This window comes from Gymnoscopelus braueri, assembly GCF_963280865.1.
Source record: "Gymnoscopelus braueri genome assembly, chromosome: 5".
Classification (NCBI taxonomy): Eukaryota; Metazoa; Chordata; class Actinopteri; order Myctophiformes; family Myctophidae; genus Gymnoscopelus; species Gymnoscopelus braueri.
In genome coordinates this window covers 41,197,136-41,341,314 of record NC_137606.1, presented here as the reverse complement: position 1 = coordinate 41,341,314, position 144,179 = coordinate 41,197,136, and the positions used below count along the sequence as shown (strand labels likewise).

Genomic DNA, 144,179 nt, shown 5'->3' with positions numbered 1-144,179 from the left:
AAAAAGCACAATAGCTTATTTTCGTCCGTGGTCCTTTGAGTGCTAACGTTTGTGTAAACTGAGTGCCATGTGGTGGAGGGGGTGGGGGTGGGGTAGCAGAGACATAGAGACAACTAAAATAGCAAAAAAGTTCAAAACAACAACACAGGTACTGTAAATGAAACCTGTTACAACTCAGCTAATTGATGGTTTAGGTCCAGCTGCTACTCAGCTGCTATACTGTAGGTCCACAATTTGGGGGCCACTGCAAAAACCATCTGTTAAACATTCAGCATATCGTTGCTGTCGGAAGGAAACCTCCTATCTCCATATTCTATCTTTTTGTGTTTTTTCGTTAACTAACGCCCCACTTAATCATACCACAGCATCACACAAAAGCATCAAAAGCAGCAGATCCACAAGCTCGTTTTGAGCTTGTAGATCTGCTACTTTTCCAGTTTTTGAATTTGAATCCTGAAAAGTAGCAGTTTTACAGGTTTACACCCGACAGCGACAATATGAGAAGAGATAAGATCAGTGAAAACAGGTCGGTGAAAGCAGAAGAATGCCAACACTCACGGAAGTGTTCTTCAGGTACTCTTATATTGATGCGCAGAGATCCCCCCCCTCTCCGCTCCCTCCATTGGCTCCCAGTTACTGCCCGCACAGAGCACAAAACACTGACGTTGGCCTACAAAGCAAACAAAGGTATGGCTCCCCCGTATCTTCTGTCAAATCCTTCGCTAAAACATCCGGGGCAACGCTCCACACGTCCCAGACTCTTTTCCCTCCTGAATGAACTCCCCATTGCAGTTAGAACTGCAGACTCACTCCCAATCTTGCGACGTAATCTGAAGACTCACCTCTTCAGATTCCACCTCAGCCCGTAGCACTTGCCCTAGCCTTGACGACCTTGCAGGATTATGCAAAGGCTAAATGTAACTTAGATACAGTAGCATGTTATGTAGACAGATGCCAGGTCATTGTTGACCTGGCATCCTCTAAGTGTGTATAGTTTCAATGTACAGATTATTGTTTTTTTTTAAATATTCTACGGTTAGACTGATGATAGGTTCTTGGTTTACTTATGTATTAGTTTATTAGTAGATTACAATTTCTATGCATTTGATGTATTACCTGTTGTCCTTGCTTACTGTAAATCGCTCTGGATTAAGAGTGCCTGCTAAATGCCTAAATTGTAAATTGTACACGAATGCATTTTGGCCATGCTCCTCATCACGTATTAGGCTTCGGCCGAAACGCATTTGTGTGTTGCTGTCCGTGCCTAAAGTACCTGAAGGACACTTCCGTGAGTGCTGGCATTATTTGGCTTTATTGAACTCTTTTGAGCCATGCACCCGGCAAACAGGTTTTTATTTCAAATTGAGGCTGTGCTGTGTGCTTTGTCACATTCTTTCTAAACAGGTAAGATCTAACCAGATCTGGGGTGATGAACTCAAAAAGACCAGCCAAAACTAATGACATTCTTATACACTTAGACACGGCTGACGCAATTATTGATTGATTAATATAAACACAGCAAACACATAAGTAATAGTAACAAGATAATACAAACATCTGTCGACGGCAGAGCCAAGCGTGTTCATGGAATGTGTTGTGATTCCTCCAGATAATGACAGCCAACAGTACTTACTAAGTAGGACATTCACACTGTTGTGCAATGGGATGTCATTGTTATTTAAGAACCACTGCACAAAGCCAATTAATGTCACTCTGATTATAGTGAAAAGATATGTATCCTATGAGGATGAGCTGCGCTAACTCACTCTTCCTGCATTTATTCATTTATTTGTGTCTCTTTCGCTGTGACGTGCAGTGCATCACGTCTTTCCTGACTGCTAACGGGAGAATGAATGTTGGCGGAATTTGAGGGAATTTCCCGGGAAGTCAACATTTCATAAATAGCTTGTATCTTGTTGAACTTGACCCTGGCCTGTCATTGGTAGACTGCCAGAATATCATCTGTATGCTGTAGCCTAGTGCAGTCGGGGTACACTGGCACTGGTTCCATGCTCAGACATGCTCATACATATATGGTATGAACTGTATTTGGAATGCAATGCATTGCAAAACATATTAAGAGATTAAAAGATACATATTTTTTATTTGAGCCTCTCAGGATCCAAGATATTGGCAGTCCTATGTTGAGGTAACTGACAGCATTACACAATATAACATAATTGAATTTTGTGTCATTTCAAGAACATACAGTAGAAGCTTATGTAGTTTATGTAGTATGTAAAAAGGTTGTGTTTCAACTGAATTTGGCTTTAACATGAGGAAATATTTTACCTTCAATTCGAAGTGAGGATCTTTTTTTTTATTTGAAAAGTAGTTCAGTTCATGGTTTGGTTGGACATATGCATATTTAGACTCATAGCTCACAACTGGTTTGAGTCCTGAATGTCCACAATATTCTTCCAGTAATTCCTGTGTCTCTTATCTTCTCTGTGCGTGCAGTGGCCCCTATTAAGGCTCCGATCCATTGGTTAATGAAACTGTCACGTAGAACTGAAGCTCAGGGGTCACCCATCCAAGCTGCAGTCCAGGCTGTCTTGATTCCTGTGGGCCTTTTCCCACGCCTACAGATCCACAAATAGTTGCTTCTACTCCACAGCAGCAAAGAGAGCAAAATACTTATATTATTATATCCTGTATTAAAATTGGCTAATGGGAGGGCAGGTGGACGGGCCACGGCCTCGTGGTCAGACATAACCATAAACAGGCCTTGTGGTCAGACATAACCATAAACAAACCCGATATGCCCATATATAGGCATATATGGAGATCCGGTTGTCCAGAGTCGCTGATCCGACCGCTATGACCATATATGGTCATGTGCATATATGGGGCCGACCGACTTCAAACATTGCAGTGGTCTAGAAGCTCAGGATCAAATATATTAACCACTTATACCCTATATAGTTCATTGACCGGGGTCCCCCAGGAGTCTATACAGTTGGTCCCCTCCTTTTTCCCTCTAAGTCTACACCAAATCCCTTGGCTGAAAATAGTCTCTAAAATCTGCAAGCTCACAGCGCGTGACAACGCAACATATATCTGCTATTTTCGCAGAATGTTTCGCCTATTATTGCCAAATGTTTGCCATTTGCCATTATCACACGCCCAGAATAGAGACATGAGGTTAAATAACAACATATTCCCATTAAAGATACTTTGTCCATGACGATCGGGGCATTTCGTGGCCTGTTTATGGGTCCCGACCCACTGGTTTTGGCACATTTCTCAGAGCTTAGGAACCAGTGATCCAAGCAAACTTGATTGCTTTGGGGCTTTTTCCCAGACACAGAGCCCCAGAAATAGCGTTTGCTGTGGCTTCCCTTCCAGTTTCCCACTCTTCTTTAGAGCTTGGGGACCCCGTTGACTCAAACAGGCACATTGCTAATGTCCCGATTAGACGTCCATTCAAAACAGCTGTGCGCGGCCGTGTCACGATGTGTTGATTTGACTGTCTGCTCTGCTGAGGCCAATAAGAGTTCACATCGATTTATTCAAACAAAACACAAAGAGGGAAGAAAGGGATGTTTGTCAAAGTATACCCTACAAAACGGTCACTTCCTATGATGGCCAATGAATAAGCATTATACTTTATATTGCATAGTGCTCTTTCCTGTATATGTCGGGGACACATTTATATTGAGTTTGAAGTTATTTTCAGCACACTGCTGCACAGTAAAATCCTCAATGTTAATTGAACTCTGACGGGTCCGTTTCTACAAATGAACACTCAGGATTTTGGGTGCCTGCCTACAGTCATGTCAGATAAGCAGCTGTGCTGTGACAAGACGCAGTGAATGTTATTCATGGAACTGAAGACTCGGATCTAAAAGCAACATGTCTGAATCGTTCACATTGAAACGTTTAAAATGCTTATATGCATCAGCGTTGTTATCATTCATTTATCTTAAAATAATTTCCAAAATAATGAGTAGATTTACTTTTATTCAGAACTTTTAAACTTTTAATTGTTGCATTTCTCATCTTTCAATGTTATTGGAGTGCATTGGCACGAGCACATTAGCACTCAAAAACAGGAATCTCCGCTATTCCTGTTTTGGGTTTCTTCTCTGTAAGTTTGATTAGAAGGGAGGGGGTTTAAAATGAAGTACGAATAGTTGGGGGAAAAAAGTGTTTTGGCCCATTACTATTATTATTATCCTCCTGCCTTTATCTTTATCAAAAGGGGGTCAAAAGTATGCCCAATAATAGCCTATTATTGGGCAATAACCTTTTGAGGATCCTTGGAGACGCTGCTGTGCTGCTGTGCCAGAATTCATCACGAAGGAGAAGAGTGTTCACGAGGAAAGGGCTGGGGATGTGTATTTAAAGCCTGATTAGTGTAGATTAGTATAGTGTCATGCGCCAAAAAATGCAATCTACAACGCGTCACACCGCAACACGTTGTGAGCTTGTAGATCTGCTATATTGGGCAATGGACGCTATTCCATAATCGCCTAATCGCAATTATTCGAGACAATCACAATTATTTTGCATAATCGTAATAATCGTTTCAATGTTGAAATAGCACAAATACCAGATCTATAAGAACGCAACCACGTTGTTTGCTTGTAGATCAGCTATTTCTCTTTTTTTTAAACACATTTTGAAAGTTATTAAATATATGTTTTAATTCAATGATTTGATTATTTACATGTACCGCATATTAAAGTTATTCGTCATATTTACCCTGTGCAAGGGTGACAGCCCTGGTGACACCGTCGTACAATACGAGCGAATATAAATCAAGCGCGAGACCCTAAAAGGCCAGACAAGTAGTTGCAGAGGAACTCTTCTGAGGCTATCAGTTTCTGTGTTGAAGACATTTTGGGGGCGGAAGGGAGCAAGGTGGTGGTGGTGGTGGTGAGGTCATCTTGAAAACAGTACAAGGGAGGGGAAAAAAAGGAAAACGTGTGATTAAGATGTGGAATGTTGTGTGTAACTTAGCTGCGATTTGAGTCGTAGCCATGTGGTGGCAGAGACCCACGTTTTCCAGTAGTGGAAGAAGTACTCAGATGTTTTTGTTTTGTTTGTTTTTGTAAAAGTAGCAATGCCACCATATAAATAAATATGCTGTACTCTGTTCCAAGTAAAAGTCCTCCATTCAAAATGTTACTTCAGGAAAAGTACAAAAGTATTGGCATCAAAATATACTTACAATACCAACGTAAAAGTAAAAGTACTCTACCTTTTATTATAAAATAGGGATTCAGTGGTTAATGTATGATTTGTCTAAATCTGCAAAGTTACTAATAACTAAACATGTCGTAGAGTAAAAAGTACAATATTTGCCTCTGGAGGTGTAGTAAATGCTAGTACAGTAAGTACTAGTAAATGTACTTAGTTACTTTCCACCACTGCTGAGCTGTGATTTGAGTTGTAGTAATGTGGTGGGAGAGACCCCATGTTTTCCATGAGCTAAATGGTGCAGAAAAGGAGTGAAGGGTGGGGTGGGGGTGGGGGGGAGTACTGAGGCAGCACACCCAGGAAATGTGTCAGAATTGGCAGCTGAAACGCAAGAAGCATTTACTGGTAAATAAAAATGGGATGGAAATTAGATGGAGTATGAAAAACAGGCAGAGAGAGAGAGAGAGAGAGAGAGAGAGAGATCTTTTTATGAGACACACGCACACGCGCACGCGCACGCACACGCACGCACACACGCACACCAACACCATTGCAGTATCATAACTTTTTTTCTCCATATCAATTGTACATCTTCATGTTATTATTGTCTTTGCAACATTCCTGCCAATAACGCTTATTGAATTGAATTGAGGGAGAGAGGGAGAGGGAGGATTGAGTGAGTAAGACCTAATTTATACTATACCAGTGTCGTGCATGTGCACCTAAAATAGCCAATCTACATGCTTGTAGATCTGATTTTAGGTGCGTAATAGAGTTTAGAATGTGAGTCATACAGTCATTATAGTTTGACATGATTACCTCTCTTAGTACTTTCACAGCTCACACTAAGAAACAGCTCAGCTCATTCACCACTTAAAACTGCAATACGTACGTTTCATGTCCTACCCGAGATTCAGACCAAACCTCGACCGCCCTTCAAAGAGGGAATCCAGGTGGCTTGGCCAAGGGGAGATAGTGCTCTTATGAGCTTCAGGCAGGCAGTACTACTTGACCCTTGTCTGTCCTACCCGACGCCAGGGTCTACATTTCTCAATGGAAGAATGAAAGCGGCGCGACTGGGGAGTTTGGACGTACCGCCGGCACAATGCTCTGTATTGTGATTTCCAAGACACATCATGTTACAGGACATTCAGACCCCGTATCGGCACCAGGCGACTTCGTTGCTTATGCCATGAGTGATAAAGCCATGCGCGATAAAGACTCTTAGCTCAGTGCGCACATTCTAACATGTGCCGTAAGCCTTACGGACACATGGTGAAATGGGCGCACGCTGAGCTAACAGCCATCAAAGAGAGACGCGGAGGAGTGAGGTTTAGCAATCAGCCTGGGAAATAGCAGGGCCGGGGGAAACCGAGAGGGAGGGAGAGACAGAGAGTAAGCAGCCAAGCGGTGATAAGAGTGAAAGGCTGCGAGGACAGCAGGTCTGTGCTGTCAGGGGCCCGCGCTGTGATGCTGAACAGATGTTCTCTGAAGGGAGAGACTCATCCTGTGGCCGCCGGGCCCACAAACCCTCCGCTTTAATTATTAGGAGGAGGAGAGGAGCGTCTTTATTGACAGCTGTGGTAACATACTCCACAGTTCGTACTTTCAAAACGAAAGCGCAAAAGATTACGCGTAAAATCATCAGTGTTAAAGTTAGATTTCCAGTTCAGGTTCAGAAACTACAGCAGGGACAAAAAACCTGGCAGGCTGCATGAAGGGCTTTTCACACGGGAAGCGACTGACGTGGCTAGTAATTCATTTCCAATGAGGGCCGAGCGGGCAGGTATACGGGAGGCGCGGGCAATCTGACAGACAAAGCGGACGTTCACTCGTGGAGCGATTAGTGCAGTCTCACCCCGCTGATCCGAGAGAGAACACAGATGCTGTGTCGCTCCCTGTCTGAACAGCCCTAAAGACTGACCTGAAAATACACAGTGATGTAAGCAACACAGCTGCAGCCAATCAAATTAATGATGGGTGTGTTATCTTTTTCATATTTAGGTGTGTCAACAATACGGTCTATGCTTGCACATTGGCACACCCATGGCCGTAAATTTAACACATCCATTATTAATGGGTTGCTTGCTTACTCACCTGCCATGTTTATAATCTGCTGTAGGCTCATTTTTAAACTGAATTGGAAAACACAAACTAAGAAAATCAGGCTAGTGTTTCATACCCCTTTTAAAAACTCTGGTTTGTGTCCGGGTAGCTCAGTCGGTAGAGCTCTTGCCTTTGGACCACAAGGACAAGGTCATGTGTTCGCCAACTCGGCGTATGATAGCACGGCTTGGGTGCGGCAAGTCGTGCGGTATAAGTACTGAGAGCTGTTGGTAGGTGCATGGTGCTCCACCTCAGAAATCTATCTTGCCAGGGGTCTAGCGCATTGTAACGGGGATAGACTCTTGGCTGACACAGACAATAGGCCTCTCCGACCAACGTACTTATCTATAATATAATGTAGGCCAGTGGTTCTCAAACTTTTTCATGCCAAGGACCCCTGAATGAATGTGTATTTGGCTGCGGACCCCCCATCTGAAAAGATTGTGTGCCAGGGACCCCATACAAGATTTGTGGTGTTAAAAATGTCAACAATATTCAAACGTTTTCAAAGAATGTCGAGATTGTTTGAAAATGGCTGATGTGTATATAGGGCCCTGGGGGGTCCCCGGACCCCACTTTGAGAACCCATGCATTAACCAGAGGTCTTCAACAGGGGGTCCGCGACCCCTAGGGGGTCCGCGGAGGTACTGCAGGGGGTCCGCGAAATTGTTGTTTGATTAAACAATATTTTAGTTCGAAAAAAAAAAACGTTTTTTTTTATTTTTTTCCCCCAAAATGTCAAATTGTCTTTAAACATAACATGAATCCATAGCAAACAGATAAATGGAGGCACAATGCACAATAACATGGTATGTTTATACATATTTTGTAGAGAATTTTTATTTTGTACACCTAGTGGGGCAGGTGCGTATAGGAGCAGGCAATATAAAACACAATTGTATACATAAATATAAAATATATGTGGTAGCCCCCCCTACCCTACGAGGTAGGGGGTCCCTGCTCCATCTCCCCATCAGTTTGGGGGTCCCTGGCGTGAAAAGGTTGAAGACCCCTGCATTAGACAATGGACCACTATAACTCTGAGAGTGTACAAATGGAACCAAATGGACCCGTAAGGGTCCATTTGGTTCCATTTGTACAAAGTTACAGCCACATAAGGGTCCATTTGGTTCCCAACTATCCATCATTTATCTGGGGACACCCTGGAACCCCCTCAAGGACCCCTGGGGGTCCCTGGACCCCACTTTGAGAACCACCGCTGTAGGCTACATCGATGCTGCCATATCTGGGTCAGGGCATCTCTACAAAAGAGCATCCATCTTAACGACTTAAACCCTCTATTCTTAGTCAAAAAGACCTGAGTTACAACCGTACTTGGACCACTTTTTTCCAGTCTACAACAAATCTCTCCAAAAATAGCTATATTTTTTGTCAAATGTTCCCCCCACAACAGGCATGCTGGAGTTCATCTGACCTTCTGATTCAGTGAAGGTTAAATATGCTCCTGGGCATTCTGTAATTAGAAACAAATTGCCCATCTTGGTACAAATAATGTTGAACTTGAGGTTGTCAGAAAAAAAGGGGAAGGCTGTGCTCTTCTTTGCGTGGCTTCCTTCCTGTCACATGTTTCTCAACCGTCGCCATCCTGTTGAGAGAGGGAATTGAAACCAGTGTGTTGCCAGATTTTGCGAGAGAAATAAGCAACCAGGTCTATGAAAACAAGCCCAGAAGAAGCGTCTACTACAGGCCACATGAGCACTTTAACCCTATATGTACATTGGCTGTTTGAAAATAGCTCACAACTCACAACACGTCGTGATGCGACCTGTTGTGAGCTTGTAGATCTGCTATTTTCAAAGAAAATTCCTGTGAAAATTGTGGAATATTTTCATATCCACACAAATCTTGTATGGGGGTCTCTGGCACAAAATATTTTCAGAAGGGGGGACTGCAGCTGCGCACAAATACATATTAATTTGGGAGGTTCCTTGACATGAAAATGTTAACTTACACAACCACTGGTTTAAACAACATTAGAAAACAAGCCCAAATAAGGAACTACAGTACACTTTAGAAACCAGCCCAAAAAAACACAACCCGCAACCACCAATATTTACAAGCGACTTTACAGAAAAACAAGCCCAAAGTCGCTTATAATAAGCAGACATGGCAACGCTGATTGAAACAGGTTGTGTTTCTCAAACAACAGTTGACTTCAGCCAGATTGTGAAACACAGTTGTTGTTGGCACACATGTGTCTGTTTGAAGCTGTTGAAATGACCACCACTGTATTGTATGTTTACTCTCATGGTCAAGTGTTGTTTTGCATTTCACGTACATGGTGAGAGTGAGAATCAGAATCAGAATCAACTTTATTGTCTCATCACAGGTTTACAGGTGTAAAACAGTGGGTGACGCACACCATGTAGTATTTTCATTTGCACAAAATGATCCAAGTAACCAATAATTCATTTATTCATTCATTATTTATGTATCCTACATTTAACCCATTAAGACCAGAGGCACATTCTACAAATGCCTTCTAAATCAGTAGTTCTCACACTTACAAGATAGCAGATGTATAAAGCTCGCAGTGCTGTGAGCTTGCATATCTGCTATTTTTGAATAGCCAACGCTATAATCGAAAACGACACCGATTTTTCCCGGTTTTATTGCGTTAACCAGAGAAATCACATTGAGATACACAGACAGACAGGCAGACAGGCAGACAGGCAGACAGACAGACAGACAGACAGACAGACAGACAGACAGACAGACAGACAGACAGACAGACAGACATCTCATTTGTAACTGCTCCCTGGCTATGTTGGTCCGGGAAATTAAACAGTTTGAGAACCACTGGCATGGTGTGTCTAGTGTGTGAAGATTCATGCATACAAAATCACTACAGACCAACAAAGAAAAAAAACATTGCTGCAGCTGCAACAATTCTTTTTCTTCCAGACTTGAAGGGAAAAACATTTTTTTTTGGATGTGGGACTTTAAACAATGTCTCATCAATATGAAATCCTAAATACATCAATGACACCTACCTCTACTGGCTTATTTTGCAGAGTGATTGTTGAAAATACGATAAATTTAGTTTTTCCAAAATACCAATTTCTGCTGAGAAAGGTTTTGTTGGACAACATGAAGCCTCTTGCAGTTTGAGGAATGCTTTTTCTATCCCACGCTTATACAGTAGATGTGATAGGACCAGCCTGAACTTGGCTTGAGGCCTTCATATAGATGTATAGACCCTTTTTTTATGTTTACATGTTAATGTCTTGAAGATATGGTGAGACTCAACACAAGTTAACCATTAAGACCTGAGGCCGATTCTACGAATACCTTCTAAATCAGTAGTTCTCAAACTTTTTTGTGCAAGGACCCCAAATGTATGTAGGCCTATGTATATATATATGTATATAAAAAATAAAAAATAAAATATATATATATATATATATATATATCTGCTGTCCGGCAGCAACCAGCTAACTCCAAAATGTTCATTTATCAGGAAATGACAAAAACAAAACAAAACGTGGAGTTAAGAGGTTTTGTTCATGACAAGTGCAGCTAAATGGACCTCCATGCTCACTTTGAGGTTGGAGGTCAAAAGAGCCTGGAGTCAGCAAAACCAGCTAACTCCACCCCCTTTGCTGGACGAAAGTTTGAGGATCCAATGGAGTTAGCTGGTTTTGTCAGAAGCACTTTAAATACATTGGTTCAATATTTTTTTAATCAACATACAGCCGTAAAGGGTGTTCAATAGCACTGATTTATAGGAAAAAATGCAAAAGAGGAAAAATGGAGTTAGCTGGTTTCTGCCGGACAGCAACGATTATACTAAAATCTAAAATGACACAGATGCTTTTCCCAGTTTTAATGGGTTAATATACCAGACCAATAAATATACGCCTCATTTTGTGCGACCAAAAACACAACTATACTGCTAAGTTCTGCATCATTAAACTCATTTGCAACACAAACTGTGGTAAGAATGTTCCAGTAGCTCGATAAAAAGCAGCCTTTTTCGATGGGATTCTGCGTCTGTTTTCCTCCCAACGGGTATTATTGGTTAACCAAACCACTTAAGACCTATTTTATACTTTGTTGCACAATGATGTCACATAGAGAAAATAGCCCATCTACAAACTTGTCCATCTGTTATTTTCCCAATTGCTTTTTTTAAGTATAATTTTCGCCTATATTGAAATGCCAAAATAGGGATGCCAGAGTGAAAGTAGTTTTAAGATTGCTGCTATTGTAAGCCAGTGGTTCTCAAAGTGGGGTCCGGGGACCCCCAGGGATGCTTGAAAGGGGTTTCAGGAGGTCCTGAGCAAAATTATTGATAGGTTGGAACCAAATGGACCCTTAAAGGTTTGTAACTCTGACAGTAATGGAACAAACGAAACCATTTGGTCTCATTTGTACATGGTGTGTACAAAATGGTTAGAGTTGTGGCCTCGCGGTTGTTAGAGTAACCCACTCTCTAATGACCAAAAAAAGATCAATCTCAATCTCACTCCAGCCTTTGAGCGAGACACTGAAATCCTACCCGCTCACTTATTGTAAGTAAGTGAGTGCCAGATACTGTCATGAGATACTGAATGAGATTTAAAACTACATTAAATCTACATTGTTTAAAGGGACTACACCATGAATTAAAAAAATTATAATAATATTTAATATCATATTGTTTATGTCCCTGAAACGTTTTTCAAAAGGTTTGAGCCTAAATCAAGCCTCAGATATACTCATTCCAACTAACTTCTCTCTGGCTTATAAAGCACGTTCACCTGCAATACCACATTGTCCTGTTTGGCACGGGGCGCTATTGAGCCAGTTTGTATGCATGTTATCTCCTGGTTCTGTGTGGAAAAAGTAAAAAAAACAATTAGAAAAAAAATTAGAAACAATATTTATTTATATATTTTTTGGGTTGGAACTGAAAAACGGGAGGGATTGTACCCTGACGTGACGTCACGTCAGGGACCAAATCAGTTTGGCCTGTTTTGAGACCAATTTACAGAAAAACCCCAGATTTGCTGTGAAAGCCTGAGTGTTCAAACTGGGGTATTTTTGGGGATAGAAGAGAGGTAGGGGAGACCAAAAACACACACAAAAAAAATCGAAAAAGTTCAAATTCATGGTGTAGTCCCTTTAATTGTTGTTTTTGTCTTCCCCAGAAGGATTCTCCATCCAAGCCATCTGTGGCTGAACTGGCTGGGAGGTTCAAGGGTCATGCCCTTCCGATGCCCGGCTCAAACGAGGAGGTAAAGTGTTCCTCTAGTCCTACCTAGGACATCCTGCCTGAAGCAGTGTAGCACATAGCCATATAGATTATAGCGGTGGTGTCAAGGACCCCCAGTTTGGTAGGCGTCACGGACCCCATAACTGACTATCAATCATTTTGCTCTGGGACCCCCTGGAACCTCCTCAAGAACCCCTGGGGGTCCCACTGACCCCTCTTTGACAACCACTGGACTATATGCCGCCCCCCCCCCCCCCCCCCTCTCCATGTTTTGTACTCGTGTATGATTAATAATTAAGTACCTTCTTAGTCCATGACCAATGCTGAAACACAAACATTGATGTTTTGCTTTGCAGACGCCCCAGCATGGTTTTTTAATGACTATTACTCGACACATTTCAATCCTACTGGATCCCAAGTTTATTTTTGCTCACTACCCCCAAATATAGAAGCTCGTTATATAAAAGATCATTGGACCTGGGGGCCCAGAGCACAGCTGGGTCTTAGCCGTCTAAATGAGGGGCTAACTTAAACCAGGGCACCAAGTGAATGCAGTAAAGGTGTAGTAAGTGATATTGTTTTTGTTTAAGTAAGTGTTAGATAGCTCTATATTCTGATATCGACCATAGAGTGTTCAATAACAGGGGTCTCCTTGTCTCTCCAGTGCTTTAGTAAAACGGAAAATGCATTTTCAGATTCAGATTTTCGGAAACCAGCGTTATCCAATCAGGAGAGAGGACCCATATAGGATACAGGATAAACAAGTGAAATTGGAAGTGATGAGACAATAGAAGCGAGCAGACAAGATTGGAACTGGAACACTATCAAATTGAAGCTGATAAATGGGTACTCTTCCCTGAAATGAAATTGGCAACCCAACATGAATATGTATTTTCAGCTTATTGGAGAGATGGCAAGACTCCTGTTTCTGAACAAACAATTTAGAGCTATGATTATATCAGAATATAGAGCTTTAACCTTTTAACAAAAAAAACACAACATTTTCTTTTAACCTAAAATGATCACTTACACTACCTTTAACTAGCTGATGGAATAGAAAACTAGCAGTTGTCTGTCCCCAGGACCACAGTTGAGAAACACAGAGGCTACTTACAGTATGATTGCAGTTTGTGTACGGAGACCTCATACTCATTTATACTTTTGTAGAGGCCGATTCGACGAAGACCTCCATGTTCCTTAAGGCTGAACACCCAGAAACACCCAGACAACGATGATGGGGATTCAGATGTAAGTCGTTTCCTATGTTCCCTTCGCAATACCAAGCTTTGGCCACCTCATTTAAATATTTTACATTATAACTCTATCATAACTCTATTTTTCGCTCCCATTGATGGGGGTCAATTTAAATGAATGTATTGTCTAGTAAAACATATTTTCTTCCTCCTTTGTTTTGCAATTGCCTTTTCTGCTTCATTGCATCTGTTGCATTCAGCCCACATTACGCTCAACGGTCTCTTTCCTGACTGGTTTTGTCTTGTGCCTCTTGCAGAAACCTACGGTCGTCTCCCCACTTCCCTTTAAGGTTAAGATGAGAAACTCGGCCATGATTGAGATGCTGCAGGTTGGTGAATGGCTGTGATTTATACTTCCGTCACACACCGTTGTCCTGCGGCGAAAATAGCCGCTCTACAAGCTCACAACATGTTGCAGAGCATGACATGGGTTGCCAAGATCTGCTTATTATAATTTCCCCGCCAGATTTTATTTGAAAATAGCCGATCTACAAGCTCACAACGCGTCGCATCGCGACGCGTTGTGAGCTTGTAGATCTGCTATTTTCAAATAGCTGATGTATATGTTAAAGTGCTCATGTGGCTCATAGTCGCTTCTTTTAGGCTGGTTTTCCTAGACCTGGTTGCTTGTTTCTCTCACAGAATCTGGCAACACTGAGCATGACGCGCTGTGAGGTTGTATATACAGCTATTGTTGCCACACGACAAAGGCACGCAGGCTTCTGTTGTAACATTGCATGATTAGGTGTGAACTGTAAGGAACGCGACAGGTCCTTGCGTTGTCACGTTTGTAGTCACATACAGTATGATTTTTGATTTGTTTATTTTGACGGGACACCGCATATTAATGAACAATACAATCAGTGTAATGTAAATACACCGGATTTAGCAAAGATGCTCATTTACATCTGCAGTCCCCACAAAAAAACATAAAAACAAGCAGACAATAGAGTACATTACATTACATTACACAGGGAAAACAAAGCATAAATACAAAAACGGAGGTACAAAACAGGTACAGATACCACTTCATCATTGTATTGTATTGCTCACTCCTCTTACAGTGCAAGGCCACTCAGACACTTACAATCATCTCCAGAGATACTTCTTTTAAAATGTAAAGCATTGCTGCTACCCACTGGTCAGTTAGTGTAGGTGCTTGTAGGAGTCTTATGAATGAGATCTGAGAGAGAGGAGGGGCATGCCGTGTTGCCTGATCGCCTCTCAATCGGCTCACATTGATGAGCTAATGAGGTTGTTCACAGGCCATCCTCTGCTACGCCTCTAAGCTGCCACAGTTCCTTTAGTTCAACACTTAACACAGTGGCCGGCCATGGGGCAGAAGGGCTGTCGCTTCTCTGTCTTCCTGTTCTCCCCGGTTCAGGTAGGGAAATGATCATAATCATAATCATAATCATAATCATAATCATAATCATAACAATAATGGTAATCATTATAATATCCTTTATTTGTAAAGCAAATGTCATGGTTAAAATGGAACAGTATTTAACAGTCAGGCAGCAATGGCAGAGATGCAATTGTAAGAGTCAAAGTATTTTATATTATTGACAATGACAAGATGATTGTTTTTCTACCTGTTAGAACTAATATGTTCTCTCTTTCAGTGCAAATTACTGCATGTGTCAATGCATTGTAGTGAAACGAAAGTCAACACTTTTGCCATACCAATGAGTTGTGCTGTCATTATGACTAATGATTATTGGATTTGTAGTTCATTGTAGTTCCATTACGGTTAAGCACATTTTCTTCTCCTTATATCAGTCGATTTTGCATGTACTGTAGGTAATACAATTTTGCAGGGCGTTTCTCACTGTAATTGTAGTAGTGCTGCATGAGGCATGCAGAACAGGGCAGTAGTGTTCTACATGACGTATGTTTTGTGAATATGAATAATTGGATCTGTGAGTTTGACATAATGTGGCTAATGTATCTATGTATGATCTGAACCAATAATTCTAATGTTTTGAACCACCTGCAACCTGGTGTCACTATTTTGGGAATGTCATTATAGGTGAAAATGTCCAAACGTTTTCTAAAGTCTTGAACATTGAGAAAATTGCAGATGCGATGCACTGTGACTTTGTAGATCGGCTATTTTCGGTATCTGTCATACAATGAAGTATACAGAATAGTAGTAGGGCTTAAGTAGTTAATGGATTTGACATACTGTAGTCTCATCTGTCCCTCGGCTTGTTACAATATTCATAACTTCGAAAGAGCGAGTGATTTATTGACATTGCATCTACAGTATGCACAGAGTTCACTTAGTATTAATTAGCTATTAGGTATTTATTACTAATGATACACCGTATTTTAATGTTACCATATTTTACAATAGTTATCTAGTAAAAAGTACTATTTACATACAGTCAATTTAAACTGGGTCTGTGAATTGACTATGCACAGTTTGTATTATGACTGTGCTATGTTACAACCACTTTAACCCTTGTGTCCTTATTCTGTGGTGAACATTCGGCAAACACAAGCTCACAACACGTCACAAGTCTATGCAGATATGTCTTGTAGATCTGCTATTTCTGGCAAAGAGATTTGGTGTAGAGGAACTAGAAGACCTAGTACAGAGCCCCGGGGGACCCCAGTCAACTTAAAGTATAGGGTCTAACTGTTCGAATATGACTGAACATAACTGTTTCCCTCCAGGCCAACCTTGCGTTGTCCCCCACTGCCCTGTTGCCTTCGCCCAAGAGCCCTGAGGTCAAGCTGCAGCCCACGCTACTGTCCCCCACCAACAGCAGCCCTAGCCCTGCTAGCCCCCTGTCGCCGACCACCCTGAGGCCCTCACTGCTGTCCAGTGAAGAGGAGGAGCACGTCAGCTTCGAGAGCCCTCCCGAAGGTCCTCCACTGCCAAACATAAACAAGGTATGTCCATACCATGGAAGCTGGAGGCGGAGAAGACAATCACACACACACACACACACACACACACACACACACACACACACACACATACCCCCTCTGCAGTCCCAGAGAATAAAGCGGATATAAGATCCCCAAAGCCCACACTAGCAGGCTGAGGAACAGTTTTTTTCCCCCCCTAGCACTTATCCACTTTGTTTGGGATTTTTTGGTCTTTTTGTCTTTTAAAATAATTATATTTTGTGCCTTTGCTTGAGTGACTTAAGCAAGGAAATGCAAAAAGATTGATTGATTGATGTTTAAAACGGGGATGGGTAACACTTTACTTAAAGGTCGCGTCTATGATGCATTATAATCACATTTATAACGCATTATAATGCACTTATAAGGCATTATAACACTTGTTACAGTATATATGTTTATAATTATGCATAACAACTTATAACAAGGGTTATGAAGTATTATAACTTATAATAATATCATTTATAAGTGCTGGTCATAATGCATTATAAACTCAGTGGAACAGGACATTATAACTACCAGGTACCATTTTATTTGGTCGGGTCTATAATACATTATAATCACATTTATAATGCATTATAATGCATCATAATGCATTACAATGCACTTATAATGCTTCATAACACTCTTTATAAATGTTTATAATTATGCATAACAACTTCTAACAAAGACACTTTATAAATAACTAAGTTAAGATATTTATAATATGCTGTTCCACTGAGCTTACAGTGCATTATGACCAACACTTATAATACGTTATAAACGTTGTAATAAGTTCATACATAATTATAAACATTTATAACGAGTGTTTTAATGCCTTATAAGTGCATTATAATGCGTTATAAATGTGATTCTAATGCATTATAGACGCAACCTTTAAGTAAAGTGTTACAAAAAAGGCTTATACATGACCATATATTTGTCAAAAAGAATAAAACACAAAAAGATCTCAAGAGCTTACTTCCATCACAGTTAGCAGGGTCCTAAAACGCTTCTCACTCCATCGTTGGGAGGCCCGGCCATCTATGGGGCTGTGACATCATAGCTAGATGGCCACATGGCCCCTCCCAGGTAGCACAGCTCACGTATCCCAGTGTTTGCTGTGTCCTGGGTTTAAGTAGGTGCTCAGATAAGCTCAAGGAAGCTGCTCCGATAGCAGCCCGCATGCAGCAGCAACCAGGGGGATTTGAGGCTGTAATCCTGTTAGCCCAGTTCTCCTTCAGAGGTCTGGGGAGGAATTTGTGCAGGGCTCTCACTCTCTCTTTTGTTTATTAGAATCCGAATATAACTTCCAAAACTTTGCATTGATATTCACTCATGTATTTGACTATATTACTTAGGGGTGGGACGATATATCGATATATCGATATATCGCGATACTTTCTCCCGCGATAAATAATCGATTATTTTATTTTTTTTTAAGTTTGTGATACGTTGTTTTTTCTACTCTGTATTTGTGTAATGATGATTTTGAACTGTTTGGTGCTATTTTATGTGTTTATGAATTGAATACAAGGACTATCGTGATATATCGTTGGTGAATTGTCATGCAATATATCGTGATATCGCAATATATCGATATTTTCAGATATCGTGATATATCGTTGGTGAAATTTCATGCAATATATCGTGATATCGCAATATATCGGCATTTTCAGATATCGTGATATATATTGTTATCGTGGGCCTAATATCGTGATACATATCGTATCGTGAGGTACCCATATCGTCCCACCCCTATTATTACTGGCATGCTCAGATAAATACATCGAGGCAGAACACACAACGAATGTTCCATTTCCAGTTTGACATTATATTTTCTTGCATGTGTAAATTTACTAGGCCTATTATATACTGTACCTGCTGCTTTTTATATTCTGGTCTTCCACCTGCCCATTAGAAGCATTCCTGACCCTGACTGGGCAGTGGGCACCTATAGGCTACAGTGCAGCCTGACAGCACGTCGAGTGTTCGAGTCCCGATCACGACAGCCTTTGCTGCATGTCACTCCCCATCTCTCTCTCCCCATTTCCTGTCAGCCTACTGTCCTATCAATACTAAAGGCATAAAAAGCCCAAAAATAAATCTGAAAAAAAATAAGCATTTCTGTCTTCCGTTGTGCCATCTATCCGTTGCTATTTTTTAATCATGCACCATATGTATACTGGACTTTGTACATTACATTTGACTGTGCCTTGCCTTCCTGTTATTTGCCTTGTTCTGTGTTCCTTTCATCTCTTCTCTCTTTCTCTATTTTAAAGCTGGTTTAGATAACAGGACTTTTATGATTTCGAAAACTGGTAGCATCACACACTACAGGATAATCTTATAAGATTCTCTTATAACTTTATCTTAAACACACTACAATATGTTAAAATAATGCAGCATCACACACTGCAGGATTGTGCTAGGATTATTGGACTTGTCGGAGCCTTGCAAACGCAGCACCTCACCGTGCTGTGATCACATGCTGAAGGAGATGTAAACAACAGAGACGGTTAAACTTGCGGTGGCAACGGAGGACTGGTTATGCCTGGGAAGACATCCTTGCCACATATTAACAAGCCTCAGCTGCCCAATGCACCCATAACAGACCGGTTTTCATGTCAAACGTCTTCTCATTCAGTTCACGTCTGTCTCCTTGTAGACTGCCTCTCTCTCAGCCACACACGACTCCCACTGTGCCGTTCCACTCGGACAGTAGGGATCATACAGATAAATATCAAACATGTTTAACAAAATTATGGGGACGGCCCTGATTACTGTGATTAAATCAGGAGGCTTAAGATTGTATCTTTGAACCCTTCACACTAAAGGATAATCTTTCCCGATATTCGCCCCCGAATTATCCCAAATATCCCCGATTATCTTGTTGCGGGAGCCCACACAACTCTTCCTGTAACAGCAATGTTGAGATTGAAAAAAAATTATTGTGTCCACTCTTTTACACTTGTAATCGTGTGTGATGTGACAAAAAAAAGTATTCTGATTCTGTGTTCGCTCTCCTCGCAGAGTCGCGCTCGGCTGTCCTTCAAGCGGCGCCCGCCCACGAGGCAGCACCGGAGGTCCTGCAGTGACGCTGACAACCTGTCCCCCGATGATCCGCCCAGCCCCAAGGCAAACGGGGACGAGGAGAAAGTCTTCGGCAGCCCAGGGGGGGAGGGTGGCGCGGAGCGAGGACGAGGGGACGACTCCAAACTCCCAGACGCTCTGAAAGAGCCAGAGAGGAGAGGGGGCGAGGAGCAGGACTGCAGTAAGGCAGAGGACAAGGTAGACCCGGTGTCAGAGAATGCCGCCGGGGCAGGCAGAGCCTCCCCAGACGGTCAGACATCATCAGGACAACAGGAAGCAGCAGCAGCAGCGGCCCAGACCTTAGAGGACCTGCCGGAGGAACGGCAGCAGTCAGAGTCCTGCGCTGCGGAGGGGGCGGGGGCGGAGGCGGAGGGGCGCGGCAACGGTAAAAAGGAAGCAGAGACGGAGCGACCTCAGTGTGAGGGAAAGGAGACGGCGTGTGAACCTCCGAGACATTACTGAGAGGAAGAAAACATGACTGTATACGGAATCCTCATAAGTTATTCGATATCTTTGCGAAAAGAAAAATCCATCAGAGATACTCGGATCCGCTTGAAGAGATCGATTTAGTGACTTGACTTTATTTTCGTTTGAATTTAATTTGTGTTGCCTCTATCTCCCTCTCCTAGTGATCTTAACCTCAAGCCCTATTTTATACGATGCAAAAATATACGATCTACAAGCTCACAACACGCCAGGTAGGGTCGCGATGATGTGACCCGTTGTGAACTTGTAGATTGGCTATTTTTTGGAAATGTTTGAATATTTTAGAAAATCCTTTGACAATTTTTGCCTATAATGACACAAAATATGGATGCCAGGTTGAAGGTGGTTATTAAGGATCACGTCCAATAACACTGGAGACAGATGGAGAGACGTACAGTGATGTCCGATCACAACAACTTCTCTGTTCACACGAGCAGCTGCTTCTACGGCTCTTTTCGACTAAAGTGAACCGCGTTGTGCCGTGAAACGTAGTTCACAGGTTCTGGGATTTGTTTCCATATGCTACGGTTCAGTTTCAGACAAAGTTCTCAGAACCAAAAGTTTGAGCCCTGCTCAGGAGGTGGTACTGGTAACCCAGAACTCGGAACCTATGATTTCATTTGCTTTCCTAAAATAGCAAAAATAGCAGATCTACAAGCTCACGTTGTGAGCTTGTAGAATCAGACTCCTTTTTTTTTTTTTTCTTGATTAACTGTTTTCAATGTTCTTCAGATCTGCGTCAAATCAGAGACATTGTTGAAAATGCACTTCCATGTCAAAAGCTATTTTGCTATTTAGATTTTATTCTGAGATTACTGATATTTTATGCTGGGTTGCAGCCCGAACAATATGGCAAAAAAAAATTATAATCATTGCTACACATGACTACATAAACACTGACAAGCATATTGCCGCTGTCGGGTGAAAACTTTTTATGTCCAAAAATGTTACTTTTCAGGAAATGGAAGAACGGACCCGTGTTTCAATGGAGATTGAAATTATTTATACAGTAAGCTCTTGTTAATACTTTTCATTGGTTCAATATTTATAAAACCTAAAGACACAACGTTATCTGGTTTTTGTTTAAAAAAAAGCTAAAATAGAAGATCTACAAGCTAACAGCGTGCCTTGTGAGCTTGCAGATCAGCTATTTTTGCTTCTTTTGTGTGACACTGTAGTATGACGACTATGAAGTAGGGCATTCATTCACGAAAAAAAACCTAAAAAGATATGGATATACGAGGTCTCTGCCCGACGGCAACGATATTAAAATGTGAAGTTCTTTGCATCATACCAAATCACTCACTAAATTGATGTACAGTACTCAGCCACACTCCAATAGTTTTCTGGAAGTTTTTATTTGCTCTGCTTGCTTCTTTACCAACAATAACAGTAACAATACTACTACAGTATAACACAGCGCTGATCATCTGAAACAATGTACAGAAATGGAAAATAAATAAAGACTTGAGTTCATGTTTAAGAGAAATGGGTGTTTATGTACCTTTATGTTGTAGTTTTTGGCTAATGTCATCAATGTAGAATTTGATAAATTTTATTCGATGTAGGAGCCAGGGATCTAACTGGGAACCTCCCAGCTATGCAGACGAGCCCCCTACAGCTCTGCCTCATACAGCTGGGCTCTGTAGGAGGCAGAGCTGTCTAGAAGAAGGTCTGTCTGTGCATCTGAGTCTGTCTGTGTGAGTGTGAATGTCTGGGGATAATTTCACATATCACTGGATTCTTTAGTTTAGTGCCACATTTCTTGTGCATGCTGCCAGCAGGCCAAGGAAGTACCTCCATGCACCCTCCCCCCCACATATATTTTATATATTTGAAATATTTTACTTATAAAAGAAAGTCACTGCAGTCAAATTGGGCTAAAACCTTGCCCAAATATGGAGTCATATATAGGGCTTAAGTGGTTAAGAGAATGTTCCCCCGTTGTTTTTTGCAGGTTTTTTGTGTAGTTTTTTAAATGTTAATAGTTTATTATAATTGTTTATACATATTATAAATGTTTATTTAGGATGTACAGTTTCTCCTTGATGCAGAGTGAGAACATAGAGGTCAACATCTGCGTATGGGGCAGACTTAACCGGTAGAGAACGATGGGGTGCTCAGCGACAGGTTCATTTACAGTGGTTCTCAAACCTTTTAATTTCAAGGACCGCCAAGAGTACAAGTGTACACATGGAACTAATTTGGAACCCCCTCAAGGTAAGGAACCCTGAGGGTTCCTGGACCCCACTTTGAGAACCACATGATTTACAGTCATCATACCAAAGTTGGCCTACGCCTTCATTTCAGCCAGATGTATTTGTCCCCTACGTCGGCATTGTAGCCCGGTGCGTACTTCTTTCCAGGAAGCGATCTGTAGGAGTAGTAGGCCTGGTCGAATTCGTGAGCGCCGACTGTTATTTCTGGCAGGAACTTTGGTATGCAGACAAGGCTTGACACCTTCTGCTTGTCTTCCACCAGCATCCTCATGAGGTGGTAAGTGACATCGTCTTGCTCTAGCCAAGGTCCTTTGTCAAACTTCAGATATTCTATGTCTTCTGCCACCCTGTCAATGTCTTGTGCTTGTGTCGCATCATAAGCCAGCACTTCTGCATTTTCACTGATTTGGGGCAGGAAGGACTTCTTGTAGGCATCCTCAATGCTCTTCAGATATGATAGAGGCACATTCTGAAGATAAGCCTTTCCACTTTGTTTCAACTTCTTTTGCACCTGCTCAGCTGGCATGTCCACATAGATAACTGCATGTGGGGGCAGGAACTCACAGATGCTGATGCCTTTGATTTCGTTGTAGTGTTCCACACACTGCTTCCTGATGTAACCCTGTTTGTACATGGCCTCCAGAAAGACAACGTCGCTGAAGGGAGACCGCTCCAAGATCACTCCTTGGCCTGTGGTGAGTAAATGTTGGATGGCATCAGAGTACTGAAGCAGTCTCATGGCGTACATCCAGAGCTGCAGCCTGTAGGAGTTCCCATCGGCGGCCTTGGGGTCCGTGTAGAACTTCTCCAAACTGCACATCCCGTTGAACTTGGCAGAGAGGGGCTCTCTCTCTCCAGTCATCGTGTCCAAGTAGTATGTATCCGCCTCGGGCATGTAGAGCATCCCCAGCTTGTCTGCCAGCTTTTGAGCCAGTGCTCCTTTCCCAGAGGCCAGGTTGCCATCAACTGAGATAATTTTACTGAACTCATTGAATCTTGGTGTTGTCCTTTCACCCAGGACATAGGCCCACCAGCCATACCGCAGACTCCTTACTGAGCTTGTGTGAATACCAACCTTCTGTAGTGTTGCTGTCCCCGCTTTGAACGCGGCTGCTCTGGATGGGACGAGCAGCCGGACCAAACTCAAGGCCATGTTGTTTACTGTCCTCCAAACCCAGCAAGAACCTAACCCAAATCAAACCCTGTCCATAGGATCTCAGATATTGACACAGTGATGTCATGTTGCGGTGACATCATATTGACTTGCAAATATGGAGTTATTTGCCTCTCCATTGACTTCAGGTATAAACATTAAAAAATGTCAAAGTATAAAACAATAATGTGAAGAATATTCTGAGAGTTACTCCCGTTGTCTATTGGCAGCATGCACAAGACATTTGGCGGTGGTTTTGCGAGATTAGCCACGGACACACAGACACACACTGTGTGTCTGTGGATAATCTCGCAAACCACCGCCAAATGTCTTGTGAAACCTAGAGTCTAGAGTTGAGGCTAGGCTCACCTCTAAGGAGCAACTGCAGTATTTCTGACTATCCTACCATAGCAATCATGACAGATGACAGCAATCATGACATCATCAAAATACTACAGTTTTGGGGATATATCAATAAATGTTTCAGAACTGAAGCATTAGTAAATATGGAGGACTGAAAGCTGCTGCAGATATATGCAGTGAGGATAAATGATAAAGAGCTGCCACTTCCAACAGCATTTCCTGCTTGGGTGTGTCCCCACAGCAGTGTTTCAAAACTTCTTACCCAAAATATCTTCAAGAAACCTTTTCAAAGCAGAAGTATCCACACCGCCCTCCCAGACAAGAGGTGATGACAGCAAATCACTTTAGCGAGGAGAGCGGAATGATGCTTCCCACAATGGCCATTCCCAATGGCAAGAGCAACGGCAATTTGCTGCACACACGGCACCAGCCTCCAAGTAGATTTGTGAAGAAGGCCGGTAACTGCAACGTGCAGTTTGTCAACGTGAGTGCAAAGGGCCAGCGTTATCTGGCCGACATTTTCACCACATGTTTGGACATTAGCTGGAGATGGTTGCTCATAATTTTCTGCCTAGCCTTTCTCCTGTCATGGTTGTTATTTGGTTGTGTTTTCTGGCTGGTGGCAATCCTCCATGGGGACTTAGAAAGTGATGCCCACAGTTGTGTAACCAACGTTAACAGTTTTACTACTGCTTTCCTCTTCTCCCTAGAGACTCAGACAGCGATTGGCTACGGCCACAGATACGTGACAGATGAGTGCCCCGTCACTATCTTCATGGTTGTCTTCCAAAGCTTAGTTGGCTTCATTATTGAAGCGTTCCTCATCGGCACTGTCATGGCAAAGATAGCCAAGCCTAAGAAGAGGAATGAAACTTTGGATTTCAGTCACAATGCTACGGTGGCAATGAGGGACCACAAACTGTGCCTCATGTGGCGTGTGGGCAACCTCAGAAGGAGTCAACTGGTGGAGGCACATGTGCGGGCGAAACTTTTCAGATCCCACACCACGGCTGAGGGGGAGTACATCCCCCTTTACCAAACGGACATAGATGTGGGCTTTGACAGAGGACTTGACCGCATCTTTCTGGTCTTTCCAATTACAATTGTCCATGAGATTGACAGGGACAGCCCCTTCTATGACATGAGCATGCAGGAGTTGAAGACGTCCGAGGTTGAAATAGTGGTCATTCTGGAGGGCATGGTGGAGGCCACTGGCATGACCACGCAGTGCCGGAGCTCCTACCTGGCCAGTGAGATCCTCTGGGGTCACCGGTTCGAGCCCATACTCTTCGAGGAGAAGAACTATTACAAGGTGGACTACTCTCGCTTTCATAAGACATACGAAGTTCCGAGCACCCCTCTGTGCAGTGCCAGGGACATTGCAGAGAAAAAATATATCATGACAAATACCGACTCCTTCAACTATGAGAATGAGGAGAGGACAGGAAAAAGTGCCCATTTTCTGATGCGGGCGAAGAAGCATTTATTTGGCAAATCAAAGAGCATAGACATCATCACTATTCCACCTCCATCTCCTCAAGCCCAGGATGAACCGCTGGCCAAAGATCCATTGACCTTCACCTCCTTGGAGGAAATGAACCAGACCTTCATCAAGGAGAAGAGTGAGCTGATTGAAAGGCCCCTCTTGCAAGAAGAGAGGGGGACCAGAGATGTCATAAAACTCCTGAGAATTGATAAGAGGTTGGAGGAAGTGGTGTAGGAAAAAGAGAGGAGAAATGGACTGTTAAGGAAGAGCACTGTGAGGAGACGAACAAAAGGGAGAGGGAGAAGGAGAGAATACAAACTAACTGGAGAGAAATAGGCTTTGTTTACTTTTCTCTCTGCCGAGCAGAAGAATGAAGACGTGAAGAACTCCTTCAACAAAATGGTGTGGTTGAGTCACGTTTTTCCTGGAGTCCCTGCACACACGTGGCTGTCATTCTGTTGAAAGAATTGTTGCTTAAAGAGGAATGAATGAAAACCCTAGGCTGACTTTGTAGTTTGTTTTCAAGGTTATGATTGATTGATTGACATTATTATTAGGCAAAAGAATGTAAAACAACACAGTTACATTTATAATACTTGTCTAAAAGGTCTGACCAAAAAGGTCCTTGCGGACTTGTTTCCGTTGGGGTCCTTGAATTAATTTCATAGACATATATAGTAGCAAACTATATAAACTACAGAAAGGGTAAAAATATGTCAGGCTGGCCTCGTACACTGTGACACTGTAAGCAATGCAGCTGCAGCTAATCGAAATAATATAGTGTGTGTGTGCGTGTGTGTGTGTGTGTGTGTGTGTGTGTGTGTGTGTGTGTGCGTGTGTGCGTGCGTGCGTGCGTGCGTGTGTGTGTGTGTGTGTGTGTGTGTGTGTGTGTGTGTGAGTGTGTGTGAGCGCGCGTGTGTGTGCGCATACACATATGAAATATTTTGATGTTCTTAGTTCTGATACATTTACTTTTAAAATTAACACCTGGTGAGATTGGTTGATACTTTGAGGCCTGCATTGAGATACAGATTAATCACTCAAACCCTACCCTATAGACCGGGGTCCCGCAGGGGCCTACCCTCAGCCCACTCCTCTTTTCCCTCTACACCACATCTCTGCAGAGAATAGCCGATCTGTGAGCTTAGATGCTATTCTCACCAAATGTTTGCCTATTATGACATGCCCAGAACAGGGTTTAAGTAGTTAAGGCCTGTTATATGATGCAACTGCCCTACAATAAATTTATAATTTAACCTGCATGGTGGAACAAGGCAAGTCTGTTCTATGGGTTCCTTAGATATCCTGTATTATATCTCATGAAACAAAAGTCAGTGTTTTGTTTCCTATATTCAGTTTGTAAAAGGTATACCTCAGAATCACCATTCATTGAATGTGTCATGTCTGAACAATAGTATGAGTCAGATACTACAGCTTGTTATAGATTCCTTACTATACATTCCTAAAATACAGTGGACCTAAACTAAATCAATTCTGATGTAATTTTGAGAATGTGCCCAAAATAGGGATGCCAGGGTTAACATACATTGTATTTACAGTATGTTAACCCTGGCTTCTTTGCCTTCATCAGAAAACATCAGAGATATCATATGTGTGTCAAACATATCAGAGAGTCGACATGTTCTGAAAGGAAATGCATGTTTTTAATTCAGTCTGACCAGAAGCGGGGATAAAACATATCGCCATTGGTGATCAAAATGAAATAAAAAGACCAGAGGGGGATATCAAAAGCAGAGGCATGGATTCTCCCCATCACCCACACAACTGAACTCTGGTAATGATAATTAGAGCGATGTATTGTTCTGATGCCAAAATACCCTAAATAAGTACATATACTGTAGGCTACTGTTGATAGTTTCATAAAATCTTTAATGTGCCAAATATAGCCTAAAATTTGTCTGTAGAGTGTTAACACTGAAGACATAACATGGGCCGGCTTCTTCCTCCACAGCCTCCTTGCCCTCATCATGAAGAAGTTTATTCACTGACGTGATGGGATGACGTTGAGTGTCACAACACTGTGTGTTGTTATGGGTAACGTATCATCAGTACGCTCATCACCCTGAACTGAAGAGGTCTCTGGATGGTGCACGAGAGGCTGTAGGCGCTCATCATGAGTGCAGAGTATGTAGCCCTGCTCACCTCCAGTGATATATTATGACTGTAATCAGTGTTCTCAACCTCACACTTATCTTCTCCCTGATTAAGAACTTGATTTGGAGGAAAACTAATTTCAGGACTGCGAGAGCCTGTGTCACTAAAGAACACCTGAGTGCCCTCATCCTCACGATAATCAATCAGAAATTTAGTTGGAAAAGGACTCATTTCAGGAATCATTTGAAAGAGATTGGCTCCATCGCTTGTGTTGCCCTCGTTCTCATGCTTATGAATAATAGACTATTTTGGAATTCCACAGAGAATGGCTCCATAAAAGCGTCTGAACACCCCAGTGCCCTCATCATCATTTTTTATCAATCACAGATTCCATTAGATTGGCTCCATAGCTTGTGATCACCTCAGTGGCCTCATCTTTACACTTATTAATAACAAATTCCTTTGGAAAAGGACTAATTTCAGGACCATGTGCTAAGAAATGAGCTGCAAGTGAGATGAACAGGGCAGAGGAGGTCCTTCCTTTGGCCTGAGAGTTAAGTGATCTTTGGCTTCTTTACTTCTACGTAGCCAGACCATTTCCTGCATGCCGTTGCATTATCCTGATATAGTGCTGAAAGCGGTAAATGTGCAGAGTTTTAAAATCCTCTGGTATCTGGCATTTTGCTTTAAAATGCAAAATATGGTCATGGGTAGTATGGCCGTCTTGGAAGGATTTTAAATAGCCAGTGCTCTGAGATCACAGAGACCGATTCTGATTGGTCAAACAGAAGGCCGTATTTGTGCACGTTGTTATGGGAGCATGAATGAGGGACGTTAAGAGGGACATGACGTCAGAGTCAACGTCACACATTCTATTTGAACGTCCGCTGTGTATACATATAGCAGCCGCCAAGGAATACGAGGAATACCCGAAGAATACTCACGAAGGGGAACCGGCGCGATGACTACAATGACTGCGAGGATTGAAGTACATGTACTCTACATGTGGCCAGACCCCAATGACCCGGCCCAAGAAGTAGTTGGTGACTTTTACAGGATGGCCCATGACACTTTCCCATGTTTCGACCTTGGCGAGCCCAACTACAACCCACTGGAACTTCTAATGAAAGCGTGCAAAGACAAATTTGGTCAAGATATGGTCCCAGACGAACACAAGAAGTACGACCCTGACCAGATTTTGTATTTTGATGATCGAACAGTGGATGGGAATCTGGAGATTCTGTGGACCATTCCAAGGGATGGCCTGAACCGCCCTAATCCTTGGGAAAACTACCCTTGTCCACACGATCCTAACCAAGAACAACGGGTCTGGCCTTTCCTTAATCTTTTGAAAGTTCAGTTCCCAACTGAACCTGAGGGACAAAGGGCACTCCTGATCGTGCGCTTCAGATGGCGTCAGTAGATGAAGTGACAAATGCTATGTCCCCCAGTGAAATGTCATTGCATTGTTATGAAAGAATAAAAATGTTTATACATTAGAATCTGTGGTAGTAAAAATATCAGATCTACAAGCTCCGATTGTAGATCTGATATTTTTACTAGCCTACTTCTTAAGTTGATGTTTTTCTTTACATTTTCTTTTATTTATATTTTTTAATTTATGAAATTATTTTGAAATGTATTTTTTTTTCTGAAAATGTTTGATTATTTCATTTTTTTTACTCTTTTATTATCTTTTGGTAGCCCCTGAATCGCTAGCCATGCGAAACAAAATGAAAATTCAGGCTGAGTATCAGGCTAATCTTTTGGAATACCCACCCAGTGAAACATTGATATAGACCCTATATGGAGTTCACCCGGCCTATATGTTTCCACTGAGTGCACCATTCCTGTTTATATAATATTTTTTGGTACATTCTCCTCTCTGTAGGAGGCGAGCAAGTCTATAAGAGGGTCTGTGTGTTTGTCCAGGGATAATCTCACAAGCCCGTGGCTTGAGCGATCAGCATGCAAGCTGATCGCTCACATATGGTTTATATCTATTTTTTTTGAAATATTTAAGAAATAGTCACACCACAATAGAATGACAATTCATTATATATATTTTTCTTTTGGCAGAAGGCACGCCACAGTGAAATGTGATGTTTTATGGGTCCTATAATGGCAGTTGGATAGGTCTTTCTTTATACAGGTATTAGGTACATTAGCTAGGTTGTATGGCTTGCCTTTGGATCTCTGCCGTCACGTTGATGACTCAGTGTGGCACTCCATATTAAGCCCGATTTGAGCTTGTACAGCCAGATTTGAGCTTGTACATCGCATATGTTCGGATGCTACACGTTGTGTAGCATCCGCAAGATTATAGATGAACAAATGGACACACTCACAACACCTTTCTAGAGCGGCCTTCCCCCCAGTATCCACAACTGTGAAAAAAAAAATGCAGGAAACAAAATGTCATTGTGGGTAGGACAGATTGTAGTTGCGTGTGTGATGTGACATCGGAGACGAAAAGGGACATGAGGGTCAGGACAGGGGTTCAGTGAAGGGCTCTCAGAGCACCTCATCTCAAGGCTGCAACAATCAATTATTTTTTTTGGCCGATTATTACTTTTACGCTAATCGAATAATCGAGAAGCAGTGCCTTTTTGCTAAATACATTTTTCAAATGTTTTATATATCAACAAGTCGATTAATGACTTAAGCCCTATTTTATACATTGTCGCACAACGGTGTCATGCAAAGATAGTGTAAATAGCAGATCTACAAGCTCACAAGGCGTCACGATGCGACGCGCAAACTTGTAGTTCAGCTATTTTCATTTTTGAAAATGTTTTAAATGGCATGCCAAAAAGAGGAATAGATTATTAATCTATTATTTTACGATTATTATCCTTTTTTTGATCATCGATTAGTTCCATTAGCTGTTGCATCTCATCTTTAGTTGTATTCTTTGTCCCTAGTCTCCACACACACACATAGTTCCAGTCCGTTCAGTTGGAGTTCATCTCCACTTAAAAAGGGTTTATGCTTGGTCCCCAATGCAACATTTTGCGACGCGTTTGTGTCACAGCGACACAGAATGTTCACCTATTATACCCAGAAAGGGACACTAGGGTGGCTAGAGCATTGTAAATGTAAATATTGTTTTGTAATTGTAACTGTTGGTATCGGCTGATACCAACAAGCACGTGACCCCTCCGATACCCATGAAGTCACAATCCGCTTCTCTTCAGCTGACAGTGCAGATTCACAGACAGGGCATAACGCATGCGGAGGATCACACCATCCGACTGAGTTCTTCTCCCTGCTGAACAGGCACCAAGCTGTAGGAGTCGCCGGTGCAGCGACAGAGATCGCCCTCTCCTGCCGGCTGTGTCCGTTGGAGTGTCTGGCCGAGCGGGATGCACCGTGGAGGACTCAAATCCACGGTGGTGGGCGGGGAACTTTCCGCTGTGCCACCGGGAAGCCCAAGATCTCCGTCTGTGAGCTTGGCATTGGCTCTGACGTCGTCAAACGTCCACGTCCTCACGATTTTGCCATTCTGGAAAACTGTTTGCAACAGGTCCGCACCATACTCCCCCAGGTCTCTGTCTCCTTTTCCCTTTTCCAGCGTGACAAATTCTCCGCTCTGCATCCGGTGCAAGGACAGACGACCTTTCTTTGACCTCTTGTTAGGTTGTGCCACCGGGTCCTTGAACACATTGACCCCCTGGCCATTGGTGACCACGTAGCTACACTTGAACGCACAACTGAGCAGATCCCGAGACACTTTCTGCAGCAGGGCTCCTCCCGAACCGAACGCTACGTTCTCAATGGACCATCTGTGTTGCTTCATGCCTTCCACAATCTCCTGCAGGGTGTTTATATCAATTCCATCTCCTTGTATGACTCTGATATATGGAGGTAGAACCTTATAACCTTTAGAGTTCTCAGTGGGATGGAACTTTTTGCCCAGAATCTCCAAGACCTTCAGGACAGTGTCCAGAGGGTTTCCAGAGTCTGGTCGGATCACCAGGGGGGCATCTGCACCGCGGCTTTCTATCAGACTCCTCAGCTCCTCCCCCCAGATCTTCTCACAGGCATTGTAGATGTCATAGCTGTCACTGACGATAGAAACAGGAATTCTGGGGAACTGCTTCATTATGTGCTCATAGGCATCTTTCTCATGATCCTTGCCCCACGCTGTGATTGTGCTATGCTCTGCAGCGGGGACAGAAAACCCAGGCACAGGATCTTTAGTGCCGTAGTATTTCTTAATGATGCTAATGCCAACTACCGTGTCTGTCCCCTTAAAGTTGACCAGGTGGGCAGACGCTCCTATGCCGGCAGTCTCTTGCGAAGACACTCCCCTGTAGCCAAAGTCGTGCAGTTTGTGCTCCAGACCCTCCAGGTTCCCAGACGTTTCCAGCAGATACTTGGCTAGAATCCTCTTCTGCTCTCTGGAGTTGGTGGCCACAGTGATGGGGTACCAGATCTGCACCAGGATGGTCTCCACCCAGTTGGTGAGCCAGTAACACTCTGGGTCTGTGTTCTCCACCGTGAACAGAACGTTGCCTCGAGGAATCACACTGCCTTCAGGGACAGCCTTGATCTCTATGGGCAGGTGGCCGTTGTATTTCTCTAGGATGTAGTTCCAGCCTTTCTCATTGAAAATATCATCCTGAAAGTGTTCTCTGTACACTTCTTTGGCTTCCTGGATCTTCTCTGGAGTCACAACCTTCCCTTTGAGATATTTGTGGAGAATGTACTGTAGTCCATAGAAGACAGATTCGTCATACTTGACTTTTCTGTTCTTGGCGGGGTCTGACCACTTCTCGCGGCACTCAAAGTAGGAGTACACCTTACTGGTTTTGGGAGGGTACTGCTTGTAATGCGTTACCTTGTAAGAGTCGGTAGCTAGCAGTATGCTGAAATCTACGTCCCTGTGCTCCAACCTTGCCGTTTCCATTATTCAGGTGCAACAGCTGTTCAATATTATTTCAACTACTACAGTCTTCTTTCTCAACAAGATCCAGAAAGAATGTCAATTTGCAACAGCTTATGTAGGCTGACCAGCACTCTGAGTGATGTTACACAAACATGGGTTGCCATGCATGCTTAAATAAGCCGATTTGCGCAGATGCCCTTTGTCGACTATGTAAAGTTGAAGTAGCCCGTGGGTCTGTCTGTGTGCCTGGATTATGCCCAAATATGGACATGCATGATGTCACAGTGTGGAATTCATAGATGGCTGATGTCACAGCCCGGCCTCAAAATACTTTGTGCCCATTTCACCCCTGAGTGACAGATTATTCCCAAATATGGACATACCTGACCTCACAGCACTGACATCACAGTGCTGACATCATAGACAGCTGATGTCATAGACTGGCCTCGAAATACTAATATACTAGACAGACACCTTTCATGCCCAGTGTTGCATGACTAGCGAAGGAACTGTTTCAAAGATGCAACTCTTTCTACGTGCCCATGATACTCACACCCTCGAGGTGACCGGAGAGGAGACTGTCAGGGACATCAAGACCCATGTTCAGGCTCTGGAGGGTCTCCTGGTGGAGGAGCAGGTGCTGGTGCTGGCCGGCTGCCCGCTGGAGGACGACAGCTGCCTGGCATCCTGTGGCATCTCCGAGCGCTGCACCTTGGACGTGACCAGCAGGCTGCTGGGAGGCGGTGTACACGGCTCCCTGGCCCGTGCCGGCAAAGTGAGGGCACAGACGCCCCATGTTGACAAGCAGGAGAAGAAGAAAAAGAAGACTGGCCGTGCCAAGTGTCGCCTCCAATACAACAAGCGCTTCGTAAATGTGGTGTCCACGCCCTTCGGACAGAAGAAGGGGCCCAATGCCAACTATTAAGAGCTTCAATTGCCTTCTTTCTCAATTAAAGTTAAGTTATTAAGTTAATCTCTTGTACAGAATACAGATTTGGCTTGGACAAAAAAGGACAAAAAATGTATATGGACAAAAAAGGAAATAGACACAGTGTTGATGTCATAGTACTGAGCTCTGCTCTTCTCTATAGTGGCACCTTGCAACAGAGTGCACACTGGCCCTGTTGTGACCAATATTGAATACTGATATATGGCAAAATTGAAAAATGAATTAGGGGAAAAATATGGAAAATATTCTAATAAACAATGTTGATAATGTGATGAACGCTGACCTGACCCCCTGTCACATCACGCCCCAGCTACAATCAGTGCAACCCACTATGACATTTAGTGGGTTGTGTCTGGGTAAGCCGTGTAGACTAGAAGGTGGGGCACCGCACCACTGATGATGTTAAACATGGTTGCGTTTCAGCTGAGCTGTTCCACCCTGCACTGTACAGGCAAAAGAGGCCCACCTTCTTGAAGCCAAGCTCACATTATGTCTTAACATTAAATCTACTTTAAAAAAAAAGAGGATCTTGAACTAGGCACACCCTAGCGCCCCTCTTCTGAGCCAATAAAATAGCATATGTACATGCCCACAATGTGAAATGCGAGCTTATTTGTTGTGGAGGGAAACAGAATCATTATAGAGAGAATAGATGTATCAGTTCAACAAAATGTATGAAGGAAACATTTATATAAACATAACGCTCATTTTGAAGTTTGACAGAAGATATACAAATCAGTCAGCTCCATATATGGGCACAAAAGGCTGCATGCCCATATACGGGCATATACACTTGACATCAGGGATCTCCATATAGGGGCATAAAAGAGACATGGGCATAAAGGGCCAATCACAGTGAGCACTATTATACAAATATAGTTTTCAAAATCGTTGTAAATCAAGTGGATGGAAAAGTTCACACCAACTATAAAAAAGAAATTGTGAACGATATAGTTATAGTTAATATATGCTAATATGCTGTTATATATTAACATATGATATATGCTCAGTGTGAACGTCCCTTAAAAGGGACGTGGATTTACAGATACAGAGATCTCCATATTTGGGCATAAAAAGGACAAGGATTGACAGATACAAAGATCTCCATACAGTATGGGCATATCAGTCGGATCAGCGGTGTGATGTAGGTGTGCTCTATAGTATCATAACCAAAAAAGCAATTCAGGTCTAGAGAGATGACTCTACCCACTCCCTTCACTCATCGCTTGAGCTATTACCATCAGGCAGGAGGGCCCCATTAACTTAAAAAAAGGTACACAAATTAATTTGTACCATCTGCTGTGGATATATTTTAAATACGAACATTATAAAATAATCCTCCCACCAAACCCCTGAAGCTCGTGATCACTGTTGCTCTTGTTATGGCAAAGTTTGAGTTTGAGTTTTTCATTTTATTGCATTTTATGTATTTCATGTAGACTAGTTATCAGTATTATATATTGTCTATTGTAGGCTATATATACTGTATGCCAGGGCTAGAGTTATTTCCATGTCAAGATTGAATAGATAGTAACGTTTTCTTTACCTTTTATGTTTATCTTTATACAGTATAATGTTTACAACACAGTTGGAATTAGAACAGACTCATGATTGAGACTCAATCACTGCATCTACCCTGTCCCCGGGCCCTGCTCTATATGCATTCCATCCCAAGGTTTATTACATTATATCCTGACAAAGGTATTTTGGATTTTTTATTTTTGCTAAATAAGATTATATTTATTTTTATTTTATGTTAATTGTGGGCTTATTTTAGGAAGGTATGCAAACACCTCACAACAGTGGTTCTCAAACTTTTTTTATTTTAATTAAACTTTTAGTTTAATTAACTTTTTAATTTAAAGGACTCCTAGTTTGCTATGCTTTAAGCTTACCCCCATAACTCTTGAGACTGTACAAAGTCCATTTGGTTCCATTTGTACACTCTGAGTTGCATAGTAGTATCTGTAAGGGTCCATTTGGTTCATATCTATCAATAATTTAGCTGGGGACCCCCTGGAACCCACTCAAGGACCCCTGGGGTCTCTGGACCCCAATTTGAGAACCACTGACTGACGTATAGCCATACGCAGTCAAGCAGACTGTAATTCCATGTATAACACTGCCATCTTGTGGCTGTTTATGTCTCTACAAATGGAAACGGCATCACTACTGTTATATTTAGAAGGTTACAGGTCACGACTGGTCTGGGAGTCTGGGACATTATATTAAATATTAAAAATAATCAGAGACCAGCAGGAACATGAAGTGAGTCGTGCTGAAGAACTGAGGAGGTGTGTGGAGCAGGAGGTCACTGAACTGAGGAGGAGACATGCTGAGCTGGAGCAGCTCTCACTCACAGAGGATCACATCCATTTTCTACAGCGTTACACCTCCTCCCTCTCAAGAACGGTCTCAAGAATCAGTGAATCTACACACCCAGTCAGCAGCAATGTCCGTCCTCTGAGATACTTTGAAGATGTGATGGTGGCCGTGTCCAAGATGAGAGACAAACTAGAGGCCATTCTTACAGCGGAAGGGACAAACGTCTCAGAGACGGTGAACAGAGTGAAGAAATCAAAAAAGAAGAGGAAAAAAACAATTCACAGGGGCCAGGCAGTACTGTCAACACCACCAGAACCCAAGACCAGAGCTGAGTTCTTACAATATTCACATCCAATCACATGGGATCCAAACACAGCTCATCAAGACCTGTCTCTGTCTAAAGGGAACAGAAAAGTAACAAAGGTGGACAAACCACAATCATATCCTGATCACCCAGAGAGATTCACTAGAGACAGGCAGGTTCTGAGTAGGGAGGGTCTGACTGGACGCTGTTACTGGGAGGTGGAGTGGACTGGAGACATTGTTCATATAGCAGTCTCATACAAAGATATCAGCAGAACAGGGTTTGGTAATGCATGTGCATTTGGATACAATGATAAATCGTGGTCTTTAATGTGTACCAATCAAAGTTATATTTTCAGACACAGAGGCATTGATACTCACATCCCAGGTCGTGAGTCCTACAGGATGTCCAAAGTAGGAGTGTACCTGGACCACAGTGCAGGTACTCTGTCCTTCTTTGTGTCTGACTGTCCTTTTGTCTCTTCATGGGCTGAAACCATGACTCTCCTCCACACAGTCCACACCATGTTCACGCACAACCTCCATGTTGGATTTAATCTTCTATCAGAAGGAGACACTGCTGAGTTGTGTGACCTATACATCTCAGAGACCGTGAACAGAGTGGATGTTTTACTGTCAACACCACCAGAACCCAAGAACAGAGCTAAGTTCTTGCAATATTCACGTCCAATCACACTGGATCCAAACACGGCTCATCAAAAACTGGCTCTGTCTAATGGGAACAGAAACGTAACATGGGTGGACAAACATCAATCATATCCTGATCACCCAGAGAGATTCACTACACGGTATCAGGTTCTGAGTAGAGAGGGTCTGACTGGACGCTGTTACTGTGAGGTAGAGTGGAGTGGATACAGTCTTATAGCAGTCTCATATAAAGATATCAGCAGAACAGGGTCTGGTGATGAAAGTGGATTTGGATACAATGATAAATCATGGTCCTTAATTTGTAACGGAGGATATACTCTCACACACAGAGGCATTAACACTGACATCCCAGGCCATGTGTCCTCCAGAGTAGGAGTGTACCTGGACCACAGTGCAGGTACTCTGTCCTTCTACAGTGTGTCTGACACCATGACTCTCCTCCACACTGTCCACACCACGTTCACACACAACCTCCATGTTGGATTTTGGGTTTCACCTGGAGACACTGCTGAGTTGTGTGACCTCTAGTAAATCACTGTTTTGTTTTACTTTGAAAAAAAAGAATAAAAAAAAAACAACACCTCAAAAGACATGTTATTACGGTATGTTCATTGTGGGACAGTTACTGGTTGCTATGGTAGCTTGTACTACAAAGACAACTGAGTCTTTCTCAGATTTTCTTTTCTTATATAGCACATTATGCCAACAATTGTCAAAATCCATTTTGTTTAAAAGCAGTAACACTCTTGAGGATGTACTTTGTCGTTTAGTAACAGGGAAATTCACGTTTATAGACCCTCTGGGTCAGACCCAATGTTTTTGTGCTAAAGTCATCCCTATTCTGGTGCAAACATTTGACGAAACATTCGTCTCACAACCGTTGTTAGCTTGTTTTTTTTGGCGAAGAGATTTGGTGTTTGATTGATTGAATACTTTATTAGTCAGGGGGACTTGTTTTCATGTGGTCCTATTCAATTCATCAACATATGCATAAAACATTTATACAATAATATGTCATCAACCAATACAAAAAAACATATGGGCCCTATCATTTGAAAACTTGAAATGGGACATACTGTATAATGAGTACTTTCTACCTTTGGTACTTTAAGTACATTTTGATGCCAATACTTTTGTACTTTAACTCAAGTACATTTTGAATAAAGGACTTGTACTACTTGTAACAGAGTATTTCTACAACTGCAGTATTGATACTTTTACTTGATTAAACATTTTAGTTGCCTACTTCTTCCACTACTGTTAAAAAGTCAGACATGAAACTTGTAAAACACGCACGCGCGCACACACACACACACACACGCGCGCACACACACACACACACACACACACACACACACACACACACACACACACACACACACACACACACACACACACACACACACACACACACACACAGGTTAACGCCTTCTGACGTCATCGTCGAAACTCGACACCATGGAGGTAGACACTCACCTGCAGCACCCTTGTTGTCGCGCTAGAGAAAAGAACAGATCTACAAGCTGACGTGTCTGGTTTCTCTTTATACATTCATGGTCCGACCTGGACATGTCAGCTTGTGGATCTGATACATGACAGTTATGGATGAACTTCAACCTGGTATTTTTACTTTCTCCCTTTTTGGCCCGTACATCTACATAAACGTTCAGATTTCAAATATAAAGTGCTAACCTCATGGCCACGGATGTTACAATTATGTACGGGCTCTCAGAAGTACCTGTATCTTCCGTATTGTTCAATACAAATCATTTTAATCAGATTGGTGGCCATTTTCTCCGTATTTTTGCCATAGCTTTCATGCGTGACCCTATTGGTTGGGAGGTGTATTGCACTCTGATACCTTATGACTTTATGAGAAAATGGCCACCGATCGGATTAAATTTATTTTTATTAAATAATATGGAAGATACAGGTACGTTTGAGGACCCGTATATAATTGTAACATCCATGGCCATATGGTATATTTAAAATTCGAACGTTTATGTAGATGTACGGACTGTAAATGGAGAAAGTGCAAACACCAGGTTGAAGTTCATCCATGACGGTCGTGACAGATCATGTCGTGTGATCCATGGCCAGTCGGCTTGCAGATCTGTGCGTGCGGGCAAGTTCCGGGTTCAGAAAAGTTCCAGCCCAGGCAACCACTCGCTGTGAGTTTCTGGAAGTATGACCGACAACATGGACAACATGCCGTTAAAAAGCCGTGATCAGGTGAGTTCGATACTTGTATGATGAAATCCATGCGTGTTATTTTAGAGCGATCTGTGTCTCTTGACTTGGGCTGCGCTGTGGTACATGCTGACACTGTACAACATAATGCAAATAAACCATTCCTGCGCCATATTTACCTGTCCTGTCCCATAAAGGTTGGAATGGCTGGATGGGCTGTTGGATCTGTTGGATTTAATATGGCATTAAAGCCCTTGCGCAATAATAGGCAGGATTTTAGCGCAAGATTAAGCGACTTCTACACATGAATTAAGTTTATTAAACTTTTTAGATCGAATCGACGCTTAAGGAAAAAATAATATGTATATATTTTTTGATTAGGCTATGATTAGCTTGCTTGTTAAATGAATCACTACATTGAAAATTCTAAAGTTGCTCTTGTTTAAAATATATCGTGGTATTAAGTGTAAATGTTGAAATAATACTGCATACAGTAGTATTCCTTTTTCTTTTAGACTACTGTAATTTATAACATGTTATAAATTACAGTAGTCTAAAAGAAAAAGGAACTACATTTTTAATGGGTCAATATATTATCCAGAGATGACTTGAACCGTGTAGTTAGTTTTTTAAGTGCAAGCTACTATGTGATTTCTTGGGGGGAGAATGTTGAAAATTTGCACTAAATAGGGAGGCCAGGGTTAATAATATGGTAATTAGATCAAAAGGAAATACATGAATGGATGTATGGATGGCAGTTTCTTTCTTTGGTGGGCTGTTTATGATTTCATGAATGCCCAGTCTGCAGATAACAATGGGAATGGGATCCACAGCAATGATGAAGAGACAGACAAGGTGAGTTTTCTTTTTATTGCCCCTTTGGAATTGACATTGTTTAATTGAATGGTGTCGGACTAAGTAACACAATAGTATATCTGATCATCGTGACGATGTCTTGCTTTACACCAGATATAGCTTGAGGTTGGGTCTTTGAGATCTGATTTGCTTTTGCATTGTGTTTTTTGTGATGACCTGTGTGTACTTGCCACATGCTGCTTGTATGGACGTGTTAACCTGTCTCCCCTCAGGGTTGTTCTCTTGTTCCCAGAGATGGTGTCAGTAGGCTGGGCTCCCTGGCTGTCATTGTACTCACATGCCATAGGATCAGATCAGATTATAGCCTCTGTCATGCTGTACAGTAGACTAGTCAATACTTTATACTTTGTTGGGGGGGGGGGGGAGATGCTACATTCTATTACTAACTATTGAAAAGGCATTGCCTTTGTCCATGCCCATTATCATCTCTTGAACAGACACACTAGTACATGAAAAGACTCTTACCATTATCCAGTGTGGTTTTCTTAGGTCATGGCAATGTTTTTTGTTCATACCGAGAAAGACTGTGGCAGAATTCAATCCTAGACCAACTTATACTTATGAGTATTCCACTATGATACTTAAAGCTGGACTAACTTTCCTCTTCTACCCTGGATTTGAACCCGGTTTCTTGAGCAAGTGCCGACATTTTTTACCATTGAGCTAATAGAGCCTGCCTGCTTGCTCAGGGGATAAATTGAATCTTGACCATCAGGTCAAAATGTGTGTCAGATCCTGTGTCTAGGTGAGACATGACCTTTGACACGATCTAAATGTCTCAATAGAAGAGCAGGGAGACAAAATACAACCACCCCAATTGTATAAGTGATATTGTATTAACATACCATACAGATTAGACTAAATAACGCTTCATTCATTAAAATAAAGTTGCATAGTGCCTTATATAGATATATAACCAAACAAAACAAAACATGTTAGGTTATTACTGTGTGGAATAATTGTCTGTGAAAAAAAAAAGCCATATTGAGGAAGTATCTCTTGAATGATGACATCACAGTTTACTGTTGCTCTCTGGATTATAATGTTTTTGTCTGATTATTGGAATGAGGAATTAATGTGAATTGTGTCATAAGGATGGACTGTCCCTCTTAAAATGTGTAAAGAGTAGAGTAGTCATAATCCTGTGGAAAGTGACGTGTGTCTGTGATTTACTCTCAGTGCCTTGGCCCTAATGGAGAGACGAACCCCTCTGTGCACACAGTGGAGAGTCAGACTCAGAACTCCCACAAACAGGTTTGAAGCATTTAATATATTATTTATATTCACTGTGTGTGTGTGTGTGTGTGTGTGTGTGTGTGTGTGTGTGTGTGTGTGTGTGTGTGTGTGTGTGTGTGTGTGTGTGTGTGTGTGTGTGTGTGTGTGTGTGTGTGTGTGTGTGTGTGTGTGTGTGTGTGTGCGCGCGTGCTCGTGCTCGCGCGTGTACAAATGCCTTCTAAATCAGTAGTCGTGCCAAGGACCCCCAAGTTGATACGTATATATATTTTCCAGGGACCCCCCAGAAGAGAAGATTTATGTTTAAAAGAATTCAAAATTATTCAAAATCTTTCATTTTTACATTTTCAAGATATTTCTAAAATGTTCAAAAATAGCAGATGTACAAGCTCGTAGCGCGGCATGAATTGTCGTGAAAGTTACAGGAGTTCTTACTGTATGCGGTGTGTCATATGAATCATATGAAATGTGAGCTTACCATAAGCACAGTAATCATGAATCATGTCTTCCATCGTAAGGGCTTTCTGGAGAGAAGTTAAACTTTCAGTTTAGGGCACTGCAGAGGGGAGTTGTGTATGTCTATGTGCATTTATATACATCTTTTGAAAATGTTCGCCTATAATGATGTGCCCAAAATCTATATTGTTTGTCAGTGTGTCTTCCTCAGGTGTATATTGTATAAACTGTTTGGATGTTGTGTTGTTCCTAGGAGAGTGCGGTGTGCAGGATGAATGACCCTCTCTTCTGGAAAGTCAAGTTGTGGATGGTGCTCATCGTCCTCCTGTTTGTCCTCATCCCCATTGTTATTGTGATCTCAATGGCAGTGTGTTCAGGTGAACTCACATCACAGCATTACTTCCATACAAAGATGTTCATAACAGTTTGTGGTTGTGTTTTGCTCCACGGGTTGTGCTTATTGATAGAGTAACAGTTAACCACTAACACCCTACAAACTGTTGTATTTATGTAAAAAGAATCGTAAAATGTTAAAAATGTTTTACATCAGTATGGTGGGGTATCGTCGATGGTAGCCATTTGCAAATTGTTTCTTGGTGTTAAAAGTAACTTACTTCTGCCCTGTAACAACATGTCACTTTGGTCACATGCTTTGATCCACAGTTAAATAAGGGGGGTGGGGTGACAAATCAGTTCACCTGAGGAAGGCCAAACTGTTTGGCCAAAACGTTTTGTAAAACACATGTAAACATGTGCAGCCTTTTTTTCATTTTAAATCCATACCTTGTAGGGAGTTAGTCAATTCTGGAGATAACTGAGGGCTGGATAAGGGGCTGGGCAGACTCCTTGATGGGGAAGGGTCTGATAATTCAGATGTTGTAAAGAAATGAGCACAGTCAGTGACTGAACAGTGTTTTCCCTCATCAGCGATCCATGAGGATGTAGATGAGAAGTATGATCCGGCATCGTTTGTGATCCCTCGCCACTTCAATGGAAGCTTCCAGATGACCAATGAGATCTTCACAGAAGAGCTTCTCTCACCCTCCTCCAATCAGAGCAAGAGCCTAGCTGCTGCACTTCAACAAAAGGTCTGGTCCAAGCCAATTATGCCCAGTGTTTTTATATGAATGTATTATAATTATAATTAAATTGAAGGTACCCATTATCATATTAATCTGATAGTCAACCAGACCAGTGTTTCTCCACACATACACGCACGCACGCACGCACGCACGCACGCACGCACGCACGCACGCACGCACGCACGCACGCACGCACGCACGCACGCACGCACGCACGCACGCACGCACACGCACACACACACACACACACACACACACACACACACACACACACACACACACTGCAGTGCTGCAGTGCTGCAATAAGGTGCACATACTGTATATTTGAAATTGTTTTTTTGAACATATAGTGAATGTGGAGTTTTGTTTTTTCTGTCCTAGCTAAAAAGGAACTCTTGTTTGATTTGCATTATTATATTTTCATAGAGATAGCTTTGATCTCCTCTCACTGGCCTGCATGTATTGACTCTCATTGTTTGTTTTTGTGCCCCACCTAGCTGGCTGGTGTCTACGGTGTTTCAGATGCCCTGGGGCGATACTTCTCCAAGGCTGACATTTCTTCTTTCAGGTAAACAGATCCTCTCTACAGTATGCGCCATAATCACAACTCAAATTCAATCATACGTACAGTATTGCATATTGTAGTGGTTCTCAAAGTGAGGTCCAGGCATTCAGGGACCCTCTTGGGTTACCTGAGGGTGTTCCAAATGGACCCTTACAGGTCTGTAACTCTGAGAGTGTACAAATGGAACCAAATGGACCCTTACGGGTCCATTTGGTTCCATTTGTACACTTTCAGAGTTATGGTGGTTTGAGAACCACTGGTATTGCCGTTGTTTAGCAGACGTGAAGTCCACATACCAGCTCTGACAGTGTGATAAAACAGGTTCCAGAAATGATCCCAAATGTGATAGAACCTGATTCAGGTTCCTCGATGTTGGATCTGGTTCCCCCGGTTCCTCCGGGTTCCGGATCCCAACCCAAATTTTTTATGTGCATAGATCATCATCTGTGATACAACTTTCACGCTCTTTATGTGTTTCCTTTTGACTTAATTCACCAGACATCTCCTGGTTGTACAGACAGTTCATGCTGTGCCGGTGGCTGGACATAAACATCCTGTGTTGTGGCTCATGAGCTACGATTGGTCTAGTTTTGAGAGGACAGACAGAGAAAAATCCTGTTCTAATATGTGCTTGAGTTTGACATTTAAAAACCTGTATGAACCTTGTGTTTTGCTTTCTCTCGCCATAGGAATGGTTCAGTCATTGCCGAGTATGGGCTGGAGTTTCTTATGCCCAGAGAGCATGGAGAGCTGCGGAATTTCACATTGAGTCGGGAGATGGTGTACAACGTCTTCAGACAGTTCCTCTATGACCAGGAGACTGAGGACCCGCTGTACATCGACCCGGCTTCCCTAAACATGTCATGAAAGGTGAGAAGTGACTTTGTTGTGGGAAATCCTGTAGATCGACATTTCTCCCCAGTAATTCAGGGCCCAGAATGTAGTTGCACATCCTTAACACTTTGAGGTCAACTTATGCTTTGCGTGAAGTGCCAAACATGTCTAACAACGTTGGGAGTTTTGAGTAATCATACTGTCTGCAACTCACCAACAGTGTTGCCACAGACTGTAAACAAGGAACTGAATTTAGTCTTGTGCATCACCATGGTAACTACCTTTACACTGGAAAACTGGCAGAACCAGACTCGCTCACTGCAATGAAATTTAAGGAAAACTCCTTAGACCGACTTAAGAAAATATCATTTTCTTTATTTTAAATGCTCATCATGTGCTCTTGTGCTCAAAGTGAATTAAAAAAAAAACTTAGCACTGACGAAGGTCCCAGGACCGAAACGTTTGCTTCTTTTTTAATTCACTTTGAGCACAAGAGCACATGATGAGCATTTAAAATAAAGAAAATGATATTTTCTTAAGTCGGTCTAAGGAGTTTTCCTTCAATTTTATTGCAGTGAGCGGGTCTTGTTCTGCCAGTTTTCCTTTTTTTTTGAGACCACCGCACCTGCAGTCAACCGTTACCAAAGGACAAAGAAGGGCGCAACAGTTTCCCCTGTTCTTTAACTACCAGACATGCAAAAGTGTAACTTTTCAGCTACAGTCACCTTTTTGAACCCAAATAGGGCAATTGTGTGACACCTGACCCGAAAGAAAACAACATGTTGTCACCTTTTTCACCTCGGGGCTGTTTGCATGCCTGAACTACCTTTACACTACCACCAGTGATGCACGAGACTACCTTTCCCACTTTATGCCCAAGGTGTTAGACGACAGTTTCTGGTGTGAAATGACTTGCTCTGCTGTAGATGGTGACAGCAGTGTAGACTGTAGAGAAGGCAGGAAGTTGACGTTTGAACATAATACCCACAACTTCTGTGTTAAAGCCTTTGTCATATGCTGCATCTTTACCACAGGATGCCACAGTGAAGACTATACGATGAACATGTGATCAAAACACCATGAGACAAGATTGCAGAGCTTCCTGTACTCTATCTACATCAAAGAGGATGGTGCGAAAAGTGCAATTCCTGCTCAAGAATATGAAGGAAATTAGGTTTGTGATTGTTTAAGGTTGATATTGGATTGAAGCTTTGCTTTCTTTGAATCAGAATCGCCCAATTAACCCAGGATTAGACAATGCACCTGGACATACTGTATTCACATACAGTATAAAACAATGAGACGTTGCAGAACATACAGACAGTAGACTATACTGTAGTGTGCTTTGGGAAGACCAAGCTGACTGAGAAAGCCTAGGCATTTTACATAAGCAAAGCTGTTTCCAAGTTTTGGCTTATCGCCTGAAGAGAACTCTTGAGGAACTGACTCTCTCTCCAAGGTGGTTTGAACTGAACTGAGTTCATACTTAATGTCTTTATTGTTTTTCCAACCCTTTAACGAGAAACAGCACCACCTTTGAAACATAAATGGTCCTTCATTGTTGTGGTCAGTTTTAATGTACATAAATGCAACCATGTAACTCAGGTAGTTTAAGCCTATGAATGTAATGTTTGAGACAACAATGGCAATGTTGTAAATATGTGTCAAAAACCGGCCAAGTGAGCTTTGGCTCAAACTTTTCAGGGGAAAAGGGGAAATATAGAGAGTTTATTATATTTTATTATCACTTGTAAAGTGTATGTAATTATGAGAAGAAATCGTGTGAAATGAGCATTATCTTGTCTTAGAAAACCACTGCCAAATGTAATCATTGTAATCTAACTTGAATCTGGTACATAACTGCATATGCAGTACGCAGGGTACACAGTATAAGCAGACACGATGCAGTATGTATATTTTTGTTTGGTTTTGGGGTACAGAGAATATTTCTATCTCTTTCAATCGCGATGTTCCAAAGCATTACAACTTGCACAATTGAAATGGCTGTATTATTTGTTTTTAATAGTGTTGAATAACTTATATTTTGTACTTTGGTCTGATAACCTCCTTGACCTAACAGTCTTGAGCAGTACTCACAAGTGACCACTAGAGGGCAGGCACGCTCCAAGTTCATGTATCGAAATTATCATAAGGAAGTTGGCAATTGTTGCCATCTTGCTCTGTTTCTCTCTATCCACTCAATATAATAAAACACCACACATAGTGGCTTACTGAGTAGACTAGAGGGATTGTTATTGTTATTTTCTTCTTTTATCAAAGTGAGTCCTTATTTTCATGCATTTTCAGTGTAACAGAAGTGGGATTATTTCTTTCTTTCTTTCAAAATGACAAAATGTAATTTTATTAGAGTTAGAACTGTAATAATTGGTCTTATAGTGCAAACTATTGTTTGGCCTCATGGTTATGTTATAGTCATGGAGTGTGCTATGGTGAATAACATCAAGCTGTGTTATTCACCATAGCACAGGACTTGTGTTATGCATTATTTGATTTTGTATTGTGACTATGTAAAAACAAAATATGAATACAATTTTGTCCAATCTGTATGGTAGAAAATGTTATCTCTATGTAACTTATACAATTGGGGTGGTTGTATTTTACCTCCCTGCTCTTCTATTGAGATCGTGTCAAAGGTCATGTCTCAACTAGACACAGGATCTGACACCTGATGGTCAAAATTAAAAATTTCCCCTGAGCAAGCAGGCAGACTCTATTAGCTCAATGGTAAAAATGCCAACACTTGCGCAGGAAACCGGGTTCAGATCTGGGGTAGAAGAGGAAAGTTACATAGTGCAGCATTAAACACAGAGATATCAAGGTTCATGAATAGTTAATTCTGCTCTGTTCAATCTGCTGTTTATCTGCGTTATTAAGCAACTCCAAGCCAATGACACAAACGCGTGTCTCTTGGCCTGTCAGGTTGCTTTATTCTAGCCAACTGTTGTGTAATAGGCTACTACTGTACTGTACAGTCAGTGTTGGGCAACATGGGCTACTTACAAAGTGTAGCTATAGTTACAGTATAGTTACTCTTCATAAAAAGTAACTGAGCTACACTAAAAGTTATTTCAAAATAAGTAGCTAGCTACACTACAAGTTACTTAGTAAAAGTAGCTTGAAGCTACGTTGTACTAAATGGATAATGTGGCTGTGGACATGTTGTGATAAACCTAAGCTTACATACATTTCCCAGTAGCTTGAGCAGCTGCCCACAAGCTACTGGGAAATGTATTTACGCTTAGGTACTTATAAGCTACTGCCCAACACTGTGTGTGTATAATATATATATAGTAGGCTACAGTAGCCTACTGTATATACATCTATATGTATAATTTGTGTCTTTGTATAAGGTTATTTCCCTGTTATTTCCCTGTTAACGCAGTTTTTCTCATATTGCTATGTTAAATGTATGACCATTGAGTGCAAGTCAATTTCCTTCAATAGTAAACATTCAGATGCTATCTCTCTTCCTCTGGAACGCTCGCCAGTTGGTACAATACACTTCCTGCAATGTCATGAAATCCTTGGTGAAAAAGAAAGGATTGTGTCACTGTTTCTATAATCAGGAAACTCTGAGGGAGGTTGATAGTCTTGGGTTTTAAGAATTAAGTATGTTTCCCATTGATTGACCCAGGAGGACGCTTTTAAACTGCAATACACCAGGATATTCCACTTACAGGCCTTATTGTTTCTGTCACATTCCCATACCATACTTTTTCTTTCTTTCTAAGAGACCCTGAGGTTTAAGAAAATAAATAAATCAAAAATGTCCTCTGTAGTGAAATATACCTTGCGTCTTGAATGATGTCTGGAACATTTTCTGAGCACTATGGATTTGACCTTGCACTTATTAGAATGGGTCAGTGAATATAGTAAAATGGATTATATACAAATTGAAGCTTAATGATGTGCTTTTCTGCTTGCATGTTGTTCAGAATCAGAGCACCAAGTTCCTTAAACATAGAAAATTATGCCATATCTTATACATCGAGTCTGCAATAATGGTGTAAAATGTTGAGCAGTCTTTTACCCTTGAGGCGGTTGTTTCAGCACAAACAGAACAGTTGGGTGTATTTAAATTGCAAAAATGCAATTTCAATAGTTTCCTTTGAACATAGTAAATTAATACTTGTACTGTAGCTCTGGCACTAAAAGCAAAGTCCACACTAAATGCGTTTTGACACTGTTTTGTAGCAGAGGAGGTTCAAAATCCAAGGATGACGATTGAGTGATTGATTGATTGATTGAATACTTAACAGTTCGCAATTAGTACAGAGGTACGATTTGTATTGTATGACAGTCAATAAGGTACATCGCAGCCATTGCTATGAAAGAAAATAAACACGTCCGGAATTTTTACTACATGACACTTTACTTTACCACACACTCTTATACTGCTGTCTTTTGTATAGTTGACCTTAATGTCAAAGGTTGTGGAGGTTTGGTTTGGGTGTGTGGACTGCAGAGAGTGACCAGGTCAGGTTCACTGTGTAGTAGACTAATAGATGCGGCAGACAGTCCTTCTCCTCTGTGCAACCGGCCACCCTCCATCTTAATCCTATTTACAGTATATAAGCAGCTAGAGGTCTTTACTATAACAAGAGCCCTGAGCTTTGATAGCCGGTTGATTTTATTTGAACTACCTAAAACCTTCATTGACCGGGGTCACTCATGGAGTGACCTCTTCTCTTTGTGGGGAATCCTCATAATCAATAAATAAAAACATGGACAGCATCTAGCAATCTATGCATTCATGTTTCATGCCAATATCCAACTTCAGTGTGCGTAGTGGCAAGAAAACACCTCAGCCGGACTCTGTGTCACACACTACAGATCCAGACGTATTGGTTTTTTTCACCATTTTATTTTCCCCTTTGCATCCCCTTCACTGTCTCCCTGCTAAAAGTAAAGAAAGAAACACAAAACTGAGATTTGTCTTTCTCTATTTTAACCCATTAAAACCGTGAAAGCATCCGTGTCATTTTTGATTTTCTGCGTTGGCTATTCAAAAACAGTAGATGTACAAGCTCGCAGCCGGAACACAGTTGATTGATTGATTGATTGATTGATCATTAAAATAAACATGCTCTGAAAATGCACTTGGCCCACCCATCTAGCCTCTTAGCCACTCGGCTGCCGTGTTCAGCGTTCAGATGGGTGGGCCGCGAACACTTTTTTTCGAGTTTTTTCAAGTGGGCCCTGATCCAGAAAAAGTTGGGAACCACTGCTCTGAGCGTTCTGTCTGTCTACATAATGGACAAATAAAAATAATGTGCCCCAGACAACAACTCTGCCAATTGGGCTCAGCTCTATTGGCACGGTATGGTTGTGTGTCGAGTGGGAGACTGGGGTTAGAACACAGCTCGGCACGAATCACTACACTAAGAGAGGTGGACGGCTCACTGCGCTGACTTATCCTCACCCTAAATCTCAAGGAGGAACAGGCCTCTGAGATGACACTCTCAGCTGTTTATAAGCCAAAGTGTATCAGCAGTCAATAGACAGTCAATAGACTCTACCATGTGAAAACCCATAGCAACTGTGTTTCTTTTTTAATCTAAACGGCTCATTTTGCCTGCATCCAAAGAAGCTATAGTATATACAGTATCTTTGTGGTGGCCTTACTTAATCCAAACGACTCATTTTGTCTGCACCCAAAGAAGCTACAGTATAGTATACACTGTATCTTTGTGGCCTTACTTAAGCCCTGATCACAAATTCCCGGAGGGAACTGGTTTAGGATTTTGCTAGAAATCCACAGACACCCCTCCTACCAATTACAACATACAGCTTTACAGAAGTGTCACTCAGCGGTCAGTTCAGAGTCATTCATTAACGCTCACCAGTACAGTGGTGGAAAAAGTACTCAGATATTTTACTCAAGTAAAAGTAGCAATGCCACAATATAAAAATACTCTGTTACAAGTAAAAGGCCTGTGTTCAAAATGTTGCTTGAGTAAAAGTACAAAAGTATTGGCATCAAAATATATAAAGTACCAAAAGTTAAAGTACTAAAATGTTTGAAAATAGCAGATCTACAAGCTCACAACGCGTCGCGATGCGACGCGTTGTGAGTTTGTAGATCTGCTATTTTCAAATAGCTTAGGTTTAAAATAGGGCTGTATGTTTTATAATATAATATTTTATATCTGCTAAGTAACTAGTAACTAAAGTTTTCAAATAATTGCAGTGGAGTAAAAGTACAATATTTGCCTCTGAGGTGTAGTGGAGTAGAAGTAAAAGTATTGAAAATTGGAGATACTCCAGTAAAGTAAAAATACCTCAAAATTGTACTTAAGTACAGTACTTGAGTAAATGTACTTGGATACTTTACACCACTGTGACCAGTCATCATCCATATCGAGTTGAAGAAGACTTCTCTGCTCTTTAAAACACAAGATAACAATCAGTTATACAAAGAATAGTTCAGATTTTTATACTTGGGTTTGATATCAACACATCCATAGCCAGTCAGTCAGTTGACCCCATTTGTTTGCAACAACATGCTATCATCCAGTAGACATTTCTCAGTAACCGTAGCACCGATTTAAAAGTGTCTTGAACGTTACAATGGGCCATGTCAAATGCAGAAATCGGGACTATGATCTCCATCTATCTTCCAAAACATTCTAGGGAAAGCAAAACAGATTGGAAAAAATAGCTGACTGGACTGACCAAACACAGGTTTATCATGCAGAAAGAATGATTTAACTCTTTAACATGTGAACAAAATAACAAAAACTTCAAAAATATAATCATAACAAATGAAAACTAAATATTGTTGCATTATGTAACCCTGTGCTTGGATAGTCATATTCCAGTATGTGGAGTCTATTCCTTTCTATGAATACATCACTGCAAAAGGTCACCTTCTCTGAATATTAAAATGATGTTCACATTTGAATTAAAGCATATTATTGAACACTGTGGTTTGTTTTTGAGTGCAGTTCTATCACTCTCAACTTGTTACCATAACCAATTTGTAACTAAACAGGGTTAACCCATTAATACCTGGAACGCATCTGTGTCACTTTAGATGTCTTTGGCTATTCAAAAATAGCAGATATACAAGCTCATAGCGCGGCACCGAGTGCCGCGCTATGAGCTTGTAGATCTGCTATTTTTGAAAAAAATCTTGAAAAAAAAATCTTGAAAGAAAATGTTTTAGATTTTTTTTTTCAAAATTTCAAAACTTTCAAAAAACCTCAGGTCTTAATGGGTTAAATGTATCTAAATGATGATTCCATAACATCTGATTACTGAACTAAATAGGATTATATTTATCTCTGCTATATCACTTTTAAAAACAAAAAATACCTTTCTATAAATGGTCACTGTGGCCTACTTGTGTGGTCAGAAATATCCTTAAGCCCTGTCAGTGTCTCCCTTTAGCTCTGTCATACTGTACATGGAGGCAGAGAGCGTAAGTCAATTACACTGAGGCGTTCCCCCTGCACTCAGCTCTGTAGGGAGTCCCTGACCCCCTGTGTCACAGTCAAGTACATGTCTTTGGCACGCAGTGTTCTTTGTTCTTTCCTTTTATTTCTATTCTTCTTCCCTTTTCTGAAAACTATAAATGATGTGAGCTTGTACAAAAAAAAAAATTCGCCCACTGTTTGAAACCTGTAAACGTGACGCGACAACAAAGTTGAAGTCTCTGTCAGAGTACTGAGGTCAGTCTATGACGACAGTAGCCTATGTATGACGCCCATCGGAACATAATTGCCCCTTCGGTTACGCCAATGCCCGTTGTACCCGTTGTCAGAGTACCTATTGTGCAGTACCCTTTGCTTGGACGGCAGTCTATGATGTCAGTACTGTGACATCATACTGATCTGCATATATGGGAATTTGTGGATCTTAAATATATTTTTTGGACAACCACTGATTCAAATGATACACATGCTAAGTTTAAAGTTGATCGGACAGACGATTCTCGAGATACAAAAGGGACGGATACTCATGCATGCACATTTATAGAGAGAAGACTAGGCCGATGTCAGTCGGGAACGATACCCATTGTACCTGTCTCAGAGTACTTAGTGCAGTTACCCATTATGATAGTGCTTGCCTCCAAGCGATAGAAGATCAGGGATCTCCATACAGGGCATAAAAGGGACTTTAATACTATGACGTCACATTAATGACATCAGGGATAGTTATACTGTACATGGGGATTTGTAGATTTATACATCATTTTTGGAGAAACACTGTTCAGGCTGACTTTTCCGCATGCCAAGTGTAAAAGTTTACAACTGTTTCGACTGGAATGAGGCCCTGAGATTCATGTGGCAAACTTCATGTTAGCATGTGCAAATCGGCATTGCCAGCCAGGCACACATGGCAACGGTTTGCGCTGTGGGTGACATTAAACCACAAATAATATCTCTCTGTCATCCTAGCACCGATATATAAAAGGTGCTAACCCAGAGATATTTGCTCATTGAGACACAGAAAGGTAGATACAAATATATGCACAATTGTGGAGACAGAAACAGAGGTAGATACACGGACAGAGCAGCTAGAGAGATGGAGATGTCGGGGCTTTCCCATACAGAGCGTAGTGGGTGTGCAGAGCTTCTGAAAACATTGTCACAAAGTGACTTAGAGTCACTCAGTAGCACAGTCACTAATAACATGATTACAGTGGAGAATGCCCCAGAAGAGGCCATAAATGTGATCCTCTCCTACACTACTGATGCAGAGGAGCTCCTGAAACGTAAGAAGGTGCATCGCGACAGCATATTCAAGTACCTCGCCAAGGAGGGCGTCGTGATGTCACCCAGCAGTGAGAAACACCAGCTAGTGAAAAGGACATTGATGTTATGGTCGTCAGGAAAAAGGCACGGCCAAAGACCAGCGTTACCCAATCTACAGTCTGCCGCGCAAGGCCTGTCTGTAGCCACAAGGGAGAGCACTGGGGCTGGGTTTGACTCGTTTGCCCTCGGCAAGCAATTCTGCCAGTGGTTCTTCCAGCTCCTGAACAGTCAGAACCCCTCGCTGGGCCAGCAACCTCAGGACTGGGGGCCACAGCTCTTCTGGTCAGATGTTAAACTAAGTCTCCTGTCTAACACTGACGGACAGCAGCAGACGGAGGAGTTTCTGGGCGCTGAGCTGGTGAGCCTGCGTTTGTTGGCCCTGGCTAAGGAGGAGCAGCTTCTCCTTAGCCCCAACGTGGAGCCCCAAGGCCTGCAGGTGCAGGCCTCCCCACACGGCCTGGTGCGCGTGGTGGTGGCCGGGACCATCCACAGAGATGGAGCCTGCCTGGGGGTCTATGAGCAGGTGTCTGGCCTCATCCGCACCCCGCTCGACAACAGCTGGAAGATCAAGTTTGTCAACCTGAAGATCAAAGGCCAGAATGCTCTGCCCGGACTCCCCGGAGCACCTGACCTAGGATGGAAGCAAGCAAAAGCTCTTCAATAACACTATGAAGACCGTTGTTTGTTGGGAAGGAGCCTTTCCAAAAACCTCTATGTGGACTCGCAAGGAAACGAGAGCACTGGTCAGTGATTTCCAGTGTCTTTAGCATAGTTAGAACAGCGGCAAAGCTACCCCGGGGAGAATTGTAGTTTAGGAAACTACAAGCTGCACAATAAATGTAGTTCATATATTCTCTTTTTTTAAGCATTGTATGGTATATGAAATAAAATATAATAACCTAGCTACAAAAAAAGTGGCAGCAAAGAAGGCAACGGCTCCCAATTGAGTTTATTGTAATAGTTTTTGTTTTAAACAAATTTTTCTGGGGTTTGTTTTTCAGACAAATAAACAGTAAAGACTTACTTAAAAACGTTTTAAAATAGGTTACAAAACTAAAAACTAAAAAAAAGTCTAGTCTTTGACAAATTGTCTAGCAAACACTGACAGACGCATTCTTAGATTTGTATTTGTCTTTGCAGTAGAAAGTGAGACCGCGTTCAGTTTGCACCCCATGTAAAAACAACCTTCAGAGCTACCCTACATCATGTATTTTCTCTAATATGACCATCTGGCCGATGTGTGTGTTATCATCGGCAGAGATGGACGGAAAACATTAGATGTAATTTGTATCAAGATACTTTCAGTTCTTGTATTTTCTGTATTTTAAATACAAAAAAACATTGGATCAGTGATTATCAACCTTTTTTTTATTTAAAGGACCCCCAATTTGAAATAGATTATGCCACAGACCCCCATTGTTATCTCTGGGACTCCAGTCTACGAATATTTTATTGTCAGACATGACTTGGTCCAATATATAATTTGGTCCAGAATTCTTTTGCTGTGCATTATACAGTAGGTATAGAGATAACAGCTGAAACTAATCAAAATAGACATGATTAAGTATCAATCATTTATCTGGGGACCCCCTGGAATCCCCTCAAGGACTGCTGGGGGTCCCTGGACCTTTTAGAACCACTGCCCTCGAGTGCAGTTCTTTCACACATGAAACTAATATGATTAAACGTATCTCTGCTATGTAAGTTTTGTAAAAAAATCTAAAATGTAATTGGCTTCTTTGTTCATGTCACTGTAGCCTACTTGTGCATGCGGTCAGAAATATCCTTAAGTCCTGTCAGTGTCAGTGTCTCCTTACAGTATGGCAGAGAGGTTAAGTCAATTATGGGAGGTGGTCCTAGACTCAACCACCTCTGCTGAGGGACTCCCCTTCTCACAGTCAAGTAGGCTACTTTGGCAGTGGTTGGAAGAATGATCGAAGAGGAATACATTTATACATTACTCAGAAAAGGAAATCAGCGGAACATACAGCAGACTTAAGTGAAGATAGTAAGCCAGGGATTAGAAGCAGTGCTTCTCATCTTGACCTCAACCAGCTAGAGTTCATGCCCCCAGCGTGCACACGATCACGCTCACACACATGCACTCAAACACCTCTCTTTTTTCTTGTCTTATTTTCTTGCTTGTTGATATAGTAGTAAGAAGTGAACATGTCATTTAAAGGAGACATAAGTGTCACCGCCCCAGTGTACACCTCCCTTCCCAGTATTCCAGAGATATCCTGAGGTGTTCTTGGAAGCCCTAGCTGCCACTTATCCCATTAAAGGGTTATCTCTGCTTTTGACCATCGAGGGACTGAGAGATTGCCAGTCGTGTCGGTGTGTGACCCAGACTGTGCACCAGTGTCAGAGCTGCAGGCCACTTGACCCCCGCCGTCTCCCGCCAGCGCTTTGCACACTCCTGGAGCGCTTTATTCATTTCTCCCCCTTCTTCCCCCGAAGCCTTTTTTTTGCGGAGGCATCTCGCCTGTGGAGGAATAACGATGGGTGCCCATGGCTCTAGCCTGGACGACGTTCTGGAGCAGGACATGCATCACTGGTACAATAAGTTCATGAAGGAGTCTCCCTCGGGCCTCATCACTCTGTTTGAGCTCAAGATGATGCTGCAGATGAACGGGATGACAGCGGAGGCCGCCGGCTATGTGGACCAGATCTTCCTCACCTTTGACATGGACGGGGTAGGACGACACAAACAACCGCCTTTCACTTCTTGCCGTACGTTGGCACGACCATCAGTGGTGTAAAGTAACTAAGTACTAAGTATTTAATTAAAGGTAGGGTAAGTGATTTACTTTTGTTAAAATAAATGTTAAATAGCTCTATATTCTGATACTACTCATTGCTATAGAGTGTTCAGTAAAAGGAGTCTCCCATGTGTCTCCAGCTCTTTATTAAACAGAAAATGCATTTTCAGTGCTCTCTCCTGATTGGCTTAAATGTTGTCACCTACCTGAAAATGTAACATATTCTGTTTACTAAAGACACCTGTGACCGAACACACGCTCTGTAGCAATGATTACTATCGGAATATAGTACTTTAACCTTTTTAACAAAAAAAATTAAAAACACCAAAACATATCACTTACCCTACCTTTACAATTTTGAGGTATTTTTTTTACTTTAGTGGAGTATTTCCAATTTTCAATACTTTTACTTCTACTCCCCTACATCTCTGAGGAAAATATTGTACTTTTACTTCACTACAATCATTTGAAAACTTTAGTTACTAGTTACTTTTTAGATTTACATTTTTATTACAAAATATACATTAACCACTTAAGCTCTATATATATTTCGGCTATTTGAAAATAGCCGTTCTACAAAAAAATAAATAAAAAATTATACGTTTTGTAAACTTGAAATGGGACATTCTGCATAATGAGTACTTTCACTTTTGGTACTATAAGTATTGACATACTTTGATGCCAATACTTTTGTACTTTTACTCAAGTAAATGTAGAATTCCAGACTTGTAACAGAGTATTTCTACATTGCAGTATTGATACTTTTACTTAAGGTCCACAAATAACGATTTTTAGCAGGTCATTACCGTCACTGCAGGCCGTTTGTTTATTCCTCTGTTACCCAGAATTCCATTTGTTTTCACCGGAAGACGGAAGCGTTTCAAAAAGCGTTCTTTTAATTGTTTTATACGATCTGTGGATCGTTTCTCTTAGCCAGTGGAGCTTTAGTTACCTTGTTAACTTTTTTTGTTGTTTTTCAACCTTCAAATCATACAATCTCTTAAAATCAGTGTGAGTTTCCTTTGTGTTATTAGCGCGGTAGTTCCTGGCCAAACAGGAAACCGGTGCGGTAGTTCCTGGCCAAACAGGAAACCGGTGCATTTCCGCCTCCGTTTTCCGGCCAGATGACGTCATTTTTGCGGGAAAGGCTCACCGAGCCACCGTTCAATAGAAAATATATAAATAAAAGGCTTTCGGCCAAAAAATATACAATTTAACTTTAATTTTGTTGAAAAATGTACCTAGTATTACTTTAAGTAAAAAAATTGAGTACCTTTTCCACCACATACATACATGTACTTAGTTACTTTCCAGCACTGTCAATGACATTGACAAAACAAAGGTATAGATTGGATATTGCCTGCTGATCTCTATGCAGCCTACCCCTGCTACACTCCTCAGCACCTGCAGTAGGTCCTGACACTCCAGTGGAAGAAACAGTCTCTCTAACCACATATGGTGCACCGTGCACGCTAGATCTGCCACATGAGGGGGAGTTGAATTCCAACAGGGAGTCAAATCTCGGCATAACACCGGCACAATATATTACATGTTAAACATTCAGCCGATGCTTTTATCCAGAACGGCTTACAACAAGTTAGCAAGTGGACTAACTACAATTACAAAATTGTACACTTGAAAAGGGACTAGAGTTAAGTTAACCACATAAACCCTATGGATCCATATGATGGGCACGTCATACAGTAATAGGTGATAAGAGCCAAACCTATGGAGAAAAGAAGAAAACATTCTGCGGAAATAGCAGATCTATATTTGATGTGGTTAATGTACATCTCTATGCTGGAAGTCTCGCATCAAATCCAAGTCTGTTTTGATCAACTGTCTGTGACCCTTTGAACTCTTCTGCTAATCTGAGTTGCAAAACTCTAAATAACACATGTCAAGCTTACAGTAATACTTTGCATGTAACTTTTCTAATCTCATATTACAACTGGCCATAGATATGTTACTACCATGAAAGGCCACCAGGGTCAGATTTAATTTATTTAAATAATTTAATGCACAAAGAAAGCATTAAAACCAGTGGCGGAAAAAGTACTCAAATTTTGTACTTAAGGAAAAGTTTCAATACTGCAATGTAGAAATAAGTAAAAGTACAAAATTATTGGTAATAAAATCACAAGTAGAAAGTACTCATTATGCAGAATGTCCCATTTCACAAGTTTTCAAATGTATAACAATCTTTTGAAAATAGCAGATCTACAAGCTCACAGCAAGTGAGCTTGTAGATCTGCTATTTTCAAATGGCCGAAATGTATTTAGGGCTGAAGTGGTTAATGGAGAAATGTACATTTTATAATAATAATCTAAATCTACAATGTAACTAGTAACTAAAGTTGTCAAATAATTGTAGTGGAGTAAAAAGTACAATATTTGACTTTGAGATGTAGTGGAGTAGAAGTAAAAGTATACTGAAAATTGGAAATACTCCAGTAAAGTAAAAAATACCTTAAAATAAAGTACTGTACTTGAGTAAATGTACTAAGTTACTTTCCACCACTGATTACAACCAAACCTATGGTAAAGTAAAATCAGTCATAGTGTGTTCAGATACAGACAATGATCCTGCGATTGTACATGATCTTTCTCTCTCTCTCTCTCTCTCTCTCTCTCTCTCTCTCTCTCTCTCTCTCTCTCTCTCTCTCTCTCTCTCTCTCTCTCTCTCTCTCTCTCTCTCTCTAAAAGGATGGATACATTGACTTTGTGGAATACATAGCAGCAGTAAGTCTGATGCTCAAAGGAGAAATTAACCAGAAACTCAAGTGGTACTTCAAGTTGTTTGATCAAGATGGGAATGGAAAAATCGACAAGGATGAAATGGACACCATATTTAAGGTAGGGGTTTTTACTTAAGTAAAAGTATCAATACCCTATTGTAGAATCCAGTATTCAAAATTTACTTGAGAAAAGTACGAAAGTATTGGCATCAAAATGTACTTAAAGTACTCATTATGCAGAAGGTCCCATTTCACAAGTTTTGAAATGTACAAAACGTATACAAAATCCCTTGAAAGTAGCAGATCTACAAGCTCACAACAATATTTGCCTCCATGAGATGTAGTGCAGTAGAAGTAAAAGTATTGAAAATTGGAAATACTCCAGTAAAGTAAAAAAGAATACCTCAACATTGCACTTAGTAGTACTTAGAGTAAATGTACTTAGTTACTTTACACCATTGGGGTTTTAATTTAACAGTAAATACTGCATTATAAGATCATCCTTCATCTGGGGACACGTTTTATGAGCCTCTTCTCAGTATGACCTGAATTGCAAAGCTTAGACCTGGAATGTTCCAAAAAAGGGTTTATTGCCATGAACTAAGCATGACATGTATTTGCTTATCTAATCTAACAACTTCTACTGTAGCCTCATTCACTCCGGTTAAAAGAGGTCCCCCTGGCCCGCCCAGTAGTATACTGTATCATACTGTGTCATTGTGTCCCAGAGGCCTAACAGCCTCAGGGACAATAAAAACACCAACAAAAACAACTTAAAGATAGGATAAGTGATATTTTTTTATTAAGACAAGTGTTAAATAGCTCAATATTCTGATAGTAGCCTACTCATTGCTATAGACTCTAGAGTGTTTGTTCAGTAACAGATGTCTCCTTGTCTCTCCAGCTCTTTAGTGAACAGAAAATGCATTTTCAGGTTGGGATACATACTGTACTACTAATGTTATCCAATCAGGAGAGAGAACTCACACAGCCGGAGCAGACACAATTGAAACTGGAACACTATACAATTGAAGCTTATAATGGGTACTCTCTCCTGATTTGCAGAAGTTGGCAACCCACCTGAAAATGTATTTTCTGTTGGAGAGACGGGGAGACTCCTTCTGAACAAACTCTCTGATTTGAAGATTACTACCTTTTAACAAAAAAACAAAACAATTACCCTACCTATAAGTGTTTGATTTGAGGTAAATCACAGATAAATTCCAAAACATTTCAAACAACCAGGAGCAGGTGTTACCTTAAAAAGAAAAAGTGAAAATTCATGATTCAGATGCAACACACTTTTAAAATGTACTCAGATCCCATCTTTATAATCCCACCCTCTCTATGAGTTTAACTTTCAATATGATAACAGTCTATTAGGCCCCTTTCACTTATTCATGGAAAATATACTATACAGGATACTGATTTCATCCAATGAGGGGAGATTGTGTTACTTCCATTTTTTTGTTTTTGTTTTGTTTAGTCTCTTCCAATTTCACTTGTTTATCCTGTATCCTGTATGAGTTCTCTCTCCTGATTGGGTGAATTTGGTGACCCACCTGAAAATGGATTTTCTGTTTACTTAAGAGCCAGAGACATAGGGAGACCCCTGTTACTCAATGAACACATAGCAATGATTACTATGGGAATATGGAGCTATTTAACAGTTAAAATGTACTAAAGAACAATACAATTAACAAATAAATCACTTCCACCCCCTTTAACCAAGCAGGATTGTATTTATCTCTGCTAAGATTTTTGTGAAAGCAAAAGTGTCATTCTGTAATTGGCCTTATTTGTGTGTTACTGGTACAGATCAGTACTGTAGTTGTAAACCTTGCCTGTCTTATTCAGTGTTAAGTATGCAAACACCATGTAAGTCAATTACACACAGGGTCACCGTGGGCTGCTAGTTTCCTACATGACCTGGGGTCAGAGGTCTAAATGAGTCCCAGATTACATGAATCTTGACACGCCACGGGCCTCCTGCAGTTGAAAGTCATTTATGATGGATTTTCAGCTGCACTCCAGGTTACTATTTGACATAAGAAATGTGTTCAAATGTCACTGTATAATCCAGTGTTTAAGGCATAGCATGTACAGTATACTCTGCCCTGTGTTTACATAACAACACAAATACATCTTTACCCATCCATTTGCCTTTATACCAGCACTCCAGCAGCCATCAGTGGTGTGTGGTGGTGTTTACCTGCAGAAACACTTTGCTCTCTCGCTGTATTTTGGTGTATTTTTTTATTTTTATTTATTTCATTGTATTTATTTATTTTGCTATTTTACTTGTTGTATATGTCTACTGTTATCATTGCTATCATTGCTGCTACAATGTCTGAGGAACCATAACATAAGAATTTTACTTACCGTACAGATTTTTACAGATAAAACAATAAGAAAACCTTGAACCTTGAAATGAACCCATATACGGGTCAGTTTGGTTCCATGTATACACTCCTAGTGTTAAATTAACACTCAGGATTTCACTGTGTGCACCCAGATTTAACTCAAAATAATCTTTGTGCACCGATCTGCTGTCACCAGGCTATTCAGGACATCACCAGGTGTTATGAGCCGCCGACCGAGGAGATAGTGACTCTGGTCTATGAAAAGGTCGATATCAATAACGAAGGTAAGGACAACCCTAAGACACTGGTTCTCGACATCAGGTCCAGGGACCACCAGCGGTCCAAATGGACCCTTATACTGGGTCTTAACCCGCAGAAACCTCTCATCTCCATATTTAAAGTTTTTGTGTTTTTTCGTAAATTAATGCCCTACTTGATCTGCAAGCTTGAAAGCTTGTAGATCTGCTATTTTTGCAATTTCTATTATTTGTATCCCGAAAAGTAACAGTTTTGGACATATGGGGTTTCCACCCGACAGAGACGATATTTTAGTTAAGCGATTCTCAACTTTTTGGGCGGTGAAACCGCCCCTATAAGTGAGATTTGGAAAAATGTACATTTTCCTGCGCTGTGATCTGGGCCCAGGAAATTTGTACAATTATCCTGCGCTGTGATTGGCCAATCACAGTCTATTCAGGACTGTGATTGGCCAGTGTCACATGACACATGTGCATAGCCCTATATAAGAAACCATAACTTGAAAAAAACCAAAAATTGGTTTTTTTCAAGTTATGGTTTCGTCCATCATAAAGAGTGTTTCAATAAATGTATTTATCTTTTGTATTTATCTTTTGACTCCATTCAGTATTGTGGTTAGCTAGGAAGACACCGCCCACTTCACACAGGGTGTGATTTTTTTATTTCAAGGACCCCCAGTTTGTCATGCATTAAGCCACGGACCCCCATGTTTTAATCTCTGGGACCCCAATCTATACTGTGTTCATTTAACTACAGCAGGGGTCCATTTGCACCCCTGCTGGTCCCCACTCCGACTCCCCAGACCCGACGTTGAGACCCCGACCCCATGCCCTCAGACTTTAACACTACAGTACATGATGTGATGGACGACAGGAGGTAGAACTTTGTGCGTGCGTGTTTGCGTGCGTGCGAAATTATCCCAAAAAAACGCTGGACTGATCAGCTCTTTCACATATTGGGTGTATATATATCCTAATATACAATAGAGAGTCGCGCGCATGCGTGGCTGTTTGTGTGTCTGCCTCTCCAAGCTGTTTGTCTGTCTGGGTCTCCAACAAGTTAGGTCTCGCTTCGCTTTCGGTTTGCATGTTGCAGTTAGGTTTCGCTTTTCGATTTGCGTGTCGACACAAACACCTGTGTTGCAATGAACGTCAACACGCTCTGCTATCTCTGTCTCCGATGTGCGGCCCAGGCTACTAGACGGAAGCCCCGCGCAGAGGCTAGACGGGAGGGCCGCACAGCGGCCCGAACCTCTAGTATTTTACATTTTACTTTGATTTCATAATGGAAGTCAAAGGTGGTCAGATTGCCCATATACTGTATGCAGTGGTGGAAAAAGTACTCAAATTCTTTACTTAAGTAAAAGTACCAATACTGCAATATAAAAATACTCTGTTACAAGTAAAAGTCCAGAATAAAAAATGTACTTGAGTAAAAGTACAAAAGTATTGGCATCAAAATGTACTTAAAGTATCAAAAGTAAAAGTACTAAATATTTGAAAATAGCCGATCTACAAGCTCACAACGCGTCGCGCTGCGACGCGTTGTGAGCTTGTAGATCTGCTATTTTCAAATAGCCTAGGTATAAAATAGGGCTAAAGTGGTTAATGTATGTTTCATTATATCATTATTTACATCTGAAAAGTTAGTAACTAAAGTTTTCAAGTAAATGTAGTGGAGTAAAAGTACAATATTTGCCTCTGAGATGTAGTGGAGTAAAAGTAATGGAAATTGGAAATACTCAAGTAAAGTACAAATACCTCAAAATTGTACTTAAGTACAGTACTTAAGTAAATGTACTTAGTTACTTTCCACCACTGACTGTATGGAAGGATGACTGATGACATACAGTAGCACTGATGACATAGTACTGACCAAGATCCACATGGAAGCCACGCCATTATTATACCTAACAGTTAGATTCAGATAGATGTACTGTATTGTATTGTGTTGCACATTAATAGGTAATGATAATACTGCCACCAACTTTAATAACCTGCCCAGCCAGGATGTAGCCTACAAATGAAAATGTAACATTATTAGCTACTGTAACTGGCACATTTATACTGATTTGTGGAAAAAAAACTAAAAATGTAAATGCCAAATGCTGCTCAACTATATGCACACGTCTTGGTTGCCTTGTTGCTCTTTGCAGATGTTTGTCTTTTTGTTTGTTTCCCTCAGGTGAGCTTACGCTGGAGGAGTTTATTAGCGGTGCAAAGGACCATCCTGACCTCATGGAAATGTTGGGCCAAATGATGGATCTCACCAAAGTCCTTGAAATCATCGTCCTAGGGCAAAAGGCAAGGCCCAAAGCCGTCGAGTCTTAGCATCAGAAGTGCTGAGCCGGTCCTGTATCTTGTTTGGGCGTGCCAAATTAATCAGGGGAAGGGAACCTTGCACTTGCACTCTGGCGAGTCACCATTGTGACCGCCTCTCGGCACGTCACCATGGTCACCGCCTCTCTGCGTGTTACCATGGTCACCACCTCTCTGCGTGTTACCATGGTCACCGCCTCTCGGCGCGTCACCATGGTCACCGCCTCTCGGCGCGTCACCATGGTCACCGGAGAGAAATCGAAAACTCCCTCCTTTCCGTTGGTGCTCTGCTTTCCAGTTCCCATTAAGTACAGTACAGTACTATCCGCAGATGACACAAAGTACTATCAAAGTGGGAAAATGTTGCCTATTGGGTCACAATAATTACTTTGAGTGATTTGATTGTGTACTTATCAGCACTAAGTGCTATAAGGGGTTCCTGTATTGCAGAACTGCAGTTATGAGAAGAGTGCAATCCTTCATTATTAAATTAAATGCCCGGGACATACTGTATTTATGATTAGTTTTGGTGTTCATATCTAAATATCCAAATTTTGTATAAACTTCAACTCAGCTCAATTAACTTCAACTTTATTGTCACATCATAGCCATAGGTTTACAGGAGTGGGTGAACTTATCTTTCGTACAAGCTCCTATCATTTGTAGTTTTCAGGAAAGAATAGAGATAGAGAGAAAGAACAAGTAAAAACTGTCAGATATTCAAATATTACAGATATTATGTACCTACAGTAAAATATTTACACATAAACGTCTATATCTAAATGTAATCAGTACCCCTTCTCCAATTTAGATGGAAGAGTCATTCTGTTACAAAATCATGGCACACAATTAGAAATGCTTACATAGCTAAATCATTTGGCATTGTTTTGTTTTGTCCTTTATTGTCTTGTGAAATGTGTTGATGTGAACCCAAAATGTATCTGGTAACTGAAATTGAATAACTATTGTGTTTGTGTTTTAACATGTAAAATGTTTGAAAGGGTTGACTTTTGTTCAAATCGAATTGGAATCATAGAATCGGAGCAGCAGGAGCAGTATTGTGTTCGCTGTACCGCATCGAAAAGAGAGCAAAGCTCTCGATATACCGGGCAATCTTCGTTCCTATACCCTCACCTATAGTCATGAAGAGTATGGGTCATGACCGAAAAAAAACAAGATTGTGGATACAAGCAAGCGGCTGACATGAGTTTTCTCAGGTGGGTGGCTGGCATCTCCCTTCGCTCACCCGAGAGAGACTTGGAGTAGAGTACTTTACGTGGAAAGGAGCCAGTTTAAGGTGGTTTGGGCATCTAGATGCTACCTGGGTGTCTCCCTAGGCAGGTCCTCGGGGCATGTCCCATTGTGAGGAGGCCCAGGGGCAGACCAAGAACCAGATCTGGGGATTGTATCTCCACGCTGGCCTTGGAACACCTTGGGATCCCCAGGGTGATGTAGCTAATGTGGCCCGGGAAAGGGAACTATGGAACTCTCTGCTGAAACTCTTACCCCCGCGACCCGACTCCTGATAAGTGGATGAAGATGGATGGATGGACTTTTGTCAAAACACATTGACATGTTGCCTTAACAATCATTAAAATCTACTTAATAAAAAACATGCTTCCATGCATGGTTTATTTACCCAACGTAGAATAGGTCACATTATTGTCTAAAGGTAGTCATTACATTACTGTTTACTTGTAAATGGTACTCTGCAGGAAGTTGTTTGCAGGCATAAACCGAAATGCACGTTGAATATTTAACCAGCACATATCTGTTTGTTTTGGGTAGATCTGCATGGTCATTTATCTAGTGAAAGTGATGTCCAACCTGCAAAGTAATGTAAGTTTCTCTGGGAGAGTGTCTCAGCTAAATGGACAAAATAGATGTAGTCCTATTTGATCACATCTTATTTATGTGTCTATTCATTTAGTCATTCATTTATTAATGTATTCATTTAATTGATTAATTCATTTCATAAACCAAACTATGTACAAAATAGCAGCAAACTGCAGACAATACACATCAATGTTGTTTTGCGATGCATTAAAACACAGATTGTTATCTAATGCAGTGGAAGGGTAGGTTAGGTTCAGATCATAGACTGTAGGCTCAGATACATGGTAGTTCATGGTGACTGACTCAAGGGCGCCCTCTTGTGAGTATAATAATTAAAGGACACTTGAGAGTGAGTCATTTTCAGATGTATTCAAGGGTTTAGGTTCAGGTTGTTTAGCCTAGTTTTATTGCCCACATGGCAGACATACACTGAAATGCATCGACATCAGTGAAAAGCAATTCATCCACTCAACAAAAGCATCTTAAGACTCTAAATAAAACAAACAACGGAATAAATAATCAATCCAATAATTCCTAATTTCAAGACACTGTATAAACTGTTAGAAATAGCCTTTAACATGTTTAAAGCAGGAGGCCTCTGTGCATCGGGGACAGTCATGGCATGGTGCACCAAGAATTTGTAGCAGCCACAAGTTCACATACAGTAGGCGTACACAGATTATGATCTGCATAATCTCTCAAGAACAGATTCTGCACTGAAGTAAAACCACATTTGAAAGTGTGGTGTCAGCTTAGAGGGATTGGCACATTATATGCAGAAGCAGTTAACGCAATAAAAAGCGTAGAGCTTGCCAATGTCATACCACAATACGCAATACGGGTCAGTCATTTTAGGTCATCTGTCTTTCCCTATCACGGTATCACCCCCCTCTGTCTGTCTGTCTGTCTGTCTGTCTGTCTGTCTGTCTGTCTGTCTGTCTGTCTGTCTGTCTGTCTGTCTGTCTGTCTGTCTGTCTCTCTCTCACACACACACACACACACACACACACACACACACACACACACACACACACACACACACACACACACACACACACACACACACACACACACACACACACACACACACACACACACACACGTACTGACATGATACTGAATACTGACCATGTTAGTGATGTTACTGACATGATACTTTTGAATTATTTTATTTGGATCTGCACAAAAAGCGCAATACATGATAGATCCAAACATTGATCAGAAGAAGGTTACATTATACGGGCAAACCAGATAAAACTGCTGCACATGCTTAACACACAGAGGAAAAAAGATAACGAATTGATGACATACTATATACAGAAATTCAACAGTTGTGTTTTTTCTTTGATGTTTTTTTGCCACTCAAGGGTAAATGAAACATCGCCTTCTCCAGATAGACGGACTGCCCATAATAGCTGAGACAGAACAGTATTTAGCCAACTTTTTTGCATTTGTCTTTTGCAATCCTCCTAATTGCATGCCGCAGAGCACAAGTTTGTGCCCAGACTCCCAAACACAAGGACAATAAGTTGACAGTTATATCCCAAGGCCATAATACGTTCCACCAAAGGCTGACATTTCATACGTTTGGATGTAAAACAAATGTCCATATATACAAATCAAATGGGCAGCCTATTTCGAAGATAGTAACGTTTTTTTCTCATTTCATTAATGAACACAATATCTGGGGTATTTGGATCTTGCAGTGAATTGACATGTGTGTCATTGTGATCAAACCAGTCTAGTTTTACAGTGCTGTGTTTATACATTTTTGTTGTCCTTTCCTGTACTTCTCTGATTCTGTCTGAGACCAGATCCACCAGACGATCATGTCTGGCAATGTACAGTCCTTTATAGTGGCTGCAGCCATTTAAGATGTGTGCGACTGTCTCCTTTGCCATGTGATACTGGGTGTAGATATACAGTGTGGGTCATGTTCTGATGGATACCAGGTTGCCAAGTTAAACTTGGTCGGCAGCACTTGTAGACGTGCTTTAATGGTGAAGATTAGAATGTCCTCACCAATAGTGTTATTTGAGATGACAGAATGGGACAGTGAGTGATTTGCAAAAGGAATAAAAGCCAGTTTTCCCTGTAGCTTCAGACTGGTCCAGTGCTGTGCATGATACTGACCATGATACTGACATGATACTAACCATGATACACACACACACACACACACACACACACACACACACACACACACACACACACACACACACACACACACACACACACACACACACACACACACACACACACACACACACACACATTAGACGCAACTGTATTAAGGGGACCCCATGACCCAAACAAACAGACTCTGTCACGTTCGCTTTTCATGATTATCTGTCCACAGACAAGATAAGAAGTAAGAGCAAATGTCTGTGAGATAGGCTGCCATTTCAAACAAAGTTGGCCTTGGCTTGGGCTCTCTCTCCAATTGGGATCACATTATTTGATCTCTCATTTAAAACTACAGCAAATCAATAATGCCTGCATGCACCTGCACCCCAAATCACCCCATTCATTTAGGCCTATACTGTAAATGTTTTGTACATAAGGTTAATGATCCAACCGCACAAGGTTTGGTGGACTTTCAGACATAGTCTGTCACCCACTGAGAGTGAAATGACTGGTTGTGAAAATCAAATAAAGATAAGAACTTGACTCTACATAGCACCCGGCATGTTACCAAATAGATCAGGCCGCAGCAGTTACGCAAGAGAAATGATCAGCCTATCCCTGGCTCATCGTATAAATACACCGGCTCCTCTCACTGAAGCTTTGCACTGCACTCAGCATTCCAGCGGCCACCCACGCCACCACATCATCACAGCCAAGCCAAGCCAAGTCCAACCAGAAACCATGCAGTCAGCCGACTTCAACAGAAGCAGCCTCAGCCTGTTCCTGGCGCTGAGCAGATACAATGACGCCGTCCAGGACATGGAGCAGACCATCCTCCTCCCGAGCCTCCTGCGTGACGTGTCCCCTGACGATGCGTGGGACAGCCAGGCAGCCGACGAGTCCTCCAAAGACCTGTACGCCAACTACCTGATGCTGAAGGCCATCAAGACCACGATGGAGTGCGGCATGGTGGCCCAGGAGGGCCACCGCAGCAAGATCACGAGCGATCTGAACAAGAGCCTGGAGCCACTGCTGATGAAGACGGACCCCGAAGCCATGTTCCAGTTCCACCTACGAGGACTGTTCTCTGTGATGAACACCCTCACCCAGAAGACTCACGGCGTCACTAACAAATACATGGACATTATTGGAGGAGCTCAGTAGGACGCTGCTTTTCAGAACTGATGTGCTGTGTGCGTGGACATTAAGGAAAGCCCAAGTTTGACATTACAAAATGTATAACACTCTCAGTGATGTCTCTCTTTGTTGAATAAAAGTGCAGTGACTACATTTCTGGCTGTTAATTGCAATAATTGAATGAACATTTAAGGCAGTGATGCAATTTTTGTACATTACTATGATGAGGCAGCTATTTATATTTATGTGGGGAAGCTGTTCATCCAGGGTTCCAGCTTTACCAGACTCGAAAGTTAACATTTTCACTAGGCTATTTTTATTATGTTGCCAAATAAGAATATTGTAGATGTAGCTCAAACATATACATCTTGAATCCTGAATCTTGATTAACACTAAATCCAGGTCTTTTCCAAGTTTTTATCATGTCAATTTTCCTGTAAATAGCTCAACCCCTATAGTAACAGAAGGGATGCTCATGTAGACACTTTTGGAGGGGAGAACTTGTCCTGGGTTTTTGGGAGGACTGGGCACTATTTTTGAGGAGAACAGGGCCCAAACCCATTTCTAATTACTTATGAGGTGCAATGTTAGGTGCAGTAAGTGATTTATTTTAGTTTTTAGGTGTTAAACTGTTAAATATTCTAATATTAATCATTGCTACAGAGTGTTTGTTCACTAACAGGGGTCTCCCTGTTTCTCCAGCTCTTTAGTAAACATAAATACATTTTAGGGTCAGGATACCAATTTCATCAAATCAGGTGAGAGAACTCATGCAGGATACAAGATAAATGTGAAATTGGAAGTGATGAAACAAATAAATGAGCACACAAAACTGGAGCTGGAACACTATACAAATTGATGTTGATAAATGGACGTACTCTCTCTTGTATCCTGCATGAGTTCTCTCACATGATTTGAATGGAAACTCTGGTATCTGACCCCTAAAATGCTATTTACTGCCTTACTAAGAGCTGGAGAACCAGGTGAGACCCCCTGTTAGTGAACAGAACACTCTGTAGCATGATTAATATATAGAATATTTTAACGTTTAACACCTAAAATTACCTAAAATAATACACTTACAGCACCTTTAAGTATATTGTGATACCAATACTTTTGTACCTTTACTTAAGTAAAAGTATCAATACTGCAATGTAGAAGTACTCTGTTACAAGTAAAAGTCCAGAATTAAAAATGTACTTGAGTAAAGGTACAAAAGTATTGGTATCACAATATACTTAAAGTACCAAAAGTAAACGTACTAAAATGTTTGAAAATAGCAGATCTACAAGCTCACAACGACACGTTGTGAGCTTGTAGATCGGCTATTTTCAAATGGCCTATGTATAAAATAGGGCTAAAGTGGTTAATGTGTGTGTTATGATATAATAATTAATATCTGCAAAGTAATTAGTAACTAAAGCTTTCAAATAATTGCAGTGCAGTAAAAGTACAATATTTGCCTCTGAGATGTGGAGTAGAAGTAGAAGTATGGAAAATTGGAAATACTCCAGTAAAGTAAAAGTACCTCAAAATTGTACTTAAGTACAGTACTTGAGTAAATGTACCACTGCTAATACACAGTACAGACAGGCAGACAGGATTTGCACAACTCTTTAGAAAAAATAATTTCTGCGTGATATCTAGAGTCTGTTGAACAAAACCTAACCTAAGCTTGTCTGTGCTTCATCGACTTGCACTATGCTGAATACAAACATACAATGTGATTTGGACTTATCTTAAGCTACGAACTTGCACTTTACTCTGCACAGGGCAGGATCTCGATCCTATATGACCTTATGTCATCTCTGTACGTGTTCTCTCTTGCAGGGGTTAGAGGTAAATGAGAAGCAGAGCTTGAGTTTGACTTGGCAGAAGAACAGTGGGAAGAGGCGGTCCTAAGGGTCAATAATAATACATCTTCATGTGCTCGCTATACAGTTCAATGTATTACACAGGGTTCATTTTACAAAAGCCAGACTATTAGCAGCCTTTTTTCCAGGGAAAAGCTGGCTGAGTTCTGGTGTTACTTTTTCGACACGCTAGGCAAAGCCCTAAATATCAACTTTACCCTGTTTACCCTGTACACACCTTCTAGTTTCTCAAAGAAGGACTTAGACGTTGTAGCTTTCGCCTCACTCATAGCCCGTAGACGTATTCTCCTTCACTGAAAAAGTCCAAGCCTACCCTCACAACATCCTGGCTCAAGGACTTGATGTTATTTCTGTCGTCTAATGATAGGTTCTTAGTTTACCTACAATCCTAGATGACCATTTCTATGCATTTGATGCATTACCTTATGTTTAACTTGCTTACTGTAAATCGCTCTGGATTAAGAGCGTCTGCTAAATGCCTAAATTGCAAATTGTAAAGTAATCTCTAAGAGACTCAATTGCAGTTTTTTATCATAGATGGCAACCGCTTATCACACTCATAAACCCATAAACCCACACTCATGACCCAGACTGACCCTTAAAAAAACAACAACACTTTACTCAATGCAAAATACAATGATTTAGGACTTCCTCTAATCTACATGATACTGATTAACATGCCATTTTCACGCTTTTTAATGCTTAATTTTATTCTCCCTTCTTTCACTTCTAATTCATTATCTTTTAATCTCTTTTAAACTGCAAACATGAAAGCCTGCATACATTTCACCTCCTGTAATTGTGCTGGGACAATAACGTTGAGTGATATATTTAGCTAATAATACCAAATTCATCATCCTGAATGCAGCACACCATATTTGAATTTGAATCATAAAATTACGTAAACATTTTGATTTAGGGGTCAGTTATATTCCTCCAGCTGCACTCCCTATTGTGTTAGTCCCCAAAAATGGGCCATAGGTAATTATTACATCACCAACTACTGCTAAACTGGGCCATTCACACATCCAAGAATGAACGACCAACTTTTACAGAATGTATTTTCCCCTAAAACCATTTGTTTGTTCCCCCCATATTTAGTCTTGACTCTTTTATAAACAGAACATTTGTTGAAACAAGTTAATTTAATTTTCACTGCATGTGTGCAGCCTTGTTTATTCAGTGTCCATGGAAGCAACAAGGAACACAGCCATAAAGATATGGGTTCCTTATGCAGAAGAATGTTTGCTTCTTTGTGATGCTATGTCCTGTATACTGCATGCAATTAAAACATATTGCCACATTTTCTTCAGGCTGTGACGTACAGGTAGCACCTCTGTGTAGGAGTGCGTGTTCAGTCACACATCACTGCCTTCAGCAACACCAGGCTCTCTCTGGCCCTTGCTCTCACACACAGAGTGGTGAACATTTTGGCTGCACTGTCTGCCTGCCCCAAACGCCATGAAAAACATGGCCTGTATGCATGAAGAGATTAGGGGGAATAGTCTGGAAACAAATATTTTCCCCATATGCTTACTTTTTCCATTCTTATCCAGACCTGGATATTACTCAAATCAAATTCCACACTTAAATAGGAACCCTGTATTTCACTGACCTGGCAAATCTTTGTGTCCACTAACAAATATACAGTTTAAAATGATGATCATCAGTGACAACAACGGGCACAATACGACTTTGGGTAAAAGTATTTATTATGTACATGACAGTTTCAAACAATACGTGACAAAGCCTTCACAAAAGTGACACAGCAGCAGACAGATGGTCCTTATGCCAGCCACCAACGCTTAGCGGATGGGATTGAAAGGCTCCACAATCTCTGCAAATGTCTTCTTTTCTGGAGATGAAAATGAAGAGAAGCGAATTTGATTACACAATACACTTTTTTTTTGGCCAGAATATCATTTCTGATTGCTCCATGTGCACGCCGTGACATTAAATGTTGGACTGTGAGCAGCGCCAAATAACGACACAATGTTCTTGGCAGCAAATTAGCCAGTCTGCTGTAACTTTTATCTCAATATTACAGCAGTCTGGACAATATTGCTACCAAAGGTACAAAGAGATGTCCAACTTGCTTCAGCCAGTTGAAGGTAGAAGGGCTCGTCTGTGTTTAACAGGGACATCTGATTGCTACAAAGGTCAGCATGTTGTCCCGGGCTGGCCAGTGGCCACTATAAACAAGTGCTTTGACCGGGAACGCATCTGTGTCACTTTAGATTTCTTTGGCTATTCAAAAATAGCAGATATACAAGCTCATAGCGCGGCACCGAGTGCCGCGCTACGAGCTTGTAGATCTGCTATTTTTTGAAAAATCTTGAAAAAATATGTTTTAGATTTTTTTCCAATAAAACTTTTATGATTTAGATTTGTTTTAAGAATCGCCTCAGGTCTTAATGGGTTAACTATTTGAGTATGGACAATGTGCAGCATCATGTATGGACTTGCAGAGAAGCATGCACCGTGCAGCCCTGTAATGACTTTTGGTCAGTAAAAGGGATACACTTGTGCAATGCCTGAAACTGAAATAAAAAAACAAACATATTTCAAAAATATTTAATGAAAAGGTTCAATACTGGTTGAAATCAAACCAAAGCTGTGAACACTATGTTATGCACATTTTAAATCTTTAACGTCATGACTGTAATTTGGGAATGTTATTTATTTTGTGCTTGTTTAGATTACAGCTTCATGCATGTGCTTATTGTAATTGGATTCTTTTTTAACTAGGTAGACATTTGTATAGAAAGGCCTAACCGCAAATTATCCTCGGCTAGAAGCCCCACATACAATGCAACGGTTTCATGTTTTTAACTTGATACATAGTTTTTTTGTATTGTCCCTGTCAAATAAACATAAATAAAAAATAAAGGTTTCGATTTTCAATTTGTTTTAGTTTCAATGGCTCAAGTTCAGACATAACATATGGACATAGTGGTCCATATGGAGCCCTTTGTAGCAGCGTTTGTAATGTAGAACACTCATATACACTATGACCAAATTAACTCCTTAAAAGGATAATAAACCTGCAATATGTAACTTTCTTCTTCTACCCCGGAATTTAACCCTTTTCCCTGCGCAAGTGCTGACATTTTTACCATTGAGTTAATAGAGCCTAACCTGCTTGCTCAGGGGATAAAATGAATCTTGTGTCCATAGATGTCTCAATAGAAGAGCAGGGAGACAAAATACAACCACCCCAACTGTATACGTAATATTGTATTATCATACTCTACCATACAGATTGCACAAAATTACATTATATTTATTCAAAAAAAATTACATAGTGAGGCTTTAACCACTTTTTGTTTTTAAAGAGTTTTTTTTTTTTTAAACCTTACCTTTCACTGCAAAGTCATCAGGGTGAAGTTTCATATACTGGATCATGTCCCGGTCAAGTCTGGCATATGTGTAATTTTCATATTTTGTAACATGGTAGCCAATGAACCATCCGATCGTTACTAGCAGGACTTGTCGATGTGCACCTGTAAAAACAGAAGCAGATTGTCAGATGATAATGGAATGTAGTATATCGTATTGTCGCTGTCGGACATAAACCTTCCATCTCCATATTCTAACTTTGTGTTTTTTCATGAATTACTTGATCACACTACAGCGTCACACAAAATTATCAAAAGTAGCAGATCCACAAGCTCGAAACGCGGCGCGAAGCGATGCGTTTTGAGCTTGTTGAATCCTGAAAAGTAACAGTTTTGGACATGTGAGTTTTCCATCCGACAGAGACGATATTTAAAGCATGCGTCACAATATAAGTCAAAATTCAAACACTACACACTGCATCATTAAGTTATATATTTCCACAATGGGGCTGACATGCCTATTTACTATCATAGCAAGATGGACCAATTCTCATCGAGCTTATAGATCACCACTGATACAAATTTACTTTTTTTGTCATTAAAAATAGTGCCCTCTCTCTCCCTTTTTGCTTAACCTGCTGGCATAACCTAAGCCTAACAACAAAGCTCCCAAACTTTAAAACCCTAATTCCAAACTAAAACTAATAGCCATTAAATGCATAATCCCCTAATCCCTATTTGAAAATAGCTGTGCATAGTGCATACACAAATAGTCAAACAACCATATACAAATAATGCACATTAAGACGGCATTAAAACACTTCTTTATTGAAAGATATGGATTATTACATTAAACTACTACCCCGTAGCGAGAGTTAACATTTGGGGCTTGGGGGGTAAGCACCTTTATTTTCAATTTGTACATGTTTGGAGTGTCTACGGGGTATAGTGCTGAAAGTCCCTGTGTCCATGGGGGTGAACCCTACAACTCTCGTAGATTGAAAACGTCAGAATCATAAATACGTCTACGAGAGTTGTATTCTACAGCCATCCTCCTTGCTAATGCAGCAGCATAGCTTGCAGGTAGCCGAGTTATCCATTTGGTAGTACAGTGGTTCTCAACCAGTGGTCTGGGGACCACCAGTGGTCTTTGAGGAGGTTCCAGGTGGTCCCCAGCCAAATGATTGGAAGAGTTGGTAACCAAATGGACCCATATAGATCTATAACTCTTGAGAGTGTAAAATTAAACCATTTGGTTTCATTTTACACTCTCAAGAGTTAAATTATTGCTAAACATCTGCATTACTTAATTTACAAGAAGTCTACACAATGAGAGAATGTCGAAGAATTGTTATTTGTGATCAACATTTGCCTGTTATCTCTCCTATGATACCAAAATCAATACAGCATGGAACTGTGGACAAAATCCTATCCAACGACATGACAAAATGTTCTAAGTTTTTGGGTCTGAGAGGCTAAATCTCATCAAACGGTGGTTCCGTGGCTCAAATGCCGAATAAATAATGGACCTTCATATGAAAAGGGTTGAAAACCACTGCTGTAGTGGACGGGGATGCTAACATGCTAACGCGCTAAACTAACCTGACTTGAGCGGTGGTCTCTGGTTGATGGCGTTCTGCAGCATCGCCGTGGCCCAGCCGACCACCCCCAGCCACACCGAGGTCCTGTTCACGATGCCCGGGGGAGGCAGAACCTTGGCCTCGTCTGGTACCAGGCCCATGGTGGTCACAACTGGACTTTATTTACTTAAGACCCTGGTTGTTCTTCTCACCTCTATTTACGGAGGAAGTCACCAAGGGCACAGAGTGCAACCTGAAATAACGCCCGGACTAAACATTCACCGTCCCCCGTTAGTTCCGCTCTCACTGTGTCGTCCCTATCCATCATCGTTATTTGGGAGGGGTTGATGTTTATACAAAAAAAATATATATATACAAAATACAAATACAAAAGTGTTATAACGTATACAAAATCAGTGGTGGAAGAAGTACTCACATTTTGTACTTAAGTACCAATATCATTCACAATGTAGAAATACTCTGTTACAAATAAAAGTACCAGTATTAAAAATGTACTTGAGTGAAAGTATTGGTATCAAAATATACTTAAAGAACTAAAAGTAAAAGTAGTCATTAGGCAGAATGTCCCATTTCACAAGTTTCCAAATATGTATATCCTTTGAAAATAGCAGATCTATTAGTATATATAGTAGATCAGCTATTTTCAAATAGCCAAAGGTCTGAGCCCCCCACCTCACGTCTAAAATACACCTTTTGGCCAGAAAATAAAATATTTCACCGGAAGGAAAACATGTTTTAGTAGTTACTCCACGGCGCCTTCTACAGATCTGGTCAATATCATTTTTCTATTGACCAGAGTTTTCCTTCAGGTGAAATATTTTATTTTCTGGCCAAAAGGTGTATTTCAGACGTGAGGTGGGCGGCTCAGCGTGTTGCCACTAAGGAAAGTAGGCTTTCAACATATAAAACCGTATTTTTTGGGGGGTGAGTAGCGAAAGTGTATTTCTGATTTTTACTAAAGACTAATCTCTCAAGAACAGATTCTGCTCTGCGTAAAAAACAGCAGAGGGCGCTGTTTTTCCTTTTCATTTGGCGATGGGTTCCCAGATTGACTAAAGCAGGGCTACTCAACTTAAGATGGCTCAGGGGCCACTCAGCAAAATACCAAAAGTCCAAGGGGCCGCCATAAAAATAACGGTCCTATTTTGGATTTTTCGATTTTGTAACACACAAGAAAATGTACATTTTGACATCATATTCTTTTCACTGTACCAGTTTATTTTGTGTGTATGTCCAGTGGCATCAGTTCAGCAAAAGCTAAGGTATGGCAAGGTTAGGGTTGCCAACTCCCAGAGATTGAAATAAGGGACACCTATCCTGGGCGCGCGGCCGGAAAAATGTGGGGGTCAAACCCCTCAAAAACCCCAAATGCATAGAAAACTATGCATTAAACCTGTAACAATTGACTTACCTGTATGTATGTCTGTCTGTTTGTCCGCGGGCCGCGGGTTGAGTAGCGCTGGACTAAAGACAAGAGGCTGCACAGCCTGCGCTATCGCGGGTGTGCGCGGGCAACGGCTAGAAAGTAACATAGCGTAAGGAGAATTCCTTCTAACCCGACTCCAGAGCTATATGTTTTACAAGTAACTAGTAACTAAAATGTTCAAATAATTGTAGTGGAATAAAAAGTACAATATTTGCCTCTGATGTGTAGTGGAGTAGAAGTGAAAGTATGGAAAACTAGAAATACTCCAGTAAAGTAAAAAATACCAACATTGTACTTATAGGCCTAAGTATACAGTTCTTGAATACATGTACTTAGTTGCTTTGCTGGTTATTAATTTGGGAGGGGGTAATATTTATAAAGAATAGAAACAATAAATACAACGTAAACAAAATATTGTCAAGTTCAATGCAACATTGATTTATTTTCCCCTCTGGATTCAATTCACTTTGCAGGTTTCAGATCCGGTCCAGAAAGGAAACGGAAACTGCATAATGTGATTATATGGATGTAGGCAACAAATGACCGGATACGGTGAGCGGGCTCTACAGCGGTTCTGAGCACTGACTGAACAGTAAATAGAATGCAGACTTTCCACAGTGCGCGAGCCTAGTTTAGTTGTGATTCAGAAAATAGTTCATGATTCTACAATTTTATAAATATGATCAATGGTGAGAGTTGTCGTTTTTAAATATGTTTTATTTCAATATGATGGGGAGTGGTTTTTAGTTAGATAGACCAGCAGCACAGTAATTTTCAGTAGTGTAGTGATTAGTGTTGCCATGTCAGCTTATTATAAGCGACTTTGGCCTTGTTTTTCTGTAAAGTCGCTGATATTGGTGTTTGCGTTTTTTTGGGCTTGTTTCTAAAGTATAGTTGTTTATTTGGGCTTGTTTCTAAAGCAGGGGTCTTCAACCTTTTCAGGCCAGGGACCCCCAAACTGATGGGTAGATGGAGCAGGGACCCCCTACCTCGTAGGGTAGGGGGGGCTACCACATATATTGTATATTTATGTATAAAATTGTGTTTTATATTGCCTGCTCCTACGCACCTGCCCCAGTAGGTGTGCAAAATAAAAATTCTCTACAAAATATGTATAAACATACCATGTTATTGTGCATTGTGTCTCCATTTATCTGTTTGCTATGGATTCATGTTATGTTTAAAGACAATTTGACATTTTGGGGGATTTTTTTTTTTTTTTTTTTTTTTCAAACAAAAATATTGTATAATCAAACAACAATTTCGCGGACCCCCTGCAGTACCTCCACGGACCCCCTAGGGGTCGCGGACCCCCTGTTGAAGACCTCTGTTCTAAAGTATAGTTGTTTATTTGGGCTTGTTTCTGAAGTATAGTTGTTTATTATTTGGGCTTGTTTCTAAAGTTTATTTGGGCTTGTTTGCGTTTCTAAAGTGTATTTGCTCATAGGTTCCCTAATGTTGTTTAAACCAGTATTTCTCATACATTTTCATCTCAAGGACCCCCCAAATGAATATGTATTTGTCCACGTACCCCCATCTAAAAGTTGTGACCCCCATGGCATATACCAGATTTGTTGTTAAAAATGTTGTATGTATTGTAATGTAGGTATTCAAACAAATGTTTTACTTTTTTCAAGTTATTTTTGTTGAAAATAGCAGAAGCTCACAACACGCTTGTAGATCTGCCATTTTCAAATATCCGACGCTCATGTGAGGAATATTTCATTTTACCAGGTTACCAGGAGTCAGGACTACAGTCATGCACAGAGCCTATGAGTTACCAGGACTACAGTCATGCACAGAGCCTATGAGTTACCAGGACTACAGTCATGCAGAGAGCCTATGAGTTACCAGGACTACAGTCATGCACAGAGTCTACATGAATTACCAGGACTACAGTCATGCACAGAGTCTACATGAATTACCAGGACTACAGTCATGCAGAGAGCCTAAGTTACCAGGAGCCAGGACTACAGTCATGCACACAGAGCCTACATGAGTTACCAGGACTACAGTCATGCACAGAGCCTACATGAGTGCAGCCTTCGTGGAAGAGTTTCAGCAGAATGGCAATGATGTGAATTACTCCAGCCATACATCTGACAAAATTGAACAAGGTGGCAAAGTGGCCTTTAATTATTTCATGCTTTTTGATATTGTTGCTGTCGGTCAGAAACTTCTTATCTCCATATTCTAACATTTAATGTTTTTGCGTAAATTAATGCCATACTTGATCATCATACTACCACGTCACACACAAAAGCATCAAAAGTAGCAGATCCACATGAGCTTGTTTTGGGCTTGTTTTCATACCTAGTTGCTTATTTCTAAAATCTGGCAACACTGGTAATGATGATGACATCATTGAAGCTGCAGTCCTCACAGAGCTCAGAGCTGCTGCTGCTGAGGAGGATAGATAGATATAGATATAGAGCATATAGAATCATAGATATATAATACAATAGAGGATATAATGTCCTGGCCAGCAGCAGCTGCTGTGCACAAGATTTAAATGAGCACTTTGATCATCTATGCATCCCAATAAGAAGTAGTGTAGTGTCGTCGGGGGGATCACATCATCCCCATGTCTTGGTAAGTATTACTGAATAATATCATTATTAAAGTGGGATCGCTTCATATTATTTTCATCATCTTGTGGCCAAAATGGCAAAATGGTGGTAGCTTTTATTGCTAGTTGTTGCTAGCTTCGTTTCTATTCCTTCCAGCGTTGCCATGTCGGCTTATTATAAGCGACTTTGGACTTTTTTCCCCTGTTTTTCTGTTGAGTCGCTTGTAAATATTGTTTCTTTGGGCTTGTTTCTAAAGTGTAGTTGCTTATTTGGGGCTTGTTTCCTATTGTTGTTTAAACCAGTAGTTCTCAAACATTTTCATGGCATGGACCCCCATGGGGATTAATATGTATTATTCCATGGACCCCGGCCGGCCCCACCTGAAAAATGTTTTGTGCCAGGGACCCCCCGCCCATGCCAGATTTGTGTTTTTAATATTCAAAAATTGTCACTTTTTCCCAAGATATGTTTTTTGAAAATAGCAGATCTACAAGCTCACAACGCATCGCATGGTGACTCGTTGTGAGCTTGTAGATAGGCTATGAATAGGTTTATAAAGTGCTCATGTGTGTTGCTTCTTTTGGGGCTTTGGGCTTGTTTTCATATAACTGGTTGCTTGTTTCTCTCGCAGAACCTGGCAACACTGATTCCCTCCTCCCTAGGTTGGAAATGCAACACTGACTATCAGCCGAATTTAATCCGTAGTATCGTGTTGTTGTTGTCGCTTGCCGACAACAACAGATCTACAAGCGCTCGTTACTATAGATCCGTTCTTGTTTGCGGCAATACAAGCAGCAACACCCAAGTCGTGCGATTATAATGTATAAATATGCATATTATTATCAGTTTATAACGCTGTAATAATAGCTTCAAATGCAGTGGGCCCCGGAGATCAATAGTTCTGATCTCTGTATTATAATAAAGGCAGTTGTTGCAGAGATCTAGTGTAACATTCATTTGCACCATTGGTTCTCAAAGTGGGGTCCGGGGACCCCTAGGGGTCCTTGGGGGGATACCAGGGGGTCCCCAGCAAAATGTGTTAATATGGGATCACAAACATTTTAACCACTTTAACCATATTTTATACTTTGGCTATTCACAAATAGCAGATATACAAGCTCATGAGCTTGTAGATCTGCTATTTTTGAAAAATCTTGAAAATGTATGCAAATCTTTGAATATATATATAAAGAGAACCTTTTAACTCAAATCTTTGCTTCTCTAGAGGTCCCTGGCACAAAACATTTTCAGATGGGGGTCTGCGGGGAAATATTTATCAATTTGGGGGTTCTTGACATGAATACGTTTGAGAACCACTGATTTGCACAACAGTCGAAAACCACCCACTGTGTGTTGTCTGTGGACCGTGGTGGGATGCATGAATGTGACACTTGCAGAAAAGAGCCTACTTTGTTTTTACTGTCCATACGGGTGTTGAATTCAGGGAAATGTCCCTTGCGGAAAATGGATTTCATCAGATCTTTCCAAAATGCATTAGCCTACTCTCTGACTCCTCAGTTGCAGGGGAGACGTAAGTTACATCTCCCCTGCAACTGAAGATTTACATAACACTTCTAATGGTTCCAATAAATCCAACTTTGTCTCTAATAAAGCTGGTCCTTTAATAAACTGTTACATCATGTAACAGTTTATTAAACTGTTACATCATGTAACAGTTTATTAAAGGACCAGCTTTATTAGAGAAAAAGTTGGATTTATTGGGAACCATTAGAAGTCCAAGGCCTGTAGAATGTGACCTCCCCAAATGCTGTACATCACCATGGTTCCATGAAAGTATTTCACCCTGTCTTGTAGCATATAGTGGCCTGTTTATACTAGGAACACTTTAACCATTGTTTAGCACCTTTTTCTGAAATGACTGAGGTTCTATTTGATAACTTGTAGGTCAGGAATGTAGAATGCATGGGGTACATCTTAGAGTCTTATCTATTTAGGATACACAGTAGGCCTATTAAGTGGACATTATACTATCTATGAAATTATGAAAAAAAAGCAGTACAGATGTTGAAGTATTCCATGAGTGCAGGTGAAATTAAAAGCTTGGGCCTTTTTCATAGTTTTAAATGTATTTAGTACTGTATACTCTAACTTTAATACTGTATTGAAACGTCAGGTAGCATTTCAGTCATTTTAATATACTGTTACGTGTAGCTTACATGTGCTCATGAATAGCTACTATATATTTTTTACCAGATTCACTTAACTGACAAAAGAAGTTTGCATACAGTATAAGCGGGCCATATCATACAAGGAAAAGCCCATGTCTTGGGGGAATTGCTCATATACATTTAGAACACATCTAGAACAACATGATATTATATTTAATATATTTTTAAAGTAAGAAATTAATAAAATAATATATGGAATAGGACACAATACATTCACATGGTCTCTGCACAGATAGGAGTGTGGTTACTAGAAGAACTAGACACAATATTTACATGAATATAGGCTTACAGTATTTCAAAGTAGGCAGGGTATTACACTGTGTTTAACACACAAAATGAAACAACGCTGTGCACATGATTTAGACTAATAAATATATAATATACATAATAGGCTAGATATAAAGTACTATCAGATAAGCTGTACTATGATATATAGCACTGGTTCTCAACATGGGCTCCAGGGAACATCAGGGGACCTCGAGGGCATTGCTTTTTGATCAGGTTTCTGTTGTTGACAAGGTTCTACTGCTTGGGAGAAGCAGTTGTTATTGTGCCTTGTTGTTTTTGGTTTGGATTGACAATATCATTTCCTGGAAATGGAGAACGTGACAGATACTGTGATTAGCTTGTTAGGATTCAGAGATGCTCTGTGGCCTTCCTGGACTGAATCAGTGTGGTGTATATGGATGATGAGGTTTTAAAGATTACACTGCTTGAGAGTTTAAAAAGAGTTCTCTCCAAAATCGGTTTGTAGTTTTGACAAACCAAAAGTGACAGAATATACAATATTTACGTGTGTGAGGAATGGTTTGTATACATTGGCGTCCCTATTTTGGACATTTCATAGGCGAAAATGTTCAAAAGGTTCCCACATTTTCAAAAATAAAGAAATTAGCGGATCACAACGATCACAACACGCCAGGATGCCATGCGTTGTGAGCTTGTAGGTCAGGTATTTTCAGTGTGTGTCACAGTTTTATGAAACATAGGGCTTTAGTGTCACAGTAAACTTTACTTTGACCATTCACAGATAGGCTATACCCTAACTGTACTTTTACAAAGTCAAGAGATGCCAAGTCCCTGAAAGGCAATATGTGAGAATATTTTAACGGGAATAAGTAGCATTGATATAGGTAGGTACAGATCAGCATTATGTAAGAGTTGTGTAGCTTATAGGGCTGGGTATTAGTGGAAATGTTCCGATAATAATACAGCTTCAAACGTTTACAATTCTATCAAGTAACGCTGCCTTAAAATAGATTGGTACAATATCAGAACTTTATGTAGCTTATCACTTCTCAAAAACTGAGAACTCCAACCTTCTGACATTAGGCAATTAATGGTCTCAAATGTGAAGACCCCTCAGCCCAGTTTTAACAGTATACAAGAAAAAGGTTTTGTACCTGGCCCTCAAATTAGGGCTGTGCTAAAACAAATCGATACAGCAAATTATCTTACCGTACTCCTTGCTGATGCGCGTATCAATACAGAGGCTACTATATCGATACGCTAAGAAATGCTGTATGTGTGACGTAGTTTTGAAAGAATATGTGTGTGTGAGACTCAGACATGAGTTTCATGCAATATTATTGTTGTAACAAATGACCAAAAATACAAGAAATACAGAAAATGCCAAGTTAAAAGACAACTACTTAAACCATATAATTTGTTGACTGGGTTCCCCAGCCAGGGGTCAGTATACTTGGTCTTGCTTTTTCCCCTCCCTACACCAAATCTCTTTGCTGAAAATAGCCGATCGAGAAGCTCACAACATGTCACAACGCGAGCCGTTGTGAGCTCGTAGATCTACTATTTTATGCCGAACGTTCGCCTTATTATGACATGCCCAGAAAGGGGACGCTGGGGTTAAAGTGGTTAAGTGTGCACATTTATTGCAGGGGTGAACCCTTGCTACAGGAACACTCATTAAACCAGCACATTTATTGCCGGGGTGAACCCCTGCAATGAATGTGCAGACTTTAATGAGCGCTCCACTGTCTTTATTTGGGTCATCTATTTGAAGTATTCAGGCATATGGCTCTGATAAATGCTTGTCCTCCACGCATTGAATCTGGGAGCAGATTTTGTTTTGGCCCCGATCTGTGTTTCTTAACCACTAACCAGTGGGCCATGAGAGATGTTCAAAGAACCTTTAATCATATTTTGTTTATTTAATAATGGGTCCAGACTTCATGGTCAATACAAAATGTGAGACCCGTGAAACCAGTTGAAAGCCATAGTTTTTGTTTGCTATTTCGAGCCCCTGTAGATTGGGCCTCCTGCTCACTTGATTTGACTAATTCAAACATAAATCATTCAGCCACAATCAAACACTTGACTGTCTAAAACCCACACAATCTCCCTGCATCCAAGAGCTAAGGACTGGTGCCACTTTCCACCCACTTTTCACCCTTTGCTGTCTTTTGTTTCCTATTTGTGAAGTGAAGGCCATTAATGACAGCATGTTGGCATCTGATCCGCATTATCTTAAGGCAGTGCCGGGCGGCTTGCGGCTATTCAGGACATGCTTAAAGTCCTACTGTGTAACATTCATTTTTGTAGTCTGTTTTAGGGACACCCCGGCCTTGTAGTTCCGCTGTCAGTACAGCGTTTGTCTATAAAGGAGGAATGCTGAAAAATGAATGCTGCAGGGTATTAGCAAGTGCATGATGATATTTTGGAAAGCAATAACGCGTACTAGTCAGAAACAGTTTATAACAGTAAAATACAGGCTGGGGGCTGACACTTGGGAATACAAACAGTGTTTTCTTGTTTAGAGAAGTTGTCAAAAACACATGTGAAATATCTTTTGTGGACAAATAACCAGTGAAAGATTATATAAAAAACAAAACAACTTTTGTTTAATTGAAATAGTTACACATTATGACTTTAAATGTTCTTGAAATAAAGTGTGTAATTGTTTTATTATTTCCCGGTTCTGAAAGGACCTTGAGCTATATTATGTGCTTGATTAGTTTTAAACACAGTCTGGAAAATGACCGACTTTATTTAATTGGTGTAGGTAATTATTTAGATTTCTGCTCTCAAAACACATATAGCCTGAAACTGTAGCAGAGTAATCTTTGAATTAGATGGTATTTTACTGAAGCTTGGTAATGGAAAATGTCAGGATATGGACTTTGAATATTGTTGCTGTCGGGCAGAAACCTTGTATCTCCATATTATAACTTTTTATGTTTTGCTATCTTTTTTTCCCTTTTTTGTAAATCATGCCCTACTTCATAATGCAAGAGTGTTGCACAAAAGTAGTGAAAATAGCCGATCTACAAGCAATTATTTAAAAACTTTAATTACAATTTACTATGTAGATTTAGATTATTGTTACAAAACATACATTTTCCAATTAAGCCCTATTTCATACTTGGTCTTTTCGAAAATAGCCGATCTACAAGCTCACAATGTATCACTTCGCAGCACGTTGTGAGCTCTTAGATCAGCAATGTTTGAAAAAGTTGAGTATTTTTTACTTTGGTACAGTAAGTATAATTTGATGCCAATACTTTTGTGCTTTTACTCAAGCAAAAGTTTAAATACAGGACTTTTACTTGTAACAGAGTATTTTTTTATATTTTGTTACTTTTACTTAACCCATTAAGACCGGGAACGCATCTGTGTCATTTTAAGATTTCTTTGGCTATTAAAAAATTGCAGATATACGGTGCCACGCTATGAGCTTGTAAATCTGCTATTTTTTTTTTTATCATGGAAAGTTTGTGCAAATCTTTGAATATAAAGAAATCTCAAATCTTTGCTTCTAGGAACAACATATTTTGAGATGGGGGTACGCGGCCAATTTATTTTGGGTGGTCCTTGACATGAAAAGTTTGAGAACCACTGATATTATACAGTAACAGTAGCAACATGAAAGTTCTTTAAAAAAACTGTTAGGATTTAGAAAACATTTGTAGAATCCCCAGAAGCAAAAAAAAAGATTTGCACAAACTTTAAAACTTTTTCAAAAAATAGCAGATCTACAAGCTCGTAACGCGGCACTCGGTGTCGCGCTACGAGCTTGTATATTATCTCCTATTTTTTGAATAGCCAAAGAAATCTTAACATGACACAGATGCGTTCCCGGTCTTAAAAGTAAAATAATATGAGTACTTCTTCCACCACTGAAACGAATGCAGTAATTGCGGTTCATTTGCTGACACCCTGCTCCTTCCTTTGTTTTCCCATCAACAGTTTAGCATGAGCATGGAAGATTATGACTACCTGTTCAAGATCGTTCTGATAGGAAACGCTGGCGTTGGGAAGACCTGTCTCGTCAGGCGCTTTACTCAGGTATGTATAAGCTATATGTATGTGTCTTCAACGTTTCTCCGGCCAAGGACCCCTTAGCTGAGAGAGAGATGAAGCAGGGACCCCCCCACTACATATCGAATATAATTGTGTTGCAGATGAAACTTTTTCATACATTTCATAGCTAGCTTTGTAGACTTGTTTGACAGCACTGTCATCAGTGTTGTGTAGTTGTGTATAAATATGTTGGATTCATGTTAATCTGTTTTTTCAGACATTTAACCACTTAAACCATCGATACTTAGTAAACTTGACCTTTGGCTCTGTACCTGGTCTGTTCTTTTTCCCTCTACACACCAAACCAGACGAAAATAGCAGATTTACATCTAGTTAAAAATGTATTAACCATATTAAACCAATTAACCCATTTAGACCTGTTACGTCGTTATACCTTTCAAGCTCATTTTAGTTGTAGCTATATATACACCGCTGTTGTCGGGCAGAAACCTCTTTATCTCCATATTCTAACTTTTTGTGTTTTTTCGTAAATTAACACCCGACTTGATCTACAGCGTCACACAAAAGCATCAAAAGTAGCAGATCGGCAAGCTCGAAACGCGGCGTGAAGCTGCTACGCTTGCTCTTTTTGAAATTAATCCTAAAATTTAACAGTTTTGGACACAAAATGTCAAGATTTGTGTAAATGGCTGGAAATGTGCTACAATTTCTGTTTATAAATCTTTTTTTTATTTGGAGATCTACAGGTTCACACCGCATCGCTATTTTCACAATTTGTCATTATTATACAAAGTATATTGGGCTTAAGTAGGTAAGTTTTAATTAGTTTTTTTTAACAAATCAAACCCAGGGTCTAGTGCTCTGGAGGTGGGAACCCTGGCTTTTTCAAAATGTCTAACCTTCCAGGGTTTCAACTGCAGCCAGGATTAGTTTATGACTAGAAGGCTAGAATGAAAACCATCTGTATTCCAGTGGTGGAAGAAGTACTCAAATCTTTTACTTAAGTAAAAGTATCAATATTGCAATGTAGAAGTACTCTTTTACAAGTAAAAGTCCGGAATTCAAAGTTCACTTGAGTAAAAGTACAAAGGTAGTGGTATCAAAATGTACCTAAAGTAGAAAGTACTCATTATAAAGAATGTCCCATTTCAAGTTTTTAATGTATAAAAATCCTCTACAAGATCTGCAAGCTAAGCGACGCGTTGTGAGCTTGTAGATCAGCTATTTTCAAATTGCCAAAGTATAGGTCTGAAGTGGTTTTGTTAGAATAATCGAAATCTACAAAGTAAATAAAAAACTAGTATCTAAAGTTTTTAAATAATTATAGCAGAGTACAATATTTGCCTTTGAGATGTAGTGGAGATGTAGTGGAGGAGGAAAAGTATTGAAAATTGTAAATACTGAAGAAAGTAAAAAATACCTAAAAATTGTAACTAATTGCAGTACCGGTACTTGAGTACATGTGCTTAATTACTTTACACCATTGGTCAATTACTAGAAGGCTAGAATGAAAACCATCTGTATTCTGGGTCCCCATGACCGGAGCTGAGACCTTCTGCCCATGAACGAGATCTGAGTCATTCAATTACTGCGAGGACCTCTCAAAGTATACATAGACCATTGTTTGTGTTTTGTGTTTTAAGGGTCTATTCCCGCCAGGACAAGGGGCTACCATTGGAGTTGATTTCATGATAAAAACTGTGGAGATCAAAGGGGAAAAGGTGAAGGTAGGTAGAGTTTCTAATTATACATTATTGTGTTAACAGTTTAAGTGCTCTGCTATGTTGAAAAATAAAAGTAACTAGTTACTCATGTAACTAGTAGCGAGATGAAACATGAAGTACTGTATAACTTTCATACAACTTGACCGTTGCACAAGGCACCAGCATTAGTTTTCTTTTAACTTCTCTTGGGAACAGTGCAGATGGCAAATGTACTTTTTAATTTGATTTACAGCTGCAAATATGGGACACAGCTGGACAGGAGCGGTTTCGATCCATTACTCAGAGTTATTACCGTAGTGCCAATGCCCTCATCCTTACCTATGACATTACCTGTGAAGACTCCTTCAGATGCCTTCCAGAATGGCTGAAGGAGATTGAGCAGTACGCAAACAACCAAGTGGTGACTATATTAGTCGGTGAGTATGGGTGCAACAATTAATCAAACTAAGTGATTTAATAACCCCAGCAAATGTTTCTCGAGATTGTATAGAGAAGTAGTTCCCAACCTGTCGTTCTTGGAGGTACTCTGCTTATGTATGAGAAAAGAACCCCCCCCAACAAACACAGAACAGAGAGAGTGAGAACAAGGACAAAACATAGAAAAGAAACGGGCCAAAACAAGATGTGTACATTTATAGATATTTATATAGCATATAAAGGTATGTTCATGAGGTTAGACATAAGGTGCAAAAAAGTAGCAACGCATCAGTTGGACCATAAATCCACAGGTAAAGTCCTCATGGTAAATCCCCACAGAAAGTAGTCCGCATAGGGAACAAATCCACACGAAGGAAGGTAATCCAACATGAGGAAAAACGGCATCAGAGGAAAGTGTTCCAGTGTAGATTTAGTAGATTTGGATAAGGATAATTTTCTTTGAAATGGAGTGAGTTTCAAAGGAAATGAGTGAAAACGAATGATCATAATCTTGTGCAGGATTTTCTAAACCTTAATTTCTACAAAACCGACAACTCCCCTCACACCCAAGAGCAGATATGATCACTCAGAGGTACTGATATGGTGCAAGGCCTAAACAAAATTACAAAGATATATAAATACAGTAGCCTATAAGTCATAACAACCCGGCCGCAGATTGTAAATCGCTGCCCTAAACTATGTGAGCCATAACAACAAAACGCAACCTCACCATCTCCTCTTGCTTCCAGGTAATAAAATCGATCTCGCTGAGAAGAGAGAGGTTCACAGGCAGAGGGCAGAGGACTTCGCGGAGTCTCAAAGAATGCTGTATCTGGAGACCTCGGCCAAAGAGTCCGACAACGTGGAGAAACTCTTCCTCGACCTGGCCTGTGAATTAATCCGAGAGGCCAAGCAGAACACGCTGGACAACAATGACACTGCCCCCATGCTTGGCGAGGGTAAAACCATCAGTTACTTGAGCTGCTGCAGCCTCAATTAGAGAGGTGCACAGTCTTAACAGCCATGGTAACTGCAGTATAGGAGGCCATTGACTGCGGAGGCTAGTGGGCTTCCGTCTGTCTGAGCTGGCATACAGCCACTTTTTAGTATCTTCACTTAGTCCAGTGTTTCTCAACCTTTTTCTTTTCAATGACCCCCCCCCAGTTTCATATGCATTAGGCCACAGACCCCCCATTTGATACCACTGTATCTCTTGGACCCCAATCTACGCGGTAAAATCCTCAGTGTTAATTTAACTCAGAAAGTGTGCAAATGGACCCGTAAGAGTCCATTTGGTTCCATTTGCACACTCTCTGAGTTGCAGATCTGTAAGGGTCCATCCTAAACTATCAATCATTTAGCTGGGGACCCCCTGGAACCCCCTCAAGGACCCCTGGGGGTTCCAGGTACCCACGTTGAGAACAAGTGACTTAGTCCCATGCCTTCCTAGTCCCAAAAAAAACTTCCACTGTTGAAGTTAGTGAGTCAGCCTTAGCTTGGCCTTCCAGGATACTAATATATTTGGTGGAAAGATTTAAAGCTGCTGCCATTTGGAGAGCAAAGTGTACAGCTGGCTTCTTTTTGGCCGCTTATTGATGCATCCAGGGACTCTTCACGTTATGTGTTAAGAAGAAGCTCAACCAATTTGTATTGACTCTATTTTGTCCATTTCATAGTGACATGGCAGTAAGTAACTCCCTGATTAGTTTTTTTTCCTGAATTATTGACGTTTCACCAGCAGCGTTACATTATGTGAGTAAAAACTCTATCAAGCTCTTTAGGACTGCACACAGCATAACATTATGGTTTGATAGTCATTAGTCTCTCACAATTTTCAAACGCGTCCACTTAAACAGTCTGTATCTCAGAAGCGCTGAAAAATGCGTAGAAAATAATGCGGAACGTCCCGTCTCCCACCCACTTCCATTTTAGCCCTTGCGGTCACGTAAACAACCCTTGCCCGGAAATCAAATTCATCAAAGCCTATCTAGCTTGCTCCTTAGCAGCTCCTTTTAAAACATATTTTAACATGGTCAACGGAAATGACAAACAGATGACAGATTCCCTGTCACAACTTTTTGCGAGGCACGGTTGCAGACTCTTCCATAATCAAATATTGTGGAAGAGTTGTCTGGCTTGAGAGAATAGCAGTGATGGACAGTAACGTATATATATCTGTATATCTGTCGGGCAGAATCCTCTTATCTTCATATTTTAACTTTTTGTGTTTTTTCGTGAATTAACGCCCTACTTGATTGTAGATCTGCTACTTTGCTACTTTTGAATTTGAATCCTGAAAAGTAACAGTTTTGGTTTCCACTCGACAGAGACGATATTTACTTGACTACTGTACTTACATTTCTTTAATACCTGTACTTTGCTTGTGACATTACATTTCAAAGACAAATATTGTACTTTTGACTTGACTTTTCTTTTCTTTTTACATTTAAGACCTATTTCAAATATAGTGAAAATAGATGTGACCACGTTGTGAGCTTGTAGATCTGCAAATTTCACTATTATTTATATTTTCGAAAATGTATGGAAAATCTTTTAATTTGGGGGAAAATTTCAATACAAAGCAATGCATTGATATTAAAAAGAAAATGTGCTTTGTAATTTGAACTTTTGAGTACTTAAGTATTTTTAAAAGCATGAACTTTTGAATACTTAAGTATTTATTTTTAAAGAAAGTACTCCAGTACTTTTACTCAAGTACAAATTTGACAGAGCAACTTTTACTACATTTCTTGACCAGAAGTACATCTATACTTGGACTTAAGTAGGCTACTGGTGTTTTGTACGTTGTCCACCACTGCTAGATAGTCATCTATTGTATGAAAGTTAATGGTTAGTTAAGGGTATCAAATGTGTTTACGTTATGTTTAAGAAATGACCAACTAGTCTGATTCAGTTGCAAAGTGGTATTTGTAAATGTAACAAGAGATCCATTTTATTTTGCAATCAAAATAATTTTGACCTTTTTGGTGCCAATACAGTGGTCACTGTTCACCTTTTTAACATTCATAATGATCATAATTGGTCGCATAACTTCCTTGCACCTGCCTGTTGTTACAAACTGTGAATTTGTGTTGTACACAGCAAAATCCAGTGTTCATTTACCTCTGACAGTGCAAGAATTGTACATTTTTACACTTTCAAGTTAAATTGAAACTCCCAACTTTTACTGTGTACCTGCTGCTACAATAGCCTACATGGTTTTGTTTTTGTCCGACAAACTCACAACATAAACACTCATGAAAAGACTACCTTAAAACAGTATTCTGTGACATTTATGATGATGATGATGATTTATTTAGATCTGTGAGGATATCTATGTCATGTGGCATCAGAAATGTAAGATGTTTTTATTGTGCTTGTTTATTAAGGAGCATATTGCATTACCCATAGTCTCATACTACCGACACAGTTGATACAATCTGAAACAGGTGAATACGCCTTTTAAACAGTCAATCATTAAACTATTAATCTATTGACTTTTCTATTCAGAATCCAACTATTATCCATGTTAGAGTATGTTACTGCTTTTGTTATTGCTGCCTAGCCATGAAATTGTATCACTTTTTTGGTTTGAATGAATATGTTCTCATAGTTTTGTATGACTATTATGCTTTTTTTCTGTGAACTTTATTCATTATTCAGCATGTTCAGCCATAATCTTTAGTGTCTAACTTTATTTCCTATATACCTGCCATAACTGTAATGTACTGTATTGCACAATGCCATATACTGCACACCTAATTTGTAGCTTTTTATTCTGGCTTTTGTTGTATAGGCTTGTAATTTGTCTTGGCACTTTGCTTTTATATTGGTAATATTGTTTTTCATTCATCTCTTTGTAAAGTCAGTCGTGGATTTTTTTTATTTTTTTTTATTTCATTTTGCATTTCACTATAGATTTTTTTCATGATTTACTCATTGTTAATCCCTTTTCTCTTTTTTCAACATATTATGTGGGAAATTAAATTGAAAACACTAGGAGGATATTGTATTTTTTCCCCTTATGTGTACAAAATAATACCTAAAAAGACCTCTACTCTGCCTAACATTGAATTAAATAATGACACTAAATAACTCATGACCCTCTTGTTGCATTTCTTATCCTTGGCCTCTCATCATGTATGTCCTGTTTTGAACTTATTCAAAGTGCAAAACCTAAAACACTGGGTCTAAGACAGTGGTTCGCAAACATTTTCATGTCAAGGACCTCCAATTTCAATATGTATTTTGTATTTTGTACTTGTATATCTACAAACTCACAGAGCTTGTAAATCTAAGAAATAGATGAGGACGAGAACATGGGATGAGGAAAATCACATCTGCTGATCAGAGAGATATTGCATGACTAAATAAATAAATACAACTTGAACATGCCAAAACTTGGCTTTGATATGGATCTTTACACTACAGAAAACAGGTTATATATTCGAGGGGGGGGGGGGTCTAGAGTTTACACCCACCCGATAGCCCAGAGAGGAACGGTCGGTGCTGTGATATTACATTACATTACATTACAGTCATTTAGCAGACGCTTTTATCCAAAGCGACTTACAATAAGTGTATTCAACATAGGTAGGGAACGAAAACTACTAATCACCAGAAGTCTTTAGTGCATTTTCTGCATAAACAAGCAACCAAGAGTATACCTAGCGCTAAGGTAAAAGTGCAATATATCAGCTACCTATTTCCTTAAACAGATGAGACAAAATAGCTAAATCATATTGATATTGACTTCCTGGTTGTCTCAGACAGGGTTCTGTTTACAATCCTAAACCAGTAACCTGAAAGCTGAACCAGTAACCTGAAAGCTGATTGTATGACATTCTGTATAGTAGTGTGTATATCTGCCTGCCTCTTATATTTCATCATGATTTGTGTGCATGGGGTCCTCATCTTAAACAAGCGTAATGCTTAATGAGGGTTTCCAGTTTAGTAGACCTTGTATTGTGAATTTGTACTTCCATGTACTGTTATGTACTGTCATGTACTATTCTCATGTCTTTCTAAATAAACTACATCAATCAATCAATCAATCTGTCACATGTCTGCTCTGTCTGTCTGTCTCTGTCTGTTCCAAAATAATCCATCCATGCGACCCATAAGGTCATTATAGAGATGAGGTGCAGTCACTCAGACACATTTAAAACATTCATTAGCCAATAATAGTGTGAGTTTAAAATGTGTAATCATTGTACAGTATATTAGATACACACTGCTCGTGTGCAGACTGCTGATACATGACTGTCATATCATGACTGTCATGGATGAACTTCAACATAGTGTTTGCATTTTCCCCATTTACGGCCTGTACATCTACATAAATGTTCACATTTCAAATTTAAAGTGGTGACCCCATGGCCAGGGATGTTGCAATTATGTACGGTTCCTCAGAAGTACCCGTATCTTCCGTATTGTTCAATGAAAAGCATTTTAATCTGATTGGTGGCCATTTTCTCGGTATTTTTTCGACATTATTTTCAGCCACGTGACCCTATCGGTTGGGAGGTGTATTGCACTCTGATAAATTATAACTCTTTAAGAAAATGGCCACTAATCGGATTCAAATGCTTTTTATTGAACAATACGGAACATACGGGTACTTTTGAGAGCCCGAACATAATTGTAACATCCGTGGCCATGAGGTAAGCACTTTATATTTGAAATGTGAACGTTTATGTAGATGTACGGGACAAAAAAGGAGAAAGTGCAAACACCAGGTTGAAGTTAATCCAATGGTCATGTTTCAGGGCTATCCTATGTTCCAAAATAATCCATTCATGTGACCCATGGTCATTATCGAGATGATCGAGGTGCAGACACATTAAACACTCTCATTAGCCTATAATAGTATGAGGTTAAAATGTGTAATAATTGTACAGTAGACACTAAACACACTGCTCATGTGTGTGTAGGGCAGGGCTATACTCATCCAGACACACCTCTTTAGTTTTGCTGACACAAGCGCGTCTGGCTTCTGCTTCGTTTAATAGTTTCCGTCTCGGGGAAAATAGCCGATCCGCAAGCTCACAACGCGTCGCGGACGCGACGCGTTGTGAGCTTGCAGATCGGCTATTTTCACTGAGCGACACGATCGCACGACGAAGTGAACACAGAGCACAGGGCTTCCTCTTTCTGTCTGTCTATACTTTGTAGCCAGTTCAGGCTCTCTCAGTCTGTAATAACATAGTTACTGTACAGCAGCAGTAGCAGAGATGAAGCGTGCAATTACATTATTTAGTGGGACTGTTGCTGGGGGATTGGACAGAGCTGCTGCATTCCTCCTGGGCATTTTAATGTTATTGTTGTGTCTCGACTGCAGTGTCCACGTGTTTGCTCTTAAATCACAACTGTTGTTCGCCCGGCGTCCAGCGGCAGATCTACACCAACAACAACACCATCTACACCAACACCACCACCACCACCACTCAACCCAGAAGAACACCACCACCATCAGCTATGAAACACAGTACTTTGACCAAAAGGTGAGTTTCATTCACTCTGATTGCACAGTTTGCCAGGAATAATAATAATAATGTTTTCAGTGGTGGAAAAAGTACTCAAATGTTTTACTTAAGGAAAAAGTAATGCTGCAATCTCTGTTACAAGTAAAAGTCTGGTAATAAAAATTTACGTTTGACAAGTTATTATATGTCTAAAATCTATTAAAATATTTTGAAAATAGAAGATCTACAGATGGCTATTTGAAAATGGCCATTGGCCAAAGTTTAAATAGGGCTGAAGTGGTTAATGTATTTTTTGTAGTAATAATCAAAATGTACAAAGTAACTAGTAACTAAGTTTTCAAATAATTGTAGTGGAGTAAAAGTACAATATAAAAGTACAATATTTGCCCTCTGAGATGTAGTGGAGTAGAAGTACAAGTACAGAAAATTGGAAATACTCCGTAAAGTTAAAGTACCTCAAAACTTTACTTAAGTACAGTACTTAAGTAAATGTACTTAGTTACTTCACACCACTGCATGTTTTAGAGACTTGTAACTGTCACATTTATCTACTTTCGTTTATATTCTTTCAATGTTCCCTGTTGGTAACCTACTTTTTTATGAGCTGTTTTGTTTGTGATGCTCTAATAATAACTGGACCACTTGCGCTTTCTTTAATTTTCAATGTACATAATCTTCCTTTTACAGTTTATTCACACTACTACTGTGTCTGTTGACAATAGGCTTCCTGTAGTGAGGGGAAAGCCATCTCATCAGGCAACTGGTTCAGTTCCCTTTCAGCAACATTATTCTTTCTGGCTGTCTGCCTAAAAAGGTCTCCAGGGTCCAGTGAGTTTGAAAACACAGACCCTCGGGTGTAGCGACTAAAAGAAGAAGTATTCCTTTTTTTCCCCCAGCAGTTTTTTTGTATAACATTACTTCAGTGAGTTATTGTTTAGTGTGTTGATGCTGGCAGTGACATGTGATGTGAACTTGACTCATAGTCACAAGACAATGGTGGTTGTACTTGACTAATGCCACTACTCACAAGACTGCCATACAGTGGTTTTTAACTGAATTCAGCGGGCTCCATCCTGGGGTGTAAATGTATGTTTTGACCATGAAGTCAGTAACCAATTATAATTACAATTGCTCTTTGTTCAGCCCCTGTGAAACCATTTTGCGACCCACTTTAGTTTTCTAGGGCTTGGTCAGGCTAGTGAAACATACAGAAAACAATCAATGCAAATGACCAGACGTTACAAACACTAAACAAAACTACCTATACCTACAACGTTGTATGACTGGTTGAGATAAAAAAATCATTCATGTCGCATTGCATCAAAGTGACTCTTCTCAGCTCAGGTTGCAGGGGGTTATAGTCTGAACAGTATGTTGTACATGTTGAAGCAATCACATGTTGCTACATCACACACTGCATGTTAGCCTACATAACACATTGAAGTGACACACTGATCCAGATCAAGTTACCATGGGGGAGCAGGTAGGGGTTCAGTCTCCTGCTCAAGGGGGTTGAACCGGTGTGACCTCTCTGCTATGGGATAGCCCCTTCAACCACTATAGCCACTTAAAATAGCCGATATACAAGCTAACAGCTTGTCACATCACCAGGGGCTGTGAGCTTGTAGGTCTGCTATTTTTGCTATTAGGGCTAATCTTCCCTGCCATCAATCACAGCTAATGGAAATGAATGTATAAGTCATGTACACATTATACAGTATATTCAGGGGGAGTCAGGACTAACACAGCATATTCAATTAGTTTCTTTTTTGATTGACGTTCTTATTGACAAAAATGCATATAGATGAACATACAGTATATTGTTTGTATATTTATATCCTTTTGACATATCTGTCGAAAGGATAAAACACAAAAAAGCTTGAGAGCTTATTTCCATTGTGTTCCTTTGGTCCACAATGAGAACATTATAGGAATCACATAAGGTCAGTATTCTGTTATTGCTGATGTTTTAGAATGTTCCATCTGCAAATATGAATTCCAAACCCCGCGTGATGAGAGGTCAGTAATGTTTTGGCGCAGCTTGTGATGGACGACTCGCCCTAATGTTTCCTCGCATGTAGAACTTTAACGTTGATGTTTATTTAGGAGGACTGAGGAAAACACATTGCTATATTTTCACATTATTCTGCAGGAGGGCAGATGTGCTTACTGGCTATTATAGGTTTTAGGTTAAAATATTATGGATGATGATCATGTATTTATCCAGTTTTTGGACATGGAGACAATGATCTCCTCCTTATCCCACCACCCACTCTATCCTGTCTAGTCTGGCAAGATGTCAAGAAGATTTAAACTGCAATTTCCTTGTCTTCCTTCCCATATGGCCATTGTCTTGTCTGTGTGTTTTACCCAAGCTCATTAAAACAGGCTTGTTTTGTCTCTTAAACCTTCTATACTTAGTCCAACGGACCTGATTTGCAACTGTGCATGGTATGCTTTTTGCACTCTACACCATCTCCTTGTCAAAAATAGCCGATCTACAAGCTCACAACATTGCAAGATGTTGTGAGCTTGTAGATCGACAGTTTTTGGTGAACGTTCCACCCAGAATAGGGATGCTGGGGTTCAAGTGTTTAACTATTGTTTTCCCCCAGTTTAATATGTTTTAGTTAATTTGATGAGCTATTTTTAACAGATGGAGTTTTCTTGTCGAGTTGCTCACATACTGTGCATCCCGTTATATGTAAAACTACATTGAAAAAGTGGAACCCTTCACAGAATAGAAATCTCTGGATGTCACAGATGCTCTGGTCTAGGCTGTGTGTGAAGAGCAGAACAAGTGATTCAACAGTAGTTCAGAGGAAATCCTCTTGATTGCTTCCAGACAATGAATGGAAGTTTAGCTTTTGCATCCTTTTGGCAAACTGTCCTATAGATAGTTCACTGGCTCTCAAAGTGGGGTCTGGGGACTCCCCAGGGGTCCTTGAGGGGGTTCCAGGGGGTCCCCAGCAAAATGAGGAACAGTTTAAACACTCACCTATTTTATTTTTCATCTTTTCTGCGATTCTATTTCGGCGATCTGGTATTTCTGAAAAATCTTGACAAATGTTGAAAGATCTTGTGTCATGGGGTGACAACATCTTTTCAAATGGGGTTCTGCCAAATACATATCAATTTGACATTAGGACCACAATGGAAACAAGTCCCCAGGACTTTTTTTTGTGTTATCCTTAGACTGTACCTCATGCTGTTTATTAACATCTCTGTCTTATAAAGTATTCAATCAATCAATCAATCAATCAATCAATCAATCAATCAATCAATCAATCATAACATGGACATTACATTACAGTCATTTAGAAGACGCTTTTATCCAAAGCGACTTACAATAAGTGCATCTTTGGACATCTTTGAGAAACATTGCTATAGTTTACTATGTCTTGTTCTTTGCTTGTTTCCCATAGGATTTAATTGGCTGTCCATTAGCATGGATGCAGTATGTTACATGCAGTACTAGACTAGTACAGCAGATATATAATACTGTGGATTTGATTTTAGTTTGAAAAACTTGATTCATGTTCTACCCGCAATGGCCACAAGGAGGCACTATATAGCAGGCTATATGATATTATTCAAATTATAAAGCCAGTCTAAGATTTTGTGATGCACATTCTGATATTGTGGTAGTTACACACCTAGTGGCTATTATACTGTAATATTGTGCATTATGGTGCTGTATATTGTAACTTGTATGTTAAGATTGCCGTTTGGTTTTGTTAATGGAGTTGTGTTCATTAGAATTTAAATATATATTTTCCCCTTTTTTCTTTTTCAAAAAGCAAATAATCATAATTTTTTTTACATGAAATTGTAGCAAAACAGTGTGCTTTTAAAGACGTCTTCACTTAACAAAAGTATATACATTTTATAGACACAGTTATAAAACTCATTGTTTTTGCAAAAGGTAGCAAAACATAGCATAGCATTGCCAATGGATCAAACGCCTTTAACCCAGAGTTTCTCAACCGGTGGGAACTTGGAGCTCCTGAAAGTGTGTCACAAGATATGCTGACGGCGTCAGGACAGAGAGCCAATACTGTTCAACAGAGGAATATTGTGTTATTTAACATTTTGCGGGGTTCTGAGTCCGCACTCTATGCCAAATTTGGGCCCCGAAACAAAACCATTAAAGAACCACTGCTTTAAACCCTATGCTCCCCCCCCTGTGTACCCCCACCCCCACCCGCACCCCATGCCCCCCCCCTCACACTTAAACCCAGTGCCAAAGCTCTAAAGTGGAGAAGGATGAATGAGCACATTCAGGCCCCAGAATCTTTTAGCTGTCATTGGCTCATAAAATTGCTGGCTCTCTTTTGTATCCTCCCAGCGAAGGGAGAGTAAGCAAGAAGCGCTGAGGGGGTGGGAAAAAGCCCCCACAAAAAAAAACATTTTGTATTAAACGCTGGGTCCATTTCAAGGCTTGGACATGTTCTCCCTGTGGCACACAGTGGTGGTAAAAGTACTCAAATGTTTTGCTTAAGTAAAAGTATCAATACTGCAATGTAGAAATACTCTGTTACAAGTAAAAGTCCGGAATTAAAAATGTACTAGAGTAAAGTACGTAAGTACAAAAGTATTGGCATCAAAATGTACAATACCAAAAGTAAAAGTACTCATTATACAGAATGTCCCATTTCACAAGTTTAAAAAAAAAGTGAAATGTATATAGGGCTGCAGTGGTTACGTTACTGTACTTAACGTTTAACTAGTAAACTAAAGTTTTCTAATAATTGTAGTGGAGTATAAAAAGTACAATATTTGACTCTGAGATAGTAGTGGAGTAAAAGTAAGAGTATAACAAAATTGGAAATACTCCAGTGGGCCTAAAGTAAAAGTACCTCAAAATTGTGCTGAAGTAGTACTCAAGTAAATGTTACTTTCCACCACTGCACACAGCAGCCTCGTGGGGTCGGGCCTGCTCTGCGGAGCTAGTATCGGTTTCCTCTATGATGCCCCCGTGTTCAAAGCAGAATGGATCAAGTGCCGTTTGAAAATGGCAAGAATCCCTGAGGCCGGATCAAAAGGACACCTCAGAACTCGTCTGATGTGGAACTAATGTGGCATCTCTTAGACTGGCTCCAGAGTTTTATACAAATTGAGGCTAATTACCCCTAGTATCCAACAACTCCTGGGGTTTGGCTTCCCTTACTGCCAGGGCTTTGGCTCTGGGCCAGGTACCTTACTCATCACACCCAGGTCACAGGAGCGCTGTGAAGTGGATAGAGCGTCTTCCAAAAACAATAGTTAAAGATTCAGTCCTCGTTTCATTAACCTTAACCACTTAAACCCCATATGGGTAACCGGAGTCCCTCAGGGCTCAATACTAGTGTATTTTCTGTTTTGTGTTATGCCACATTTAGTGTTCTATTCCTTTTATCTTTAAAATCTATCTTTGAGTACTTAGAAAAGCACAATATAAATCCCAGATATTATTATTATTATTATTATTATTATTATTATTATTATTATTATTATCTGCTATTATTATCTGCTATTTTCAGCTAAAGCTTTCCCCATTTCCCCATAATACGGATGCTGGGGTTTTAGCTTTCTTGGCATTTTCATTAACAATTAATGTTTTTGTATTTTTCCCTTGCGTAGTTTTATAATTTATGAATATTGACATTTTTGCTGAGAGAGCGTCCTACTACAATATTTAAATGCTCAGCTCTATTCCTGTTATTGTGGTTCTCTCTATTTGTATACTGCTACTGGGCTGCTGCAGCAACTCAGCCATTTATTTATTTATTATTGCCCCTGCGGGATCAATAAAGTGTCTTCTCTATGAAAATGAGATGGGCTGGTGCTCTTGGGTAACTTTGTAAACTTGTAACTCTTGCATAGAAACACTCTGTGGTAGAAGTATTCAAATATTTTGACTTAAAGCTGCACTTCGTAACTTTCATGTTCTACCCCAGATTTGAACCCTGGTCTCCTGTGCAAGTCAAAATCCTGCATTCAAAATCTTACATAAGTCAGTGCAAAGGTATCAGCATGTAAATATACTTAAAGTAGCAGTTAAAGTACTCACTATGCATAATGGTCATTGGTCATGGTTCAGTATCATGTATATCATTATTGGACTATAATTATTGATCATAGTGGTGTGGGTGATGGCAGCCCAGAGCCCAATTAGTTTGCACTCAGGCCAGGTGTGACCTAAATCAGTTAAGCCTTATTTTATACTTTGGATTTTTTTTTATCAATAACTTGATTCATTATTAATAATCTAAATAGTTTATAGTAACTAGTAACTCAAATTGTCACATAAATGGAGTGGAGTAAAACGTACAATATTTGCCTTAGAGGTGAATTAGAGTAGAAGTATAAAGTACTGAAAAATGGAAATGTAAGTAAACTAAAAAGTACTGAAAAATTAGTAAATGAGTAAATGTACTTGGTTACCTTCCACAACTGCAAATACACTATACTGGTTTGTGGTTTTCTCCTGTCCCAGATCGATCACTTTGGGTTCTTGGAGGATGGCACTTTCAAGCAGCGGTACCTTGTTGCTGACCAGCACTGGCATCGGGAAGGAGGTCCCATCCTGTTCTACACGGGCAACGAAGGGGACATCACCTGGTTCTGCAACAACACGGTAGGTTGGGGGGTGATATTTGTCACTGCAGTCACTGTACTTCTACTGGCTGGGGTTGGCACCTGGAGGAGTGGGACGAGGCTCTGCATCCTCCCGCCGGGGGCTCCTTACTGGCAGGTGAGCCAGAAGGATACAATAGCAGTGACAACACACAGAAATGTGTGTGGGGAGGAATTAATTGCCATTACAACTAAATTTGGGGAGTAAAAAGTTCAAATTAATAAATCAATAGCAGCTTTGAGTTGTGAGCTTGTTGATCGTCTATTTTCGCTATTCGTCGTACGACAAAGCATATACTGTAGGGCTTAAGACTTATGTTGAGCTGTGAAAGCATTGTATTGTATTCCACACGTGTGTCCATTCTGACTGTACCTTTTGTGTATTTTCAGGGTTTTATGTGGGACGTTGCAGAGGAGTTGGGTGCCATGCTGGTTTTCGCAGAACATCGTTATTACGGAGAATCCATGCCGTTTGGAGAGCAGTCTTACAGCGTACGTGAAGATCCACTTTCGCACTCTACACGATCATTTGACAGGCAGTTTTATTATGTATGGCCGGTAATAATACCCTCGACGGTGTCGCATGCAGAAAATAGCAACAAACCAAAAAGTCTAAATCAGGCATTATTGTGCGCCGTGGTTCCTTGCAGGACACCAAGCATCTGAACTACCTGACGTCAGAGCAGGCCCTGGCAGACTTTGCGGTGCTGATTGAAGCGTTGAAGAGCAGCACGCCTGGAGCTCAACTCAGCCCCGTCATCGCTGTGGGTGGATCCTACGGAGGCATGCTCTCTGCCTGGATGAGGATGAAGTACCCCAACATAGTTGTTGGGTAAGGGCTTTCATTGATTTAATTTATTAGAAATATCTATCATCTTAAGCCATTTAAGACCTGAAGCCGATTCCAAAAATGTCTTATAAATCCTAACAGTTTTCTGAAATGTTTTGCTATAATATCGGTGGTGCTCAAAAAAAATTATGCCTAGGACCCCCAAAATTATATGTATTTCGGGGGTCCCCCAGAACATCTGGAAATGTTTTGTTCCAGGGACCCCAAGAAGCAAAGATTTAAGTTAAAAATGTTCGCTTTAAAAAAATATATATATATATAATGTTTTCAAAAATAGCAGATCTACAAGCTCATAGCGGGCACGAAGTGACGCGCTATGAGCTTGTATATCTGTTTCAATGGGTTACCAGCAAATGTGTTATTTCCATTGTGGTCCTCAACATAAAAAAAACATGACAAATACACTCTTTATACACAAATACACATATTTAAAAAATGTCCAATATATATATTTGATGCTATTAGATATGCTATATCTAATTTAGCTGGGGGCCCCCTGGAACCCCACCAAGGACCCCTGTGCTCCCCGGCCTAGATCCTACTTTGAGAACCACTGTTCATATGCTTTTGTGCACAGTAAAATGTGGGTTACATCCATGTTGTTATTCAGATGATTTGAAATGACAGGGCATGCAGCTTTTCTTTTTTCACGAAACATCTAATAAACGTGCAAAGTCAACTCCCCAGTTGTCTCTTCCTATATTATTTCCAGAGCCCTGGCCGCCTCCGCTCCGATCTGGCAGTTCCCTGGTATGGTGCCATGCGGAGACTTCTATAAAATAGTAACACAAGACTTCGCCCGGAGCGGCTCCAACTGTGCTGTAAATGTCAGGCGGTCATGGAAGGCTATTGATAATGTCTCCTCTACCGGTGAGTCAACCCACGAGTACAGTTGTCTGTACCACTGCTGTACGTTATGGTACATCGCACTACAGTGATGCAATACAATACTGTGTGTGCCCCAATGCTCACACAGATGCTAGGAAGTCTTGTGGATATTTCCAATCACTAAATAAAGTGGGTGTAGCCATATATCGTCACTGTCGGATGGAAACCTTGTATGTCCAAAACCATTGGAAAATGGAAAAAAAAATATTTTAATTAAAAGTTAATACTTTTCATTGGTTAAATATATTGCAAGCGACAGACTTAAGCCGCTTTCAACCATGGCATCCCTATTTTGGCCATGTCATTTTGGTCGAACATTTTCTAAATTCTACTTTTGCGTGACTGTCATACAATGAAAAAACATAAAAAAGATGAAATATGGAGATATAAGGTTTCTGCCCGACATCGACATAATGTGGAATGCTGGGAAAATCTGACTGGGTCTGAATTGAAAGTGCAGTATATTTAAGTGAAATATTGTGAGAGGGCAGTAGCGATAGCAGTAAAACCTTAGTTTTTGGCAGGCGACCTGCCTGCTAGAGACTTTAAAAAAAGACTATATTAACCATAATTATTTTCAAATAGATCACCGAAGTCCTGACGTCACTGCCGCTAGAGGGCGCTATCCCCCTGAGTCGCGCCGTTATTTTTTGTTGAATCTTAGATCGCCTCATATAAGAACTGTGTTCCAAAAATAAACACACCACCCGGCGATTTTACTCATATGGATATGAAGTCTCAACTGAAGGTGGAAATGTACAAATTTACCCAAAGAGTGACACAATAAACGCTAGAAAACGAGTCAAACGACCCAAAGCTTACATTCCCATGAACGTGGCTGCTGTAGGGACGGTGATTTCAGACCCGGAAGTGTAGTCCCAAGTGAAAAAGAAATATACTAAATATATTTTTCAGAAGTATACTTAATATATTATTTTTGTACTTTTTATAAATTACATTTAAATTGTCTTATTTTGGAAAGACTTAAGTAGTACTTAGTATATTAAAAGTTGAACTAAAGATATGCTAAAACATATCTTTAATATACTTTTATGTACTTTCCCCCCCCAAAAAAATACAATTTAATTACAAATGTACTTATCTGAAGTACAATTGCTGAAGTATATTATCATTACATTTATAGTGCATTACAAATACATATCAAGTACTAAATAAATATATATAGAGTATATAGCAATTATGCTTAAAATATACAATCAATGTATTACAAATATACTTGGAGTATAAAATAAATGAATGTGAAGTATACTTTTAATAGTTTCAAGTATACTATCAATGTAATAATAAAGTAATTAAACTACAATCCAAATGTGCTTAAATATACTTTCAATGTAATAATAATGTAATAATAATGTAATAATAATGTATTTCAACTACAACTTAATTTAACTAAATGTACACAGTTAGTTAATTAAGAATATACTTGTATATTGTAATTGCAATGTATATATACATTGAAAGTATATTTTAAGCATAATTGCTATGTACTCTATATTTATTTATTTTGTACTTGATATGTATTGGTAATACACTATAAATTGAATGATAGTACACTTTAATGACATCAGCAAAACTATACTTATACTATAAGTATTTGTAATTAAATTGTATTTTTGGGGGGGCAAAAGTACATAAAAAAGTATATTAATGATATGTTTTAGCATATCTTTAGTGCAACTTTTAGTATATTAAGTACAACTTAAATGTTTCCAAACAACATCATTTAAATTTTATAAAAAGTACAAATGAGTACATTCAATATACTTCTGGGAAATGAAATTTAATATTTTTTGCAATGTAACGTGGAGGCTTGTGGTTTAGTTGTCTGTAAGAGCCATGACAACTCTCGCAACCATCAACAACACACTCACATTATATGTAAGGATGGGAAAAGGGGAGAGAGACTGACTAAACAAACGGACATTTAATTCATGGTTTTACTTACAAATTACATAAAATACCATAAATCACCAAATAGCACCACAACAAAACACTAAACTCAATGACCCATAGCATAACCCCACTACGCATTCCCATATTCAAATAATAACACAAATAGGAACAATAACACACATTTCCCAGCATGCACTGGGGCGCATGCTGGGAAATGGACTTCCTCTAGCCACCATAAATGTAATGATAGTATACTTTAATGACATCAGCAAAAGTGTACTTCAGATACTGTAAGTATTGTAATTAAAGTATATATATATGTATATTTGATTAAATAAAAATGTGCTTTTCAAAAGTGTATTCATATTATGTTTAATTTTTGTTTAACTTAAGTACATTTAATGTTAAATATATTTTTAAATGATTATAGTATATGTGCTTACAGTATATTTATAGTAGATTATCCTCAATATGCATTTATTTTAAGATATACTATAATATGCTTATTAAAAGTATACTTTTCACAAAAACTATTTAAAATATGTTCAAGTATATATTTTTGTAAGTATGTTAATGTCTATTTTATTGAAGTTTCACTTAAGTACTACTTCCTAAAAGTACACTTTTCTTCAGTGCATTTATAGTATAAGGCTGGAAAAATATACCGAAAAAGCATTTTACTTAAAGTTTGCTTTAGTATACTTTTTAAAGTATACTATTTTGAATATGTTCCTGGATGCTATTAGTAATATACTTCTTAATATTATACTTGTAATATACTTGTTTTAAAGTGCATTCAATATATATTTCTACAAAGCACATTAAATACTAACATAAATTAAATTGTAATTTAGCACATTTCTTTTTAAGTTTACTAATGTGCTTTGTAGAAATATATATTAAATGCACTTTAAAACAAGTATATTACAAGTATAATGTTAAGAAGTATATTACTAATAGCATCCAGGAGTAATGTACTTCTTAAAATTATACTTGTAATATACTTGTTTTAAAGTGCATTCAAAATGTATTTTTTACAAAGCACATTAGTAAACTTTTTTTTTTAAATGCTAAATTACAAATTAATTTATGTTAGTATTTAATGTGCTTTGTATAAATATATATTGAATGCACTTTAAAACAAGTATATTACAAGTATAATGTTAAGAAGTATATTACTAATAGCATCCGGGAACATATTCATAAATAGTATACTTATAAAGTATACTAAAGCAAACTTTAAGTATAATGCCTTTTTCAGTATATTTTTTCAGCCTTATACTATAAATACACCGATGAAAATTGTACTTTTACGAAGTAGTACTTAAGTGAAACTTTACTAAAATAGGCATTAACATACTTACAAAAATATATACTTGAACATATTTTAAATAGTTTTTGTGAAAAGTATACTTTTAATAAGCATATTATAGTATATCTTAAATTAAGTGCATATTGAGGATAATTTGCTATGAATATACTATAAAAGCACTTAAAATATAATAATTTAAAATATATTTAACATTAAATGTACTAAGTTAAACAAAAATTAAACATTATATGAATAGACTTTTGAAAAGTACATTTTTATTTAATTAAATATATATTTTTTGTTTAGTACACTTTTACCAAATGTGCTAAATGACAAATTAATTCATGTTGACATTTAAGTGCATTGTAGAAATATATTTTTGAATGCACTCTGATTATATTTGCTAAATATATTTTGGCAAAAAATGCACTGTTAGTATGCTTTGACAAAAGTTCAAATTGACAATTAACATACTTATTGTGCTAAAAGTATACTTTAGCACAAAAAAAATACATTTTTTTTTCACTTGGGGTTCTTAAGACTTTTAAGGCAGAATGATTCAATTTTCTCCATAAGCAGGGTGTATCAAATATTAATGAACATAAACGATGCAGAGCCACCCCCCTGACAGAAACGCTGGATGATTTGTTTATTTTTGGAACACAATTCTTCTATGACATGATCTAAGCTTCCCCTATGGGGATTTCTACACCCAGGGGGGATAGCGCCCTCTAGTGGCAGTGAAGTCAGACTTCGGTGCTAATACAATGTTAATACAATATAACTTATACAGTTATGTTGGTTGTATTTTGTCTCCCTGCTCTTCTATGACATTTAGATCGTGTCAAAAGGTCATGTCTCACCTAGACACAGGATCTGACATGAATTTTGACCTGATGGTCAAGATTACATTTCCGGCTCTATGGTATCAAAAAATAAATCAGCACTTGCGCAGGTAACCGGGTTCAAATCTGGGGTAGAAGAGGAAAGTAACATAGTGCTGCTTTAAGGGGTTACTGTTTATGCTCACCGTGGTTACCATGTCTAATCTCATGTTTTGTTATTTAAGATCATTTTTGTTGTTCTCTTGCAAAGATCGCGGTCTTCAATGGCTGTCAGAAGAATTTAGTTTATGCTTCCCCCTCAAGAAGAAGGAGGATTCTGTCACCTTCAAAGCCTTTCTTCAGGAGACCTGGGTGAATTTGGCCATGGTGGACTACCCGTACGAAGCCAACTTCCTCCAGCCACTGCCTCGCTGGCCCATCCAGGTAAACGTGACAAATTACTGAGGAAAGCACAAATTCCTCCGAATGACATTTTCTTATTTCCTCAAATTTCTATTATATTTCAATGGACACATTTCCTCAAACTTACCCCTCTACTAAATTTGTGGTCAAAACTGCTCGTGCACACAGTGATGGAAGAAGTACAGTACTTTTTTTAAAGTAAAAGTATCAATACCACAATATAAAAATGTTCTAATGCTTGTGTTCAAAATGCAAAGTAAAAGTACAGTAGTATTGGCATCAAAATATACTTTCAGTGCCTGCAGTAAGAGCACTCAAACCTTTTATAAAAATAGCCGATTGAGAAGCTGAAAATGACTGAAAAAAAGATTGTGCACATTGCAACATTCCTGTTTCTGTCTCCTGTTTGTGTTCATTTAAATGCCTGGCTTAGCATGACGGTCCCTTCTTAATTGACATGATGGTGTCATTGAGACCGACTGTGTGCTACAAGTGTTTGCTCTGCTCCTCCAACCTTTTGTTTACAGCAGCCGTGAATTAACCTCATCAATATTCATAAGGATTCCTTGTTTCCTCGAGATTTGAAGTTTTTCTTTAGATAAGGCAGCTACAAGCCCCTTTCTTCTCACTCGCCAATGGCCCTTTCATTTGCACACTCCTTCAGATCTCTGAGGTGTTCCTTAGAGTCTGGTCACATGGCACGGTGGAAACATTTTGCCCGGGGCGACCCATGGTCATGACATTGAACAAAGGTTCACAGCACTCAGTTGAATGGTGTGGTAACCGGCAGTTGGCTAAACACTTCCTCAGGCAGGAACGTTAGCCAATTATTTGCCCACCAAAAATTAATTGGCTACATATATCGGTAATTTGGCAAACAGAACCTAAGCTGTCTTCCACTCGTTTTTTAATAGCGGACCCCTTTTTTGTTGTTGCTGTTAACATTACAAATGTCTTTTGTTCTTCTTTGAAAGGCACTTGTGACAGTACAGCGGCTGTTTTGAGAAGCAGGAACTGACTTGGGCGCAGTGTGTGTACTTGCAGTCGCCTGGACGCGTCACGTGCATAAACCAAGTCCCGCTATTGACCCTAAACTCTCAGCGTAGTGCTTGAACACCCCTCTTGCGGTGCCCCACAATCCAGCCTCATGACAAAAACTGTTTACTGTCGCTATAGACTGTTTTTCTGGCTAATTTATCCACTCTATACATCTGTCACTGACTTTTACAATATACCAGTGGACGCCTTGAGCTGTGGGGTATCTCTTGGTGCAAGATAAACACTAAATGGTCATTTTGAGGCTCTGCTCATTTAATGTATGCGACCCCTATGGGTGGTTTAAGCGGTTTAGGCAGTGGGCGCAAAAGAGGAGCTTTTTTTTAATGACAAAGCTAATGTGATTATGTGAGTGACTGTGAGAACGCAGTATTGAGGGCTTAGAGGAGAGAAATCTGTTGGCATAGATGAATGTTTAAGCCTTAATCCTATCTGAAAAGTAGGGAGAGAAGATGCTTTGGAGCAATTGTACTTTTTTCTCCTCCTTTTCACGGTATAAATCTTTTAGTTGGACACGTCTGTGGCTTTCCTCATCCATCGACCACCAACTCCTCCCCGGCCCGTAGACAAAAGCGCCAGTGACAGACTCTGCTCCAGCACAGCTCTAACCTCCGAAACAAGCTAGCCCCAGTTTCTGCGCCTCACAAAGAGTGCGGCCGCGGCCAACTCCGTCGCTGCTACCATAACAACAAGCAAGGCCACGTAGCTACAGTGAGAACAAAATACAAGCTTTAACTGTCAACTATAATATAAACACATAGTTATCACTTGAGGAAAACAAAAGCCTCGTCAGGGTCTGCATGTTTGAAGATTGAGTATTATTGTGTTTTCTTGCAGGAAAGTAAATGTAGATGGGACATATTTCCTCTCATGCCAAGTTTAGGGCAATAAATTGAAGTTGGGTCTACTTTTCATTCTAGTGAATTTCATATGCAAATCAGGCGCCACCACTTTCTGTGTAGGAGGGGGAAAAAACACCCTGTGGGCCACAGTAGGAGCCTTGTAAACAGCTCAGATCTAAGGGAAACAGCCTTTTTTGTTTGTCTGTTTTTCACTCTGATGCTGCATTGCAAGCATTAATACTTCTTCTGACTTCCTGTCCCATTATTTTTGCATTATAAATGTATGAATATCTTCAGCAGGTGAAACATTCTATATTCTCAACCTTTTTAATTGCAAGGAGACGCCAGTTTGATAGGCATTAGGCCACTATGCTCTGGTGCCCCATTCTACACTGTAAAATCCTCTTGTACTTTCTCTTGGTTACAAACCTATAAGGGTCTATTTGCTACCTAAATATCAACCATTTAGCTGGGGACCCTCTGAGACCCCAAGGACCTCTGCAGGTCCCCGAGTCCCATGTTAATGAAATGAAGTGGTCAAGGGCAGGCAATAGAGTAGACTACTCACTCATTGTCTGTTGCATGTGTGGGTTCGAAATCCCATCCTCATCAATGCCAGTCATATGTTAACTGAGGAACACTACAAGCAATCCTAAATCTGGTATTAAGCATATGGATCCAAGGTTTATTATAGTAGTATATCAATGGTATGGCACTGTTCTATAGGGTAGGTGGAGAAAATACTATAGGAAACAAACAACATGGCTTAAGTTAATGAAGTGTTTTGTGCTCCTCACATGCACATTCGAATTCCATCCTTATTGAGGCCAATTTAAGATGGCACTACATGCCATCCTAAACTGGCCACTACGTATATTATTTAAACATTTGGGGGCTGTATAAACCTGGGTATCGAGGCTAGGGGCTGTATATTGGGCGGCGCAGTGGCACAGCAGTTTTTCTTCAAGGTTAAAATAATGGGGGGGGTCAAGTATTTGCTGTACCCTGCGATTAAAAAAAGAAGAAAAAAAAAAAAAAAGTTAAAATAATGGACAATGAACACAATCTTACCTTGTTGCTGTGTATTGTTTTATTGTGTTCTGTATCCAAGGTGGTCTGCAAGTACCTCAGTTTCCAGTCGACTGTATCTGACTACCAGCTGCTGCATGGCATCTCCCAAGCAGTCAAAGTGTACTACAACTACACAGGAAACACTCTGTGTCTCAACACCTCCCAGACGGCCACTGGAAACCTGGGCTTTCTCGGCTGGTATTACCAGGTATATCAGCATGAGAATATAATGAAGTGAAACATAGGGGTGCGAGCAAAACTATTTTGGCGAGCGACACCATCGTACGATGAAGTCTACACCAGGCTAGAGTTCTCAAATACTTCCCGAACCCAACCCTACCCGACCTGACGTTTTCGGGCCGGGCCGGGCCCAAAATCTATGCTAATTAGTCGGGCCAGGGGTTCTGTGAAAAAATAAAAAAATCTATTACCCCAAAAAAGACATCTCAACTGCCCCTAGCAACCTAACGGTAAGGCAGACGGAAATGGCAGTGCATTGTTGGATGCAGTTGGATGCAGCTCAAAGTGAACCTTACTCAGGTATCTAGTTTGTCGCCCTCCGACCTTCCTAGCCCGTGTTATTAAAAAAAAACAGGCGACAATGGCCAAAACTCAATAAAAAATGGGCGATCAAAAAACGGCTCAGTTCAAAGCTTGTTGGATGCGTGACTTTGAGGACATTAGGCACGCAATGACACATTTTCGGGTAATTGTATGGTAATTGTTCGGGCCGAGCCTCGGGCCGGCCCAGTAAGGCCCAGTTAGGGCCAGGCCTTAATTTTCAGGCCCGTTGAGAACTCTACACCAGGCTTCACCCTTCAGAATGAATGTTAATGTGGAGTTTGTCCTCCCCAGGCGTGCACAGAGATGGTGATGCCCATGTGCACCGATGGCATACAGGACATGTTCGAGCCTCAGGAGTGGAACTTCCAGGCCTTCTCAGATGAATGTCATATCATGTTTGGAGTGCGGCCGCGGGCTGAATGGACACGGACCGTCTACGGAGGAAAGGACATCGCATCGCACAGCAACATCATCTTCAGGTAAGTGTTATACGAAATATGGTTAGTACACGTTTGTCTCAACTAGAAAGATGTGTGCTCTGGTTTAATGACGAGTACATTCTTCCCAAGTCCATTATTTGTGCTCTTGGTATTGGGGAAAAAGGCCACAATCTGGCTAGCGTCTTTATCAATTTGTAACAGTGAGCATCGTTAACTCTTCCAGGAGTTAATGTTGCTTTTCTTTTGTAAAAATATGTAGGTAATCTGATATTCAGTCTGTTCTTTATTTTTCAGTAATGGCGGCCTCGATCCGTGGTCAAGTGGCGGAGTGACTCGAAACATTTCGGACTCTCTGATCACCGTGGTGATCCCTGACGGAGCCCACCACCTGGACCTCCGCTACAACAACAACTACGACCCGCCTTCCGTCCTGGAAGCCCGGGCCCTGGAGGTGAAGTACTTTAAGGAATGGATCAGGCAGGCTAAGAAAAAACACACTGAATCACATCATTCAAAAAACATCAGTAACAGGGCAACTCGTAAAGAAATAGGTTAAGGTTAATGGTTAAGTCCTGAGGCGTAATTTGTAAATATTTTACTAAGCCTAAATCGCACAATCATTTTTGAACAAGTAAAAAAAAAAAAGGGAAATTCTATAAATAGTTTACTGATTGATTAGTTGACTAATCAGATCAAGTCTGTGAAATCTGCTCATTTTTCACACAAAAAAGCTGGGACTTTTTGGAACATTGAAAGATGAAGATATGAATAGCTGGACATGGTGCTCTTTGCTAATTGCCAAATATTATTCGTAATAATGCTTTTTGGGGATGATTGTTATTTTCTAACTGACACGTTTGAAAGGTCGCCTTTTGTACATCAGTTATGTACAGAGTTATGTCACCAAAATATTAACTTTTACATTTTTACATTTTTGTTCTTCATTATTTGTTTGATATTGGAATACCAAAAAGGCTTAGCAACTCTTTCCCTATAATTAGACATACTGTCCAGAGCTTACTACACTCCGTTACAAACATCTGTAACACCGTTTCACCAAAGGTTGCGTTTTACCACTAGTTTGCCAGTGCTCCACACCTACCTCTACTGCACCAGGCATATTGGTGTACTAGCATGAGCTAACTACAGCCACGGACTATGAAGAACTATGTCATTAAGGCTAATTCAGACCGCTGCAATTTTCGAATTGGTTCTAATGGTTAATTTATGCTTTGTCGTACGACAGTGTTGTGCGTTGAAAATACCCAATCTACAAGCTCATAATGTGTCACAGTTTTGAGCTTGTTTATCGGCTAATTTAGCCATCATGCGATGAAGTATAAATCAAGCTTAAAACTGTTTTGTTTCGTCTAAAATCTGTTCTGAACTAGGCTTTTGGAGGACAATGCAGGGTTGCCTTGGTGGTCTTTGATTTATTGATTGATTGATTGATTGAATACTTAATTAACAGTTTGCACAAAGTACTGAGGTACAGTTATACAATAATGCTAAAAGGATTACACAAAAATCCTGACAGCCAACAACCACAAACTTGAAACTTCCAATGACCAGACTTAACTTGTCATGTCACTTCATCCAGCTATAAACCAAAATGTAGCTGTTGCTAGCTAAATGAGAAAGGTTGTCTACCTAAGGTAAATTGTTCCCAGTGTGACATGACAGCGAGGGGAAATTCTGAATGGCTTGTTCAAACGGTGATATTTAAGAACTTAAAAACACTGGTGAAACAGTGAGGATTAACAGTGTAAATCACATGTCTGACAGCAAAATCCAACTTAAGATCACCAGAAAAATATTTTTTTTTACAAACCAAGCCTCTTTACTCAGTATTTAAGTCTGTTGCTTTTGTCTTTTATCTGTAGTGTAGCATATCAAATGCTGTCTTGGGAGAGGTTATGGGACAAACTAAAATGTTGATCCACTTAATATCGGCCATGGAATATTTTGCACTACTGCTGTGTCCAACATGAATTGTCTACATAATTGTCTTCATGCTGAGACCACCAGCATCTGACAGCTGTGAGTGTTTTCTCAGTATTTTACAGTATTTGTAACTAATGTGCACTGTACGGTGGCTCTTTTTTCTTTTTTCTTTTACAATGCTGTAATGGTTTAAAACAATGTCCACCAACGAGACTGATTAAACGAATCATTTAAATGGAACAACGATAGCTTCAGTGTCTTTTGAACTTCTGCGTTGACATGACTTTTTTTTTTTTCAAACACCAAAAGACAAGTAAACATTTCAAACCTCACCTGTACAAATTTGTATTAAATACAAAAAGTTTAAACTCCTCAGCCTTATTTCATACTTAAATAAAATAGACAATGCACCATGAGCTTATATATCTGCTATTTTCACTTTTTTTGTGGAAAAACTTTAAAATAAATGAAAGAGGTAAAGAAATGTCTGCCTGTAATGGCAAAATAGGGATGCCAGGTGGTAAGTTGTTCAAATATACGTATGTTTTTAGGGTATGACATTTTATATAATTAATATATAATAATGAATAGGTGTATATATTATAATAGTTTATGCATAGTTCTATATATTGCAACAATAACGTGTGGTTGTAACGGCACCTTGTTTGGTAACCAAGGTTGCTCTAGACTCTCGCTCTTTGTAGGTTTTAAGCCCGACTGCGGTATTTCAGTGTCTTCCAGTAGGAACAATTACTTTGTGATTTAATAAAACTCCAATCGGAGGAGGCCAATAAAGAGAGTGGTGGGAGGCTGACCTGGCCCCTGCAGACCGACCGGTGGGATTCCCCCAGGCACGCCATTCATCCCCCCACACTCTTTAAAGCTCTAAATTGCTGCACCAAGACAGCCCATGGATCCCCGTTTGTTCCCCCCTGCTAGTAATATTATTAATACTGCACATGGGGTGATGGAGAGGTTGGGAAGGGTTGATGGAAGGTTAAGAGTGAGGCAGAGAGTGTGTAGGGGGGGGGGGGGGCTGTTCAGAACCAAAGACCCTTTTGTGATTCTCCAAGAAGTCTTTTTCTTTTTTTGGATAACTTCTTTATTTTTTTTTAAGCTGGGAGAAGTTTAACCACTTGAACTCTAGCGTCCCTATCCTGGGGGGTGAACATTAGGTGAAAATGGCAGATCTACAAGCTGACAACGCATCGCAGCACGGCCCGTTGTCAGCTTGTAGATCTCCTATTTTCAGTGAAGATATTTAGTGTAGAGTAAAAACACGAGGGGGCCTAGTATAGAGCCCTATAGGGTCAACTATGTATATAATTTAAATGGTTCCAATTTACAATTTTGGGCATTTAGCAAATGCTCAAGTTCGGAGAAAGCAGAGTAATCATAAACTCTAGTCAATAAACAATAAGATACACAAGAAAGAATAATGCTGTGCCTCAAATAAACCAGGACACCAGATCTAGCACCTGACCAGACAACATGCTATCTAAATAACATTCTTATATTTGTGCTCAAGTGACATATAACATACGGTATATCTGGTAAACATTAATGCCCCTTTTCCACCTAAATTAGCGCGTATGCAGGTTTTTAGTGGGGAAAACACTAGGCAAAGTAGATGATTGACTCCTTTTTAAAGTGTGTTTGTGAAGTGCCTGCAATGCTTGCTCTCCTCTCTGCTCTCCTCTCTCACACACACACACACACACACACACACACTCACTCACTCACTCACTCACTCACTCACTCACTCACTCACTCACTCACTCACTCACACACACTCTCTCTCTGCCTCTCTATCTTTCTCTCAAGAGCACATGCTGTCCAGAGGCAATATGCAATTACAGCTACCAAACCAATGACAATAATTGTTTTGAGATTGTAATAGAGGATTCTAATTATAAAAAAGTTCAAATTACTTTGAACAAATTACCTTTTACTTTGAATTTTTACTTTTTAACGGTTTACATATATCTATTTTTAGGGGCAAATGCGAGTGAAATACTCACACTAGAGCACTTGGTTCCTTATTCCCTGTTCCCTTTGAATCAGGAGAAGGTTTCTCGTAGAATGGTGCTGGAAAAGGTGCAAAAATGAGCGTGTCTACCTGTGTCATGTTCCCATCGTTGTTGATTGGACCTGGATATGGGTTTTGGTAATGAATGCTGATTAGGGTTGGACCATACATCAATATTATATTGATATTGTGATATGAGACTAGATATCATCTGAGATTTTTGATATCGTAATATTCGTGATATGGAATAAGTGTTGTCTTTTTCTGGTTTCTAAATCACTATTCTACCCATTCACCTATTTTATACTTTTTTTCTCTAAAAACTAGCAGATCTAATTGCATCACAATGCATCGTGAGCTTGTAGATCTGCTTTTTGTGCTATGTTTGGTTAAATATATACTGTATATTAAAAATATTTTATATTACAATTATTTTATTGTCAACAACAATTTCAATTTAGAGGTACGTATATGGTCAAATATAGCGATATTTGATTTTGTCTATCGCTCAGCTCTAAAGCCGATTGTAACCTTCTCACAAAGACAAAAGCCAGATGTTAGTGGGTGTTAGCTGGGTTTCTTAGTCCAGTGGGAAAGGTGCTTCAGTGACAAGGGACAGAATGGCTTCTTGTCATGTGCCTTGTTTCTGCGAGTTAGCTATTAGTCCAGTTCTGTAGCTAAGTGTCTCACACAGTCAGAGATTCTTGACGTGACGTGACGCCACGGAACAGAAGGCGGAGCGTGTTCCTCGAGTAAATTTTGAGCCACGACGCCAGACATGTCCACCAAGATCTCCGTCAGAGGATTTAGACTGAATCTCACGACGACGCCCCTCGCCTCGGATGCATACAAACACAGCTGAACACGGGGGAGGGAGGTCCCTGTCACTAAAAAAGCCCCCCCTTGAAAACTTTTCTCAGGACTTTGAGGGGTCATTAATTTCCCTGGTCCTTTCTTAAGACCCTGACACTGCCATCAATCAGAGGTGTTATTAGTATTCGGCTGACCCCGGGCCCCGAGTGTGTCCCCTTGCACAGGCGGGGACCACACAGTAGTAGGAAGAGATTAAGCCTGTGGGTGTCACATCACGTTGCCCTGAGCGGCAGGGACAAGCCCAGGCAGCCATACCTCACCCAGCAGCACCCAGGGAGTTTGGGTGCTGAATAAGTAACATCCTGGGAATTTCCTTCTGAACCGATCTAGGATAGGATGGGACAGTGGTTCTCAAACGTTTTCATGTCAAGGACCCCTAAATGTATCTTTATTTGGCCACGAGCCCCATCAGAAAAATATTGTGTGTTAAAATGTTTTTCCCCACAATTTTCCCTGAAGAAATTAAAATAGCAGATCTACAAGCTCACAACGTGTCGCGATGCATTTAGAGCTTGTAGATCGGCTTTTTTCAAATGGCCAATATACTGTGTTTAGAGTTTAGATTTTTAAGCTATGTTAACTTGTTTCGCTGGAGCACCCGTGGAACCCCCTCAAGGACCCCTGGGGGTCCCCGGACCCCACTTTGAGAACCACTTGGATAGGATAGGATCTTTATTAATCCCCAAGGGTGGGAAATTCAGGGTGTCACAGAAAGAAAAGTAAGAATGTGGACAACAAGACATTAAATACAGCAATAAACCATACTGTACAACAATAGATAAGCAATAAATTCTACTCACTTGCAAACACACCCACACACACCCACCCATAGATCTGTGCACACAGTAAAAATCCAGAGCATTAATTTAACTCAGTTACAGGCCATTCACACCAAGCAACTATAAATATAACTATTATTATATTGTTCACCATTGTCTGCCATCTGCCATCCACTCGAGCACGATTTTTTTATACTACATCTTTATAGTTGTAGTTATAGTTATAGTGCTTGGTGTGAATGGCCCTTCATTCAAAGTCTAAAAATTGACCCTGGATTTTGCTGAGTTTTAGGTCACTTGCTTGTTGAGAGAACAGACATGGTGAAGTGTGGATTTGGTGAAAATGTAATGGGTGATGCTTGCAAAAGGTTCCTCTGGGTTTGCACCATGGCCCTCTGGAGTTTCTGAAATTAGCATGTGTGATTCAGCCTCTGTGATGAATGCTGGGAAGAAAAAAAAAAACGTGATGGGAATTTGACAATTTCTAAGTCTTACATGTCTGTGAATTCAAACCAAGGCACACAGCTTTCTTGATCGTTCCCTTATTTTACCTTTTTTTCTCCCCTCTTTCTCCCCACTCCCCCCCCTTTCCTTCTCGCCCTCTCACCCTTTTGGTGACAATGGAGGCTTGTTTCCGGAATCCGTGCGTCAGCCTCCGAGATGTGAATAACCCACCAGCACAAAAGCCCAAACGGGAAAGAGGGGATAAGGCTGCCATGTCCCTGATGATGTCACTTTGCCAAAAACCGGGCTGCTGAGCTGCTGAGACTGGGAGAAAGTGTGCAATGGGGGTTAAAATGGTTTCCAGCCTATAATATCCAGAGAGTCCATGACTGTTCGTTCCATGGCTATCACAGGCTTCCAATTTCTCTTAGTTTTAATAGTTCCAATTGAAAGACTTGGAATTTCACAATATATTTCAGATTCTAAAAACAAAAGGCTACAAAGTAAGTTTGAACATTCAATTCTGCCAAATTCTCCCACTTTATTTCCACTTTATTTTATTTTATTCAAAGATGACAGAACAGGCAATTTACGACGCCAACATAAAATAAAGAACCCACAAAACACCCTTCTTTGGCAACTGTTCGAATGTTGTGTTTGCATCTTTTAGCTTTTCTCGGGGTTCCTTTCAGGCCGCGGTGGCCTGTGTTGTGCTGCAGATAATTAGATCAGCACTATCAGTTTCACTGTCCCTATTGTACTTGAACATTTACATAAGAATAGCACTTTTTTAACGGCCCCTCGGTCTCACCGCTTCAGCGTTCTTGTTTTCTTTTCTTTCCTTTTTTGCCCTCCGACATTTAAATGATTCACTGCCTCACCTCAACGTGTCCTTTAAAGGGAGGGGAGGAGGATTCCCTCTTTTCACTTCTTCTTCTGGGCCAAAACAAGTGAGAAAATGCAAAAAAAAAGAGAATATAGGGACAAAAGAGAGAAATAAATAAATATATATGTATTTTTAAGTCTTTACATCAGCATACCTAAAACAAAAAACTAATAAGAAACAAGAGGAATAAAGAATGTAAAACATTCTGAAATCTCACAATCCCTCCCCCTCGTTTTATCTTTATTACTGTATGGAACAAATCTGCCAACTCAATATTACAAAACGCTTTTATTGCCTCGCCGAAATTTCACTTAAACTGGAGTAATACCCTGGCGCCGTGCAAACACCACACTTGGGATGTATATCGGCGATTTGTATTCACTGTTTGCCAAGAAGCTTCCTGCAAACGCGTTATTGTTTACAGCAACAGAAGTTTCATACCAGGGATTTCTGCGGGTCAACATTTCTTCTGGCACACCGAGCGTGAACTGCACTTTATTCCCCTTTAATTTAACAGCTCCGGCAGCTTTTCTAGTTAAATCGACTGTTCATTATTGAGACCCATTTTACGAAGGGGCTGTGAGGTGCAGTTTAATGAATCTCTGGCACAAAGCTCCCTTTCACTGGCGGGGGAAGAATGGAGGCTATTTAGACCCTGTAGGGCTTTATGTCAAAGGCAGCCCATAATAGTTGTCAGGCCAGGGCAGAAATTCCCACTGGCCTGGGAATGCACCAGAAATCAACTTTTGCCATGCGCAGATTAAGACACAAGCAAAGCAGTTGGGAAGATTCTCCCCCAAACAGTGACATCTGTTTGGGCACAAAGATTTTTCCCACAGAAAAAAAGATAATTTTACTGACATTTAGACCACTGGCTTGGAGTTTGTTTTTTGTAGTGTAAGTGTAATAGAAGATTGAACTGGTTGCTAGTGCTGATCACTGTGCCAGGACGAAACCACCAGAACACCAGAAAATGATGTTCTGAAAATTCTACTACACTACTCCACAAAACAATACCAGTTTTTAGAGATTATTTCCAGATGTAAATTTAAAAGTTAGAATATTTTTCAGTACCGTATGTGACAGCTTTCCAAATGTGCATACATAACACATGTTCTATCCATTAGAAATGTTCCTGGAACACAGGAGTAAAGACCTCTCTATAACATTGTAACACAACCTTTTCCTCAGCCATTGTTACTGTAATATCCTCCAGTTTCATCAAAGTGTTTGTGGTTGAGAGCACTTGTAAACAGTTCAACTTAAGGGGAGAGCTCTAGAAGCGGGCATTGTCTTCGACACAGCAGGGAATTTCAGACAAATCCCTCTTATAGTTGCAGGTGGTCGGACATAAGCAAAGAGTTAATTCCTGTGGTGCCGCTGCCCCTCCTCTTTGATGTTCTGACATCATTGGTCCAGCCCCCTGAAAGATCTCTCAGCTCTCCTCAGTATCCCATCAGTTCTACTCTTGAATGTTTCCCAGGCACTCACTGCGTGAGCAGCATCAGGACCAAGTGTTTACGTGAGGGGCTGAAAAGGGACATGCTTTGATGAAAAACTCCTGCTTTTTGAGATTACAGCAGACGCCACAGGTGAAGCCCCGGAGTAATGGCTGTTCAGACCGCGATCATGAACCCCCAGTTCATGAATTTCTGCTTCCCCGGATCTGTGGTGGAGTATGACATGGAGAAAAGTCTGGACGGGAGTGTCCTGGGCGAGGTGGAGAGCGAGGGCGACTACAGAGAGACCACGAGGGACTTGCTGAGTTTCATCGACTCCGCTTCCAGCAACATCAAACTGGCACTGGACAAGCCGGTAAAATCCAAGAGGAAAGTCAACCACCGCAAGTATCTGCAGAAGCAGATCAAAAGGTGCACCGGCATCATAGCGCCGGGGAACGTCCCAGAGACCCCAGCAAAGAGACAGGGCTCCCCTCTGGCTCAGCCCAGCCCCTTCCAGGGTAAAACTCTCCCTAAGCGCGATGGAGTCCAGGCCAATTTGCAAAGCAAGAGCCTGGCGGCCCTCTTCAGCCCCGCAAAGGAAGTCAGGGGTGAAAAAGCCAAGAAGCCGCCCCTGAGGAACCGCAACCTGCCGCCGTCGTTCTTTACAGAGCCTGCCAACTGTTCCAAAGTCAGCTCCACATCTGGGATGACTCTGAAGGACTTCGAACGAGGCAACCCCGAGGCGATGGAGTTCTTTGAGCTATTGGGGCCGGATTACAGCAACATGGTTGGCGATCAAGACCTATTTCAGAGCATGCCCGCTCGGGTGCAGCCGGAGTTATTAGGCCCAGAACCCTCATCTTATGATGGCCATCATTTAGTTGGTGGCTTCCTCTACACAGAGCCCTGGACTAATTGCACTAGCCCCACTAAGAAATTAGTGCAGAGCCAGCCTCCGGTCTACTGTCAGTCAGACTCTGGTTCTATAGGGCCTGTGGAGGACAACCCACTGTGCACTTTGGCCTTCACTAACTTCTTTACAGACCCCTCTCTTCCCCAGGTCACTTATGATCCCAGCGGGGGTTACAACAGAGCACATTTTTCATCTCTATGAGACACTGACAAGTTTATGTTTAGGGTTCTTCAGACATAAAAATGAACACGACAAAACGTAGAAAGTAAATACAGAAAATTGAAGGTGAAAAGAATAACCATAGTCGAAGGACAATATGACATGTCTGTATCATGCTTATCTGTTCTTCAAACTTCTTCCTGGGCAGATACTGCAACTGGATCTGATCATCATTTCCTGACAGCGATCCGTTGTCATGAATGTGACAATTTCTTGAGTTTTATTCATATGGCTATATATTATGTTGGCTATGTTTATTTAACTTTTTTTTTGCTACCAAATTGTCCACTGAGGAGACTGGACTGTCCACTCTGTATCCCCTCCTCTTAAATAATTTGATAAATTACTCTTATATTGCACATGCATTTTGAAAGAAAAATACTGCAGGAATTAAGCACCGGTTTTAGTCACCTTATCAACAGTTTATGTTGGAGAAATGTTTTACTTGCCAGAGATCCCAATATGGCACCTTCAGACTCCTGAATGCACGCTGATCTAGGAGAGTCACATTATGCATCTAGCTATTTGTGTGAGGATGAAATAAAGCTGGTCTTTATTATACAATCACAACATTGATGTCTTTCTTGTTGTCCATGTGTGCTAATGATGCTGCAGCATGGTTGACCATGGTTTAAATGTACTTTGTTACTTGTACTTTTTAAAAAAACAACTTTTGAATACTTGTACTTGAACTAAAGTACAAATTTGACAGAGCAACTTTTACTTGTAATATGTGACCAGGAGTATCTATACTTTGCCACAGCCCACAGTCCACTGTGGTTGACCCACATAAGGATGCTAACTAGTCCCACAGTTTGACACCAGGATACTCAGTGTCTGGCCATTATTAATGCAACATATTATTTATATGATGCAATACAATTTACATTTTTCTACCTTTTTATGATAAATATGAAAATGTTTAGACAGTTAAATTTTCCCCCCTTCCAAACAAACACAGTGAAACGTGTTGGAGAGACTAACATACGACAGTACTAGTAATACGACAGTCACACTCTTAATACAACTATATATTTCAAACTACATCTGTTTAGGGTGTTTCATACTTTCACCACAGCTAGTTGAATTTCCATTCCTCTTTGATGGAATGGAGTATTTTCAGATGACAAAAAAAACGGATAGATCGACCATTCTTTTGATATACATAGATTTAATTCGCTTTCTTTATAGTGTGTTCACCAAATAGTTGGGAGAAGATGAGGAATGCTGCATTGGGTTGAATGGTACATAAACCTTTAAAAGATTGCAAACAAGCATTCTCATTTGACCTGTAAGCACATTTTATCCATGAACACATTTTCATTTATGTTGGGGTGCTGGGAGTTTACACAACTGTGTATTTTTCAGTACAACTGTCTGCAACTGATTACAAACTCACATCTCATTTGTTTAGAAGCAGTGGTTCTCATCAAAGTGGGGTCCAGGGAGGGACCCTCTGGCTTCCAAATGGACCCTTACAGGTCGGTAACTCTGAGAGTGAACAAATGAAACCAAATGGACCCTAACGGGTCCATTTGGTTTCATTTGTTCACTCTCAGAGTTATGGGGGTTCTTGATTAATTAAAACGTTTGAGAACCATTAGGGGACAGTCCAGTCGCCTCAGTAGGCCTATCTTGTTGAGTGTTTAGTCATGTGTCCTTATCTCCCTCTGCTGGTTGCTGAACGTTAGTATATTATTCCATGTGATCTTTGGGATGCTAGTGTACCCTCCAAAGGGTTGCCACAAAAATCCATGCATAATTCACCGCTACGTTTACTGTAATCAAGCAAATTGAAGGCAGCATTATGATTCCTCAACCTAAGTGCTGTTAACTGTAAAGATGAAGACAGAATTCTAATCTCTATAAGATTAATTACAGCAGAGCTGCAGAACCAAATGCTTCTGGCCAATCCCACGTAGCTTCCCCTGTCCATGTACAGTATATGGTTAACAGTCAGATTATTTTGTATTTTACGGTCATCATGGGAAGTTGTGGCATTTGAAGTGCCACAATTTTAACCACTTGAACCCTGTGCATCCATATTCTAAGGGGAACATTAGCCAATAATAGCCGCGTCGCGTTGTGAGCTTGTAGATCTGCAATTTTTGGCAAAGAGATTTGGCGTAGAAGGGAAAAAAGCGGTCCAAGTACAGAGCCAAGTCAGGTCCAGTTTACTAAGTCTAGAGGGTTTGTGGTAAAAAATGTCTAATCTGTGCTGTGCTCAAAGCTGGCACTTCAATTATAGGCTATTATCTTCCATATCAGTGTAGCTTCTAGAGCTGCGGCAGTGTGGCCTGGTGGATAGAGTAACCTTATGTAACAGAAAGGCTTTTTTATCAGACTGTAGGCAAATCCCATATGTTTCCCAAATCCACACAGTTGTTTGCAAGAGATCAGATTGGATTTGAGTATTCAGACATGGTCAACATATCTGCATGGGGCTGGCGGCTGGCCTTGCGGTCCGGGCACCTAGGCTGCTATTGTAGCCTGACACTAGCGTGTCACAGGTTCGAGTCCCGTCCCCGACAAGCTTTGCTGTGTGTCACTCCCCATCTCTCTCCCCCCATTTCCTGTCAGTCTACTGTACTCTATCAAATAAAGAAAAAGACAAAAAAAACATATCTGCATTGGTTGCTGTGGTAACAACGTAACGACATCGGCATGAGTAATCGTTAAATGATTTGTTGTACTACAGTGTCACTGGCAGAAAATAGCAGATCTACAAACTCACAACGTGTTGTGATGCGACGCGTTGTAAGGTTGTGGTGCAGCGGTGTCACTGGCCAAAAACAGCAGATCTACAAGCTCGCAACGAGCGATGATGCGACGCGCTGTGAGCTTGCAGATCAGCTATTTTCACACCGTTGTATTTAGAAATATAAATCAGACTTCAGTGTCTGAGTGTCCGGACTGAGACACATCTTTAGAAATCAGATTGGAATCGCATTTCAAAACGCTTATTCATGTGGTTCAAATCTGATTAGCAAAAAAATACAATTTCATGTGTTTTATGCTGTTCAGACTAAAAAGCAATGTGATTCCAATCTGGTTAGGCCAAAAATCTAATCTGGGCCGCCAGTCTGAACATATAGGCTATACGTCTGTGGTTCAGTGGTCAGCTGGGTGGGCCACATTATCGGTATCACAATGAAAACTTGTTTTTCAAGGTTTTTAAATGAAAAATACCATGACCAGTTTTTTTTTTTAACATTAATTCTTTATATCAATGTTATTGATAATGTTATATAATCAATAAAAATCTATTTCGGGGCCCACTTGCAAAATCCTTACGGCCCATCAGTGGGACCCGGCCCACAGGTTGAGAATCGCTGGCATAAGTAACATTCAGGGTTTTTTTCCCCTAACAACTGCAGCCATGTATCCTGCCTCGAGCATACTAAACCCTGGCTCACTAATTATAAAGTAAAGTCACACCCGACTCGAGCAAGAATGACAATTAATTGGCCAGCAGCGCTGTACCAGAGAGACTAGATTATAACTAAGGAAATGACCTACACTTGTTGGTCAGTGTTTAGCTTCATGTCAACATGACGCTAAGGCATGGCCTGGTGGTGAGTGTAGCTGTCTTGTAATGCAGTGGTTGGTTCTCAACCCTTTTCACGTCAAGGACCCCCAAAATGATAGATATTTTGCTGCGGACCCCCATCTGAAAATATGTAGTGCCAGGGACCCCCAGAAGCAAAGATTTGTGTTAAAAATGTTCACGAATGTTCAAGATTTTTGAAAAATCTACAAGCTTGTACTGTATATCTGCTATTTTTGAATAGCCAAAATATAAAAGGTTAAAGTGGTTAAAATTATTGTGATGCTACAGTATATTAACACATTTTGCTGGGGACCCCCTGGAGAGTATACAAGTGGAACCAAAGGAATCCACAAGGGTCCTTTTGGTTCCATTTGTAAACTCTCAGACTTATAGAGCTAAGGGTCCCTTTGGAATCCCTTCAAGGAACCCTGAGGGTCCCTGGACCCCACTTTGAGAATTACTTTTGTAATGGATCCGTTTGAATGCACTACTGCTAGCCTATAGGATGGAATCCTGCCCCAAAGCTGTATCCCTTAACTCAATGGTTCTCTGGGTTCCAGGGGGTCCCCAGCAAAATGAGGAACAGTTTAATGTCACTATCATTTCACCAGCTAGAAGTTAAAGCCAATTGAGAGAATGCATAGAATTGACTATTCAGATCATAGGTTTCACTCTCTGCTATCTCCCCACCTACAGTAGGCTTATAGACAGTTGTACAATTCTGAATTAAATCTAATCTAGCAACAACAATCTTCTCTTATGGCACAACATCATTTCAAATGGGGGCCCACGACCTACTACACATCAATTTGGGGGTCCTTGACATGGAAAGTATTTGAGAACCACTGCCTTAACTATCTCAATAAAGAATCACAAATGTGGGTGTGGATTATTCTGAAATCTCCTCCTCAGACGTGAATGCGACTATTCAACCCACTAGATGGCACTGAAGTTCTGTTGGAAATCCAAAATTATCCAGCGAGAGACAAATTCAGGTATAGGCTATGAGCTTATTGATACTCCAGGAGTAATATTACACAGATATAATTGACTGGGCCTTCAGATGTGTTTTACGCTAAATGTACTTACTTAGGACTAAATTACTAAGGAGAACAGAACACCTGTAACCTACAAAGTGACTTGTGACTTTTTGTATTTTCAGCTACTTTGGATTTAAATTAATATAAACAGTATAGCATAAGGTGCTTACTTCCATAAGCACATTATGTGATGTGCATTGTGCATGCTGTAGCACAGTGGTTCTCAAAAGTGGGGTCTGGGGACCCCCAGGGATCCTTGAGGGAGTTCCAGAGTGTCCCCAGCTAAATTAGATAATATCCTCAAAATCTTTTGAACCACTCTAACTCTGTTATACTTTGTTTATCTACAAAGCTCAGCTTTTGAAACATTTTTACGTTACAAATCTTCTGGGGTCCCTGGCACAAAATCTTTTCAGATGGGGTCCGCAGTCAGATACATCCTAAATACAGTACGTCCTTGACATGAGCCTACTATGGGGCATCATGATCCCGCTTTATTCTCTGTCATCCTGCAGTAGGCTACTGTCAGAACAGTCACCCTGCAGTAGGCTACCACAAGAACGCTCGCCCCAAAACACGCTCACCCCGGGTCAAATCCGGTGACCTCGGAGTGGTCGCCACCAGATATTCCTAATCGTAGCCTCAGTAAAACAATGCCTAAACCTACCGTAACCTTATTCCTAAGCTTAACCTCAGTATAACTATGCCTAACCCAAATCCAATAGACCCCTTAACAGACGACGTCACACTGATAAGAACCAGTATGCACTCGCAGGCCGCCACCGGTCAAAACAGTGAAGGATACGTGCTTTATGACTGGGCCTGGAAAAATCTGTCTGAGCCCGAGTTTTTTAAGCTTATGAGTGATGGTGGATGATGTCAATATGACAAATCTTCTCACCGTCTCTGATTGTCTTTAATGCTTTGAAAAGTTCAAAGCCATTATTTCGATTTAGAAAGTTAAGAAAGTGAAGTGGAAAGTAGACAAAAGTGCAGAGATGGTCAGGGAAATAATAACAATAATAGACTTGACTTTTAAAGCAAATTATGAAAATGGATTACAAATTGCTCCATATACGCCTTCCCTCTCAGCTTTCCTACTTAATATCTTAATAAAATAAAATAATTTTCAAAGGGATGAGGGCTAACCACTACCTAGTAGTATTTTATTTATGGTAATATCATTGACCACTCATTTTTTATGTCCTTGGCAAAAATATAGTTTGAGGAAAATGTCCATCACAAGCCCAGGGGTTGATGACCCCTGTTCCGGTTACCCAGAACAGTCACCCTGCAGTAGGCTTACTGACAGAACAGTCACCCTGCAGTAGGCTAACTGACAGAACAGTCACCCTGCAGTAGGCTTACTGACAGAACAGTCACCTTGCAGTAGGCTTACTGACAGAACAGTCAACACTAACCTGTGATGACGACCAAACAACTATTCGGCACCTGGAATATACGGTAAACTGTCAACGCAGGAGGAAGCATTATGGATTTTCTGTCTCAACAGATACCCGGCTGATCGTATCGGATTAGGCTTCTACTGTTGCAGGCACAACAGTATCATTATTTGAATTATGGCACACTGGAGATGTAATGTTTGTCATAGCGATTAACGAGACCGCCCTCGGCACGGGCCCGAATAACAAGAGCCAGATCGCTAAGTAAACTAGATAACGCCGCTGTGATGCCAGCAATATGTGCACTCACATGATGTGAGCTACTGTATGCACAAAGGTATTATGTGGCGCACATCACAGCGGGGAGCCGCGTGCAATTCTATGCTTTCTGGCAAGATATTGCACACTGGACCCTCAATATTTATTCAAACAATCATATATAAATCATATGGCACCTTTGAAGGCGTGTGAGGCTGTGAGCACAGGGGTCCGTGGAATCTAGCTTTTCCATCTCCATGCCACTGCACGCACACACACACACACACACACACACACACACACACACACACACACACACACACACACACACACACACACACACACACACACACACACACACACACACACCCAGGAGAGGCTGTGCATGAATGCATACATACGTGAATGCAGTTGCCTATGCATTCATGTCAGTATGAGGTTCAAGTCAGGAAAGGCACTTTGGCCATGTTTCAGCTCTCCATTATGCTACATTTTATAATAATAATATTAATAACAACAATAGCAGCAACGACAGCAACAGCAACAACATTAACTGTATACTGTAGCAAATTCCATTAAGATGCAGCTCAAATAGCCCTTACAGCACTAGGACAGATAGGCCTACACATATTGTTATTACACGTAATTTATTACTGGTTTATTACCAGCTCTACCTACAGGACACACCATTGTATTCTGTACTCCTTAGTAGGGTGGTCCTCCTTAGCATCTCGCAGGTTGCTTCTACATTGGTACACTTTTATTTACAAAGCCATTCTTGGTAATCTCCCTACTTATACTTGTTAAAAATTTGAACTAGTCCAAAATTCGCTTAACCTCAGATCAAATGCTTGGATGCGCTACGTCGTACCCAATACCAAATCTGAGGCAGGGAAAAAAAGCCTTGCATTTTTTGGGCCCTGGTCGTGGAACGACCTGCAGACCAGATTAAAATTGGCTTCTTTGATCCCCCTAGTGACTTTTAAGAGGATTGCCATGGGCACACTCTCCAGCCATTGCTCCTGCTTTGACGAGTAGCAATCGCTGTGATCTTAGTTTATATTAGCTTAGTAGTTTCATGATATATTGTTCTTATTAGTTTTTTATTAGTCTTTTAAAGGTTAGCTATTTAGATTCTCTCTGAGCCTCCCTGGTGGTAGGTCTTTCTTGGTATTACGGATGTTATTTGTTTGTCTTTGTCATGTCATGTATTTGTTGTTACTGGCAGAGCTGTGTAACATATATTTGCCTCTTCTCTTGGCCAGTGCACACTCGTAAAAGAGACTATGGTCTCAATGTGGTTTTTTACTGGTTAAATAAAGGTTAAATCAAAAATAAAATAAAATGACATAATATTACGAGTAAAGTAATATAACACGTTACCTTTACAAACTGGGTAATATTACAGTTACAATGTCTAGTAATTAACACATACGGAATTACTTTCCCAAACCATTTGCAATACTGATTAATATATACAGCAACCCCTGCACCAATAGAATGCATTGGAATTTCTGCTGCTATTTCTGCTGCTAAAGTAACATTTTAATGCCAATAACATTATTGTCATTCTTCTCTATTCCATTTAGCCTACTCTATTCCATGTCATATTATACCTAGGCCTTTTGAGCTTAATTTGGTGTTTTGTGAAAGCAATGTTACTTTTGGCACATAATTGTAACGTACCTTATTATTTCTTGTGTCGGTATAGAGCACTCGCCTTTGGACCACAAGGTCATGGATACGATCCTGGGCACCGCCAACTCAGTGTATGATATGAGTGGTGCGGTCATGAGTCATGTGGTGACGGTAGGTGTTGCGCTCCACCTCAGTGAATCATCTCCCAGGAGTCTAGCGCATCGAAACAGGGATAAACTCCAGTGTTCTCGTCTGATACCGACAAGTTTCTCCGACCTATACCTACTTATTACTTTTAGTTTAAAAAATTAAGTATGTAGGCCTAATATAGGCTATGACATTTTGTAACCAACAAAGACGAGACAGACAAAACACAGAAAAGATAGCAGTATCAAGGCTGTCAAGGGTCGACATTATAACTGATGTTTAAATAAGCAGTGTGAAGCACCTAGACCTTCTTTGCAAGCTAGCTTCAATTCATAATACGACTTTCAGCCGAAGGATACGCAGTAAAATAATCAGTGTTCATTTATCCATTTGTAACTCCGAAAGTGTACAAATGGAACCAAATGGACCCGTAAGGGTCGATTTGGTTCCATTTGTACACTCTCTGAGTTAAATTAACAGAGGATTTTACTGTGTTATAAGAGATCCAAGAGATTGAGAATCTCTCTTGTGCTTGCACTCGCACTGACCTCTCTCAGCTAGTCTTGTTAACGCCGCTGGAGTGGAGGCACGATGCAACATGATATTCACCAGTCTGCTCGCCTCAAGCCTATCTTGATGACATGCAAAACCCATCTCTCTGCTCAAATCGATGGCAATTCTTCTCTTTTTGCACGGTCTGTTTCACGCAAGGCCGGGGCGAAATGAATTTTGTATGTAGGCTATTACAATATGTCATTAATATCAGCCGGCACACTGTGTGATATGATATTAACAGTCGTCACATTGCTGTGTAGAGATAACGGTGTGTACTTTTCTATGCAGGTACGCCGGGGACAGATGACCTGTTTACCTGCAGCTGCATAATAAGACCAATATTCAATGCAGTTGCATTAGACCAGCAATATTATTGTGCCTCCTGATCATAAACAAAATAATAGGCTACCAATCTCTATCTTCAATATACCGTATACCCATATATGACTCTCTACGCTTACTTCATTCCTTTAAAGTAAACTGTTCTCATCCAATTTGCAACCTCCCCTCTTCCCCAACCGACAAATCTAACAACGGATATCTCTTTTGCCCTTGGAGCTACTGCTGTGGGCCACTTTAAACAGTCCCTCGGTCAACTGTAAACTTAATTTCTCCAATATGTAACTTCAAAAAGGTCACTGCATTGCAAGCAATAATAGATAATGCTGCTTTCCTTGCAAGGCTGTTTTGTTGCAGGATTGGATTATGGACACAGAAAAATATCTTTGCGGAAACAACATCACAATGTGTATTTTTCATGTCCATCTGTAACCTATATCAATAGACTCTACCAGTAATGTGAATTAGCAATAGTGACCAATTAAAGGAGCACCTCACCCATTTTAAACCTTATCTTCATATAATTGGTCCTCACAAATGGTCATTATAAGATGGCACAATTTCCATCTCACTCTGCGTCTCATTGGTGGGCTATGGACAGTTCAGAAACCTGCCTATACACATCATCGACCCAAGGAAAGTTAGCAAGCTGGAATAGAAGCCATCACTCTTGCATTATTAAAAAAGTATAAATACATTTTTTTTTTTTTTTCAAATGACCAAACCTGCCTCGATGATGTCCCTGGTAGGCAAGTTTCTGAATTGTTTACAGCCCTGCTCTCAGACACAAAGTGAGTAGACAGAAATGGTGCCATCTTATAATGAGCATTAGCGAGGACCCGAAGACGGGTTTAAAATGGGTGAAGTGGTCCTTTAGTATCAAATTAACAATTTATTGTTAACTGATCAAACCATGCGTAACTGTTGTCACACCAGAATGGCATTACCCCAATAACAACTGGAATACCGTACATTTCTATCTAGTATTCATGTCATGTTTCCCCATTTTCTATTAAGGCACGTTCGCCAGCTATGATGCAGTACTTTTCTCCTCGGGGTGTGTGGGCATGCTTGCTTACATCTGTGTGTGTTTTTGGCTGTGCGATAACAATCGCAAGCTGTGCAGCTGACATAAATCTTAACTAGATGAAAGAGAAAAGTGCTTTACATTTTGCATTGCACCACAGCTGCTAAAGGAATTGACAGACACACACAAATCTCTCATGCAAATCACATTAATAAATCTCATCCTAAAAGCCATTTGCCTGTTTAGATTTGAAGAGACACTGTTGTTCCTGTTGTTAACAAAACAAAAAAACGGTCTTAGTTTTACCATGGTTGAAAATAAATCAAGGAAGAGCTCAGTGAAAGTGGCAGCGTAGTCATTTTGGACACAGTCGTGTCTGGAATTCAATTTTCTGGAGGTCATAAAGCTAAAGTAGTGCACAAAATCGCTCTTTTAAATTAGTTTAAAAATGCATTACAGGTTAACTTCACCTTGTCTGACGATTCTAATGGATGAAGGACACACAATTTAACAATTCTGTACTGCATACTGTATACTAAGTAAATTTACTCAAGTACTATAACTACTTGTTTAATTTTGAGATACTTTTACTTAACTTATTTTTTGATACTTTGTAGGCCTACTTCTACTCCACTTCATCCCAGAGACAAATATTGTACATTTGTACAACAATTATTTGAAAACTTTTACTTTACTTTACGTTACTTTGTAGATTTAGATTATTTATTACAAAACATACATTAACCAATTCAGTCCTATGTTATGGTTCGACTTTTCAACAAATATCTAAAACATTTTCTTTTACCTTTTGGTACCTTTTCATAATACTTTTTGTACTTTTACTCAACTAAGATTTTTAATGCAGGACTGTTACTTGTAACAGAGTATTTCTACATTGTGGTATTGCTACTTTTACTTGAATAAAGCTATTGGAGTACTTTTCCCACCACTGAGTTGGTGGTACAGTATGTCTGTATCCGTCTTGTTTATATGTGTCTTCCTGTCTATGTTTTTTTCATTGTTTGCTGCTGCTGTGCTTTATTTTGTTCGCTCATCGTCACTGTAAATGAGGGTAACCTCAGTGCCTTTCGAGCTTAAATAAAGGTTTGAAATGAAATGGTCCCCCCAAAAGTAGTGCAGTGCACCCATGCAGCATGACCAGTCTGCACAACCAGGAAATGCCAGATGAAGTGAAAGAGTGAGAGTTGGATCATATACAGTTGCTGATAATCTATGCACTTTTGCACTTGGCAGGTCAGTGATTCTCAACCTTTTTCATTTGAAGGACCCCCAGTAGTTTGATATCGTTGCTGTCGGGCAGAAACCTCTTATCTCCATATTTTAACTTTTGTGTTTTTTCGTAAATGAACACTCTGTACTTGATCATACTACATCACACAAAAGTATCAAAAGTAGCAGATCTACAAGCTTGATGTTTTGCTTGTAGATCAGCTACTTTTGCTATTTTTTTAATCCTATTTTTTATTTGAATCCTGAAAAGTAGCAGTATTGGACATATGAGGTTTCCACCCGACAGAGACGATATGCTCTACTAGGCCACAGACCCCCATTTTATTTTAATTTTAATCAATCTCTGGAACCCCAATCTACACCAAATGGACCTGTGAGGGTCCATTTGGTTCCCTTTGATGGTTCCGTTTGAGTAAGATCACTAATTCCATTTGGCCAAAGGAGACACAGACTGTCACCATCAGTTTGTCAATCTGGGAATGATGCCATGCATATTTCCTTTTGCGGCTTCACCACTGAACACCGGCACGTTGTACATTGTTCACAAACTGCACACATAATAACTAATAGATTTGACAGGGAGGCCACACCATTATTAGACTCTCCGTCTTGTTATAAAGAGAACAAAGCGACAGTCATATTATGCCAATGTCTGATATTCATACAATGATGATCATTTAATCATCAAATACATTTCAATAGTGTTATGAGTGAGGAAATTGCATGGTGGAACCAAAGACCTTGTTTCATATTAAACTAATTCCCAAACCCAGTCCAAAACATCACTTGCCAAAAACCAATTGTAGCCAATGCAGGGTTGTCTTGTTCTACAGCCTCACAGCAAACAAACAAGCCATCATCGTGATCATGGATTGTTGCAAAAATACCTCTGCAGAGAACAAGTTTACGCATTGCCTGTCATTGATGCGACAATTTAACGCGCCACAAACTACCCACTACCCACGGCAGGAGAGCAACTTCGCTTGTGGCTCCCGAGTCCTGCTTCATCGCCATGCAAGGAGAAAACACATTCTCACCCCAGCATAGATGTCACGTCGTGAAACTCTCGCTGAATAAAAACAAATCTGTGCCAGGCAAACCTGCACCGAGCTTCTCAGTTCAAGAATTACACCTCTCACTCTTGCTATGCGGTACAGTATCTCCCCCGCTGAATCTCTTGAGATGTGACTTTTTAAAAGAGGCCCTCACTTTCCCCGTAACAGAAAATGGAAATTTCCACCTGGTGGTTCTAACTGCAGCCTGTGTTCAAGGATACTATGAAAATGATTTCATTTAGAACTCCGGTTTCACTTTGTAGAGGGCAGGATCAGATCAAAAGGCATAAATGACGTACTTGTCATCTGAAGGATACGGAGCTATATTACACCACCTGCACATCCCTCGAGAAGCATAATTATCTTTAAGAGCAGAGAAAATCCTATTATCTGCCACAGATTTTCCTCCCCTAATAATTGCCGGTGCCTCCCCTTTGGTGGGGGAGAGGTGAAGGACGTCAGACATGCTGATAGCAAACTAGCCTAAATCTAGTCTAAAATCTAGGGGACAAATCTATTTTTGGGGGGGACTGTCGTTACTATAATGAGGCCTTTCTCTCTTTCTTTCTGTGGCAGAAAAGGCCTTTGTTATACAATTTAGTCAGCAGCTGGGTGAATTGGTAGGTCATTTACTACCTGCTATGAAGCGCAGGTGTGCATTGTGGGCTTAAGCATGTGTGCACACATGCGGGCACTCACACAAAAGTGTGAAATATTGGCTACATACATGAACGCACAAACGAACAACCCACATGACACAGCAAGACATACACAACATACTACAAGAAAATCCTTTATCCAGTAGATAGAATGTATATACTTTCCCTTCAGAAGTAGCATGAACCCCATACATAATTTACTGTAGGTCACCAACGTGTAATATTCTGCTGTCACAGGCATGCAGGCAAGGAGCTGACAGTTCAATTTCAACTCATATTTGTGAGGAGAGTAGCTGTAGGCCTTAATGTGTAGATCTGGGTCTCTGACCGCGAGTCAAAGTAGGCCCTCAAATAATACAGTTGCTGTCTAAATGTTTTTGATCTTTATTTCTGATCTTTCTGGCTTTGTGAAAACAAGACTCTAAAAGCGAAAACAGGCCGTGCTGCCACCATGTTGGCCAACAAGTGGCGGTAGAGAAAAGACCATGTGATGATCACCAAATCAAATCAGTATAGGGCTCAAACTGCAAACTGACTATTAGAATATGAGATGTCTTTGAGTGAAAAGTTGACATTTTGGCCTGAGGGTGGCGCTAGAGGAAAGGTGGTAGTTAGAAGTCTTCCTCCAAGGCAATGCACTCTGCTATGGTAATCCGCCCATTCAAATCTACGAAATGTATTTTGTTTTGTGTGCAAGTACCGTAGAAAAGAAGGGTTCATCCTCACTGAGCACCTTAAGTTTCATGCTAATCTGTGCAATAGATTTTGAGATAATTTGTGTGTAAACAAAAATCCTGAGGTCGTCACTATAGAGCTACTGTAAGGCCATTGGGTGATCAAAATCAGTATCATCCTCTGGGGAGAATGATTGCACAGAGCAAATTTCATGGCAATCCAGCAAATATTTCCATTAAATAGTTGATGCGCTAAAGGAAAGGCCACGGGCTTACCAAATTCAGTAGTAATCATCCTCTGGAGTACACGAAGATGCACAGAAGCATGGCAATCTGGACAGTTGTTATTTTAGATATGATGTTTGGGACTAAACTGCTGTGCGGATGAACTGACAGATTGATTGACTGATCGACCGACTATCCTTAGAGCCCTGCTGCTAGTGGGGCTAAAAGAAAAGAAAAGGGAAAAACAAAAGCAGATGAACTTTGTTCAACAGAAATTGGACTGAGTTTTATTGGACATACTGTAGATGTCATAGATATTTCTAGAAAGGCAGCTATGAACAAATAACATTGAGAGCAGTCTTAACAGGCAAACAGACAAACCCTGCTGTTCCCTGTTCTCCCCTCAGTCATTTTGAAGCCAAATGCCTTAACATACTATATTGACAGTGAGGTAGTACTTTGATTTCCCTGAAGTATTATTGCTAATTGTTCTGACCTTAAAGTAATAGCCCATCTCTTTTCCCTTAGGGTTAACCAACTGGTTCTCAAACTTTTTTTCATTTAAAGGGCCCACACAACTTTGAGAGTATACAAATGGAACCCTTTGTACACTCTCAGAGTTACAGACCTGTAAGGGTCCATTTGGAACCCCCTCAAGGAACCCTGAGGGTCCCTAGTCACCTAGTGGACCCCAATTTGATTTCTGGGTTGACCGATTAAAAACGTTGTGCTTTTTAGCTCAACTAGCAGAGGGGCCAGCTCAACTTTGAGCAGTGACAAGTGTCAGGTATCATTTTGTAGTAAGAGTCTGATGAAGGGCATTTTATTTTATTTTATTTATTTGATAAATTCAAGATACAATTCACCAAGTTGCATAGTACAATAGAATTATCAGGAAAGAAAGTCAGAAAAAAAAAACATAATTCCATTGCGGTCCCAGAATAAATTATTGCAGCATAGGTAAAGTATCTAACTGATAACACATGTTATTCTATTATAGTGTGAGCCCGAAACATCACAGCACTTGAGGGTCCAATACATTTATTTTTCTTTAAATGGAACCCACCAATGTGCAAGCGTTTCTTAATTTTGTTTAGTCATTTTGTTGTAAGTAATGCATTGAGATTTAACAATTTGAGGGTATATGTATTTTTCCAAGTTAAGGCAAAGCCTCATTTTACCAGTGTCAAACTGACAAAAAATATCTTAGTGTCGACGGTATTTTCATTCCGTCACATTTCCATGTGGAGGAGATGCATAATATTCTGTTCTCTTTTAAGCTGTTGCAGGTTGAATAACCTGTTAACAGGTTGGAGACCGACACTGTTGTTGTTTATTTGCTGCAATATACATATTTGGTAAAGTGGTGGCTGCAACTATCAATAAGTAAGTATCTGCAGCATAGATGGACAATAAATGGTTAACAACGGCTCCTTTCCACTCTTATGTTTGCCTTCATATTGTACCCTCTTGGTGCTATTGCCTGTTTACTCTCCTGGCTTTCATCACGTCATCCTCTGGCCTGTTTAGCTCGATATGACTGATGTCCATGAAATGACTCTGTAGGCTCTTGCATTGGGTTCTTTTGTTTGCTTGCATTGATATTCCTGCCGCATCTCGCCACGCGATGAGCAGGCTGCAGCGTTTGTGAGCACGAACAATGGCAAAGCCCCAGCTTCTAATGAACTGTTTACCTTTTGTCTGGGGCTGGCGGCAGCCTTTGATGTTCATCAAGGAGCGATAGTCAGGGCCAGTGCTGATCATGACATTTGGTTTTGTCTCATTGTGAGTCTATACCGACTTGTCGTTGCAACATGGTCGAATGCAATTAACCACCTTCAACCAACTTTGGGCATGTCGTTAGAGTTGAAACTTAAAATGTTGTTTTGTTTTTTAAATGTTTCTAGAAATATCCCACGGACCCCAAAGGGTCCTTGAAGGGAGTTCCAGGGGGTCCTCGGCAAAATTAGTTAATATACACAGCATGCAATTAACAGTTAATATGCATCAAAATCAGCACTTTCACAACATATCCATCGGATATTTGAAAATAGCCGATCTACAGCATACATCGCATTGTGGCGCGCTTTGAGCTCCCCCCCTATTCCATATTTTCAGATGCATGGGCAGTCTGTGGCCAAATACATATTAATGTGGGCCGTTCCTTGATGTGAAAGAAAACTTTGAGAACCACTGCTCCAGGTAGAGTCGGTGCTACCAGTGTTTGTGGTGACTCATGCAATGTACTGCATAACAATGGAAGGGTAAAATATGAAGCACCTGGCTTTCTGTAGAATAATTGAAGCACCTGCTGTCGTCACCGTTGCAACAGATCCTGATCCAGAAAGGCCCACTTGACAGCCCTGAGGCAACTCATCCATGGAGTTCTGATGCATGCAGAGAGAGAACAGAAATCTCCCACAAGCAGTGGGGGAAGACGGATATCGTTGCTGTCTCGCCGAAACCTCTTATCTCCATAGTCTAACTTTTTGTGTTTTTTTTTCGTAAATTAACGCCCTACTTGATCATACTACAGCGTCACACAAAAGCATCAAAAGTAGCAGATCCACAAGCTCAAAACGCGGCGCGAAGCGACGCGTTTGGAGCTTGTAGATCTGCTACTTTTGAATTTGAATACTGAAAAGTAACAGTTTTGGACATGATGTTTCCTCCCGACAGAGACGATATTTTACCTTAAGTAAAAGTTGCAATACCACAAAGTAGGAATACTCTGTTACAAGAAAAAGGCCTTTATTCAACATTTTTGCTTGAGTAAAAGTACAAAAGTATTGGTATCAAAATATACTTGAAGTGTCAAAGTAAAAGCACTAAATGTTTTAAACATTTGTCAAACTTTTTTTTAAATTCAAGCTCACTTGAATAGCCAACGTATTAGATAGGGCTTAAGTGGTTAATATAGGTTTAACACATGTACAAAGTAACTTGTAACTAAACTGATCAAGTAATGGTAGTCGAGTAAAAAGTTGAATATTTGCCTCTGAGATGTAGCAGAGGAAGTAGAAAGTATTGGAAAATGGAAATACTCAAGTAAAGTAAAAGTACCACAAAATTGTACTTAAGTACAGCACTTGAGTAAATGTACTATCCACCACTACTACTGTATGCGTGCTACCCATCTGAGTTCCCTTGCTATGATTAATATCTGTGTCCAAGGTGTTCATCTCAACCTGTACTGCAGGTCAGGATTCAGCAGTGGGTTGTAAGATTTTCTGACTTTCATTCTCAGATTTTCTGAATCAACTTTCCTGTCACATCACAAGATTCCAGGTGTAAAAGAGTGGGTGGAATTCTTTTTCGTGCGAGTTCTCGACATTGCAGTTTCGGGAAGAGTTAGAACAGGGAAGAGAGAATAGAGAAGAAAAGAACACAGAACAAAAGTAACACGAAGGCACAGTCAAATCTAATATACAAAATCCAGTGTACATTTGGTGCATGATTAAAAATAGCAATGGATAGATAGCTCTATGGAAGGCAGACATGCCTCTTGTGCATGACAGACCTCTTTGTCCTTACTATTGCCACAATGTTATTTTTATTGTCTGTAAAAAAGTAAAGCTTCTTGTGCAAATGAGAGCAGGTACAGTATATAAAAGCACAGTTTTCATTATGTGCATGGTTAAAGTGACATGGTTAAAAAAATGAATAACAAAGCATCAGTTATCAAAACACATCAAATGTCAACAGGTATGAAATCACGGCTAAAGAAATGCAGGAAAGTAGCAATGTTATGACAGTCATTAGAGGAAGTCTCTTTGTGGGAGTCTCTTGGTTTGCTCTGCATGCTTCCAGGGCCTACCACACCTGTCTTTTTTTTTTATTATAGATGTGAAAATATGTTTCTTAAGATTCATTCTAATGTAGGGGATACAATGCATTACTGTCATTATATGTACAGTAGGTGTGATGACAGCAGTAGTACAGGAAGCTTCTATTTCACTGTTCATTTTTATTTCTTTGAGATCGTCCGTAGTAAAAGCGAGGGGCCAAAGGCGTGAGGGCAGGAGAGCATTCCCAGTGGGAAGGTGATCCTATAGGCCAGCAGGGGACACACTCAGTGTCAGTGTTGCCATGTCCGCTTATTATAAGGCTTGCTTTTCTGTGAAGTCGCTTGTAAAAATGTACGGTTTTACGGGCTTGTTTCTAAAGTGTAGCTGCTTATTTGAGCTTGGTTAGATTTTTTTTAATGTATTATTATTTAAACCAGTCATTCTCAAATATTTTGGACCCCCAAATTAATATGTATTTGTCCCTAACCCCCATCTGAACATGTTTTGTGCCAGGGACCCCGTACCAGATTTGTGTTGTCAGAATGTTTCAAAAATATTCCACATATTCCGCATTTTATTTAAAGAAATGTTGAAAATAGCACAACACGATGCGACACGTTGTGAGCTTGTAAATCGTCTATTTTCAAACAGCCGACATGTACAGCATATAGGTTTTAAAGTGCTCATGTGGCCTATAATAGTCGCTGCTTTTGGGCTTGTTTTCCTAGACCTGGTTGCTTATTTCTCTCACAAAACTCTGGACAGACTTTGAAGCTACTGATGGGTGCAATAAAGGAAACTTTTAGGTTTGACATTTCGAGCAGGCATGCCAAAGTGATGGGTTGGCAGACACGCTTGATTGTTACACTTCAATCACTTTCAACCTGGCATCCCTATTGTTGGGTATGTTAGATTTTTTTTAAACATTTTTCAAAAATAACAAAAATAGCAGATCTACAAGCTCAGAACTGCTCATGATCAGCTATTTTTGCCGCACGACACCATCCCAAAATAGGGCTTTTGTGATTAAAACAACACTGTGGACTACAGTACAATACAGTGCACAGTAAACATATTTTTTATAAACTGTGGGCGTTTATTTACTTTTATGAAGACAGACGCTTCAAGCTGAGATGTGCATTCTTAACCCACGGCTACACTATCGATGGGCAACTCATTTAAAGTTTGTCTTTTGTAAATTCCATATTCTGATTGCAAAGCTGTGCTTGAATGCACTACTTTATGTGCATACAAACCAATTGTGCAAGGTAACAAATATTTAAATATTTATCTAAGCCCTTAAGCTGAAGTCAGTATAAAAGATGATATGAAATGTTCAATATTTTTTGGCCATTCAGAAATTAATAAAAAATGTAATTATTCTTCTGTAGTGAGTTATTGGTAAACTGAATCCTTCATAATGGGTAGAAACCTTGTATCTCTATTTTTCTACTTTTTATGTTAGTTTTTTTTGTAAATTAAAACCCTACTTTGTTGTACAAGAGTGTCACACAAAAGTAGCGAAAATAGCCGAGCTACAAAAGCTCACAGCGCATCACGATGTGTTGTGAGCTTGTAGATCGGCTATTTTCACTATTATAGAAAAAAGTGAATGGTGAAGAGTGAAAGTGAAAAGGAGGCGTGGGTTTTGTAAATATCTAACCAATGAAAAGTATCAACGAGATTTTGATCAAATAATAACTTTACTGGATCCATTGGAACACAGGTTATTTTTTCCATTTCCCAAAAAGTAACCGTTTTAGACATTCAAGGTTTCCACCCGACAGCAACGAATAGTAAAAAAAAATAAGATCTTCTGATATGATAATGCGTTCACATTCATTAGTGTTTTCTCCATTGACCTGTTACCCAGAAGACCAGCTGCAGCAACCCACACTGCATTATTCGCCAGCTTCATCAATAGCAAAATGTACTATTTTCAAACAGTTAGCACACATTAGAAACACATATGCTCCATAAATAAGCAATTTGGTTGGTTGTGGTCTAGATCCAGAGAACGTGTCCGCTCTACGCTCTGAAATTAAACATAATCATGTTTTAATCATGATTATATCTGGATATTTGATGTTATCTGGACACTGATTTATACAGTTAAAACCGCTCATTATCTGATTCCCTTTAGGAACATCTCTCAACCTATAGTGGCAGAGGAACCCTGGTAGACTAGCTGCATCTCAGTAAATTATACAGCCTTTTTGACTAACACTACAGTACCTTGTACTGTGACACAAAACAACAGTATTGTATCGTGATAAACATAGAAACACCGGTTTTGATATGTTATTGTTGCAGCAAGTGATGATTGGCTACTTCCAGAGTCTAAATGGTGAATAAACTAAATAGAATAAATGGTGCATTTACCTGTATGTAGCACCGTTATCCAATGCAAAGCACTTAACTTATTCTTAAATGTGCATTGCATTCACCCATATCCACCCACTCTCTGTGGAAGCAACCATGCAAAGCACCAAACTGCTCATCAGATGCAATAAGCTCTATGCACACACAGCAGCCATATTGGGCCTCTTCCTTACTTCCTTCACAGGTCTTACCAATTATAGTAATTAAGGCTCTGTTCCATTTAGTGTAGCACAGTGGTTCTCAAACTTTTTAACACACACAACACAAACACTAGCAGCACCCTCTGTTTGGCCAGAATGGAACAGAGTCTTAAAATGTAGGCTATAATTGGTAAGACCTGTTAAGGAAGAGGCTCAATTTCTTTCTAATATGGCTGCTGTAAGTAAGTAAGCCTTGCCGAGCCCTGAGGCCCATAGGGCAGGAGCCTATCTCCTGTTTCCTTAGCGTGAGGCAGAGGCAGCTTGATGTACAAGAACACCCCCTGGACATGACGCTAGTATGTTGCAGGGACTCACCCCCAATCCAACCCTTGATGCTGAGTGCCAAGCAGGGAGGCATTGGGTCCCATTTTGGAGCCTTTGGTATGACCCGGCCGGGGATCGAATCCCGACCTCCCAATCTCAGGGCGGACACTCTAACCACAAGGCCACTGAGCTGGTGTGGCTGCTGTGCATAGAGCCTATTTGAGGGGGTTCCGTGTCTTGCTCAAGGTCACTTCGACATGAAGACAGGATGAACATGGGGATGAAACTGGGAACCTTCTGGTTCCAAAACGGCCACTCTATTTTTGCACCGTACTGTATGTCTAATCAGACATGCACACACCTGCCACTATGTGGACCTAGCCATGTGTCTTTTGCACCTCATGTTTAACCTCATTTACATACTGTATCTATTGGTCTTATGCTATGTGTATACATAGATATGTTTTTATGTTCTTTTTGACATGCTTATTTAATGTTAGATGTCTTTCTTCACCCCCCCATCCTACCCCCCTCCTTTTTCTTCTTCCCTCTTTCTGGAAAACAACAAAAATGATGGAGGTTACGCAAAAACTAATTTCACCCGCTTCTTTACATCTGTAAACCAGTGATGTGACAATAAAGTTGATTCTGATTCTGATACTCTTATCTTATGAGCCCCTGCCTTTATAAAACTCCCCATTCAAACGGTCAGGTGCACAGCATGATATATTCATTCCAACGCTAGCCAACACTTTGCCACCCCCTCCCCAGAAAGTGTGTTGGCTGGTGAAACTCGGTAACAGATGTGTGTAATAAGTGGAATCCTCTTGAGCAGCTGCATTCAATGCCGGTTCATTGACCATACAGAGAAAAATGACTAACAGCTGTTTTTGTTACAGCCGTCACTTTCTTAGAAGGCGCGGTTTGTTTGAAGCATCTCCACGATAATCCTTCAGCCAACGCACCAGATAATTCCACAATCAACCGAACAGCCAAGCGTCCGACTGCCAACTAGCATTTTGTGGTTTAACATCCTTGGTTTTAAATCCCTCAGGTTTAACACAGTCTACATTTAACATTACCATGGCAAAACATGTCTGATTAGTTTTTTCTCGCCTTGTATTTTCCACAAGCTTTTCAATTGACACGATCTCTTGTAATTCTTTAGAAGCCTGGCCTCGAGTATTTGCAGTTAAGACATTTGGTTTAACGACTGAGCATAGACATTTTGTTGAGCATAGATTTTTGTGGGTGTTTAAGCTGTAAGTGCAGACACAGAAGAACAATATGTTACACTAATCTCTAGAGTGATCATAAAAATAAGACAAACCGGTATTATTTGCATATCAACTCTTGAGGCGTTGTGATTGATTGTCTGTATAGAAAGAGAGTAGCCTACGCAAAGCAGCCATTCTCTCCATTTAACACTATGGTTACATAATTTAGGCAGCCAATATCACCCTTATATTATGTAACCTTAATTTAACCAGTAAAAATTGCATTGAGACCAAAGGTCTCTTTTTCCAAAGGTCTCTTGAAGAGAAAGAGAGAGAGAGAGAGAAACGGAATAGATTGAAGAGAAAGAGAGAGAGAGAGAAACGGAATAGATTGAAGAGAAAGAGAGAGAGAGAGAAACGGAATAGATTGAAGAGAAAGAGAGAGAGAGAGAGAGAATCGGAATAGATTGAAGAGAGAGAGAGAGAGAGAGAGAGAGAGAGAGAGAGAAAAGGAATAGATTGAAGAGAAAGAGAGAGAGAGAGAAACTGAATAGATTGAAGAGAAAGAGAGAGAGAGACTTGGAAAAGGAATAGATTGAAGAGAGAGAGAGACATGGAAACGGAATAGATTGAAGAGAGAGAGACATGGAAACGGAATAGATTGAAGAGAGAGAGAGAGAGAGAGACAGACATGGAAACATAATAGACTGAAGAGAGAGAGAGATGGAAGCAGAACGGATTGAATGGACATCTCAACCTATTGCCATTAACAGGAATCGAACCCTCAACCTTCGGATTGACAGGCTGCAACACTACCTATAGTGCTATAGCTTTGTACAGATTGAGGTTGTCTGTTGAAGATAAAAGTGAACCAGTGAAAGCAGCCGACCTACAAGCTCAGAAATACGTTGCTATCTGAAAAGTTGTGAGATTGTAGATCGGAGAGAGAGAGAGAGAGAGACATGGAAACGGAATAGATTGAAGAGATAAGGATAATTCCTTTAACAGGTCTGTTCATGAAAGTCCTTGCGGTCTTGTTTCCAATGAGGGCCTGTGAGCAATTAGGGGTTAAGAGTCTTGCTCAGGGACAAATTTCATTTGCTGGCCTGGCCTGGAATCGTACCTGGGGCAACTAGGGCCTCTGGCTCCCTAGGCTGGCTCACTAACCACTCAGCTATGGCCGCCCCTCAAAAGAGAGAGAGAGAGAGAGAGAGAGACATGGAAACGGAATAGATTGAAGAGGGAGACATGGAAACGGAATAGATTGAAGAGAGAGAGAGAGAGAGAGAGAGAGAGAGAGAGAGACATGGAAACAGAATAGATTGAAGAGAGAGAGAGACATGGAAACATAATAGATTGAAGAGAGAGAGAGAGATGGAAGCAGAATGGATTGATTGGACATCTCAACCTATTGCCATTAACAGGAATCGAACACTCAACCTTCGGATTGACAGGCTGCAACACTACCTATAGTGCTATAGCTTTGTCCAGGCTAAGGTTGTCTGTTGAAGATAAAAGTGAACCAGTGAAAGCAGTCGATCTACAAGCTCAGAAACACGTTGCTATCTGAAAGGTTTTGAGATTGTAGATCGGCTATTTTCAGAATGAAGTATGTCATACATTGAAAAGACATACTCTCAAATAAGCATTTCAGGTTACCTTTAACAATTGCACTTGCATTAAATGACACAAGTAAGACGCGCGAACGCTGGAAGCGAACGCAGATTGACTGAGGCTGCTATATTTCAACCACACTGTAGTAGTGCACTCTGCCGCACTCTGCCGGCTGTATACAGGCAGTGCAGCTGCTGGCATTTCAGCACGGAGTTTCGAGTCACATCACATGGGGGCGCGAGCCAATGAGAGCGTGAACACACACGGAAAGACCATAAATAAGACACACACACACACACACACACACACACACACACACACACACACACACACACACACACACACACACACACACACACACACACACACACACACACACACACAGTAAGCTCCACTTGGTCGGAGGCCTCCTTCCGCGTTCGCAACAATC

The 144,179-nt window shown here is 40.4% G+C and overlaps 13 protein-coding genes across 16 annotated transcripts in view; 10 read left to right on the top strand and 3 right to left on the bottom strand.

Moving 5' to 3' along the window:
- The window catches only part of LOC308085328 (capZ-interacting protein), a 32,443-nt gene extending 10,766 nt beyond the window's left edge, over positions 1-21,677 (top strand). Inside the window, exons 2-6 of one of the 2 annotated variants that reach the window (XM_080428420.1) lie at positions 12,405-12,491; positions 13,637-13,717; positions 13,980-14,051; positions 16,405-16,623; positions 19,654-21,677. In XM_080428420.1, coding sequence (XP_080284546.1) covers positions 12,405-12,491; positions 13,637-13,717; positions 13,980-14,051; positions 16,405-16,623; positions 19,654-20,175 — 981 coding nt within the window. In that variant the 3' untranslated portion in view covers positions 20,176-21,677. The remainder of the gene's footprint in view (positions 1-12,404; positions 12,492-13,636; positions 13,718-13,979; positions 14,052-16,404; positions 16,624-19,653) is intronic. The other variant, XM_080428421.1, reaches the window with a different exon arrangement.
- An 823-nt stretch (positions 21,678-22,500) lies between these two features.
- LOC308085327 (NADH dehydrogenase [ubiquinone] 1 alpha subcomplex subunit 10, mitochondrial-like) lies at positions 22,501-23,571 on the bottom strand (the record flags this gene model as incomplete). The annotated part of the gene is made up of 1 exon (XM_080428419.1): positions 22,501-23,571. One exon carries the CDS (start codon positions 23,569-23,571, stop codon positions 22,501-22,503), a length of 1,071 nt encoding a protein of 356 aa, XP_080284545.1.
- Positions 23,572-24,262: 691 nt separating this feature from the next.
- On the top strand, positions 24,263-25,654 carry LOC308085172 (inward rectifier potassium channel 2-like; the record flags this gene model as incomplete). The annotated part of the gene is made up of 1 exon (XM_080428257.1): positions 24,263-25,654. One exon carries the CDS (start codon positions 24,263-24,265, stop codon positions 25,652-25,654), a length of 1,392 nt encoding a protein of 463 aa, XP_080284383.1.
- Positions 25,655-30,776: 5,122 nt separating this feature from the next.
- LOC308085171 (nicotinamide phosphoribosyltransferase-like) lies at positions 30,777-32,447 on the bottom strand (the record flags this gene model as incomplete). Its single annotated transcript, XM_080428256.1, has 1 exon — positions 30,777-32,447. The coding sequence occupies one exon, from the start codon at positions 32,445-32,447 to the stop codon at positions 30,777-30,779; it is 1,671 nt and encodes a 556-aa protein (XP_080284382.1).
- Positions 32,448-32,946: 499 nt separating this feature from the next.
- LOC308085170 (ubiquitin-like FUBI-ribosomal protein eS30 fusion protein) lies at positions 32,947-33,351 on the top strand (the record flags this gene model as incomplete). The annotated part of the gene is made up of 1 exon (XM_080428255.1): positions 32,947-33,351. The coding sequence occupies one exon, from the start codon at positions 32,947-32,949 to the stop codon at positions 33,349-33,351; it is 405 nt and encodes a 134-aa protein (XP_080284381.1).
- Positions 33,352-38,824: 5,473 nt separating this feature from the next.
- On the top strand, positions 38,825-47,386 carry c15h3orf52 (chromosome 15 C3orf52 homolog). 3 transcript variants are annotated; one of them, XM_080428425.1, is made up of 9 exons: positions 38,825-38,904; positions 39,664-39,717; positions 40,918-40,992; positions 41,681-41,804; positions 42,355-42,515; positions 43,007-43,077; positions 43,764-43,944; positions 44,943-46,423; positions 46,678-47,386. In XM_080428425.1, exons 1-7 carry the CDS (start codon positions 38,860-38,862, stop codon positions 43,939-43,941), a joined length of 708 nt encoding a protein of 235 aa, XP_080284551.1. In that variant the 5' UTR covers positions 38,825-38,859; the 3' UTR covers positions 43,942-43,944; positions 44,943-46,423; positions 46,678-47,386. The 3 variants fall into 3 exon arrangements, with proteins under 3 accessions (XP_080284551.1, XP_080284549.1, XP_080284550.1); XM_080428423.1 differs by having other exon boundaries at positions 38,883-39,717; XM_080428424.1 differs by having other exon boundaries at positions 38,883-39,717; positions 44,943-47,386.
- A 5,078-nt stretch (positions 47,387-52,464) lies between these two features.
- LOC308085169 (uncharacterized protein C3orf38 homolog) lies at positions 52,465-53,352 on the top strand (the record flags this gene model as incomplete). The annotated part of the gene is made up of 1 exon (XM_080428254.1): positions 52,465-53,352. The coding sequence occupies one exon, from the start codon at positions 52,465-52,467 to the stop codon at positions 53,350-53,352; it is 888 nt and encodes a 295-aa protein (XP_080284380.1).
- A 1,837-nt stretch (positions 53,353-55,189) lies between these two features.
- Positions 55,190-63,139, top strand: guca1c (guanylate cyclase activator 1C; the record flags this gene model as incomplete). Its single annotated transcript, XM_080428253.1, has 4 exons — positions 55,190-55,384; positions 58,157-58,306; positions 60,748-60,835; positions 62,994-63,139. 4 exons carry the CDS (start codon positions 55,190-55,192, stop codon positions 63,137-63,139), a joined length of 579 nt encoding a protein of 192 aa, XP_080284379.1.
- A 4,622-nt stretch (positions 63,140-67,761) lies between these two features.
- thrsp (thyroid hormone responsive) lies at positions 67,762-68,380 on the top strand. Its single transcript, XM_080428428.1, has one exon. It carries the CDS (start codon positions 67,832-67,834, stop codon positions 68,252-68,254), a length of 423 nt encoding a protein of 140 aa, XP_080284554.1. The 5' UTR covers positions 67,762-67,831; the 3' UTR covers positions 68,255-68,380.
- A 3,415-nt stretch (positions 68,381-71,795) lies between these two features.
- On the bottom strand, positions 71,796-75,260 carry ndufc2 (NADH:ubiquinone oxidoreductase subunit C2). The gene is made up of 3 exons (XM_080428429.1): positions 75,042-75,260; positions 73,461-73,604; positions 71,796-71,956 (listed from the first exon to the last, which is right to left on the bottom strand). The coding sequence occupies exons 1-3, from the start codon at positions 75,178-75,180 to the stop codon at positions 71,907-71,909; spliced, it is 333 nt and encodes a 110-aa protein (XP_080284555.1). The 5' UTR covers positions 75,181-75,260; the 3' UTR covers positions 71,796-71,906.
- A 3,584-nt stretch (positions 75,261-78,844) lies between these two features.
- rab30 (RAB30, member RAS oncogene family) lies at positions 78,845-91,742 on the top strand. The gene is made up of 5 exons (XM_080428426.1): positions 78,845-79,058; positions 85,432-85,530; positions 87,150-87,233; positions 87,463-87,646; positions 88,397-91,742. The coding sequence occupies exons 2-5, from the start codon at positions 85,438-85,440 to the stop codon at positions 88,645-88,647; spliced, it is 612 nt and encodes a 203-aa protein (XP_080284552.1). The 5' UTR covers positions 78,845-79,058; positions 85,432-85,437; the 3' UTR covers positions 88,648-91,742.
- Positions 91,743-93,792: 2,050 nt separating this feature from the next.
- Positions 93,793-113,121, top strand: prcp (prolylcarboxypeptidase (angiotensinase C)). Its single transcript, XM_080428415.1, has 9 exons — positions 93,793-94,150; positions 100,611-100,751; positions 101,141-101,242; positions 101,401-101,582; positions 102,313-102,470; positions 106,810-106,982; positions 109,971-110,138; positions 110,786-110,973; positions 111,229-113,121. The coding sequence occupies exons 1-9, from the start codon at positions 93,881-93,883 to the stop codon at positions 111,488-111,490; spliced, it is 1,644 nt and encodes a 547-aa protein (XP_080284541.1). The 5' UTR covers positions 93,793-93,880; the 3' UTR covers positions 111,491-113,121.
- A 6,348-nt stretch (positions 113,122-119,469) lies between these two features.
- Positions 119,470-120,923, top strand: fam181b (family with sequence similarity 181 member B). The gene has a single exon (XM_080428422.1). It carries the CDS (start codon positions 119,498-119,500, stop codon positions 120,443-120,445), a length of 948 nt encoding a protein of 315 aa, XP_080284548.1. The 5' UTR covers positions 119,470-119,497; the 3' UTR covers positions 120,446-120,923.
- The last annotated feature ends 23,256 nt before the right edge of the window (positions 120,924-144,179 follow it).

What these genes read in the sequence shown, in the direction of transcription:
- prcp (XM_080428415.1), top strand. Translation starts at nt 93,881, where the DNA reads ATGAAGCGTGCAATTACATTATTTAGTGGGACTGTTGCTGGGGGATTG. An exon ending in CACAGTACTTTGACCAAAAG is followed by an intron (nt 94,151 to 100,610) that starts GTGAGTTTCATT and finishes CTCCTGTCCCAG; the next exon opens with ATCGATCACTTTGGGTTCTT. An exon ending in CACAGCAACATCATCTTCAG is followed by an intron (nt 110,974 to 111,228) that starts GTAAGTGTTATA and finishes TTTATTTTTCAG; the next exon opens with TAATGGCGGCCTCGATCCGT.
- thrsp (XM_080428428.1), top strand. Translation starts at nt 67,832, where the DNA reads ATGCAGTCAGCCGACTTCAACAGAAGCAGCCTCAGCCTGTTCCTGGCG.
- rab30 (XM_080428426.1), top strand. Translation starts at nt 85,438, where the DNA reads ATGAGCATGGAAGATTATGACTACCTGTTCAAGATCGTTCTGATAGGA. An exon ending in TCGTCAGGCGCTTTACTCAG is followed by an intron (nt 85,531 to 87,149) that starts GTATGTATAAGC and finishes TTGTGTTTTAAG; the next exon opens with GGTCTATTCCCGCCAGGACA. An exon ending in AGTGGTGACTATATTAGTCG is followed by an intron (nt 87,647 to 88,396) that starts GTGAGTATGGGT and finishes TCTTGCTTCCAG; the next exon opens with GTAATAAAATCGATCTCGCT.
- c15h3orf52 (XM_080428423.1), top strand. Translation starts at nt 39,598, where the DNA reads ATGAATGGATGTATGGATGGCAGTTTCTTTCTTTGGTGGGCTGTTTAT. An exon ending in CTGCTGCACTTCAACAAAAG is followed by an intron (nt 42,516 to 43,006) that starts GTCTGGTCCAAG and finishes TGCCCCACCTAG; the next exon opens with CTGGCTGGTGTCTACGGTGT. An exon ending in GCTGACATTTCTTCTTTCAG is followed by an intron (nt 43,078 to 43,763) that starts GTAAACAGATCC and finishes CTCTCGCCATAG; the next exon opens with GAATGGTTCAGTCATTGCCG.
- fam181b (XM_080428422.1), top strand. Translation starts at nt 119,498, where the DNA reads ATGGCTGTTCAGACCGCGATCATGAACCCCCAGTTCATGAATTTCTGC.
- ndufc2 (XM_080428429.1), bottom strand. Translation starts at nt 75,180, where the DNA reads ATGGGCCTGGTACCAGACGAGGCCAAGGTTCTGCCTCCCCCGGGCATC. An exon ending in GAGACCACCGCTCAAGTCAG is followed by an intron (nt 73,605 to 75,041) that starts GTTAGTTTAGCG and finishes CTGTTTTTACAG; the next exon opens with GTGCACATCGACAAGTCCTG. An exon ending in TGATGACTTTGCAGTGAAAG is followed by an intron (nt 71,957 to 73,460) that starts GTAAGGTTTAAA and finishes TTTCATCTCCAG; the next exon opens with AAAAGAAGACATTTGCAGAG.